At 46.9% G+C, this 144,179-nt stretch overlaps 1 protein-coding gene across 1 annotated transcript; it reads left to right on the forward strand.

Annotated features, from left to right (window-relative positions):
- Positions 1 to 3,769: 3,769 nt before the first annotated feature.
- On the forward strand, positions 3,770 to 5,564 carry LOC119359518 (WAT1-related protein At1g68170-like). The gene is made up of 6 exons (XM_037625677.1): positions 3,770 to 4,002; positions 4,180 to 4,242; positions 4,336 to 4,455; positions 4,558 to 4,975; positions 5,060 to 5,211; positions 5,294 to 5,564. Exons 1-6 carry the CDS (start codon positions 3,803 to 3,805, stop codon positions 5,445 to 5,447), a joined length of 1,107 nt encoding a protein of 368 aa, XP_037481574.1. The 5' UTR covers positions 3,770 to 3,802; the 3' UTR covers positions 5,448 to 5,564.
- Positions 5,565 to 144,179: the final 138,615 nt, after the last annotated feature.

Genomic DNA, 144,179 nt, shown 5'->3' on the forward strand with positions numbered 1-144,179 from the left:
ATTGTGTACAGAGGTGCATCTTGGAATGACAAACAATGTTGGCTAAGGAAGTTTTCATTTTCTTTGGACGAAAAATTAATTTTCCATTTTTTGAATGCCCAAATGAGTTTTTTTGTGAAGGAGCTACCATATATTTGTTGCAAAATTGGACCAAATAATTTCTCTAAAATATTAGGCCATATTTACTTCATAATTGGCAAAATGGTTGGGTGTAAAAAGTTTTTATCCACCTCTTGTGAAAAAGACAAATTTCCGCCGATTTAGTTGGAAGCGGGTCAAATTTGAACTCCAGCTGCCTTGTAATTTGCTCTTTATTATTTCCAAAAATAATTTATAGGTACATAAGTATCTATTTAATCAGAGAAATATCAAAAGTTTTCCAATATTCAACCACTAGCTAGGAATAGTCAAACCCGCCGTTTTAACCGCATTTTGAAACGGGCATAAAAAATTCAAAAAAAATTAAAAAATGAGAAAGCTTTGCATTGTGTCATTATATGTGACCAAGTTGCCATAAAAAATAATAAACTTGTATTACGGTAATTATTTTAAAAAAGTATTCTCAGAAATGAGCTATCATCTCTGAAGATTCATGGCTTTCAAGCCAAACGATCAATCTTATGTCCACATTCATGGAATAGTTTGTTCAAATGATCTCATATTGTGCACAAGGGTGCATCTTAGAATTCCAAACAATGTTGCCTAATGGAGTTTTCATTTTCTTTGCATGGAAAATTTATTTTCCATTTTTCGAGTGCCCAAAATGAGTTTTTTTGTGAAGGACCTACCATATATTTTTTGCAAAATTGGACCAAATCAATTTTCTAAAATACTAGGACATATTTAATGCACAATTGACAAAATGGTTGGGTGTCAAAAGTTTTGATCCACCTCTGGTGAAAAAGACAAATTCCCGCCGATTCATTAGGAAGCGAGTCAAATTTGAACTGCAGCTGCCTTTTTGTTTGGTCTTTATTTTTTCCAAAAATCATTTATAGTTACATAAGTATCTATTTAAGCATAAATACATGGTTTGGTGGCGATACGTCGAGGTTTGGATGGTGGCCCAGGGCCCCAACTCCAAAGCGCGTGAACTCGCATGCCTGGTGCGTGGTCACCGCGTGACCATGGCGTTGACATGTGTTCTGGGAGGCCTAGGCATGTCTAGAGGGTTGGGCACTCCCCGAGTAGGTGCTAGGAAGAAAATTACAACAGAAGAATCTCACGAGGAGACCGACCTATGCTCAAAGATGAATTAGCAGCCAAGTGTTTGATTGGCAGTACGAGAAATGCACATGGCCAATGGGCGTGAGTTTTGGCTGAGGATGATCATCTAGTAAGAAGAATGTCTTCGCAAATTTTCAGATCAAAAGGAGGATCCTAGGTGGTACTTGCTTTGCAAAGTACCACACTGGACAAAAATATGAATGTTGAAGCTGGGCTCAAAATAATGAATGGATTGAGCTAAAGTTTGGTGGAGGATGATTATTTGGGCATTGGAAAGCACCATAGAAAATTGATACCATTTGGACATGCCAAAGTGGTACTTCCTTCACAATGCTCTTCTATGGACAGAAACTTGGGAAAACTAGTGAGAGAAATTGGATGAATGAAATAAGCTCAAATTTGGTGTAGATAAGTTACATAGGTATGGTTATGCCTTGGTAGATTTTCAGATCATTTGGGTAAGCCTAGATAGTACTTACTTCACAAAGCTTCTCTTGAGGTAGAAACTTTGGAAATTTCCTGAGAAAGATTTACTAGGAAAATGGAGCTGAATATTATCATGTAGCAATGATTTGGGTATGGAAGAGTGCCCAAAGAGTTTGAGGGTAATAGAAGGGGTCTAGATAACACTTGCTTTGCAATGTGCCAATCTAGCCATAAAATATAAATTGAACCTGGGCTCACATAGATAATTTGACTGAGCTGCAATTTGGAGGAGGGTGATAATTTGGGCATATGAAGGAACTGTATAAATTTCATGTCATTTGGATATATAAAATAGGTACTTCCTTCACAATGCTTCTAGGTGGACAAAAACTTTGAAAATTTGCCGAGGAAGATTTGTTAGGCAAATGGAGCTGAATTTTGTCATGCAGCAATGATTTGAATAGGAAAGAGTGCCCAAGAATTCCGAGGGCAATCAAGAATATATAAATAGCACTTCCTTCATAAAGTGATGTTATGAACATAATAGGAAAATGAATATTGTTGAATTATTTTTGAACTAGGCAAGGAAGTATTTTTACATATTTGACGAAGATATGACCCAAAGAACTTATGAGATTTTTTTGGGAATTTTTGGAATAACAGAAATATAGGTTGCTTCACAACCTAGGGCAAAAATTGACACATAGGCAAAACTGATGAGGTGGCGCCAAGTCATACCAATCCACCACAATTTACAAGGTTATGACCATCTATATTGGTCATGATCAGCTAAAAATAAGGCAGCGGACTAGTGCTGTCTGCTTTATGACCATTTCGTGTAAGAAAATTACGACCTTTCTAACCAAAATGGTCGCAATGGTTTAGGGTTTGGAGCCCCCCGAACAGCTTTTGACCAATTGGTCTAAAATGGTCATAGATTTATGACCAATTCTTCCAGGGTCACTGACAGAAGGTCATAAGTTGACATATTTCTTGTAGTGGACCAAGAAACTTAAGCATTGTGCCAAGATGCAAGAAGCAACAAGGAAGGACATTGGGAGAGCATTTGGAGTGCTGCAAGCTAGGTTTGCAATTATTCGGGGTCCTGCTTGGTTTTTGAACAAGGCTGTCTCGACAAAGATATGACATAATGCATGATCGTACACAACATGATCATGGTGGTTGAGAGGGATATGCCAAGCCCCATGACCTATGAAAATATTGGCACAATCACCATTCCTCGCAGGCACACAAACCACATTCAAGCATTTTTGAGGCGTACCTAAAGATTGAAGACGAGAGCTCCAATGATCAACTGAAAGAGGATCTCATTGAGTACCATTGACAGCTACTTGAGAGATAGTGTGTTTAAATTTCTTTAAAATTCATTTATTTTTACTTGAACACTTTTCCGGTTGGATTATTTGTTGTGTTGATATTAATGGGTTGTAATAATATTTGTTGAACTGTTGAATTGTTTGATCTAAATTGGACAAGCATAGTAGATAGAAGAAAACAGAAGATTTTTGTATACCACATTATAGTGACTGTTATTGCACGTAGCCATCCTTTAACCGTCAAAACATTATGAAGCACGCTTCATATACGTTATGGAGGTTGCGTATATGGCATAGTTGCTCTTGTATGTTTGTCTTGCCCTCTCTGAATTGCGTATATGGCAGAGTTCCTCGTGTCAAAATTTTGCAGTCACCACTTTGACTTGCGCTGACTTTCGGCCCCCATTGAAGCGAAAGCGATCGTTTCTTTGTGAGCCCTTGAAGCTTATTTTACATTTCTGTGTTCTTGCTTGCTACGAATATCCTTGTCGCCAAAGAAGCCCAGCTTTCCAAGACGACGTTGGCACGCACGCACGCCGTGACGCACCGCCGGTTCGTACAGCATTATGTGCGCTATGATCTGAGGTCAGCCTGTCACCGCTCCTCTGTCCGTGCACGTACGGATTCCATCGGTGTTGTGTTGTTGTTGCAGGTTGCGGGACACCCATCTCACCCGAAAACAAGAAAGTGCGCTTGGCTAACATCGCTAGGAGTAGGAGGACATATATATGCACCTGCTACTACTTGTGTACATTCTCGTGCAGCTGGTCGGACGCATGCTAGTTCGTCCACGTAATTAAGGTGTAAGGAGCATGGGGATCGGTGTCGGAGGCGGCGCGCTGGAGGCCGCGAGGCCGGTGGCGGCCATGGTGGTGGTGGAGTTCATCTTCTCGGCCCTGCAGATCTTCATCAAGCTGGCGCTGGACGACGGCATGGACGTCCGCGTCCTCGTCGCCTACAGGCTCATGTTCGGCGCCGCCTTCCTCTGTCCCCTCGCCTTCCTCATCGAGAGGTGCGTGCCTTAATTCTTGCCTCCTCCGCAGCCGCAAATATACAGCTGCGCATTGCTGCAGCTGCCGGGATGCCTCACAAGATAGCCAGTGACGAGTGGGGCATATACTCTGCCAGAACGTGGTCAACCTTTGTTGAATTTTCTGGCTAACGCGGCTGTCGTGTGATCGATCTCTAGGAAGAAACGGCCACCACTAACCGTCAAGGTTGTCACAGGGTTATTCTTGTGTGGACTTTTCGGGTAACTTCTTCGTCTCCTCTTTGGCGACCATGTTAGCAAATACTGTGGACTTTGTGTTTGTGTTTTGTTCTTTGATCAACCGAAGAAATGCAGAATCACCATCAACCAGAACCTGCTGGTGCTTGCCATCAAGCTCACGAATTCGACCACCATCGTCACGGCTCTCAGTAACCTCACCCCTCAATCTACCTTCATCGTCGCAATCTTGACCAGGTCGGTCGTCACACTAGTCACAGATCTCATTTTCTTTCTGGATGGTGGTCTACTCTGGTCACAGACTCAAAGGCCCCACTTGGAAAATGGAACAACATACAGGATGGAGACTCTGAAGCTCAGAAAGCCCAGCGGCCAAGCGAAGCTGGGGGGCACCCTGGTCGGGCTGGGCGGCGCGATGCTGCTCACGTTCTACAAGGGCCCGGAGATGCTGTTCCTCCGCCGCATGGCGCACACCGGGCTCAGCCATGCCACCGGCGACCGCCAGCTCCGGCCGCAGCCGGCCGCCGGCCCTCGGATCCTCGGCTCCTTCCTCGCCATCACCAGCTGCTTCAGCTACGCGATCTGGCTCACCATCCAGGCCAAGGTCGGCCAGGTCTACCCGTGCCACTACTCGATCGCCGCGCTGGTGTGCCTCTTCGGCGCGGTCCAGTCCACGCTACTCGCGCTCTGCATCCACAGGGACGCGGACCACTGGAGGCTCGGGCTCAACATCAGGCTCTACTCGTCGGCGTACGCGGTAATCGGGCGGCTGATTGATCGGCCATTGCTTCCTCCACGCCCGTGCCACGTTTCTCATGGCTGATTCCTATCGTACGTCCAGGGTATCGTGGCGTCCGGGTCCGCCTTCCCGCTCATGTCGTGGTGCCTGCGGAAGAAAGGGCCCCTCTACGTCGCCATGTTCGGACCTCTCATCATCATCTTCGTCGCGGTCATGAGCTGCATCGTCCTTGACGAGGCCCTGCACATCGGAATGTGATGCCCTGTTTAACTCGCATGCCTTGAGGACATGCATGTGGTGTCTGTTTGAGTTTCTAACGGGTGGTTGTGCGTGCAGCGTGCTTGGTGCCGTGCTGATCGTGGCGGGGCTGTACATGGTGCTGTGGGGCAAGGCCAGAGAGGAAGATGAACAAGAAGCCGATGCGCCGAAACTTGTTGGTCAAGACGACGAGCTGGGCAAGGGGCCCCTTCCACATACTAACATAATCTGAGGAAAATAAGATCATGCGTACACTTTGGCAGTCAAGATTTTCTTTATCAGTTTTGCTAAAGCACATCTAGATGTGCCATAAGTATTGTACATCTAAGTCCTATATCATTGATTTTACGTTAAGATTCGTGTGGATATTTTCTTTTCCTCTTTGTGCTTGATTCACTCACTTATATGTGCAATAACTAGAGCACATCTAGATGTGCCCTAGACACACCCTTTCTTTATTTCAAAATGGAGGCAAAAGTTTTGCCTCGTCCACTAATTGTCCACTAATAAAAAAGCGAGTGGCTCGGTTAATTAATTAAAAGAACAGGTGAAAACATAGTTTTAAATAGCCGGCTATAGCCCCGTTATAGCTTCGCTATAACTGTTTGAGAATGTTGCCGCTAAATGATTTCATGTACACTTTGCCGCTATAGCCCGCCATAGCCCAGCTATAGCTATTTTTAAAGGTTGCCGCTAAATGTCATAGCCCGCTATTTAAAAACCTTCACAAATTTATCTACTCATGTGAACTACTCTCGGACTACGAATTATAGGATCATCCAACAAACACATCCAATATAGAATCATCCATTCCTGCAAAAGAAAAATAGAATCATCCATACACTTGGATCACAACATCACAAATGACACCCCAACGCCCCACTACAACTTTAGAAGAATCTAACGACAAAGAGAACAGCCACATCTCAGCTCACGATTGCAGTCTAGACAAGTGTATCATGGAAGCATCTGTGTTTTCCCATTATCGTCACCCTTCTTGCCATTGCACTTGCTAAATATCTTCTTAGGATTTTAGATTTAGGGTGAGCACCGTCCTTCTTGCATTTGCCCGTGGATGCCTTCTGCTTCAAGAGATATCCATCATTTTTTTTAGATTTAGCATCCAAGTTAGTTAGGTATACGACAAGTCAGATGGTGAACATGTCGCTGAGATTACGCACCGGCACTCCGGCCACAACAACATATCACCCACATGAACATCATCACCCACGTGAACCATCTGCATGATGGACTCGGGCGAGTGTGTGGCAGCAATCAAGAGCAGCGCTCCTCATCAACAACCGCTTGGCTATGTTCTAGAAAAGGTGAAGTGGACGCCCAAGTCATGACTGAGGGCACAAACTAGTCCACCTTTTTGGTGTAGTTTTCATCAACCAAACGGCTCCCAGGAGTAGGTGCCAACATACTGGTCGCTGCAGCTTCATCAACCTTAGATACTACCGACACAATGGCCTCAGACTCCTCCAGTTGCTCACATGATAGATGCTAATCACGTTCCTCACACTAGGTCATCAGTGAGTCAACCTTCATGTGCTCCACTGGCAGAGGCGAAGTAGGGTGCATGCATAGCTCCCGAAGTTAGACATGATCTGTAGCACCGGAGCCACGAGCACAGCGATGAACTCGCCCTCAGAGGTAGACAACACATGGGACAAGCCAGACAACGACATTGAATTATCCCCAACACATGGAGAGAAAACAACCATATAATTTCACCTCCTGTCTTCTGTGGAGCCAACACCAGACACACCAGGAGGATGCAGAGGATGCGACGTCGCAGTAGTCTGCAACATAGTCAACACAAGGGAGAGCCTGCTCAGAGCAACCTCCGACCGCTTCAGAAAGCTTCTACCCGTGCTAGCCAACCTCGCAATAGCTTTGTCTGATATGCTAGAGCGGAGTGCAACACCATATCAGATAGGGTTGCCGAGCCAGTGGTACCAAAGACGATAGATGCCCTAGAACTATGGCGAAGCGCCTCAGAGGGGAGCACAGACATCATCGAACCCTCATATGAAGCTGGAGCTGGACAATGCTCAATGCCAAGACGCGACACAGATGGCACCACAAGACATGCCAACAAGTTGAGTGGACACCATGGACTGCGACACTCGTGCGCACGACTGTTTTCCAAACATCAAGAGCACTGAAGGGGATCTCTGCAGATAGCCGCATGATGCGTAGGAACGAGGCATTTGTAACATATGCCATGAAGCAAAGCGGGGATGGGCCGGGGAGCCATTATCAAGGTTGTTGGTGCTGGACTCCTTGGACCGTTGTTTTTCTATGTTTCACCAAAAGCACTATTTCTATGGTAGTCATCCGTGTTACCTATTGGTGCAGTCTATATTTTCTGACTCAAACCCATGGTAGAGTGATGCTACTCAATGTGTGTCTCAAAATTTCTCCTTTTGTTTATATGTATATTCCTAGGACACCTGAAAGATTCTCCAATTTCTTTCAACTTTTAAAATGCCCGGTGTAGACATACACTTTCCCGCTGCCACCTGCCTTTAAGTCTTGAACATGACAGTCTAATCGGGCATTGGTCCACCTAGTGGGAACACGTTGTAGCGATGGAGAAAAAATGCATGATACTTAGGGTATGCAAATGAGGGTACATAAAGGCCAACCGGCACTAGAGCCACCGAGGGCTGCCTCCAGACCATAGACGCCCCATGTAGACACCCTAGGCCCAGGGGCATCAACACAAGACATCAAAGCAACTGGAGACCCCCTGATGTTGGGCTTTGGCTCTGGGTCTCTTATTCTCACGTGAAACATCCCAAACTATTTCTTTCCCATTTTTTCTTGGATTGTTTATAGAGATTTCCTAAAATTATAAAAACAACAAAAAATAGGAACTAGCACTAGGCACTTGCTTAACACGGTAGTCCAATAAATTTTTATAAAAAAGCATGTCCAAAGTGTATGTGATTGATAGCAATATATCAAGAATCATACGAAAATTATAGATACATTTGAGACGCATCATCCACCAGCATCCACATCCTAGCACACCAACCATAGTAGGAAGAACAAAAGACACTTCCCTCCACTCCTAGCCAGGCATCAACCAACAAGTTGGCATCCACGCCTCCACGACAGGAAGCGTCCATGCCCACATCTCCACCCTATCTCGATGGACCGAGACTCTGATGGGACAGACGAGAAGACCACTCATTCCACATCCCTGGACTACCCCTTGCCACAAGTACAACCATGAGCACATGCAAATCTTGGCACCAGTGAACCCCCCCACCCGATGGCCGCTCGCCACCACCTGCGGCAGCAACCATCAAGATCCAGTTCTAGCGCCTTCCCACTACAATGGATAGATCTGGATGGGGCACCCACCAACACCATCACTCCCACCTTGCCCAACTTGGGCAGAGGGTGGGGACCCCGACAGCGCACATGCACCGAACAGGAGGAGAGGATGCATGAGCGTCCCTCCTGACTACAAAACCACATTCCCAAGCGGTGAACAAATCAAGGGGAGATGGCCAACCCTCCGGCAGCGACTCATGCTGACCCCGCAAGGGATTGGAGCATGGGAATACAAAACATGCCACCGTAGAACAGGAAAGAGTGCATATCAGAATTCAAGACATCGGGATCAAGAATACCCAGTATTTATGTTTGGCCAAGGGCTAGAATATTCAGTTTTCCTCTAGCTACCAATGACCATGAGACACATAAGTTTATATAGGTTTAAGCGCACTATGGCATAATACTCTACTCCTGTTTGTGTTTGCTTGATGTATGTGGGTGATTCAGGGTGTTTACATATGCTCGAGTGGGCTTCGGGAATGCTCGCAAGAGCATTGACAATGTTTAGGGCTCAATATGTGTTGTGGGTTTGTCACGGCAGATGTCCTCGTGAAAGGACTTAGTCGTGGAGCCATCGGTATGGGTTAGCTTAAAGGTGTTAAACCGGACAAGGGACACGGGGGATTTTATACTAGTTCGGCCCCTTCGATGAAGGTAAAAGCCTACGTCTAGTTGTGATTGGTATTGCTAGGGTTTCGATGACCAGGGAGCGAATCCGCTTTGCCTGGCTCTCGAGTTGTTGTCTGTTGTCCTCAAACCGCGTCCGGGTCATCCCTTTATATACATAAGTTGACGCCCGCCGGTTTACAGAGTCCCGAGGCTGGATCATAGATGTGTCCGGCTCGGTCTCTATTCCTCTAACTTACAATACAAGTTACATGACAGAGTCGGTTTACATCTACAGGCTTTAACCCGCCTTTGGGCCTTGGGCCTTCGTAAAGCGCCACCATCTTCACGTCTTCATGGGCTTCTATCTTCATGGAGCTAACCCGACCACTCTGAGCAGGTTTACCTCCAGTAATCATATCCCCAACATTAGGCCCCAGATTGATTTGAACTTGTTCATGTCAATCTTCAATACTTAGAAACATTCTTGCCCTGTCACCTTCATATAGATCTGGTAAACCGCTGTGATGTCATCCTTTAGATCCGTAGTAAACCGCCCTAACGGCATCTATTCGTTGAAGCTGAAGATTCCCTTCATTAATGAATATCCAACCATCGAGGCGACATCTTTATTAACTATCCATTTTTGAGCTCCTCGATTCCCGCGCTTGTCGCTTATCGCTTCACATTATAAATAGGACCGCGGGCCCTTCTCCTTTTCCCCTTCGTCTCCTTCACTTCTTCTTCCTCCTTGTGACATCTCTGCCCCTGAGCGCCGCCGCCGCCGCCATCACCGAGCTTCGCCTCCGTCTCTCCGCCGGCCGCTGCATCAACCTGGTTGCACCAGAGAACCACGACATACCTCCGCTGCTTCAACATCCATTGTAAGTCCCTTCTCTTTCTCCGTTGTAGATCTATCTAGGGTTTCCTCGTTCGTCGAAGTTCATCGAGACTCCGGTGTTGTTCTTCCCTTGTGTCTTCTTAGTCCATGGATAAAAACTTCAAACCTGATGTATTCCACGTAATGGCTTATCTTCTGTTACCAAAACAAACCTTTATGCGCATAAAACACTGATCTGGTCCCTTGTGAACTGCTTCGAGATCAACCTTTTAGGTCTAAATCCTTTTATTTTCCTGTCTTACGGTAGATCCAAAATTTCACTGCAACCTTATGAAATCTGTTTTTACATTACTTAGTCATTCTTGCCTTAGATCTGTATCCTCTTTACCACATAGGCGGTTTACCTTTGTAAAAGCAATCTATCATATACCATTAGCCCTCTGGTGAACCGGACAAGCCTTTTACCTTCGTTGTTATACTCCGGTTTAACAGTATGTGCATTCCTTTGTTCTGATATTGCCTTGTCATTCATTATAGTACCAGCCTCCGGTTTACACAATTTACATACTTGTATGTCTTTGTTCCGTCGCATCTTATGTATCACCATGAATCATTTGTAAACCGGTATTTCCTTTCAGCTTTTCATTTGCAATGGCCAAACAGTTTTATGCTTGCAACTGGGCTCCTTCCCGAGTTATCGAAGAACAACTTAACGGAACGGTCAGGATTGGTACTTTGCCCAAAAAGAATGAGATCCGGTGGTGAGTTCCTGGATCAGAGAATCCTCCTACCCCTAAGTAGGGTGAGGTAGTGGTATTTGTTGACCATATAGACCGTGGTTTCAAACCGCCCGGGTCAAAGTTTTTCCGGGATGTGCTTGCCAGTTTCCAGCTCCACCATCAAGATATTGGACCCAACTCGGTGTCCAATATATGCAACTTCCAAGTCTTCTGTGAAGTGTACTTACAAGAAGAACCAACTGCTGAGCTGTTCCAGGATTTTTTTCATCTGAACAGGCACACGGAATTTGTAGACGGACCCAACACTGAACTTGGTGGCGTTTCCATTCAAAAACGGAAAGAGGTTGAATTCCCTCATGCCAAGCTGCACAGTCACCCCAAAGAGTGGAACCAAACATGGTTCTACTGTAGAGACACTTCCCCTGAAGACGAGAATCCTTTGCCGGGTTACCGTGCCCACCGGCTTTCCAACACTCATCCACTGCCGTAACGTCTAAGTGCCCAGGAACGGGCCTCGTATGCCCCTCAACTCGCCAAGCTTCGAGCCTTTATGGCCAACGATTTATCAGGCGTCGACTTTGTGCGCTGCTGGATATCCTGGAGCATCTTACCATTAAGTCGCCGCTCCGGTTTAATGTGTGAGTACACTGGTGAAGTAGAAGACCCCCAACGTCACATCAACATTCAGTTAACCGATGAAGAAGTCACTGAAGGTGTCAAGAAGATTTTGAATGAATCGGAATCTGTCTGCCGCCAAACCGGCTTGAACCCCTTCTACACAAAAAACAAACCGCCTGATGTAAGTGTTGTCTTTCCGCTTCACACTTGATATCTTGTAGACTGTACAACCTGTGAACATCATTCTGTTTGTTTATAAATAGGGTGACGATCCGTTCTGGAAGAAGAAACCTGCAGAGAAAGCTGCAAAGCCCTTTCGCCCCAAAACAAAAACCGTCAAGAAAACCTCAAAGCGGAAGGCAGCTGAACGCATCAGCATGGAACTGGATGACGACACAGATGAACCAGAAGTTGAGGTAGAACTTGATTCACTTGGTTCCCTATTTATGCATCTCATTAACAATGATGTTTATCAGGAGGGCGCGGAAGGTAGCCAAGCCGACGATGTAGAGGTAATTGTCCTTTCCTCCGGTTCAGACTCTCTGCCAACGCAAAAAATCCGTCAAGCGATCCGGAAAGTAAGCTTTTCACATCCTCTTGCTCACTTGGATCCAACATTTATTTTGAAGAAGCAGCAGCACGAAGCTCGCTGTACAACCCGGCACAACGGCCAAAAGGTCACCTCGACCGGTTTACCTGACACCCCGGTTCGAAAGTGCCGATCTGAGGTCTCACCTCCTTCTGACAATTCTTACCCCAAGGCAGGTTATTTTCGACAACCTCTTAATCCGTCCGATTCAAATTATCAGGTGACACCTCCCTCATCATTTGGCGAGTCAACAGCAACCCAACTCCCTCCTCTCAAAACTGTAGCTGGGTAAGTACTCAAACCCTTTCTTTGAATGTTTTCATACCTTGAATACTATGCTTAATTTCCACCTCTTTTATTTTTGTCTGTAGAGCCAAAGCCAGACCCAGCAAAAAATCTTGGGTGAACAATCCGTCTGAAGACCAGGTGGTTCTTGAGCAGGAGCAAACAGGTGAACTGGACCGAACTGGTGAACCGGAGGGTCCACATCCTAAAGCCACCTTTGATGAGCCACCCCCTCAAGATCAGAATATCGACGAACAACCAGAAGCTGATACTGCTGTGCCTGATACTAAACCGGCAGATCCAATCTGGGCTAGTCCGGTGAGAGCTACTGAAACTCCATCAACCCCGGACAAAGCTGCGGGAGATAAAGAAGGCGAGGTTACCATTACTGGTATTGGTCACACCTCTCCTGGCCATCCTGTAATCTTGGCCCAACATAGCGCAAGGAAGAGCGTGTTGCCATGGAAAAAGGCAAATGGAGCACTGACTTGTCACAACACTCATCTCAGTGCTCAAGAGCTCCACTCCAATTTTCTAAACCGTCTGCACGCAAACCATGATTATGAAGCCGGTTTGGTGAACCTGATGAAAGAGCGCTATGAGGTATTTTCATCACCTTTCCTTTCTTGATTTCAAAGTATTAACATCAGCCCAAGTAGCTGTTGGGGAACGTAGTAATTTCAAACAATTTCCTACGCACACGCAAGATCATGGTGATGCATAGCAACGAGAGGGGAGAGTGTGATCTACGTACCCTTGTAGACCGACAGCGGAAGCATTGTGACAACGCGGTTGATGTAGTCGTACGTCTTCACGATCCGACCGATCCAAGCACCGTTACTCCGGCACCTCCGAGTTCTTGGCACACGTTCAACTCGATGACGATCCCCGGGCTCCGATCCAGCAAAGCGTCGGGGAGGAGTTCCGTCAGCACGACGGCGTGGTGACGATTTTGATGTTCTACCGTCGTAGGGCTTCGCCTAAGCACCGCTACAATATGACCGAGGTGGAATATGGTGGAGGGGGGCACCGCACACGGCTAAGGAACGATCACGGAGATCAACTTGTGTGTCTAGAGGTGCCCCCTGCCCCCGTATATAAAGGAGCAAGGGGGAGGGGGCGGCCGGCCTAGAAGGGGGCGCGCCAAGGGGAGTCCTACTCCCACTGGGAGTAGGACTCCTTCCTTCCTTGTTGGAGTAGGAGAAGGGGAAAGAGGGGGAGAGGAAAAAAGGAAAAGGGGGCTGCGCCCCTTGTCCAATTCGGACCAGAGGGGGGGGCGCAGGCCTCCTTCCTTTTGGCCTCTCTCCTTTATTCCCGTATGGCCCAATAAGGCGCATATACTCCCCGGCGAATTCCCGTAACTCTCCGGTACTCCGAAAAATATCCGAATCACTCGGAACCTTTCCGATGTCCGAATATAGTCGTCCAATATATCGATCTTTACGTCTCGACCATTTAGAGACTCCTCGTCATGTCCCCGACCTCATCCGGGACTCCGAACTCCTTCGGTACATCAAAACTCATAAACTCATAATATAACTGTCATCGAAACCTTAAGCGTGCGGACCCTATGGTTCGAGAACAATGTAGACATGACCAAGACATGTCTCCGGTCAATAACCAATAGCGGAACCTGGATGCTCATATTGGCTCCCACATATTCTACGAAGATCTTTATCGGTCAGACCGCATAACAACATACGTTGTTCCCTTTGTCATCGGTATGTTACTTGCCCGAGATTCGATCGTCGGTATCTCAATACCTAGTTCAATCTCGTTACCGGCAAGTCTCTTTACTCGTTCCGTAATACACCATCTCACAACTAACTCATTAGTTGCAATGCTTGCAAGGCTTTATGTGATGTGCATTACCGAGAGGGCCCAGAGATACCTCTCCGACAATCGGAGTGACAAATCCTAATCTCGAAATACGCCAACCCAACATGTACCTTTGGAGACACCTGTAGAGCACCTTTATAATCACCCAGTTACGTTGTGACGTTTGGTAGCACACAAAGTGTTCCTCCGGCAAACGGGAGTTGCATAATCTCATAGTCATAGGAACATGTATAAGTCATGAAGAAAGCAATAGCAACATACTAAACGATCGGGTGCTAAGCTAATTGAATGGGTCATGTCAATCAGATCATTCACCTAATGATGTGATCTCGTTAATCAAATAACAACTCTTTGTCCATGGTTAGGAAACATAACCATTTTTGATTAACGAGCTAGTCAAGTAGAGGCATACTAGTGACACTCTGTTTGTCTATGTATTCACACATGTATTATGTTTCCGGTTAATACAATTCTAGCATGAATAATAAACATTTATCATGATATAAGGAAATAAATAATAACTTTATTATTGCCTCTAGGACATATTTCCTTCAGTCTCCCACTTGCACTAGAGTCAATAATCTAGTTCACATCACCATGTGATTTAACACTAATAGTTCACATCTTTATGTGATTAGTTCACATCTTCATGTGACCAACACCCAAAGGGTTTACTAGATTCAGTAATCTAGTTCACATCACTATGCGATTAACACCCAAAGAGTACTAATGTGTGATCATGTTTTGCTTGTGAGAGAAGTTTAGTCAATGGGTCTGCCACATTCAGATCCGTATGTATTTTGCAAATTTGTATGTCAACAATGCTCTGCACAGAGCTACTCTAGCTAATTGCTCCCACTTTCAATATGTATCCAGATTGAGACTTAGAGTCATCTGGATTAGTGTCAAAACTTGCATCGACGTAACCCTTTACGACGAACCTTTTTGTCACCTCCATAATCGAGAAACATATCCTTATTCCACCGAGGATAATTTTGACCGCTGTCCAGTGATCTACTCCTAGATCACTATTGTACTACCTTGCCAAAATCAGTGTAGGGTATACAATAGATCTGGTACATAGCATGGCATACTTTATAGAACCTATGGCTGAGGCATAGAGAATGACTTTCATTCTCTTTCTATCTTCTGTCGTGGTCGGGTTTTGAGTCTTACTCAATTTCACACCTTGCAACACAGACAAGAACTCTTTCTTTGACTGTTCTATTTTGAACTACTTCAAAATCTTGTCAAGGTATGTACTCATTGAAAAAAACTTATCAAGCGTCTTGATCTATCTCTATAGATCTTGATGTTCAATATGTCAGCAACTTCACCATGGTCTTTCTTTGGAAAATTCCTTTCAAACACTCCTTTATGCTTTGCAGAATAATTCTACATTATTTCCGATCAACAATATGTCATTCACATATACTTATCAGAAATGTTGTAGTGCTTCCACTCACTTTCTTGTAAATACAGGCTTCATCGCAAGTCTGTATAAAACTATATGCTTTGATCAACTTATCAAAGCGTATATTCCAACTCCGAGATGCTTGCACCAGTCCATAGATGGATCGCTGGAGCTTGCATATTTTGTTAGCACCTTTAGGATTGACAAAACCTTCTGGTTGTATCATATACAACTCTTCTTTAATAAATCTATTAAGGAATGCAGTTTTGTTTATCCATTTGCCAGATTTCATAAAATGCGGCAATTGCTAACATGATTCGGACAGACTTAAGCATAGATACGAGTGAGAAACTCTCATCGTAGTCAACACCTTGAACTTGTCGAAAACCTTTTGTGACAATTCTAGCTTTGTAGATAGTAACACTACTATCAGCGTCCGTCTTCCTCTTGAAGATCCATTTATTCTCAATTGCTTGCCGATCATCGGGCAAGTCAACCAAAGTCCATACTTTGTTCTCATACATGGATCCCATCTCAGATTTCATGGCCTTAAGCCATTTTGTGGAATCTGGGCTCACCATCGCTTCTTCATAGTTCGTAGGTTCGTCATGGTCAAGTAGCATGACGTCCAGAACAGGATTACCGTACCACTCTGGTGCGGATCTCACTCTGGTTTACCTACAAGATTCGGTAGTAACTTGATCTGAAGTTACATGATCATCATCATTAGCTTCCTCACTAATTGGTGTAGTAGTCACAAGAACAGATTTCTGTGATGAACTACTTTCCAATAAGGGAGAAGGTACAATTACCTTATCAAGTTCTACTTTCCTCCCACTCACTTCTTTCAAGAGAACCTCCTTCTCTAGAAAGGATCCATTCTTAGCAACGAATGTCTTGCCTTTGGATCTGTGATAGAAGGTGTACCCAACAGTAACTTTTTGGGTATCCTATGAAGACACACTTTTCTGATTTGGGTTTGAGCTTATCAGGATGAAACTTTTTCACATAAGCATTGCAACCCCAAACTTTAAGAAACGACAACTTTGGTTTCTTGCCAAACCACAGTTCATACGGTGTCGTCTCAACATATTTAGATGGTGCCCTTTTAACGTGAATGCAACTGTCTCTAATGCATAACCCCAAAACGATAGTGGTAGATCGGTAAGAGACATCATAGATTGCACTATATCAAATAAAGTACGGTTATGACGTTCGGACACACCATTATGCTGTGGTATTCCATGTGGCATGAGTTTGTGAAACTATTCCACATTGTTTTAATTGAAGACCAAACTCGTAACTCAAATATTTGTCTCCACGATCAGATCGTAGAAACTTTATTTTCTTGTCACGATGATTTTCCACTTCACTCTGAAATTCTTTGAAATTTTCAAATGTTTCAGACTTATGTTTCATCAAGTAGATATACCCATATCTGCTCAAATCATCTGTGAAGTTCAGAAAATAACGATACTTTCCGTGAGCCTTAACACTCATCGGACCGCATACATCAGTATGTATTATTTCCAATAAGTCAGTTGCTCGCTCCGGAGAACGGAGTCTTAGTCATCTTGCCCATGAGGCATGGTTCGCAAGCATCAAGTGATTCATAATCAAGTGATTCCAAAATCCCATCAGCATGGAGTTTCTTCATGCGATTTACACCAATATGACCTAAACGGCAGTGCTACAAATAAGTTGCACTATCATTATTAACTTTGCATCTTTTGGTTTCAATATTATGATTATGTGTATCACTACGATCGAGATCCAACGAACTATTTTCATTGGGTGTGCAACCATATAAGGTTTTATTCATGTAAACAGAACAACAATTTATTCTCTTACTTAAATGAATAACCATATTACAATAAACATGATCAAATCATATTCATGCTTAACGCAAACACCAAATAACACTTATTCAGGTTCAACACTAATCCCGAAAGTACAGGGAGTGTGCGATGATGATCATATCAATCTTGGAACCACTTCCAACACACATCGTCACTTCACCCTTAACTAGTCTCTGTTTATTCTGCAACTCCCGTTTCGAGTTACTAATCTTAGCAACTGAACTAGTATCAAATACTGAGGGGTTGCTATAAACACTAGTAAAGTACACATCAATAACATGTATATCAAATATACTTATGTTCACTTTGCCATCCTTCTTATCTGCCAATCACTTGGGGTAGTTCCGCTTCCAGTGACCAGTCCCTTTGCAGTAGAAACACTTAGTCTCAGGCTTAGGACCAGACTTGGGCTTCTTCACTTGAGCAGCAACTTGCTTGCTGTTCTTCTTGAAGTTCCCCTTCTTCCCTCTGCCCTTTTCTTGAAACTAGTGGTCTTGTCTACCATCAACACTTGATGTTTTTCTCGATTTCTACCTTCGTCAATTTCCGCATTACGAAGAGCTTGGGAATCGTTTCCGTTATCCCTTGCATATCATAGTTCATCACGAAGTTCTACTAACTTGGTGATGGTGACTAGAGAATTCTGTCAATCACTATCTTATCTGGAAGATTAACTCCCACTTGATTCAAGCGATTGTAGTACTCAGACAATCTGGGCACATGCTCACTAGTTGAGCGATTCTCCTCCATCTTTTAGCTATAGAACTTGTTGGAGACTTCATATCTCTCAACTCGGGTATTTGCTTGAAATATTAACTTCAACTCCTGGAACATCTCATATGCTCCATGACGTTCAAAACATCTGAATTCCCGATTCTAAGCCATTAAGCATGGTGCACTAAACTATCAAGTAGTCATCATATTGAGCTAGCCAAACATTCATAATGTCTGCATCTACTCCTGCAATAGGTCCGTCACCTAGCGGTGCATCAAGGACATAATTCTTCTGTGCAGAAATGAGGATAAACCTCAGATCACGGATCCAATCCGCATCATTGCTACTAACATCTTTCAACACAATTTTCTCTAGGAACATATCAAAATAAACACAGGGAAGCAACAACGCGAGCTATTGATCTACAACATAATTTGCAAAATACTACCAGGACTAAGTTCATGATAAATTTAAGTTCAATTAATCATATTACTTAAGAACTCCCACTTATACAGACATCCCTCTAATCCTCTAAGTGATTACGTGATCCAAATCAACTAAACCATGTCTGATCATCACGTGAGATGGAGTAGTTTCATTGGTGAACATCACTATGTTGATCATATCTACTATATGATTCACGCTCGACCTTTCGGTCTCCGTGTTCCGAGGCCATATCTGTATATGCTTGGCTCGTCAAGTATAACCTGAGTATTCCGCGTGTGCAACTGTTTTGCACCCGTTGTATTTGAACGTAGAGCCTATCACACTCGATCATCACGTGGTGTCTCAGCACGAAGAACTTTCGCAACGGTGCATACTCAGGGAGAACACTTCTTGATAATTAGTGAGCGATCATCTTATAATGCTACCGTCAATCTAAGCAAGATAAGATGCATAAAAGATAAACATCACATGCAATCAATATAAGTGATATGATATGGCCATCATCATCTTGTGCTTGTGATCTCCATCTTCGAAGCACCGTTGTGATCACCATCGTCATCGGCGCGACACCTTGATCTCCATCGTAGCATCGTTGTCGTCTCACCAATCTTATGCTTCCACGACTATCACTACCGCTTAGTGATAAAGTAAAGCATTACAGCGCGATTGCATTGCATACAATAAAGCGACAACCATATGGCTCCTGCCAGTTGCCGATAACTCGGTTACAAAACATGATCATCTCATACAATAAAATTTAGCATCATGTCTTGACCATATCACGTCACAACATGCCCTGCAAAAACAAGTTAGACGTCCTCTACTTTGTTGTTGCAAGTTTTACGTGGCTGCTACGGGCTTAAGCAAGAACCAATCTTACCTACGCATCAAAACCACAACGATAGTTTGTCAAGTTGTTGCTGTTTTAAGCTTCGCAAGGACCGGGCGTAGCCACACTCGGTTCAACTAAAGTTGGACAAACTGTCACCCGCTAGCCACCTTTGTGCAAAGCACGTCGGGAGAACCGGTCTCGCGTAAGCGTACGCGTAATGTCGGTCTGGGCCGTTTCGTCCAACAATACCGCCGAACCAAAGTATGACATGCTGGTAAGCAGTATGACTTATATCGCCCACAACTCACTTGTGTTCTACTCGTGCATATAACATCAACACATAAAACCTAGGCTCGGATGCCATTGTTGGGGAACATAGTAATTTCAAAAAAATTCCTATGCACTCGCAAGATCATGGTGATGCATAGCAACGAGAGGGGAGAGTGTGATCTACGTACCCTTGTAGACCGACAACGGAAGCGTTGTGACAACGCGGTTGATGTAGTCGTACGTCTTCACGATCCGACCGATCCAAGCACCGTTACTCCGGCACCTCCGAGTTCTTGGCACACGTTCAGCTCGATGACGATCCCCGGGCTCCGATCCAGCAAAGCGTCGGGGAGGAGTTCCGTCAGCACGATGGCGTGGTGACGATTTTGATGTTCTACCGTCGGAGGGCTTCGCCTAAGCACCGCTACAATATGACCGAGGTGGAATATGGTGGAGGGGGGCACCGCACACGGCTAAGGAACGATCACAAAGATCAACTTGTGTGTCTAGAGGTGCCCCCCTTCCCCCGTATATAAAGGAGCAAGGGGGAGGGGGCGGCCGGCCTAGAAGGGGGCGCGCCAACGGGAGTCCTACTCCCACTGGGAGTAGGACTCCTTCCTTCCTTGTTGGAGTAGGAGAAGGGGAAAGAGGGGGAGAGGAAAAAGGAAAAGGGGGCTGCGCCCCTTGTCCAATTCGGACCAGAGGGGGGGCGCAGGCCTCCTTCCTTTTGGCCTCTCTCCTTTATTCCCGTATGGCCCAATAAGGCGCATATACTCCCTGGCGAATTCCTGTAACTCTCCGGTACTCCGAAAAATACCCGAATCACTCGGAACCTTTCCAATATATCGATCTTTACGTCTCGACCATTTCGAGACTCCTCGTCATGTCCCCGACCTCATCCGAGACTCCGAACTCTTTCGGTACATCAAAACTCATAAACTCATAATATAACTGTCATCGAAACCTTAAGCGTGCGGACCCTACGGTTCGAGAACAATGTAGACATGACTGAGACATGTCTCCGGTCAATAACCAATAGCGGAACCTGAATGCTCATATTGGCTCCCACATATTCTACGAAGATCTTTATCGGTCAGACCGCATAACAACATACGTTGTTCCCTTTGTCATTGGTATGTTACTTGCCCGAGATTCGATCGTCGGTATCTTAATACCTAGTTCAATCTCATTACTGGAAAGTCTCTTTACTCGTTCCGTAATACATCATCTCACAACTAACTCATTAGTTGCAATGCTTGCAAGGCTTTATGTGATGTGCATTACCGAGAGGGCCCAGAGATACCTCTCCGACAATCGGAGTGACAAATCCTAATCTCGAAATACGCCAACCCAACATGTACCTTTGGAGACACCTGTAGAGCACCTTTCTAATCACCCAGTTACGTTGTGACGTTTGGTAGCACACAAAGTGTTCCTCTGGCAAACGGGAGTTGCATAATCTCATAGTCATAGGAACATGTATAAGTCATGAAGAAAGCAATAGCAACATACTAAACGATCGGGTGCTAAGCTAATGGAATGGGTCATGTCAATCAGATCATTACCTAATGATGTGATCCCGTTAATCAAATAACAACTCTTTGTCCATGGTTAGGAAACATAACCATCTTTGATTAACGAGCTAGTCAAGTAGAGGCATACTAGCGACACTCTGTTTGTCTATGTATTCACACATGTATTATGTTTCCAGTTAATACAATTCTAGCATGAATAATAAACATTTATCATGATATAAGAAAATAAATAATAACTTTATTATTGCCTCTAGGGCATATTTCCTTCAGTAGCCCCCAAGGGCCGGTTTATGATGTTAATCGTAAGCCGGGACTTTGTAATATCGTAATCCTTGCATGCTGACCCTCCTTATGTCAAGTCATCATTTATAAAGAAACCGATACTTTATCATTGTACTCATGTAGTGTTTATCGGTATAGGCCCGAAGGGCCGGTGTAGCTTGGCAAGGTAAACTGGGTCTTGAATCAATGCGTCAGTTTTGAACAGATGTACATTAGCCCCCAAGTGTTAAGGATAATGCTTGCATTGTTCTTGAGACTTTGTGAAAAATATGTTGATGAGAAAGCAAATAGGCATTAGCCCCCAAGTACCAAGTGCATAACTTGTTATACGCTTGGTACTTAGAAAATACATATCTTGTTGTTGATATATCTTTGCCTTTGCAGGCCGAGCTGAGTAAAAGGGATGCTCAAACCGCTGATCTTCAAGAGAATGTAAAGTCTCAACAAGCAGAGGCTTCCAAAGCCAAGGAGGAGCTGACCAATGCCCTGGTAGCTATGGAGAAATTGAAAGAGACCTTCAACAAGGAGTGTGCTGACTGGGAAACAGAAAAGGCCGGTTTGATAAAAAAGGCCGAGGACACAGATGCAGCCCTGCAACCAGTAGTGGAAGAACTGTCTGGCTTAAAACGGCAGATTGACGCCATGACATCCGCTATATTTGGTAAGTGCTCTCTCGTGCAGTTTGTCTAATCATAAGATTTTATCGATTACCGGTTTATTGATGCTGAACCATGACAGGGACCCGCATTGCTCATCTGGGCTCTGACATGCGGATGAAGCTTAAAGCGGCGTACACCTTGATGGAACAGCTATATTCTAGTTCCCAGCGTGCTATCTGCACTGCAGCATACAACAAACCGGCGCCGTCATTGATAAAGGAAACACTTGAGAAGCTGGCCATGCTACCTGCCCGGATCACCAAACTGAAGAGATCAGCCGCAAGATCAGGAGCGCTGACCGCACTAATACGGGCCAAGGCATGGATTCTGGATCTTGAACTGGCAGATATCATCAAAGGATATCCTGGCATGAAAGAGGACGCTTCAGACTTCAATAATGATGATTTGCTAAGGCTGACAAAGGAGATGCGGCCAATAGCAAGCAAACTGGCGGAGGACACAGATTTATCTCACTTCCAACCGGTTTACGATGCTGAAGGAAAGAGACAGCCTGCCGTGATCCATGATGTTGAAGAACGTGTGCCTCCAATCCGTAAGCATACTTACGCTCCTGACATTGACCCCTCCAGCCTTATCCATGAAAAGACCGTGTTTCAAGCTTTAACCGGAATCAATTGGTCAACGGTTGATTTCCAGCGTCTGGGGAGGGATGAAGAGGATGTGACTACACAAGATGACCCTCAATCGTCAAGCCGTCCCGATGAAGCATCTTAGAGCGGCGACCGGTTTACCAGCTACAGTCTGCCACTGCTTGAAAACAATTATTCAATTTGGGCCGTTTTGAAGCTCCTTGTAATAAGATAGCAGAAACACCTTTATCTGCCATGCCATCGAGCATGCTTGTGTTGCTTCGTATTTTGAAAACTTGTTCCACTTTTGGGATCTATTTATGCATAGTCCATTATACTTTGTGTTCCTGCATATAAGAACTTGAAAGCGTCCTAGTGGTTTACCACTGGACAGGTCATGATACACAAAAATATACATAACTTGGATGAATGACCAAGATTATTAACCAGATAAAATAACTAATACCTGTGACATACCTCGTTGGCTGACCAACTGCTTGTATGGTAAAGGTGAAAAACACCAATCCGGAGTGTTGATAACTCCTCTCCCTCTTGCCGGTTCATATAGAAACCACACTGGGCTAGAATAGCCATTGATTTGTTCATATAATGCTGGTGACATCTAGTCAAAACCAGACCGGAGTAGTACGCTACCGGTTTAAAAACTGATCATGTACTGGCAACTAAGCACTGAAAGTCATGCCGGGTTGTAATGAACACCGGTTTATCAGAAAAAATATTTATAAATCTCTTATCATAAAAAACAGCAAAAACAAAAGAAATGTGCAAGGCTTTTCATGGGCTGCCAGGCCCTAAATCGAGGCTTTTCATGGGCTGCCAGGCCCCTGAGTTAAACCATTTTGCAAAGCCTTTTAAGATGGACCTCAATCTTTAACCAATCACCGTTTTAACTTTGACAAGTTCAGGGTCCATGGGATTGACTTGTCAAACGTTCGACGGGTCATACCAGGTTTACCTGGACGGAGTGGCTTACTTAAAGAGGCAGGATAACCCAGGGTTTTAGGTGAATACACCTGGCTTCCAAGCCTGACTTGATAGCCTATTACAAGGGTGCAAGCTCATTGTTATTTGAGAAGCAAGGAGCCCCCAAGTAATATGTGAGCTGTGCTCAGTGGTTACCTATGTTTGAGTTGTGCTTAATGCAACAGACTCTCTTTGGCTCCACATAATTTCCTTTTGGCTTAAAGCCTATCAAGAAGTGTAGCTATGGTGTGAAGACAACCAAGCCCCCTAGTGACATCCCTAGTGATTTTCTTTATACCCGTGTGGCCGTATATGCCGGTTTAACAAAACGCCGCTTTGTTAGTAGAAGCTCTTGTAGGCTCACACATGACATAAAAAGAACAGAGACCCCGCTTTATTCGAGGCTCCGGTTTATTATATAATATATACATTGTCATAAATATGTACATAAGAAGAGCCTGTGGCTCAAGTATAGTAAGGCCGAAGAAGAGCTATATTCCATGGCCGCTTGGTCTCCTTACGTGAGTCTTTGTGCTCTCGAACATCAATGAGGTAGTATGACCCATTGTGCAGATTCTTGCTGACCACAAAAGGTCCTTCCCAAGGTGGGAATAACTTGTGCATATCAGTCTGATCCTGGATGAGCCGGAGCACCAGATCGCCCTCTTGAAAAGTTCTAGTCTTAACCCGGCGGCTGTGATAACGTCGGAGATCTTGTTGATAAATCGCCGAACATGCTGCTGCGAGATCACGCTCCTCATCTAACAGGTCCAGTGAGTCCTGACGTGCCTTCTCATTATCAGCTTCAACATAAGCTGCCACACAAGGCGAGTCATGACGGATGTCACTAGGAAGAACCGCCTCTGCTCCATAAACCATGAAGAAAGGCGTGTAACCCGTAGATCTGTTAGGTGTGGTGTTGATGCTCCATAACACAGAAGGTAACTCCTCCACCCAACAACCCGGTGTCCGCTTTAAAGGAACCATAAGCCGGGGTTTAATACCTCTCAAAATTTCTTGATTTTCCCTCTCAGCTTGACCATTAGACTGGGGGTGAGCCACTGATGCTACATCAAGCCGGATGTGCTCACGTTGGCAAAATTCCTCCATCTCACCGTTTGACAGATTAGTACCATTGTCAGTTATAATACTGTGTGGGAAACCAAAATGGAATATCACCTTTTTGATGAATTGAACCATCGTGGCTGCATCACACTTACTGACGGGCTCTGCTTCCACCCACTTGGTGAACTTGTCAACTGCCACTAACATGTGGGTCTTTTTGTCCTTGGATCTCTTAAAGGGTCCAACCATATTGAGCCCCCAAGTCGCAAACGGCCAAGTTATTGGAATCATCCTCAAGTCCTGAGCCGGAACATGAGCGCGGCGTGCAAATTTTTGACAACCATCGCACCTCTTGACTAAATCCTCAGCATCAGCATGAGCTGTTAACCAATAGAAACCGTGACGAAAAGCTTTAGCCACCAAAGATTTTGAACCGACGTGGTGACCACAATACCCTTCATGGATTTCTCGCAAAATCTCACAACCCTCTTGAGGAGAGACACAACATTGAATTGCCCCTGTGACGCTGTAATGATGTAACTCCCTGTTGATTATGGTCATTGACTTGGAACGCCGGATTATCTGCCGGGCCGAGGTTTCATCCTCCGGTAACTCGCCCCGGTTCATGTAAGCCAGGTACGGGATTGTCCAATCCGGTATAACATGCAAAGCTGCCACCAATTGAGCCTCTAGGTCAGGAATAGCCAACTCCTCCTCTGTTGGTATCTTGACTGACAGATTATGCAATACGTCAAGGAAGACATTTGGTGGGACCAGTTTACGCTGAGAGCCAAGGCGGCTTAAAGCGTCCGCCGCTTCATTCTTTCGCTGGTCTATATGGTCAACTTGATAACCCTTGAAATGACCAACCACTATGTCCACCTCTCGTCGATGTGCAGCCATGAGTGGGTCCTTAGAATCCCAAGTGCCAGATACCTGTTGAGCCACCAGATCCGAGTCACCGAAGCACTTAACCCGGCGTAAGTTCATCTCCTTAGCCATCCGAAGACCGTGGAGTAAGGCCTCGTACTCAGCTGCATTGTTAGTACAAGGGAACATTAAGAGGAGAACATAACAAAACTTGTCACCTCATGGGGAAGTTAATATGACTCCAGCCCCCGAACCCTCCAACTGTCTGGACCCATCAAAGTGAATAGTCCAATATGTGTTATCTGGCTTTTCCTCTAGTGCCTGCAACTCTGTCCAATCATTGATGAAGTCCACGAGTTCTTGAGATTTGATCGTTGTGCGAGGTGTGTATTTGAGCCCGTGAGGTCCAAGCTCAATAGCCCACTTTGCAATCTGGCCAATTGCTTCTCTATTTTGAATGATATCTCCCAGAGGGGCTGAACTGACCATTGTGATAGGATGACCCTGAAAATAATGTTTGACCTTCCGGCTTGCCATAAACACCCCATACACCAGCTTATGCCAATGTGCATATCTCTTCTTTGATTCGATAAGCACCTCACTGATATAATAAACCGGCCGTTGATCCGGATACTCCTTTCCAGCCTCCTTGCGCTCCACCACAATAGACACAAGGATAGGTGGTTCAGCTAACTGCCTCTTCAAATCCTCAAACGCTTTATCAGCCGCATATAGCAGTAAAGGCTCTTTATCGATCGGAGCCGCAAGGACAGGTGGTTCAGCTAACTGCCTCTTCAAATCCTCAAACGCTTTATCAGCCACATCACTCCACACAAAGTCATCCGTTTTATTTAACATCTGATATAAAGGGATAGCCTTCTCCCCTAGACGACTGATAAACCGGCTCAAGGCCGCAATCCGGCCTGCCAAACGCTGAACGTCATTGATACATGCCGGTTTAGCCAAAGAGGTGATAGCTGTGATCTTCTTCGGATTAGCCTCAATGCCCCTGTTAGACACCAGAAAACCCAAGAGCTTGCCTGCCGGAACACCAAAGACACATTTGTCCAGATTAAGCATCATCTTATAAACCCGGAGATTATCAAAGGTTTCTCTTAAGTCAGCTATCAATGTTTCCTCCTTCCTGGACTTTACCACAATATCATCCACATATGCGTGAACATTGCGCCCAATCTGCTTATGAAGACAATTCTGAACACAATGTTGAGAAGTCGCCTAGGCACTCTTGAGCCCAAAGGGCATGGAGACATAGCAGAAGGCTCCAAAGGGAGTTATAAAAGCTGTTTTCTCCTAGTCCTTAACTGCCATTTTGATCTGATGATAACCGGAATAAGCATCCAGAAAACACAAACGGTCGCAACCCGCCGTAGCATCAATAATCTGATCAATATGAGGGAGGGCAAAGGGATCTGCTAGGCAGGCCTTGTTCAAATCTTTGTAGTCCACGCACATATGTCAAGTGCCATTTTTCTTAAGGACCAGCATCGGATTAGCCAACCACTCCGGGTGAAAGACCTCCACGATAAACCCTACGGCCAACAGCCGAGCTACCTCCTCACCGATAGCCTTGCGCCTTTCTTCGTTGAAGCGGAGGAGAAACCGTTTGACCGGTTTAAACTTAGGATCTATGTTAAGTGTGTGCTCAACGAGTTCCCTCGGTACACCTGGCATATCAGAAGGCTTCCACGCAAAGATGTCCCGGTTCTCACGGATGAACTCGATGAGCGCGCTTTCCTATTTTGGATCCAAGTTGGCGCTGATGCTGAACTGCTTGGATGAACCGCCAGGAACAAAATCAACCATCTTAGTGTCCATGGACGATTTAAACTTCAGCGCCGGATCGTGCTCGGTAGTTGGCTTTTTCAAGGAAGTCATGTCTGCCGGATCAACTTTGTCCTTATAAAACTTCAGCTCTTCCATGGCACAAACCAACTCAGCGTAAGCCGCATCGCCTTCCTCACATTCCAAAGCAATCTTCCTGCTCCCATGTACTGTGATGGTCCCCTTATGACCTGGCATCTGAAGATGCAGGTAAACATAACACGGCCGTGCCATGAACTTGGCATAAGCCGGTCGCCCAAACAGGGCGTGATACGGACTCTTGATTTTCACCACCTCAAAAGTCAATGTTTCTGACCTTGAATCACGATCATCTCCAAAGGCCACCTCTAGAGCTATCTTGTCCATTGGATATGCAAACTTACCGGGCACCACACCATGAAAAACGGTGTTCGACGGTTTAAGATTTTTATTTGTCAACCCCATACGGCGGAAGGTATCATAGTAGAGAATATTGATACTGCTTCCCCCATCCATGAGCACCTTGGTGAACTTATACCCCCAACCTGGGGTGCCACCACTAAGGCCAGATGACCTGGATTATCAACCCGGGGTGGGTGATCCTCTCTACTCCATAAAATGGGTTGCTTAGACCAGCGCAGATACTGGGGCACTGCCGGTTCAACAGAGTTCGCATCCCTCTTGTGAAGCTTTTGTTCACGCTTGCACAAGCTAGTGGTGAAAACATGATACTGCCCACTATTCAACTGCTTCGGATTGCTTTGATAACCCGACTTCTACTGCTGTTGATTCCCCTGATGGTTATAACCTCCCTAGTTGCCCTGGTTCCCCTGATTGTTATGGCCGGTTTGATTGCCTTGAAATCCTAAACCGGAGCTACCACCTCCATAACCCAGCACATGAAAACCACCTCCTGAACCGCCAGGCGGGCCATTGTCGTATTGAAACATGTTGGATTTCTTGAACTCTCGCATGATATAACAGTCCTTCCAAAGATGTGACGCTGGCTTCTCCTTTGATCCATGCTTTGGACAATGTTGATTTAACAGGCGCTCCAGATTGGGGCACGAACCTCTGCCCCTCTGGGGTTGTTTGCCCTTACGACGCTGGCCATTATCCTGAGCATTGGTGTTAGCCACAAAGTCCAAACTATTGTCGGCCTTGCACTTACCATTATTCACATGACCTCCCGGGTTATGCTGTTGTCCCTTGGTGTTGCCGTTCTTTTTCCCTTTCCCCGGTTTGTCCTCCTCTGAGTCGGGGTCTTTGGTATTATCTGAATCGGCATATTTAACCAAAGTGGCCATAAGCGTTGACATATCATTGCAGTGACGTTTGAGCCTTCCTAACTTCTGTTTTAGCTGTAGAAACCGGCAATTGCCCTCCAATGTTAACACTGCGGTATCCGCATTGATGCGATCCGACGAATGCAGCATAGCTGAGACCCGCTTCACCCAATGGGTTGTAGATTCCCCATCCTCTTGAACACAAGCGGCCAGGTCCACAATCGACATAGGCTGCTTACAAGTATCCTTAAAATTCTGGATAAACAGGTGCTTTAATTCGGCCCATGATTCGACAGAGTTACCTGGCAAGCTCTTTAACCAAGTACGAGCTGTCCCATCCAACATCATGGTGAAGTATTTAGCACACACTGCTTCATCCACATCTAACATCTCCATTGCCATCTCATAACTTTCAACCCATGCCTCTGGCTGTAGATCGGCGGTGTAATTGGGCACTTTACGAGGTCCTTTGAAATCCTTGGGCAGTCGTACATTACGCAAAGCGGGGGTAAGACATGGCACCCCTAAAGAACTGAAGAGCACACCTGGCTCTACTGAAGCGTATGGCGAACCGGAGTAGGTTGACGAGCTGCATGCAAAGCTGCTAACTCGGCCTCCCGACGTGCACGACCGTGGTCCACCACATCCTGCGCATTAGCACCTCCACCTGCCAGGTTGTGCCCTTGCGGCGAGTTATGGTGATGTGCACTGCTTGATACAGCCGGTTCATCCTCCACGTGCCTGTTGTAGCTCCGGCTTGGACGGGGGGTGGAGTGAATCCTCTCGCGACTATGCGAATAAGCCTGTTGCTGATTCAAAGCTATTTGAAGGAGCTCTCTGGCCCGTCATGTCTCAATCGCAACTGGTGACTCGCCATCAGCTAGGAGCGCTGCTAAGCGTGAAGCGGCGGCCACAATGTTGTCTAACGGGTTGGAGTAATGCCCTGGAGGCGTCGGAACATACTGTGGTACAACATTGTTCTGACGATGCGGGTCCATCATGCGCGGCTCAACGGGCGCTCCTGTTCCCGGCGCCTCCGTCCGGTTCACCACTTGCTGGTTACTGGTCCCTGCTCCTGGCATGTTGAAGAGATTTCTTGGCTCATAACCCGGCAGGAGGTGCGACCAGTGCCTTCTTCTCATGACCTCCTCTGAGGCATTCTGGTCCAGCCTAAGCCGGTAGGCCCGAGCTTCCAACTCGGCCCGTTCCGTAGCCATCCTGGCGTTCTCTGCTGCCAGGTCCACTTTAGCCTGAGTTATCTGATCTTTCACCTTTGCAATCTCCGCATTGTGCTGATCTCGGGCCACTGCGTCCACCTCCGCGGCCATCAATGTTGCCAGAGCGTCAAACAAATCAGACAAAACTTGAGCGAGAGGCGGCGCTGAGCCCCCTGCTCCCGCTGGCGTTGCTGTTGCTGAACTGGAAAGCATTACCGCGGCGGTGGATGAATGATGTGTTGGTTGTGTACCGGCCATGAAGATAGCGACCCGGTTTGGCAGATCGAGGGGGTCCAGAATACTGTTGCCATCGGAACCTCCGCTAATCCGGCCGTCCTGCAACTGACACAGCGATTCAGTCTCTCCGGTTGAAGACTCGTCATCAGAACAGACAACGGTTTCTCCATCAGACGCCGGTCCATCCTCATATTCTGCCCCATGGATGACGCCTATGAAGACATGCCTTGCTGCGGGCTGAACCGGGGAAGGGCTTGCACGCTGAGCCGTCTCGATGATGTCGGTGCAAGTGTCCGGCTCAGGGCCCGGTTCGCCGATCTTGCCGATGAAGACGTGGATGCCACCAAAGGGGACCCGGTACCCATATTCGATTGAACCGGACTCGGGAACCCATCCTGCTTCATCGATGTAGAGCTTGCCGCAACGACTCTTCGTCATCTGGCCCACAACGTATCCCTTGAGTCCATCAAAGCTGCCCTTCAAGAACTCGAAACCATCGTGCGATAGCCCCACGGTGGGCGTCAACTGTCGTGGGTTTGTCACGGCAGATGTCCTCGTGAAAGGACTTAGTCGTGGAGCCATCGCTACGGGTTAGCTTAAAGGAGTTAAACCAGAAAAGGGACACGGGGGATTTTATACTAGTTCGGCCCCTTCGATGAAGGTAAAAGCCTATGTCTAGTTGTGATTGGTATTGCTAGGGTTTCGATGACCAGGGAGCGAATCCGCTTTGTCTGGCTCTCGAGAGTTGTCTGTTGTCCTCAAACCGCGGCCGGGTCGTCCCTTTATATACATAGGTTGATGCCCGCCAGTGTATAGAGTCCCGAGGCCGGATCATAGATGTGTCCAGCTCGGTCTCTATTCCTCTAACTTACAATACAAGTTACATGACAGAGTCGGTTTACATCTACAGGCTTTAACCCGCCTTTGGGCCTTGGGCCTTCGTAAAGCGCCACCATCTTCACGTCTTCATGGGCTTCTATCTTCATGGAGCTAACCCGGCCACTCTAAGCCGGTTTACCTCCAGTAATCATATCCCCAACAATATGTGTTGGGATATGCTCCTCCTCTTGGTTGTGAGGAGATGGCCATTTTAGACCTATTAGGAAGTCCAAAGAGGTGCAGAAGCCCACTACCAATTAGGGTTATGACCTAGGGTCATTCTGGACTTTGCATGTGAGTGGATGGGGATGCTTTACCCTCCATCCAGCAGCCACCACCAAGAGTGACGAAAATCAGTTCATCCTCCAAGGGAGAAGAAAGAAACCTAGAGAGAAAGGGATGATACGTCTCCAATGTGTCTACTTTTCCAAACACTTTTGCCCTTGTTTTGGACTCTAACTTGCATGATTTGAATGGAACTAATCCGGACTGACGCTATTTTCAGCAGAACTGCCATGGTGTTATTTTTGTGCAGAAATAAAAGTTCTCGGAATGACCTGAAAAATCCACGGAGACACGTTTTGGAATTAACGAAAAATGCTGGCGAAAGAATCAGCATCAGGGGCCCCACACCCTGTCCACGAGGGTGCAGGGCGCCCCCCGGGGCGCGCCCCCTGCCTCATGGGCCCCGTGGGACTCCACCGACCTCAACCCCAACTCCATATATTCACTTTCGGGGAGAAAAAAATCAGAGAGAAGGATTCATCACGTTTTATGATACGGAGCCACTGCCAAGCCAAAATCTTCCTCGAGAGGGCTGATCTGGAGTCCGTTCGTGGCTCCTGAGAGGGCAATCCGTCGGCATTGTCATCATCAACCATCCTCCATCACCAATTTCATGATGCTCACCGCTGTGCGTGAGTAATCTTATTGTAGGCTTGATGGACGGTGATGGGTTGGATGAGATTTACCATGTAATCGAGTTAGTTTTGTTAGGGTTTGATCCCTAGTATCCATTATGTTCTAAGATTGATGTTGCTTTGACTTTGCTATGCTTAATGCTTGTCACTAGGGCTCGAGAGCCATGATTTCAGATCTGAACCTATTATGTTTTCATGAATATATGTGAGTTCTTGATCCTATCTTGCAAGTCAATAGTCACCTACTATGTGTTATGATCTGGCAACCCCGAAGTGACAAAAATCGGTACCACTCCCGGTGATGACCGTAGTTTGAGGAGTTCATGTATTCACTAAGTGTTAATGCTTTGGTCTGGTACTCTATTAAAAGGAGGCCTTAATATCCCTTAGTTTCCAATAGGACCCCGCTGCCACGGGAGGGTAGGACAAAAGATGTCATGCAAATTCTTTTCCATAAGCATGTATGACTATAATCAGAATACATGCCTACATCACATTGATGAACTGGAGCTAGTTCTGGGTCACCCTATGTTATAACTGTTGCATGAGGAATCACATCTGACATAATTATCCATCATTGATCCATTGCCTACGAGCTTTTCACATATTGATCTTTGCTTAGTTACTTTTCCGTTACAACTGTTATGATTGCTACAAAAACTACTACTATTACTTTTGCCACCGTTATCGTTACTTCCATACTACTTTGCTACTAAATACTTTGCTGCAGATTTTAAGTCTTTCAGGTGTGGTTGAATTGACAACTCAACTGCTAATGCTTGAGAATATTCTTTGGCTCCCCTTGTGTCGAATCAATAAATTTGAGTTGAATACTCTACCCTCGAAAACTGTTGTGATCCCCTATACTTGTGGGTTATGAAGACTATTTTCTGACGCCGTTGCCGGGGAGCATAGCTCTATTCTTTGAGTCACTTGGGATTTATATCTGTTGATCACTATGAGGAACTTGAAAGATGAAAGAACCAAGATTTTCCCTCAACTACAAGGGGAGGTAAGGAACTGTCATCTAGCTATGCACTTGATTCACCTTCTGTTATGAGTAAATTTGCCACACCTACACATGTTATTGATTCTGATATGTCGCATGTTATTGATGATGCCACTTCTGCTATGCATAATGCTTATGATGAAACTACTTCTATGCTTGATAATACCGTGCCATTAGGTGAATTTCTTGATGAACAACTTGCTAGGGTTAGAGAAAATGAAATTATTGAAGCAGATAATATTGATGAAAGTGATGATGAAGATTCTCCCCCTAGATATGAATTGCCTGATGTGCCAGAGGGTTATGTTATGGATGAAGAAACTGCTAGAGACCTTTTTGCTTGCAAAGATAGATATGATCTTAAGAAACTGTTAGCTAAGCTGAAAGAAAAGTCTTTGAATGCTAGAATGAAATATGACCCTGCTTTTGCTACTTCACCTTCTGTATTTCTGATAAGGCTTATGATTTCTCTGTTGATCCCGAGTTAATTACTTTGGTTAAATATGATCCTTTTTATGGCTACGAATCTGAAACTGTTGTGGCACATCTTACTAAATTGAATGATATGGCCACCCTATTCACTCATGAGGAAAAAGTTCATTACTACTATATCCTTAAGTTATTTCCGTTCTCATTAAAGGGTGATGCTAAAACATGGTTTAATTCTCTTGCTCCTGGTTGTGTGCGTAGTCCCCAGGATATGATTTATTACTTCTCTGCTAAATATTTCCCCGCTCATAAGAAACAAGCTGCCTTAAGGGAAATATATAATTTTGTGCAAATTGAATAAGAGAGTCTCCCACAAGCTTGGGGGAGGCTTCTTCGATTACTTAATGCTTTGCATGATCATCCTCTCAAGAAAAATGAAATACTTGATATCTTTTATAATGGACTAACCGATGCTTCCAGAGACCATCCGGATAGTTGTGCTGGTTGTGTTTTCAGGGAAAGAACTGTTGAGCAAGCTGAATTTCTATTGAATAATATATTGAGTAATGATAATGATTGGACACTTCCTGAACCAACTCCTAAGCCAACTCCGAAGAAAAGGGGTATTCTATTTCTCAGTCCTGAAGATATGCAAGAGGCAAAGAAATCTATGAAAGAAAAGGATATTAAAGCTGAAGATGTTAAGAATTTACCACCTATTAAAGAAATACATGGTCTTAATAACCCTACACAGGTAGTAAAGGTAAATTCTCTCTATAGATTTGATGAAGGTGATATTCCTCGTAATAAGTCTGCAAGCCAATGCTTGGATGAGTTTGATAATTTTATTGTTAAACAAGAAAACTTCAATGCTTATGTTGGTAGACAATTGAAACGTAATGCTTATATGGTTGAACATTTGAGTGATTATATGTCTAGAGTTAAAGGTGACCTTAAACTCATTACTAAACATGCTTCTATGGTTACCACTCAGGTAGAACAAGTGCTTAAAGCACAAGATGATTTGCTTAATGAATTAAATAATAAGAAAAATGATAATGATGTTAGAGTTATCACTAGAGGGGGTAAAATGACTCAGGAACCTTTATATCCTGAGGGCCACCCTAAGAGAGTTGAGCAAGATTCTCAGAGAACTAATGTTGATGCACCTAGTCCTTCTAAGAAGAAGAAAAAGAAAAATGATAGGACTTTGCATGCTTCTAGTGAACCTGTTGTTGACACACCTGAGAATCCCAATGATATTTCTATTTCTGATGATGAAACACAATCTGGTAATGAACATGAACCTAGTGATAATGATGATGTTCATGTTGATGCTCAACCTAGCAATAACAATGATGTAGAGATTGAACCCGCTGTTGATCTTGATAACCCACAATCCAAGAACCAACATTATGATAAGAGAGACTTCGTTGCTAGGAAGCACGGTAAAGAAAGAGAACCATGGGTTCAGAAACCCATGCATTTTCCTCCTAAACCGTCCAAGAAAAAGGATGATGAGGATTTTGAGAGCTTTGTTGAAATGATTAGACCTATCTTTTTGTGTATGTGTTTGACTGATATGCTTAAAATGAATGCTTATGATAAGTATATGAAAGATATTGTTAAAAATAAAATAAAGATACCGGAAGCTGAAATTTTCACCATGCTTGCTAATTATACTTTTAAAGGTGGAATACCAAAGAAACTAGGAGATCCTAGAGTACCAACTATACCATGCTCCATTAAAAGAAACTATGTTAAAATGCTTTATGTGATCTTGGAGCCGGTGTTAGTGTTATGCCTCTCTCTTTATATCGTAGACTTGATTTGAATAAGTTGACACCTACTGAAATATCTTTGCAAATGGTCGATAAATCAATTGCTATACCTGTCGGTATCTGTGAGGATGTGCCTGTAGTGGTTGCAAACGTTACTATTTTAACTTACTTTGTTATTCTTGATATTCCCGAGGATGATAGTATGTCAGTTATCCTTGTTAGACCACTTTTGAATACTGCAGGGGCTGTTATTGATTGTAACAAAGGCAATGTCACTTTTTATGTTAATGGTAATGAGCATACGGTACACTTTCCGAGGAAACAACCTCAAGTCCACAGTATCAATTCTATTGGAAAAATTTCAACAATTACTATTGGAGGTTTTGAATTCCCTCTTCCTACTGTCAAGAAGAAATATGATATTCTTATTGTTGGGGACATGCATATCCCCGTTGAGGTAACCTAGTGTTATTCGAAAATTCTCCGGTTCCATGTTAGTCGGAAAGAGTTTGTTAACAAGACTTGATCAACCTTGTTAGTGGATTCGTTTTGATGAGCACGAGATGGATGAAGTTAGAAAGCACAACTCTGTGTACCCTCCTTTTACTTTATGTTATTTAGATTAAATAAAGCAAAAATAGTATTTTCTGTCTTTTTTCTGAATTATCCTCGCAATAAAAATACCCCAAAAATAAAAGTTCTTCAAATGTCTTCAAAATGAAATAAGATTTTTTGTAGAATATTTAAGAATTTCTAGCACTGAGAACACACCAGGGGGCCCCACCATTTGGCCACGAGGGCACAGGGCGCGCCCACCCCTGGGGTGCGCCTCCTGCCTCGTGCGCCCCACGTGGACCCCCTCCACTTAGTTCAGCACCCACTCACTTCGTCTTCCTCCAAAAAAATCCTCCCATATCTCAAACCCGTGTTCTAGCTCATCTTGCTGCCATTTTTGATCTCTTTGCTCAAAGCTCCATTCACAAAACTATTTTGGGGTATTGTTCTTTGGTATGTGACTCCTCCAATGGTCCAATTAGTTTTTGTTCTAGTGATTTATTTATTGCAAATTTTTGCTACTTAGGTGACCCTGTTCTTGAGCTTACAAGTCAAATTTATATGGTACAAAGTAGTTTTAATGCATGATATAGCCTCTAGCCATCTGTGGGAGTAGTTGCTATCAATCTCGTTGAGTTTGGTCCACTCTTATTTTGAGTCACTAAAATTTTAGAAATTTTCCAAAGAAATAAAAATGCATAGGACAATGTACCAAGGTGGTTCCTCAAGGAAGCAAGAACCAAGGCTCGTGATACGTGAGCCAAATGATGAACCACCGAGGGAAGCTCAAGTGCGGCCTTGTGAATGGCCGTCAGAGGAGTTTATGGTCCAAGCAGGCATCAAGGATGAATTTGACGCGTATGTGCGTAATGCTGATCTTGAGGACTTCGTGTCAGATAAGTGCCTACAGTACCACTACCTAACTAATTCCTTTGTGAGAGGTTTAAATTTACATCCTCGCACAATTCTCACACTATTTTATTTCATCTTTATGATAAATCATATAACATGGACCTAGAAGATTTTAATACTGCTTGTAAACTCCCGCAGTGGGGCAATGTTAGTGAACCTCGCAAATCTGAATATAAAGACTTTCTTGCTAGTATCACTGTGCGGGAATCTAGGGAAATCACACAAGCTACCATAGGGAGCATTAATTTCCCTTCCATACATTATTTTGCTCTCTTTATAGGTAGATGCATTAGCGGTAAAGATGAGGCTTGTCACATGTGCGTTCCAGATCTTAGTGTCCTCAAGAGTGCGGTATTAGGTGATAAACAATATAACTTAGGGGCCATTGTTGGATGAAGGTTGCATCTTAACGGTACAAGTGGAGATTTGTTTGGTGGAATTTATGCAACTCGTGTAGCTAATTATCTTGGTGTACCCATACATGGAGATGATATGGAGTTGCCTCCTGCTTATCTAGATTATAGTGCTATGGTTTGCCATCAGTTTCTTTAGAGGAATGAACAGTTCCTCGAGTACTGACTAATCTTTGACAGACATCGCACTGTCCATGTTGCCCTCCCTGGTCCTACTTTCTTGAACTTTCAGGAAAAAGGAGATATGTTATAACCAGGGAGGAGGCGAACGAGTATGAGAGGAGAATGGAGGCAGCTCGCCTCCAAGCTGCAGCTCTTCAGGTAGTAGCTGATGCATCTCAGTACAACCCCAGCTACGACTTTGAATATCCGCCAGGCCAGCAGTGGCCATAGACCAACTTAGGCCAAAAGCCTAAGCTTGGGGAGTAGGTATTTCTCACCGACATTACATTCATGTTCACACACTCATTCTAGTTGTCGGTGCTCATACTTTTTCATTATACTATCCATGCTAGTTTATTTTCTTTTCTAAGCCTTCTTCTTGTGTGTTTGAAAAACCTTAAGAAAAACAAAAAAATTAGTTGTAGCTTTTAGCTAGTTTACTTTCCATGCCTGTAGTAGTAATTAAAAGAAAACCCAAAAAATTGCTCGTTCTTCTTTTGCTTGTTGGGAACTTTCCCGTGTAAATAGTTTTATTTCTTTTCTTATTCTTTGGGGGTCGAGAGGAGAAGACCATGATGAAAATGTTGAGTGTCTCTCGTATGCACTATTGTTGATTTAACCAAGAGCCCATATTACCTTGTCTTCTCCCTTGTATAAAATGCTTGCAGATTCCAACTTAGTCCAATGCATATGCACTATTATTATTATCCACACCATTCGGTCATGCGAGTGAAAGGCAATAATGACGATATATGATGGACTGAATGAAATGAGAGAAGCTAGTATGAACTCGACCTATCTTGTTTTTGTAAATATGATTAGTTCACCGTTCCTGATTCAGCCTATTATGAATGAAACATGTTTGTAATGACAATTAGAGATTATAGTTGCCCATGCCATGCTTAATTAGCTAGGATAATGGTTCACCTTGCGTGCCAACATGCTATTAAAATGGTTGTGATGTGGTATGATAGGGTGGTTGTAACAGCCTGGTTTTTGGCCCTTTTCTTTTTCTTTTTGATTTATTTAGTTTTTGCTCTGTTTTTCTTTTTGGAGTGGTTCTGTGGCCTTGCCACCTGGGAAATCATCCTCATTCCCCTCCCAAGTGGCTCATCATTCTCAAAACCTTGCCAAGATCATGTCACTCCACTGCTTGACCAAACCCTAATTTCTTTTTCTCAGGAATATTCCTTTTCCTATTAAAGGAATAACCATGTCTGCCCTAGGTTGTGAAGCAACCCATATTTCTGTCCATCCAAAAATTCCCAGATAACTCTCATATTTTCTTTGGGTAATATATTGCTCAAATATGCCCAAACTTTCCTGTCCTAGCCCAAGAATAATTCCCCACTAATTATTCTTCATTTCTGTCCAGAGGGGCACTTTGTGAAGGAAGTGCCAACTATCCTTTCCTGATTGCTCCCAAATATTTTTGGAATTCTCTTATGTCCAATTCATTGCCTCATGCCAAAATTCAACTTCATTTGCCTAGTCAATCTTCCTCAACAATTTTTCAAACTTTCTGTCAGACAGAAGGCATTGTGAAGGAAGTACTAGCTAGACGTTTCCAAATGAGTTGAAATTTTGTACACTCCTTCATGTTATCATATTAGCACACTCCTCCAAATTTCAGCTCCCTCCCTTGATATATGTGAGCACAGCGTCAAATCTTTTATTCTGTCAATATTTTCAGGTTGTGAAGCAATTATATTTTATACTGCTTCATTTTCCCTAAAAATTTACCAGAGCACTCTCCTACCCAAATAAATTCTCTCCACATATTTACGGATCAATTATTAAAGCCAATACTTGTCTAGAATTTTGGCAAGTTCTTGGACAGAGGGGATAGCTGTGAAGGAAGTGCCATTTTGGTGAATCCATTTGGTGCAAACTTTTTACAGCATCTTCTTATGACCAAATCACTAAGCCTTGCCAAATTTCATCTAAAGTGGTTACTCTATGTGAGTGAACCATCATGATCTTGATTCTGGACCAATAATGGTAGTTACAAAGCAACCATATTAATTAATGGTCTATTTCCCCTCAAACTCTCCAGAATCATAGTCCTTCTTAAGCTAATCATATCAAACAAATCCATTTGGCCTAAGCACTTCCCTATTGATCACCAGTGCACGGTCAAATTTACTGCAGTAAACTTCAGGCGGTGATTACCATTTAACCATAGCACCACAAATCAATCCATGGCCTCATCAGTGCTCCAGTTTGGAAGGACTATCAGCTAGACAACGTTTTGGGTGCTGTAGAGCATTGAATGCCCCGGTTCACATGGTGACTACGACGATGGCATCACAGTGCGCGCGCTCTGTGCGCAGTGGCCGCGTCTAGCGCGTCGTTTCTGCTTCGTCTTCTTCCCTCTCATCGTCTTAGCGCTCGTGAGCATGTCCCTTGGCTTCACCTCGTCGTCGCCGTTCCCCTGGACCCCTCTCCCCCTCCGCCCGCTTCCTCACCGACGCAAGCCGCCGCGTGCCCACGGGCGAACAGTGGCGGTTTGGCTCGGAGCTCACCGTATTCTTCCTCCCTGCGCTCCTTTGGCCTCCTCCTCCCCGTGAGAACCTCCCTTGTTCCACCTCCGTCGTCTACCATCGAGCTCGGGTGCGTGCACACACGTCCGCGGCGCCGGCCACGCGTCCGCGGCGACGACAGTGCGGCACACCCCTCCCCTGGCTATATAAGCCCTTCCCGACCTCGTCTCTCCTCACCATTCACCTCACCAACCATCCAGAGCCCCGCCTACCCCACGGCCACCATGGCCGCCGCTCCCTCCGCCCTAAATTCTTCTGAACCAAGCCCTCCCTCTCCTCATAGCCACTACCAGAGCACCACCTAGTCCCCCGCGGTCCTCCCCATATACTTAGATCGTTGCCGGAGCCCTCATCGCCGCGTGCCCCATCTTGGCCAAAGACCACGCCCGCAGGTGCTCCCTGTTGTCGCCCTACAACGCTCCCCGGCGTGTGTACAGCCCCTGGATGGGTGCGGGCCTTTGTCCCGAGGCCATCGGTGTCCTCTCCCTGGTCGGAGATGGCCGGAGCCACCATGCCCGGCGATGGCAGCACCCCTGCCCTGCGTTCTGTCGAGGAGAGGAGGAGCAGCCGCGGGGGAAGAAGAAGGAGGCGTGGGAGGAGAGAGAAGATGCGGTGGGCCCCACGTGTCATCGACCCAACGCCCGGCCCTGCCACTGCCATGGTGGATAAGTGGAAGCGCATCCACGAGGATGCGTTTTCCCGTTCGGAAGGCGTATTCTGGTGCGACTTAAGCCAGGAATGCGCTTTCCTTTCTGGAAAGCGTATTCGGCCAAATATGTTTTCTGTTTTTCCAGCCAAGGCCCTGTTTGTGATGATTTCTTACAGATAGGTCCTTGGCAGAAAAACATTCATATCTTTTTACCCATAGCTCCAAATCAGGTGATTCCAAAGCCCACGTCTTCGTTTCGTCGAGCCCGTTCCGATGGAACCATTTTCACCATGTTTTGACATTCTGAAAATGACCATTTTCCCCTGCCCTTATTCATCCCCCTCCGAGGGAGAATGATTTCCGGCGATTCGTTTCGCGAGGTTCTCGCACTTTCTCCTGGTGCTTTCTTCCACCCCAGGCAAGCCACACCCTCCATTTGCATGATTGCAATGAAGTGACATGGTTTATTTATTTTAACTTGTTTAAAATATTGCTTTAGCTATGTATGATTTGTTCATGGCATTTCTTGGAGTATTGTTTTGATCTTGATGTTGCCATGATATTGCCTGGAGTTCTAGGACTTATGTTTTGATGATTATGTGGATGCCATGTGCCTTTGGATTCTTAGTGGCTATTATGATTATTTCATGATGGTATCTGGTATTATTTTGGAGTATTACTTTGGATATCATGTGCCTTTGGATTATTAGTGGCTGGTGTTATTTTCATTATGATGCTAGATGATATTATGTTTTGGAGTATGATGTTGGAGATGATGCTTGCATGTGGATCTTAGTTGGATAGCTTGTTCTTGACATTTGAGAAGTAGTAGTATCGTTCTTGGATTCATCATGATGGTAGTGTTATGCTATCCTCGGAGTATTTGGGTATGATGTTATGATGCTTGGATTATTTGTTGGATATTGCTATGACTTGGATTATAGGTTGATAGATGGTATCCGAATATCAGTTAGCACGGTTATATTTTTGGGGATAAATTCCGTCGTTAAGTTGGTCAGCTGCCACCGAACCGGGCTTTTCTAGTGCAACCACATTTGCCTTTATGGGAACGCCCTAATGTGATGCTATTGTCATGCCTCTCGCCGGTGCCTCCAACGAGGGAACGTTATGTGCGGGTGCTACCCTGATCAAGTAGGACAGCGTAAGCCTTGTGTGACCGTTGTTGTGATTGGTATACCTTTGTCCCCGTTTGGGACCACTTTTGTTTTGCCATGACGGTGGCCGTTGATGCCTTTGGTAGGCACGGGGCCACCCACGACTGAACCCAAAAGGGGTGTTGGTCGAAGTGGCTGGGAGAGTGTCATGGCAGTAGATCAGTTTTGTCGGAATGTCATTGGTCCACCAGAATGGGAGTGCGAGGCCATGGACTCCGTGGTGTGGTTAAAGTGCGCTACCTCTGCTGAGTGTGTGTGTTTAATCTATCGATAGCCGCGTCCTCGGTCCATGGGCAAAGTTCATACTAGGTCACACCGTTCGATCAACACTCACATGACGGAATGACTTATAGGTGATTTATATGTTGATGTACTTTGAGCAGTAACAGTTTGGCAGGATGTTGATGATGATGTTGGGATGATCTTGAGGATGATCTTTCAGTTTGTGATGTGGTCACGAGGTGATCATGTGGATGTTCCGTTTTGATTCGTGAGTGATCACCGTTTGGTTATGAGGTAACCCGTGGGACCCAGTGTGGTTCCGTTTGTGATCCGTGAATGATCACCGTTTGGTTTTGATCACGAGGTGATCGAGATGGTATATTACTTGGCCGGTTAGCCAAGAGTGATATGGTTATGGAGATTTGAGATGTTAGCTTATCAGTATGATAGTAGTTTCATACCATGCTTAGTAGTTGTTTCATCATAATAGTTGTTAATTTAATTAACCTGTTAAATGGTATGTGATTGTCTTGCCTTGATGTTTATGGTTGTTGTGAGCTTGCAGGTACATTCAATGTACACACCTGGCGTGTCATGCCCGATTGCAGGTGATGCTGTGATTGCTTGATTATTTTTTGAGGTGCCCGTGCGTGCGAGCTAGATCGTGCCTGACGGTGTCCTGAACTAGGGGGTACTCACCACGTCGTCTCTCGATCTGTTAGATTGGGCCGAGGACCCCCATGGCCGTATACTCATGGGCCAGTTCGGACAACTGCCGCATACATGGAAGATTCCACAAGACTTGGTGATCAAGACAAGGACTCCTCCCCACCAACGTATTCGGCTAGGACTCTTGTTATCCTACGCCTCTGGTGCATTATATAAACCGAGGCCAGGCTAGTTGATAGATATATACAAACAATCATACCATAGGGTAGCTTCTAGGGTTTAGCCTCTCTGATCTCGTGGTAGATCTACTCTTGTACTACACATATCATCAATATTAATCAAGCAGGACGTAGGGTTTTACCTCCATCAAGAGGGCCCGAACCTGTGTAAAATATCATGTTCCCTGCCTCCTGTTACCATCCGACCTAGACGCACAGTTTGGGACCCCCTACTCGAGATCTGCCGGTTTTGACACCGACATTGGTGCTTTCATTGAGAGTTCTGCTGTGTGATCGACAAAAGGATCGATGGCTCGTCTGCAGGTCAACTGCGATGCCAGCATCTTTGTCACCGGCTCGACTGGTCACCTTGGCTCGACCGAGGACCGTGCTCCATCTCCGATCGTCATGTTCGGACGAGGGCCTTCATCATCATCAACTCCGATCTCTATTAAGGTCATGGAGGAATCATCCATGGAGCTCGGAGGCTCAACGTCAACATTGCCCTCGGGCGACCGTGCTTTTTTTCTGAACATTAAACTTGTATCCGCTGCCACCACCTCTTAGAGCATCACTTTGACGATATCTTTGGTGGAATTGTGCGGAATTGAGTCTACAACAACCATGCAAAATTTCGTCGAGTTCCGATGGAGGAATCTCCGACAATCCACGATATACTGGAGCCCTGTCAGATCTGGATGGGAATCTGGACAAGTTTAGGGCGTGGTCTCCAGAGCCTAGCTCGGAGGTCCTTTGGAATATCCAACCGTTCATCTACTGCGAAATCCCATATCTACCACCCCTCCAAATTTCAGCTCGATCCAACGGTTCAAACTCCGGGCAACTTCCGATGAGTGGACCAATTGTCGGATCTGTTTTCTGCGCGAATACAGATCCGACCCGAATTCATGAACGTGATATTGGACAACATTTTTTAAGGAATTTTATTCTATGGTGTGCGTTGTTTTTAAACACGTACCCATAAAATTTTAAGCCTCCTTTGAGGTAATCTTCACCATCATGCTGGTGTCAAACCAGTCCGGCTGTATTGCTCCACGGCTGCCGACCTGTGCTACACACGTCGCTGCTTTATTGAGCCGAGCTCAACTTCTTCGGATCATCATCTTGGTAAGCCGAACAAGAGTCTGGCATCGCAAAGGGTAAATCATCACCAACATCGCCGCCCCACAGATTACACGGAGCGGGCATACCGGCATCGCCGCACGGTCACTTCATCAAGCCGGCATCGACCACGTCACGACCTGCATCGGCAGGGCCGCACTATTGCTTCTTCAAGCTGGTGTCCATCACGCCGACCTACTTCGACTCATCGGCTGACACCGAGACTTCGACATCTTGGCTGGACCGGGGGCTTCGTCATCTCTTCATCAACCTACTCCGGAGACTTCGGCGTCACTAGCCGACCAGCTCCATCACGTTAGCTGGACCGAGGGCTTTTGCCTCGGCAAGCCAACCTTTGCCAGTATCGCCATACCGTCACTTTATCGCCCATCAGGCAATGGGTGTGTGGATTGAGTCCCAATTTTGGGAATAACCTTTCTTCGGATTGCTACAACAAATAAACTAGGTGCTATTAATCTTAGTATTTTTTGCTTGTTTGGGTTTATTTTTCCCAAGGAATTATTACTCTGGTTTGTCCATCATCTGTATACTGGTCTATCAAATGATGGCCGCATTAACGACGGTCACGTGGTGGTTCGGTCAGTTTCCATACATAGTCCGGCGAACGCCGCATCCGGAATTCGGACCGACCTGTGAATTCAGGATTTGCCACGCCTTTACTATATCACGCCGACGCCCTGCATCGACATTGACTTCGGCGCCAGGCCATATTTATTTTATTACTCACTTTGCATAAATTATTTATTATGCAACGATTTTTTTAATTATTATTATTACTATTATCTTCGGTTTGCACTATTTTTTGTGCACGGGAAAATGATCCGGGGACTTCGTCGTCACTCTGCCGGTCTGCATTGACCGTGCTATGTCACCACTTTGGCGTGTCGAGCTCTCCGCTTCGCCACCTCGGGACCGGCTTTGGGGATGGAACCTTGTCCCGCATCAAGCTCGGACCGCGTCATCAATGCCGAACACATTAACTAGCTAAGTCACTTTCATGCTCAAAGTTTTAATTTTTAACTTGTGTTCGGTTCGACCAAGCATTATACTTTTTTGGAAAAAAAGTTGCTTGTAAAAAATTTCCTTGTCCAAACTTTGTTTGTGACGCACATATTCAAATACCCCGTTTATTTGGGGGCTTCCTTTACGAAGCTTTTCCTCGTGCATATGATTATACTTGTACGGCTTTGTTCCTTGTTCGTGTATTACGCCACAATATGCACCATATTGACTTAAGCGATTTGCAAGCTGGGTTGCCTGGCTCCTGTGCTTACCCCTACGTTCCCGATTGTTCGGCTAGGGAGTAAAGGGAGCACCTCTGCGATTGTCACGACCGGGTCCTCCGAGCTCTGACCTCAGACTGGGTGAAGCCGAAAGCTAGCACTCTTATTGTTTTCAATCATGGTCGGCACACAACGGAACTCATGAGTACAAAAAATCTATTGCACAAGTCTCATAGCAATAATGAGCACCGAAGAAAGGTATCGGTGGGGGTACTATTTTCTTCGAAGATGCTTCTTACACTTTGTCTGTAATATAGCATAAGTTCCCTGAGCGTGCTTTGTCTGTTACAGCCTTATGGCCCGGTTGCCTGGTTATCGGAAACACTGTCGATATTCTCGACAGGTGGAGTACATAACACTTTTCGGTCCTTGACCGAAGAGGGAGAAGCGGACGGTCGGTTAAGACGCGTTTAAAGTTCGGTTGAATAAAGATATGATATAAGTACTTCGGTGCATACAATCATTATACATAAAATCTTTTACCCAAGTCACTTGGGGGCTCTTCAAATTTATATGAGCTATTTTATAGTAAATGTGTTTTCTTCTTGGTCGTTGCAAAGTCTTTTCCTATCGCTCCTTTTTTCGACACGAGCGTGAGGTCACTAGCCGGGGAGCCTAATTTCTCTCTCAAAGTCGCTAGAGTTTAGTTTGCTAAACTGGCCTAATGAGAAGTACTCCGCCCTCGGGATAGGAGGTTGAAGCCGTAGGCTGACCCGCTTGAAGTCTTGAGATAGGATGTATCATGTTAAAGCACGACAGAAGCACTTCTTTTGCTAAGGCCAATTTTCGGATTGGCACCGAACACTTGATCTTGTTCGGACGTCAAGTTTTTACTGACGTTTTTTGGTTTTCCAAGCTTATGGCACTTTTAAACTATTTGTGTGTTTTCAGCACAAGTCTCGCAGTGCAATGCCGGACACCTTTATAGATTCGACAAAAATATTCTCGGATATTGCTATATATGCATTGGTTTGGAATTGTGTCTTAGGTAAATAGTTGGGTTGCCCGGCTCCCGCGCTTGCCTCCTACGTTCCGCTTTGTTCGGCTAGGTGTGCAAAGGGAGAACCACTGCGATTGTGCTTCCATCTCACATGGTTAAGCACCTCAGTGGAGAAAGCCGAAAACTGACTGTAACAATAAGCATCCGACGACGGTGTTAAATGACTGGCCATTCATGACATTGGCTGAAGTGTTTACGGCTTGACCTCGACTGTCGCCGAACACTACCGGGGGCTAGTAACTGGCCTCCCAAACTAAATCCTCAATATTTGGCTCTTACATTAGAGCTGAGTTTTCATGATCATGCTCAGCATGACAACCCAAAGAAAGGAACCGATAGCGGGACTATTTTCTTTAGAAGACATTTATTATGTTAAACAGTGATATAACATATCTCTCTGCGTACCTTTGTTTATAAAACCGTATGGCCAGATTGCCTTGTTTGTCATAAATCTTTGCCCTCATAAAGGCTTTATAAAGCAGGACAAACACTCCTCCGCTACTGGCCAAGGAGGTGGAAGCTGATGGTCGGTCAACAAAGTTTTGTACAATGCGGATCCGAGCATTAATGATGTAAAGTACTTGGATACATAGAATCATTACACATAATTTGTGATTTACTCTGGATATCGATCCTTAATTCGGCCACCCGTGCCCGCATTAAGGCTTGGGGGCTACTGGGCTTCAGGCTTATCATTTACTAATTTTAAAGGGGTGTATCGATCCCCTGATCTAGTGTTGCCACCCGACCAGTGTCTCGGGGGCTACTGCATTGGCAAGCCAGTGTAGAAAATTTAAGTGCAATATAGTTTTCGAGGAGATTATGATCCTCAGGTTGGTCGGCCGCACCCAACCTGAGTCTCGAGGACTCTGCACACCTCTTTTTGTGTCCCGAAGTATTCTGCCGAGCTAGGACTTGATCCTCAGGCCGATTTTGCAAATCAACCTGAGTCTCAGCGGCTACTGGGATCAGCGGTCTTACGTCATCCTTCAGGTGCATCTCGGGTTTTAGACTGATACACACCTTGAGGGCTACTGGCTATATATCTCGGCAGAGAATATATTGCAATAATAAAAAATATTGACAAAAAATTGGCCCATAGTCGGGGTGGTGCACCACCTCGGAAGCAGTCCGGTATAAAGCTCGGGTGCTAGTGGCTGGCTCCATAGAGGGCATTTCCGGCATTAATCTCGGCTAAACTCCTTCAACTTTTTTGAACCAAGGTGATATGACACCTCGGATATAGTCCAGCGTTGGAGCTGGGACACTGTCCGGCGTTGGAGCTCGGATATAGTCCGGCATTGGAGCTCGGATACAGTCCGATGTTGGTGTTGGGGAACGTAGCTGAATATTAAAATTTTCTACGCATCACCAAGATCAATCTATGGAGTAATCTAGCAACGTGGGAGAGAGGAGTGCATCTACATACCCTTGTAGATCGCATGCGGAAGCGTTCAAGAGAACGGGGTTGATGGAGTCGTACTCGTCGTGATCCAAATCACCGATGACCTAGCGCTGAACGGACGGCACCTCCGCATTCAACACACGTACGGTTGGGAAGACGTCTCCTCCAACTTGATCCAGCAAGGGGGAAGGAGAGGTTGATGAAGATCCAGCAGCACGACCGCGTGGTGGTGGAAGCAACGGTGATCTCGGCAGGGCTTCGCCAAGCTTAGGGAGAGGGAGGAGTGTCACATGAGGGAGAGGGAGGCGCCAGGGGCTAGGGTGCGGCTGCCCTCCCTCCCCCACTATATATAGGACCCTTAGGGGGCGCCGGCTCTAGGAGATTGAATCTCCAAGGGGGGCGGCGGCCAAGGGGGGTGGAGTGCCCCCCAAGCCAAGTGGGGCGCCCCCACCCCTAGGGTTTCCAACCCAAGGCGCAGGGGAGGCCCATGGGGGGTGCACCAGCCCACTAGGGGCTGGTTCCCCTCCCACTTCAGCCCATGGGGCCCTCCGGGATAGGTGGCCCCACCCGGTGGACCCCCGGGACCCTTCCGGTGGTCCCGGTACAATACCGATTACCCCCGAAACCTTCCCGATGGCCGAAACTTGACTTCCTATATATAAATCTTCACCTCCGTACCATTCCGAAACTCCTCGTGACGTCCGGGATCTCATCCGGGACTCCGAACAACTTTCGGGTTACCGTACGCTTATATCTCAACAACCCTAGCGTCACCGAACCTTAAGTGTGTAGACCCTACGGGTTCGGGAGACACGCAGACATGACCGAGACGACTCTCCGGTCAATAACCAACAGCGGGATCTGGATACCCATGTTGGCTCCCACATGCTCCTCAATGATCTCATCGGATGAACCACGATGTTGAGGATTCAATCAATCCCGTATACAATTCCCTTTGTCAATCGGTACGTTACTTGCCCGAGACTCGATCGTCGGTATCCCAATACCTCGTTCAATCTCGTTACCAGCAAGTCACTTTACTCGTATCGTAATGCATGATCCTGTGATCAACCACTTGGTCACATTGAGCTCATTATGATGATGCATTACCGAGTGGGCCCAGAGATACCTCTCCGTCATACGAAGTGACAAATCCCAGTCTCGATTCGTGCCAACCCAATAGACACTTTCGGAGATACCTGTAGTGTACCTTTATAGTCACCCAGTTACGTTGTGACGTTTGGCACACCCAAAGCACTCCTACGGTATCTGGGAGTTGCACAATCTCATGGTCTAAGGAAATGATACTTGACATTTGGAAAAGCTATAGCAAACGAACTACACGATCTTTGAGCTATGCTTAGGATTGGGTCTTGTCCATCACATCATTCTCCTAATGATGTGATCTCGTTATCAATGAAATCCAATGTCCATAGTCAGGAAACCATGACTATCTTTTGATCAATGAGCTAGTCAACTAGAGGCTCACTAGGGACGTGTTGTGGTCTATGTATTCACACATGTATTACGATTTCCGGATAACACAATTATAGCATGAACAATAGACAATTATCATGAACAAAGAAATATAATAATAACCATTTTATTATTGCCTCTAGGGCATATTTCCAACAGTCTCCCACTTGCGCTAGAGTCAATAGTCTAGTTACATTGTGATGAATCGAACACCCATGCAGTTCTGGTGTTGATCATGTTTTGCTCTAGGGAGAGGGTTAGTTAACGGATCTGCCACATTTAGGTCCGTATGTACTTTACAAATATCTATGTCTCCATTTTGAACACTTTCACGAATGGAGTTGAAGCGACGCTTGATATGCCTGGTCTTCCTGTGAAACCTGGGCTCCTTGGCAAGGGAGCTCCAGTGTTGTCACAGAAGAGAGTCATCGGGCCCGACACATTGGGTATGACTCCTAGGTCGGTAATGAACTCCTTCACCCAGATTGCCTCTTGTGCTACCTCCGAGGCTGCCATGTACTCCGCTTCACATGTAGATCCCGCCACAATGCTTTGCTTGCAATTGCACCAACTTACTGCCCCACCATTCAAAATATACACATATCCGGTTTGTGACTTAGAGTCATCCAGATCTGTGTCAAAGCTAGCATCGACGTAACCCTTTATGATGAGCTCTTCGTCACCTGTTACCATCCGGCCTCCTGTTACCATCCGGCCTAGACGCACAGTTCGGGACCCCCTACCCGAGATCCGCCGGTTTTGACACCGACAGTGCCCCAGCCAGAGTCCCTGCGGAGTGGAGTTCACCACCTTCGTCGTTGTTCCGCTGCTAGAAGTATTCCGCTGCTACGAGTTGTTCTTCTGCTAGCATAGAGAAAGTGTAGTATCGCAGGCGTAGTGTCCCCATGCTGATGTGCTTCTTTGTAATATCAGGCCCTTGTATTATTATTCTTGTAATAAGAGCTGATTTGTTCTATGTCAAGCAGTGTCGTATTCTAGAGACTTCTCCTCGATCTCTGGGCTGGAATACGGGGTGCTCCGATTTCTCTGAGTCGGGATGCCACAATGCTTGGTATTAGAGAAGGTCTGGCTATAGGACGCCCTAGTCAGCGCGAGCGTTAGAAACCGGTAGTAATCGATAGTATAGAGTCTGGCTTGCTTATTGCATTTGGTTGTTGCATTTGTTTGTTGCATAGCATGCATGTAGCCTTATTATTTTTCTACTAACGATTTATGTTGTGAGTGTAGCTGGCATCGGTTCGGATCCACTACTGCTCGGCCTTTTCTCTGGTTTTATTTTCTTGCTCGTTCTTTGGTGTTTGGCGTCATTTCTGTCCCAGCAGACTGATGCCAAGTGATCCCAACACTGTTTGCAAAAATGGTGCTCAGGTATCACACTGATATCCTTCTTTCAGCCCTGCCTATCATTTTGGTGATAGACATGCTTCTATCCCGGATCATCTTTTTTTTCTTGTCGTGTTGGCAACCCTTAATGGTCTTAGTAATCAAGAAAGGGCAATGCCAGCAGACTCAGTTTCCCCGCAATCCTTATTTCTTGGACGAGTACGGATATTTTCCGTCCGCTTGATAATAATGTGGCAACAACATTTGTGTCCTTCTACATGGTTACCAAGTACGTCCTTGCCTCCGAGCTAGTCCAGATTGCTACCTGGCTAAGCTAGCACTTGGTGTAGCGCTGTTTACACCAATTCTTCCACACATTTATTCGTCCTTTGTGCACATCATCACAGCATGCTAGATCGTAGAACCGGAGATCCCGTGAGATTTGTGTGCTTAAGTAGGCATGCATATTGTGTGACTAGCAGTAATATGTGACACTGATTATGTGTGAATTGATTGTTGTCATGTGCTTTTGTTTAGTTGAGTTTTCTTTTGCTTCTTTCTTTTGGGCCCCGGTGTTACATTATTTTTCCCCTATAAAGAGTTGCTCATCAACCGACACCGGATCCGAAGTATCAGCAATGAGTTCAAATATTTGGAAACTTAGCTAAACCGAATGGAATTCTCAGCCGACTGCAATGAAATGGGGAATATTTGATTTTGATTCTGATAATCAATTTTTGTATTAGTGTGCACTCCTCACAACAATACTGATAACTCAAGTCTACATCAGTACAAAATCCTCACAACAGTAATGATCAAGTCAGCAGCAAGACAAGTCATGTACAAACTCAACGTTATATTTTCAGTCAAAGGTATGGATCATATACAAAATTTTGGCTCAGCAATGCATGATGCTTGAAATATGTTATCATACAAAATAAAGTCAGAATGTGATATGCTCAAGGAAGACAATCAAACAAATTTTCTCATGCAAATAATCAGTCATAGAATATTATGGGCGTGTGTGTAGATTTCAGTCTGCATATTAGTATGAAGATCTGGATGTAAGAAACTCAGTCTTCTTCCACACGTTATCGGAAGAAATTTATGACGCAAGGCTCCTCAATTTTCCTCAGCATGATATGTGAAAAATTTCCGGCCCAAGATACCCGGTCTTACACAGCAAGATACCTCAGTAAAAGCTTCTGACAGATGGAAAATGAATCCCTCTTGACAAGCAGCTCGAGGAGAAGCTTCTCAAGTACGGAAACCCGGCTTCTCCTGCACAATACTCATGTCAAGCTCCATGTGTAAGCTATCGAGGCTTCTTCTACACGCTACCCAGACAAAAGCTTCGAGAAGAAGCTAACGAGCCTTCCTCGGCAAGCTACACGAATGGCTTTTCTCTGTAGTTCAATGATCAGATTTGCAATAATTTTGTCAAAGGTACAATGCACTCAAAACATATGCCTACCGCAAGGATCGAGTGTTCGGTGGCATATTCTTCTTATATATATTGTGGGCATGCATCCCCAACCATATCAGTCACTCATACGAGGTACGACAAGGATCCAACAGATATACCTAAAGGAAAGTACGGATCCCATAGCCTCATGAATCACGCAAATGAAGATAAACAGAGATACATTTCATATAATACAAGGATTGACAAGATCTGGAGATGACATCACAGAATCAACAGCCTTGACAAAGGTCATCAAGGTCATTATTCCTGCAACTGACAAGGAGATGTCCTAAAACCTTGTCACCTTCTTGTATGATTGGTCTCAGCAATGAGCTCTATACAACTACGAACCCTGGGAATATGTCATATGTGTGCGAACCCAGGTCAGAAAACAGGCACAAGGAATAATGTCAAAAATATTGCACTAATCACGTCCATGGTCATACAAAGAATCAAGGACAGGTATGGTCAACTTATTTCAGTAAGGTATCCTAACAAAGAAAATCATGACCGTTAAAGGGTGAGACTGACAACAAAGGAATGATGATTTTTGCGCGACCATCAGGGTCCGGATACCCAAATCAGTTGGAGGTCATAATTTACATATGGATCCAACTCTCAGCAGCCTACTCTATTTTACAAGGATTTCATATCCCGCTGACCTACTTGGAATGGTTAGTGTGGAAAATTCAATTGAGTATACCGACAAAATGGGTAAATCAAAAGCCGAACAATCATCTCAGACCCGGTATACTCACCGAGGAAATCAAGTACACGGTCAGTCTGTTAGAAAAAGCATTTGTCCGTCAGCCCCCTGGCAGGCCAGTCTCAAGATATAAATACTTGGGGTATGACACAGCTATAACTCCATACACCGTTATATTGCTCCTAACAAAAGGCAGTTAGATCTTTGGTACATATCTCATGCTCGAGCCAAAGAAATAAATCAAAATCAGTACCACCTATGAGCTGTCAGATCCTGTCAGAAAATGGCCATGATTAATTCTCAGCATTTATTGAAACCAGAAGGCCTGCATTTATTTGAAGCAACCCCATGACAGAAGTATTAAGCTTTTCATGACAAAAGGAAATTTATGCTCAGATCCATTGGATATTACCGCAGATATGAAAGAATCAACGTCGGCAAAAGGATTTGGCGTGAGAGCCAAAACTCACGCCAAATCCTTCAGAATTTGAGGAAAGGTGAAGCAAACCACCCCCGAGAAAAGATAATCAAATCATATGAAATTCTTGAGGGAACAATAACTAAACGAAAAAGGATACCCGAGCTGGAAACGGTGTCCTCAAGTCATACTTGTTCCCTGAGCAACTAAATCTCGAGGACGAGATTTATTTAAGGGGGTAAGAGTGGTATCCTCCTTTGAACGATTCGAGTGTCTTGACTTGGCACATGTTCACGCATGTAGTTGCAACAAAATCAACATAGCCTCCATGATATTTATGTTCATGGTGATTTATATCCTACTCATGCTTGCATTCATTGTTGATTAATCTTAATGCATGTTCATGACTGTTGTCGCTCTCTAGTTGGTCACTTCCCAGTCTCTTTCTAGCCTTCACTTGTACTAAGCGGGAATACTGCTTGTGCATCCACTTCCATAAACCCCAAAGTTATTCCATATGAGTCCACCATACCTTCCTATGTGCGGTATTTACCTGTTGTTCCAAGTAAATTTGTATGTGCCAAACTCTGAACCTTCAAATGAAATTCTGTTTTGTATGCTCGAATAGCTCATGTATCAACTAGGGATGTCTATATCTTCCATGCTAGGTGGGTTATTCTCACGATGAGTGGACTCCGCTCATCATTCACGAGAAAATGACCGGTAACCGGGATGCCCAGTCCCATGCTCAAATCAAATCAAAATAATTGCAAACAAAACTCCCCCAGGATTGTTGTTAGTTGGACGGCACCCGTTGTTTCGTACAAGCCATGGATTGATGTTTGTTGGTGGTGGGGGAGTATAAACTTTACCATTCTATTTGGGAACCACCTATAATGTGTGTAGCATGGAAGATATCGAGATCTCTTGGTTGTTATGTTGACAATGAAAGTATGCCACTCAAGATATTATTTATCTTTGTTTCAAAACTCGAGCTCTGGCACCTCTGCAAATCCCTTCTTCCCTCTGTGAAGGGCCTATCTATTTACTTTTATGTTGAGTCATCATCCTCTTATTAAAAAGCACCAGTTAAAGAGCACCGCTGTCATTCGCATGCATTGCTATTAATTTACATTGAGTATGACTGTGACTGGATCTCTTTTACCATGAATTACAATGTCTAGTTAGTCCTTGATCTTTAGGGGTGCTCTGGATTTATGTTTTGCAGTCTCAGAAAGGGCTAGCCAGATACCATCTTGTTATATCATGTTATGATTGTTTTGAGAAAGTGTTGTCATCCGAGATTTATTATTATTGCTCACTAGTTGATTATGCCGTTGATATGAGTAAACATGAGACCTAAATGTTATTGTGAATATGGTTAGTTCATAATCTTTGCTGAAAACTTGAATGCTGGCTTTACATATTTGCAACAACAAGATCAAACAGAGTTTGTAAATTTTTTCTTTATCACTTTCAGTTTGTCAACTTAACTGCTTGAGGACAAGCAAAGGTTTAAGCTTGGGGGAGTTGATACGTCTCCAACGTATCTACTTTTCCAAACACTTTTGCCCTTGTTTTGGACTCTAACTTGCATGATTTGAATGGAACTAACCCGGACTGACGCTGTTTTCAGCAGAATTGCCATGGTGTTATTTTTGTGCAGAAATAAAAGTTCTCAGAATGACCTGAAAATCCATGGAGACACGTTTTGGAATTAATGAAAAATACTGGCAAAAGAATCAGCATCAAGGGGCCCACACCCTCTCCAAGAGGGTGCAAAGCGCGCCCCTAGGGTGCGCCCACCTACCTCGTGGGCCCCCTGGGACTCCACCAACCTCAACTCTATATATTCACTTTCGGGGAGAAAAAATCAGAGAGAAGGATTCATCATGTTTAACGATACGGAGCCGCCGCCAAGCCCTAACTTCCTCAGGAGGGCTGATCTGGAGTCCGTTCGGGGCTCTGGAGAGGGGAATCTGTCGCCATCATCATCATCATCATCCATCCTCCGTCACCAATTTCATGATGCTCACCACCGTGCATGAGTAATCTCATCGTAGGCTTGCTGGATGGTGATGGGTTGGATGAGATTTACCATGTACTCGAGTTAGTTTTGTTAGGGTTTGATCCCTAGTATCCATTATGTTCTAAGATTGATGTTGCTATGACTTTGCTATGCTTAATGCTTGTCACTAGGGCTTGAGTGCCATGATTTCAGATTTGAACCTATTATGTTTTCATGAATATATGTGAGCTCTTGATCCTATCTTGCAAATCAATAGTCACCTACTATGTGTTATGATCCAGCAACCCCGAAGTGACAAAAATCGGGACCACTCCCGGTGATGATCATAGTTTGAGGAGTTCATATATTCACTAAGTGTTAATGCTTTGGTCCGGTACTCTATTAAAAGGAGGCTTAATATCCCTTAGTTTCCAATAGGATCTCGCTGCCACGGGAGGGTAGGACAAAAGATGTCATGCAAGTTTTTTTCCATAAGCACGTATGACTATAATCGGAATACATGCCTACATTAATTGATGAACTGGAGCTAGTTTTGTGTCACCCTATGTTATAACTGTTGCATGAGGAATCACATCTGACATAATTTTCCATCATTGATCCATTGCCTACGAGCTTTCCACATATTGATCTTTGCTTACTTATTTTTCCGTTGCCACTGTTACGAAAACTACTACTGTTACTTTTGCCACCGTTATCATTACTTCCATACGACTTTCATACTAAATACTTTGCTGCAGATATTAAGTATTTCAGGTGTGGTTGAATTGAAAACTCAACTGCTAATACTTGATAATATTCTTTGGCTCCCCTTGTGTCAAATCAATAAATTTGGGCTGAATACTCTACCCTCAAAAACTGTTGTGATCCCCTATACTTGTGGGTTATCAAGGGAAGAAGAGGAGGATTCAAGGAAGAAGCAAAGGGAGCTCCTCCCCAAGGTTGTGATGATCCAGATCCACTATCTTGTCTCCTTCAAGCTCCGGTTCCACCATCTTTGGTGAGATTATTCCAATCCCTAGCTCTTGAGCTCCAAATCTTGTTATGTTTATCCAAGATTCAGAAATCTTGATGTATGAGATCCTCTAGTGCTATCTAGAGAAGAACTTGTTGTATCCCACATTTGATAATAGTGGAAGAGGATTTGGGTGGCTTCGACCCGTGGTTTTCCCCTCAAATTTGGGGGTTTTCCACGTAAAAATCTGGTGTCTTTGTTGATGCTTTCTGCTATCCAGAAAGTTTGTCCTACCACAAGACACCCGCCTGAGGAGCGCCTCATCTACTGAGTAACATTTTACCTCCATATATGCTGCTGCACATGTTTCCTACCGAACTAAGCAACGATCCTTGAGTTAGTACATGATGTGGTGCTTTGTTTCCACTGCAGTTTTCAGTAAACCACAAGTGCATTTGTTTGCTAATTCCCAACAGAGTGGTATCTGAGCCTTGTTTGCTTAGGAGGTTGCTAACCCCAGTTGCTTGGTTGTTTCTGGAAGTGCTGCACACAATGGCAAGCGCTAGTACAAGTGGCATGATAAAACTTGACTCTTCAAATTACTCATTATGGAAACCCATGATGGAAGACATCCTTTATTGCAAGGATTTGTATGAGCCAATTGAGAAAGACAAGATACCCACATGTGTCACAGAAGAAGAATGGAGAGTTTTGCACAAAAAGGCAGTAGGTATGATTTAGATGTACATCAACCACAATATATTCCACCATGTTGCAAATGACACAAATGTGTATGAGATGCGGTAGAAGTTGGAGTCTATGTATGAGAGGAAGACATCAATGAATAAGGACTCGGTGATCAAAAGACTTGCAAAGCTTAAGTACCAAGATGGCACAAGTGTGATTGAGAACTTGAATGTCTTCCAGTGCCATATAAATCAACTTTCAGCCATGAAGATTAACTTTGAGGATGAGGTGCAAGCATATATTGTTGCTGTTGAGTTCCATGCTTGGTAGTTGGAACACACTTGTTGTGTCACTTAGCAATTCAGCTCCGGATGGGAAGCTGACTTTGAAGATGGTGAAGAACAATATGATGAATGAAGAAGCCAGAAAGAAGGAAAAGGGTGATGCCTCTTCTTCTGATGCATATGTAGCTGAAACCTATGGGAAGAATGAGAACCGTGGATGCATAAATACAAGATTTCAACAAGGCAGAAGTAGATCCAGGAGGAGATCAAAGTCAAAATAGAGAAAAGATATTACTTGCTTTCATTGTGGCAATCCACGGCACATAAATAGCAAGTGCAGGAAGTAGAAAAGAGAGCTTGCAGAAGGAAAAGTTGCAAAGGAAACCGAGCAAAAGGCTGAGAGTAGCTCAGCCATGACTGCAACATATGAGGATTATCTAGTCATTGAAGATGAAGAATGCTATAGTGTTGTTCGTGATGATCCCATGAGTCGGGTTGTGGATTCAGGTGCGTCCTTCCACATCACATCACATCACACACGAAGTATTTCACATCTTACAGTAGTGGTGTTACTGGAAAAGTGAGGATGGGAAATAGTGGTTCGTCAACAATTGTTGGAAAGGGCTCTATATGCATTGAAACAAATACATGTTGTAGATTGGTGCTCGATGATGTGAGGCATGTTCCTGACATGAGGCTGAATTTATTGTTAGTGGGCAAGCTTGATGACATCAAACATTCTAATTATTTTGGTGAAGAAAAATGGAAGCTCACCAAATGCTCTTTGATTGTGGCTCGAGGAAGTAGGTAAGGTAATCTCTATGTGACTAAAACCAAGTTGTGCAATGAGGTGTTGAACATTGCTGAGAATGACACTTCGGTTTAATTGTGGCATAAGAGGCTTGGGCATATGAGTGAGAAGGGCATGCATGCTCTTGCTTGCATGGATTACCTCCCTGAGTTGAAAGGTATATCCTTGAAACCATGTGCACACTGTTTTGTTGGTAAATAACATAGGGTTGCATTTCGTACGCTCCCTCCACACTGTGCATAAAATGTTATTGATATTGTGCACACTGATGTTTTATCCATGACTGAGAAATGTCATGGTGGACCATTATACTTTGTGACTTTTATTGATGACCATTCCAGAAAGGTTTTTGTGTATGTGCTAAAACACAAATACCAGACGCTTGAAGCCTTCAGGAAGTTCCATGCCAAAGTTGAGAGAGAAACCGGCTGGAAATTGAAGTCCATGAGACCGGACAATGGTGGTGAATACCGAGGACCTTTTGAAAGGTATTCCAGGAAGTTTGGCATCATGCTTGAGAAGAGTCCACCAAAGACACCTTAGCTCAATGGTCTTGCAGAGAGAATGAACATGACACTCATAGAGAGGGTCACAACTATACTCTCTCATGCTCATTTACCTAATTCATTTTGGGCTGAAGCATTGATGAATGCTATGTATGTGGTTAACCTATCTCCCTTAGTTCCTCTTGCAGGTAATATTCCTCAGAGAGTTTGGTCAATGAAGGAGGTATCATACAAGAACTTGAAGGTCTTTGGTTGTAGGGCATTTGTACATGTTACAAGGGACGAGAGATCCAAGCTTGATAGCATGACAAAGTAGTGCATCTACCTTAGCCAACCAAGTGAAGAGTTCGGCTACGGGTTGTGGAATCCAGCCAATAGAAAGATTGTGAGAAGCTGAGATGTGGCGTTCATTGAAGATGAAACAATAAAAGATATTGGGAAACCACATAAGTCAATAACCAACACAGCTCATGTTGACATGGATCCAATCCGTCCTCCTCTTATGCATGACAATCACGGGGAGATGATGGCACTGAAGATAGTGGAAATGCAACTGATCAAGACAATACAAGTCAAACTGATGAGCACTCATCAAGTGATGATGATGATGATGATGATGATGATGAAGTTGGTAATGATGATGCCAATGAAAATCCACCTGATTCACCACCAGTGCAGCAGCAAAGAATAAGTGAAAGAGGTCACATTCCTTCTTCTAAGCATCCAGCATGTCAATATGTGTTGATGACAGATGCAGGTGAGCCCTGATGCTATGAGGATGCAATGTCTGATGAGAACAAGGAAGAGTGGTCAGAAGCCATGCAGGATGAGATGAATTCCCTGTATGAGAATGACACTTTTGAGTTAGTGAATCTGCCAAAGGGCAAGAAAGCACTCAAGAAAAAGTGGGTGTATAGAGTGAAGACTGAAGAAAACACCTCACATTCAAGGTACAAGGTGTAACGCCCCGAACACACCCGCCGGTGGTCGGTACTCCTAGCAGGATCTAGACTGGCCGCACAGATCAATACTAGTCTTTTCTGCACACTTTGTCCTCACTCGTGCGCACCCGGGAGCAACTTCCCGGTCGGTCACCCATCCTGAAACTACTCCAAGCTGAGCATGCTTAACTTTGGAGTTCTATCCGAATGGGCTCCCGAAAAAGAAGGAATTCCTTATTGATATGAGTAGTCTATCATCCCTAATAAGCCAGGTTATCACATATACCCCCACTCAGAGGAACCGACATCCTCGTCGGGCCACAGGAACATTCCCTCTTGGCACATACGTCTATGCTTCCAGTCCAGCACATGTGCCATCACTGGTGTGCGTCGGTGCAATACAAACGGTTTTTAACCCCTTTTCGTGATGGCATTTGGAACTGTCGCCTAGTGAGTGTGGGCGATAGGGGGTCCTTCTCACATGACCCAGAAACTGTTGGGATATGCCCTCCTGGCACACACGCTCGACAAAATGAGGTCGTGTGCGACCAGCGAGCGCTCAAATACGGAAATACATACAGTAGAGCTAAAAAATACAATTATACATGTGAATTTTTTTACGGTCGCAAGTACATCCCACACAGTCAGTCCCCGCTAAACGTTTCCTTTCATATGTACATCCCACACCGTCGCTCCAAGGAAAACATTTCCGTTCACAGGTAAATCACACAAAATTTTCTCATTAAATCTTTTGCATTATTGAATGTATCACACACGGTCCATAGAAGAAACTGTGTGGCAAAGGTTGTCCATCACACACCATTTTTATGTGGTAAATGTATGCGCAAGGTGGCCTAACGCCAACAGTTTTCAAGAGAAAGTCGTGTGTGATTGTTCATTGATCCAACACAGTTTATTCCTAGAAACTGTGTGTGTTTCCTGAGGTCATCGCCCATGGTATTTTTTCAATAACCGTTTGCAATAGCAAAACCCAATTAGCAGGCTAATTGCCTATTACTAATAATCCATTTATTAATATAATTAACATTCATATTAAGCACATAATATATTTCATTTCCATATTAAGGAAGCGAAATTCATAATTGAAATACATCAGAGTACAACATGATATAGCTTCAGCACTCAGCTACTCCATTACACAACTACACCAGCACCAAGTTTCACATGCATCAGAGACGATATACAGACAGATGCATCTCATCTGGAAAACTGCTGAAGCGGAAGGCGAATATTGAGCCTTCATTCATGTTGAAGGTCTTTGCAACTTTAGGCCAGTTCCTGTGGATGATTGACTGTCCGTCCTTCTTCCTCTTTAGGAACACTTCAATATTGAACCATGGGTGTTGTATGAAAACCTTCCTCGCCTCCTAACCATAGAGGTGGTTTGAGAGGTAATCATCAGTGAACTACTTTGGAAAGGCCTGGAAACAAGGATGTGCATAAATATCTTATCTATATTGGAAATGAGGCAAAGGAATTAAAAAAAGGCAAGGTATAATAGTTAGTACCATCTTGTAGTGAACTGATGTCTTCTTCATTGTCTAGACAAAGATCTTGTTTTTCTGTCGCTAATTTCTTTATCCTAACAATCTTTCTGGGTTTCTTGATTTGATTGTTTTTCATGGACAACTTATTTCCCCATATGCAAAAATGGTCGAACAGTGGGTCAAAACCTCTGACAACAGGACCTACATGTGCAAAACCAAATTGTTAAAAACCAAAATATTAGAATGGTTCCTGCAATTGCACGATAATGTGCTATTAGACAACGGACCATGCATGTGCTAACCTCGATCGTAAACCTCAGTGCTTCCCATTGTTTCCCTGCAACACATATAAGGTAGTTAGCCATCAGGTTAAGTAAGGGTTCACATGCTATCAGTAAAATATGTTGATGAAAAATAAGCACATTGCAGATTCATCAGATTAATTCAAGCCACATGGAAAACCCTCCAAACCAAGCATGATTAAGAACTAGAAAATATAGCACTTGTATATGTTTCTCATGTATTAAGTGCAGCCAAATTCGGTTTATTCCTCACATGCACAATAATACAAAATTCTACCCATGACAATTGGACATCGCATTGCAGAATTGAACCAAGCAGTTAACAAAACACCACAAGAAATGAACCAAACATTAACTGAGCACCACATTGCACAATATAGCATACTCCTAATAGAAGATCAGACAGTTAACCAAACAGTTAACTACATCCAATTGTAGCAGTTGTATTTGCTTCTCATGTATTTACTACAACCAAATTCAATTTATTCCTCGCATGGTATACAATAACAGAATGCAACCACAACTATTGAACATCACATTGCAGAATTGAACCAAACAGTTAACTAAACACCACAACACAAATGAACCAAACGTTAACTGAGCACCACATTGCACAATGTATAACCAAACTAAGCATGCTTGACAACTTGGAAATATAGCAATTGTATTCGTTTCTCATGTATTTTGTAAAGATAAATTTGATTTATTTCTCATATGGAAGACAATACAAAATTGCAGCCTGAAGAATTGAACATCACATTTGCATAATTGAACCAAACAGTTAACTGAAGACGACAACAAATTAACAAAATAGTTAATAAGTGAGCACCACACTGCATGACATATAGAACATATACACTAGAGCAACAAATTGCATGGTAAAATTAGATAGCACAATTCACTAGAATTTGTGAAGGAAAGGCAGGAGCAGCACACGCAACGGGTAAACCGAGCATGCTTAACCGGCATAGCTAGCAAATGGCAAGGTGCTCCTCCAAGATCTGGGGGTTAGCACGAATGGCAGCCATCGCAATCTCATCCGCGCGTGCGGCCGCGATTTGCTTCTCCGCTGCCAAATGCTCCTTGAGATCCTGGCTATACTACGCGCGCCATGGCTTAGAGTGGTGCTTATTTGGTGGAGGGGTCGGTGATTTGGGTGGAAGGTGTCGCGCTCGCCCCGGCGGTCGGGGCATGTGCGATGTGGAAGGAGGAGGAGGATGGGGGTCGGGTGTGGATTACCTGCCTGGATAGACGAGGCCGAGCAGCGTGAAGGAGGGTCGCCGACGAGGAGGCGACGCTGCAATCAAGGAGTGAAGGTTTCAACTTGGAAAGGAAGGCGGAAACAGGGGAAATGTGGCTTTTGGTAAGGGGAAGGGGGCGGGGAGGTAGATATTTCCGCAGAAGCCGAAAATTTGGAATCACTTCAGCAAAAAAACTGGCGCGCAAAGTGTCATCAGACATGGTCCCTTATTCAGAACTGTGTACGATATGTGAACATCACAAACGATTCAGATAGCTTAACCCGTATGTGATGAGTTTGAACATCAAAAATCTTGGTTCGAATTTCCATGGTTACAGTGGTCATCCACGTCATTGCATAATTTGGGTACACAAAGGAGACTACGGCACACCCACACTTCTTAATCGAGCAAGTTTAGCAATTAAACAGAGCTAGCTGACCTAAACATTACTCTAAAAAATTAAAGATCGGCGCTCTTAATTAAACAAAACAAAGAGTACTACTACGGCTGGTGCTCGTCGATCTCCGCCGCCGCCTCCATGTCCAGCTCGCGCCCGGCGGTCTTCTGGGGAAGGGGATCCATGGCATCCATCGCACCATACTCGGCAATCATCTCGACATCCGCATCTGCCAACTCTTTGGAAAAGGCCGCCACAAGCTGGGCTTGGGCGGACGCGATCTGGGATTGGACGGGCTTCGTCATCGCAAGGTATGCGGCGGAGGAACGAACAGCTACTCGAACGCTCTCAGCGACTGCCAGCTCTTCGGCCATGGGTTGCCGACCGTTGTCGGAGAATCTTCGTTTGATTTGTGCTGTGACCGCCAGGAGCTGGGCGTGGGCGGCCTCGACATGGTCGTGGGTGGCCTCCATCAGGGCTAAGGCCGCCGCTGCGGAACGGACAGCTACTATGCCGCTCTCGCCAGTTGCTATCCCCGAGGCAGATGTTGCTGCCGCCACCTGAGAAGCAACAGCGGCCGTTTGGGCTGCCTTTGTCGCCCGGTCGCAGATTGCGGCCGCGCTCATGCACCTTGTTAGATCACGCATGGCGGCTGCGGCCGTGCTCTCGCCGGAGTGGGCCACCGAAGTTTCCCTAACGACGCGGGTCCATGTGCCCATCTTTCACCGGCGACGATTGAACAGTGAAATGATATTTGGGGAGCGAGCTAGTGTGCTTGAGACGCCGGCTGTGGACTGTAGCCGACGCACCTTCTCGCGTAAGCCATAGGTGTACTATACACCAACGGTGCTCCAAGATATTTTGTGCTACATCTCACATGGTTGGTGATAATAAACTGTGTGTGATCTACTTGATTTTTCATCTTGATTTGAATTACATAATGGGGTCACAGCGGCAATGGGCGGTGTTTGAATTGCTAGACCTTTTATCTGGAGTGAACATGCAACTATATGTGTGTCGTAAAAGAATTGGAATTATTTAGGGTTCGTTTGAACATTTTACACATTAAATTGGTTTTCTAGCCATTTCAGGTGCACAATTCAAAATTAAACTAGATGCACATGCTCCGGTGCACCAACATGGGTTGTAAAATCATATATGTGTCCATGAGTTTATGCTTATCTCCCATGCAAGAAATGGAGATGAAATTCGAACACCACGGCACCGTGGCTCTCTGGCAAACGTCGACGTACTTGCTTTTGTAATTCTAGTAAATCCAAAATTCGTCTGAAATTCATGAAACTTGGCATGCTATCATGGAGCAGCATCAACATGCCGTGGTAAAAATTTTGTCCTATTTGAGGCAGGTTTGGGTATAAGCTTCTCATAAACCAGGGCTTATCACAACAAGTGTGATGGTTTCGGTAGGGAACGTTTCACCTTTCCAGACGAAACGATATCCGTTGCCTCTTCTTGATTTCAATTTTTTCCTAGTCTCAACATAGAACAACAGGAGTGTTGTGTCAATTTTTTGGACTTTTTGGGGTTCGCTTGGACATTTTTATATATTAACTGAGTTTTCTATGCGTTCATGTGCATAATTCAAATTTGAACTATAGGCACATGCTCTAATGCATATAAATTAGTTGAAAATTCAAATATGTGTCCTTGGTTGCTTGCTTAGGTCCCATGCAAGAAATGGGAATGAATGTCAAACACCCTGCCATCGTCACTCGAACGCAAACATTGAGATACCTGGTTTTAAATTCTAGTAAATCCAAAACTCGTCTGAAATTCATGAAACTTGGCATGCTATCATGGAGCGGCATCAACATGTTGTGGTAAATTTTTTGTCCCATTTGGGGCAGGTTTGGGTATATGCTTCTCACAAACCAGAGCTTCTCACAACAAGCATGATGGTTTCGGTAGGGAATGTCCCACCTTTGGAGACGGAATGATATTCATTGCCTCTTATTGCTTCCAAAAAAATTCTTGTGTCAACATAGAACAACAAGAGTGTTGTGTCATTTTTTGTGATTTTTTGGGGTTCGTTTGGATATTTTTATGCATTAATTGAGTTTTCAATGCATTTATGTGCATAATTCAAATTTGAACTACATGCACATGCTCCAGTGCATATAAATTGGTTGAAAATCAAATATGTGTCCTTGGGTGCATGCTTAGGTCCCATTCAAACACCAGGGAACTGTTGATTGCCGGCAAAACATTGAGATGCCTGGTTTTTAAATTCTAGTAAATCCAAAACTCGTCTGAAATTCATGAAACTTGGCATACTATCATGGAGTGGCATCAACATGTCGTGGTAAATTTTTTGTCCCATTTGGGGCAGGTTTGGGTATATGCTTCTCACAAACCAGAGCTTCTCACAACAAGCATGATGGTTTCGGTAGGGAACGTCCCACCTTTGGGGATGAAATGATATCCATTGCCTCTTATTGCTTTCTAATTTTTTTCTCATGTCAACATAGAACAAGAGGAGTGTTGTGTCAATTTTTGTGATTTTCCGGGGTTCATTTGGACATTTTATGCATTAACTAAGTTTTCAATGCATTTATGTGCATAATTCAAATTTGAACTACATGCACATGCTCCAGTGCATATAAATTGGTTGAAAAATCAAATATGTGTCCTTGGGTGATGTTGGGGAACGTAGTAATTTCAAAATAAATCCTACGCACACACAAGATCATGGTGATGCATAGCAATGAGAGGGGAGAGTATGTCTACGTACCCTTGTAGACCGAAAGCGGAAGCATTTATCAACGCGGTTGATGTAGTCGTACACCTTCATGGTCCGTCCCGATCAAGTACCGAACGTACGGCACCTCCGCGTTTAGCACACGTTCAGATCGATGATGTCCTTGCCTTCTTGATCCAGCAAGAGGGGCGAAGTAGTAGATGAGTTCCGGCAGCATGACGGCGTGGTGACGGTGTTGGTGAAGAACAATCTTTGCAGGGCTTCGCCTAAGCACTACGAAAACTATGATGGAGGATAAACTAGAGGGGACGGGGTTGGCGGCACATGGCTTTGTGTTTCTTTATCTCTCTTGGGTGCTAGCCCTACCCCTCTATTTATATGTTGAGCCTTGGGGTCGAAACTTGGAGTAAAAGCCTCCACAAAGTAGGTTTCACCCGAAAGGCAAGGGTCCTTCTCGGACTCCAGGGCCAGACGCCAGGGTTCCCGGTGTCTAGACCCAGATGCCAGGGACCCTGGCGTCTGGCCCCGGGACTCCGCAAAACTTCCTTTTGCGCTTTCCAAAAACCTTGTGGGCTTTCCCCTTTGGCCTAAATAAAGTGTTCTCATACCCAAACATTTCAGGAAACATCCGGAACCCCTTCTGGTGAATTCCGGAACCCTTCCGGAGACCAAACACTATTATCCCATATATCAAACTTTATCTCTGGACCATTCCGGAGTTCCTCGTCATGTCTGTGATCTTATCCGGAACTCCAAACAACATTTGGTTACCAACATTCATAACTCATATGGGTTTGAGAACTATGTAGACATGACCGAGACACTTCTCTCAATAACCAATAGAGGAACATGGATGCCCATATTGGCTCCTACGTATTCTACGAAGATCTTTATCGGTCGAACCGCATAACAACATACGTTGTTCCCTTTGTCATCGGTATGTTACTTGCCCGAGATTCGATCGTCGGTATCTCAATACCTAGTTCAATCTCGTTACCGGCAAGTCTCTTTACTCGTTTCGTAATACATCATCCTGCAACCAACTCATTAGCTACAATGCTTGCAAGGCTTATAGTGATGTGCATTACCGAGTGGGCCCAGAGATACCTCTCCGTCAATCGGAGTGACAAATCCTAATCTTGAAATACGCCAACTCAACAAGTACCTTCAGAGACACCTGTTGAGCACCTTTATAATCACCCAGTTAGGTTGTGACATTTGGTAGCACACAAAGTGTTCCTCCGGTAACTGGGAGTTGCGTAATCTCATAGTCATAGGAACATGTATAAGTCATGAAGAAAGCAATAGCAACATACTAAACGATCAAATGCGGAATGGGTCAAGTCAATCACATCATTCTCCTAATGATGTGACACCGTTAATCAAATGACAACTCATGTCTATGGTTAGGAAACATAACCATCTTTGATAAACAAGCTAGTCAAGTAGAGACATACTAGTGACACTCTGTTTGTCTATGTATTCACACATGTATCATGTTTCTGGTTAATACAATTCTAGCATGAATAATAAACATTTATCACGATATAAGGAAATAAATAATAACTTTATTATTGTCTCTAGGGCATATTTCCTTCAGTCTCCCACTTGCACTAGAGTCAATAATCTAGATTACACAGTAATGATTCTAACACCCATAGAGCCTTGGTGCTGATCATGTTTTGCTCGTGGAAGAGGCTTAGTCAACGGGTCTGCAACATTCAGATCCGTATGTATCTTGCAAATCTCGATGTATCCCACCTGGAGTTGATCCCGGATGGAGTTGATGTGTCTCTTGATGTGCTTGGTTCTCTTGTGAAATCTGGATTCCTTTGCCAAGGCAATTGCACCAGTATTGTCACAAAAGATTTTCATTGGACCCGATGCACTAGGTACGACACCTAGATCGGATATGAACTCCTTCATCCAGACTCCTTCATTCGCTGCTTCCGAAGCAGCAATGTACTCCGCTTCACATGTAGATCCCGCCACGATGCTCTGTTTAGAACTGCTCCAACTGACAGCTCCACTGTTCAATATAAACACGTATATGGTTTGCGATTTAGAATCGCCCGGATTAGTGTCAAAGCTTGCATCAACGTAACCATTTACGATGAGCTCTTTTTCACCTCCATAAACGAGAAACATATCCTTAGTCCTTTTCAGGTATTTCAAGATTTTCTTGACCGCTGTCCAGTGATCCACTCCTAGATTACTTTGGTATCTCCCTGCTAAACTAATAGCAAGGCACACATCAGGTCTGGTACACAGCATTGCATACATGATAGAGCCTATGGCTGAAGCATAGGGAACATCTTTCATTTTCTCTCTATCTTTTGCAGTGGTCGGGCATTGAGTCTTACTCAACTTCACACCTTGTAACACAGGCAAGAACCCTTTCTTTGCCTGATCCATTTTGAACTTCTTCAAAACTTTGTCAAGGTATGTGCTTTGTGAAAGTCCAATTAAGCGTCTTGATCTATCTATATAGATCTTGATGCCTAATATGTAAGCAGCTTCACCGAGGTCTTTCATTGAAAAACTCTTATTCAAGTATCCTTTTATGCTATCCAGAAATTATATATAATTTCCAATCAACAATATGTCATCCACATATAATATTAGAAATGCTACAGAGCTCCCACTCACTTTCTTGTAAATACAGGCTTCTCCAAAAGTCTGTATAAAACCATATGCTTTGATCACACTATCAAAATGTTATTCCAACTCCGAGAGGCTTGCACCAGTCCATAAATGGATCGCTGGAGCTTGCACACTTTGTTAGCACCTTTTGGATCATAAAACCTTCAGGTTGCATCATATACAACTCTTCTTCCAGAAATCCATTCAGGAATGCAGTCTTTACATCCATTTGCCAAATTTCATAATCATAAAATGCGGAAAAAGCTAACATGATTCGGACGGACTTAAGCATCGCTACTAGTGAGAAGGTCTCATCATAGTCAACTCCTTGAACTTGTCGAAAACCTTTTGCAACAAGTCAAGCTTTGTAGACAGTAACATTACCATGAGCGCGTGTCTTCTTCTTGAAGATCCATTTATTTCCGATGGCCTGCCGATCATCGGGCAAGTCAACCAAAGTCCACACTTTGTTCTCATACATGGATCCCATCTCAGATTTCATGGCCTCAAGCCATTTTGCGTAATCTGGGCTCATCATTGCTCCCTCATAGTTCATAGGTTCGTCATGGTCAAGTAACATGACCTCCAGAACAGGATTACCGTACCACTCTGGTGCGGATCTTTCTCTGGTTGACCTACGAAGTTTGGTAGTAACTTGATCTGAAGTTTCATGATCATCGTCATTAGCTTCCTCACTAATTGGTGTAGGTGTCACAGGAACTGGTTCTGTGATGAACTACTTTCCAATAAGGGAGCACGTACAGTTACCTCATCAAGTTCTACTTTCCTCCCACTCACTTCTTTCGAGAGAAACTCCTTCTCTAGAAAGGATCCGTTCTTAGCAACGAATGTCTTGCCTTCGGATCTGTGATAGAAGGTGTACCCAATAGTTTCCTTTGGGTATCCTATGAAGACACATTCTCCGATTTGGGTTCGAGCTTATCAGGTTGAAGCTTTTTCACATAAGCATCGCAGCCCCAAACTTTAAGAAATGACAACTTTGGTTTCTTGCCAAACCATAGTTCATAAGATGTTGTCTCAACGGATTTTGATGGTGCCCTATTTAACGTGAATGCAGCCGTCTCTAAAGCATAACCCCAAAACGATAGCGGTAAATCAGTAAGGGACATCATAGATCACACCATATCTAGTAAAGTACGATTACGACGTTTGGACACACCATTACGCTGTGGAGTTCCGGGTGGCGTGAGTTACGAAACTATTCCGCATTGTTTCAAATGTAGACCAAACTCATAACTCAAATATTCTCCTCCACGATCACATCGTAAAAACTTTATTTTCTTGTTACGATGATTTTCCACTTCACTCTGAAATTCTTTGAACTTTTCAAATGTTTCAGACTTATGTTTCATTAAGTAGATATACCTATATCTGCTCAAATCATCTCTGAAGGTGAGAAAATAACGATACCTGCCGCGAGCCTCAATATTCATCGGACCACATACATCAGTATGTATGATTTCCAACAAATCTGTTGCTCGCTCCATAGTTCCGGAGAACGGGGTTTTAGTCATCTTGCCCATAAGTCATGGTTCGCAAGTACCAAGTGATTCATAATCAAGTGATTCCAAAAGTCCATCGGTATGGAGTTTCTTCATGCGCTTTATACCAATATGACCCAAACGGCAATGCCACAAATAAGTTGCACTATCATTATCAACTCTGCATCTTTTGGCTTCAACATTATGAATATGTGTATCACTACTATCGAGATTCAACAAAAATAGACCACTCTTCAAGGGTGCATGACCATAAAATATATTACTCATATAAATAGAACAACCATTATTCTCAGATTTAAATGAATAACCGTCTCGCATCAAACAAGGTCCAGATATAATTTTCATGCTTAATGCTGGCACCAAATAACAATTATTTAGGTCTAAAACTAATCCCGAAGGTAGATGTAGAGGTAGCGTGCCGATGGCGATCACATCGACTTTGGAACCATTTCCCACGCGCATCGTCACCTCGTCCTTAGCCAGTCTTTGCTTAATCTGTAGTCCCTGTTTCGAGTTGCAAATATTAGCAACAGAACCGTATCAAATACCCAGGTGCTGCTGCGAGCTCTGGTAAGGTACACATCAATAACATGTATATCACATATGCCTTTGTTCACCTTTCCATCCTTCTTATCCGCCAAATACTTAGGGCAATTCTACTTCCGGTGACCAGTCTGTTTGCAGTAGAAGCACTCAGTCTCAGGCTTAGGTCTACACTTGGGTTTATTCTCCTGACCAGCAACTTGTTTGTTGTTCTTCTTGAAGTTCCCCTTCTTCTTCCCTTTGCCCTTTTTCTTGAAACTGGTGGTCTTGTTGACCATCAATACTTGATGCTCCTTTTTGATTCTACCTCCGCTGCCATTAGCATTGCGAAGAGATCGGGAATTGTCTTGTTCATCCCTTGCATATTATAGTTCATCATGAAGCTTTTGTAGCTTGGTGGCAGTGATTGAAGAACTCTATCAATGACACTATCAACAGGAAGATTAACTCCCAGTTGAGTCAAGTGATTATGATACCCAGACATTTTGAGTATATGTTCATCGACAGAACTATTCTCCTCCATCTTGCAGCTATAGAACTTATTGGAGACTTCATATCTCTCAATCCGGGCATTTTCTTGAAATATTAACTTCAACTCCTGGAACATCTCATATGTTCCATGACGTTCAGAACGTCGTTGAATTCCCGGTTCTAAGCCTTAAAGCATGGCACACTGAACTATCTAGTGGTCATCAGCTTTACTCTGCCAGGTGTTCTTAACGTCATCAGCAGCATCAGCAGCAGGCCTGGCACCCAGCGGTGCTTCCATGACGTAATTCTTATGTGCAGCAATGAGGATAATCCTCAAGTTACGGACCCAGTCCGTGTAATTGCTACCATCATCTTTCAACTTTGCTTTCTCAAGGAACGCATTAAAATTCAACAGAACAACAGCACGGGCCATCTATCTACAATCAACATAGACAAGCAAAATACTATCAGGTACTAAGTTCATGATAAATTTAAGTTCAATTAATCATATTACTTAAGAACTCCCACTTAGATAGACATCCCTCTGATCATCTAAGTGATCACGTGATCCAAATCAACTAAACCATGTCCGATCATCACGTGAGATGGAGTAGTTTTCAATGGTGAACATAACTATGTTGATCATATCTACTATATGATTCATGCTTGACCTTTCGGTCTCAGTGTTCCGAGGCCATATTTACATATTATAGGCTCATCAAGTTTAACCCGAGTATTACGCGTGTGCAAAACTGGCTTGCACCCGTTGTAGATGAACGTAGAGCTTATCACACCCGATCATCACGTGGTGTCTCGGCATGACGAACTTTGGCAACGATGCATACTCAGGGAGAACACTTTTACCTTGAAATTTAGTGAGAGATCATCTTATAATGCTACCGTGAAACAAAGCAGAGTAAGATGCATAAAGGATAAACATTACATGCAATCAATATAAGTGATATGATATGGCCATCATCATCTTGTGCTTGTGATCTCCATCTCCGAAGCACCGTCACGATCACCATCATCACCGGCGCGACACCTTGATCTCCATCGTAGCATCATTGTCATCTCGCCAACTTATTGCATCTACGACTATCACTACCGCTTAGTGATAAAGTAAAGCAATTACAGGGCGATTGCATTGCATACAATAAAGCGACAACCATATGGCTCCTGCCAGTTGCCGATAACTCGGTTACAAAACATGATCATCTCATACAACAAAATATAGCATCACGTCTTGACCATATCACATCAGAACATGCCCTGCAAAAACAAGTTAGACGTCCCCTACTTTGTTGTTGCAAGTTTTACGTGGTTGCTACGGGCTGAGCAATAACCGTTCTTACCTACGCATCAAAACCACAACGATAGTTCGTCAAGTTAGTGCTGTTTTAACCTTCACAAGGACCGGGCGTAGCCACACTTGGTTCAACTAAAATTGGAGAAACTGACACCCGCCAGCCACCAGTATGCAAAGCACGTCGGTAGAACCAGTCTCACGTACGCGTAATGTCAGCCTGGGCCGCTTCATCCAACAATACCGCCGAACCAAAGTATGACATGCTGGTAAGCAGTATGACTTGTATCACCCACAACTCACTTGTGTTCTACTCGTGCATATAACATCTACGCATAAAATTAGGCTTGGATGCCACTGTTGGGGAACGTAGTAATTTCAAAAAAAATTCTACGCACACGCAAGATCATGGTGATGCATAGCAACGAGAGGGGAGAGTATGTCTACGTACCCTCGTAGACCGAAAGGGGAAGCGTTTATCAACGCGGTTGATGTAGTCGTACACCATCACGATCCGTCCCTATCAAGTACTGAACGTACAGCACCTCCACGTTCAGCACACGTTCAGCTCGATGACGTCCTTGCCTTCTTGATCCAGCAAGAGGGGCGAAGTAGTAGATGAGTTCCGGCAGCACGACGGCGTGGTGACGGTGTTGGTGAAGAACAATCCTCACAGGGCTTCGCCTAAGCACTACGAAAACTATGACGGAGGATAAACTAGAGGGAACAGGGTTACCGGCACACGGCTTGGTGTTTCTTTATCTCTCTTGGGTGCTAGCCCTACCCCTCTATTTATATGTTGAGCCTTGGGGTCGAAACTTGGAGTAAAAGCCTCCACAAAGTCGGTTTCACCCGAAAGGCAAGAGTCCTTCTCGGACTCCAGGGCCAGACGCCAGGGTTACCGGCGTCTGGACCCAGACGCCAGGGACCCTGGCGTCTGGCCCCTGGACTCCGCAAAACTTCCTTTTGCACTTTCCAAAAACCTTGTGGGCTTTCCCCTTTGGCCCAAATAAAGTGTTCTCGTACCCAAACATTTCGAGAAACATCTGGAACCCCTTCCGGTGAATTCCGAAACCCTTCCTGTCACATCCCTAGTTCTAGTATGCACTAGGCTAGCCCTTCTTGTGTGCATCATGTTTAAATTTCTCAGAAACTTGAAATGGGGATGTTGAAACCCTAGCACTAAATGAGTTCAACTAGGTTCAAATAAACAATATTTTCAATGAACCCAGAATGCCCTTTAGAAAAGTTCATAATTTTTGGTAAAGGTGAAAACCTGTGGAAAAAATGATGCACATATTTCTAGGCCACTTCTGGACATTTGAATTAATTCATTATGTATTTGAATTTGGGCATTTAATTGCTATAATTATTTTAAATGCTCAAATAATTCTGAAACTAAATGTGGGTTGTTGGGAATAATTCAAAAGGTCCCCACAATTTATTTCAGGATTTATAGATGTGGTTTAGTATTATACTAAATCAAAATAGAGTTAAAGCAATAGAAACAGAAACTTAAATAGCAAAACAGAGAGAGGCAGTGAACTCACCCGTGCAACCCACCTCGTGGCCCAGCACGGTAGCTGAGGCCCAGCCCAACAGGCAGCCGACACGCCAGTCGTCGTCTTCCTCTCAGCAGTAGGATACCGAGCGTGTGGCCAACGCATGCGCTCCCTCCTCGCGCCACCTCCTGCCCACTTGCCTGCCTTTTGTCGGTGAGGGGATAAGCCCCGGAGCCGTCTAGATCGATCTCTCTCTCTCTCTCCTCGCTCTCTCTCCCCTCTGCAGCCTCAGCTCTAATGTAAGAGCATAATATCGAGGATTTAGTTTGGGAGGCCAGTTAATAGCCCCCGGTAGTGTTCGGCGACAGTCGGGGTCAAGCCATAAACATTTTGGCCAATGTTATGAACGGCCCATCATTTAACATAGTCATCGGATCGCTGACCAGTTTACGCTTATTTGTGAAAGTCAGTTTTCGGCTTTCTCCACTGAGGTGCTTAACCATGTGAGCTGGAAGCACAATCGCAGTGGTTCTCCCTTTGCACGCCTAGCCGAACAAAATGGAACGTAGGAAGCAAGTGCAGGAGCCGGGCAACCCAACTATTGACCGAAGACACAATTCGAAACCGATGCATATATAGCAATATCTAAGAATGTTTTTGCCGAATCCCTAAAGGTGTCCGGCGTTGCACTGCGAGACTAATGCTGGAAAAGCACAAATAGTTTAAAAGTGCCAAAAAGCTTGGAAAACCAAGAAACGTCAGTAAAAACATGACGTCCGAACAATATCAAGTGTTCGGTGCCAATCCGAAAGTTGGTCTTAGAAAAAAGAAGTGCTTCTGTTGTGCTTTAACATGATATATCCTATCTCAAGACTTCGAGCGGGTCAGCCTACGGCTTCAACCTCCTATCCCGAGGGCGGAGTACTTCTCATCAGGCCAGTTTAGCAAACTAAACTCTAGCGGCTTTGAGAGAGAAATTAGGCTCCCCGGCTAGTGACCGCACACTCGTGTCAAAAAAAGGAGTGATAAATAATAATAATAATAATAAAACTTTGCAACGACTAAGAAGAAGAACACTTATTATAAAACGGCTCAAATAAACTTAAGAGCCCCCAAGTGACTTGGGTAGAAGAATGATTGCATGTACCGAAGTACTTATATCATATCTATGTTCAACCGAACTTTAAACACGTCTTAACCGACCGTCAGCTTCTCCCTCTTCGGTCAAGGACCAAAAAGTGTTATGTACTCCATCGGTCGAGAATATCGACGGTGTTTCCAATAACCAGGCAATCAAGCCATAAGGCTGTAACAGACAAAGCACGCTCAGGGAACTTATGCTATATTACCGTGAAGTGTAAGAAGCATCTTTGAAGAAAATAGTACCCCCACCGATACCTTTCTTCGGTGCTCATTGTTATTATGAGACTTGTGCAATAGATTTTTTGTACTCATGAGTTCCGTTGTGTGCCGACCATCATTGAAAACTATAAGAGCGCTAGCTTTCGGCTTCACCCAGTCTGAGGTCCGGCTCGGGCGACCCGATCGTGACAATCGCAGAGGTGCTCCCTTTACTCCCTAGCCAAACAATCGGGAACGTAGGGGTAAACACAGGAGCGAGGCAACCCAGCTTGCAAATCGCTTAAGTCAATATGGTGCATATTGTGGCGTAATACACGAACAAGGAACGAAGCCGTACAAGTATAATCATATGCAAGTGGAAAAGCTTCATGAAGGAAGCCCCCAAATGAAGGTATTTGAATTTATGCGTCACAAACAAAGTTTGGACAAGGAAATTTTTTACAAGCAACTTTTTTCCAAAAAAGTATAATGCTTGGTCGAACCGAACGCAAGTTAGAAATTAAAGCTTTGAGCATGAAAGTGACTTAGCTGGTTAATGTGTTCGGTATTGATGACGCGGTCCGAGCTTGATGCGGGGCAAGGTTCCATCCCCCAAGCTGGTCCCGAGGTGGCGGAGCGGAGAGCTCGACACGCCGAAGTGGTGACATAGCACGGGCAATGTAGACCGGCAGAGTGACGCCGAAGTCCCCGGATCATTTTCCTGTGCACAAAAAATAGTGCAAACCGGAGATAATAGTAATAATGATGATTAAAAAATGTTGCATAATAAATAATTTATGCAAAGTGAGGAATAGAACAAATATGGCCTGGCGCCGAAGTCAATGTCGATGCAGGGCGTCGGCTTGATGTAGTAAAGGCGTGGCAAAGCCTGAATTCACAGGTCGGTCCGAGCTCCGGATGCGGCGTTCGCCGGACTATGTACGGAAACTGATCGAACCACCATGCGACCCTCGTTAATGCGGTCACCATTTGATAGACCTGTGTACATATCATGGACAAACCAGAGTAATAATTCCTTGGGAAAAATGAACCCAAACAAGCAAAAAATACTAGGATTAATAGCACCTGGTTTATTTGTTGTAGCAATCTGAAGGAAGGTGATTCCCCAAATTGAGACTCCCTCCGCACATCCATTGTCTGATGGGCGATAAAACAACGGCATGGCGATGCTGGTAAAGGTTGACTTGCCGAGGCAAAGCCCTCGGCCCGGCTAACGTGACGGAGCTGGTCGGCTAGTGACGCCGAAGTGTCTGGAGTAGGTTGATGAAGAGATGGCGAAGCCCCCAGTCCAGCCAAGATGTCGAAGCCTCGACGTCAGCCGATGAGTCGAAGTAGGTCGGCATGATGGACACCAGCTTGAAGAATCAATAGTGCGGCCCTGTCGATGCATGTCGTGACGTGGTCGATGCCGGCTTGATGAAGCGACCGTGCGGCGATGCCGGTATGCCCGCTCCGTGTAATCCGTGGGGCGGCGATGTTGATGATGATTTATCCTTCGCGATGCCGGACTCTTGTTCGGCTTGCCGAGATGATGATCCGAAGAAGTTGAGTTCGGCTAAAGTGACGACGTGTCTAGTGCAGGTCGGCAGCCGTGGAGTAATATTGCCGGACTGGTTTGACACCAGCATGATGTTGAAGATCATGTTCAAAAGATCTTAAAGTTAGTGGGATGTGTTCGGAACAAAACACAATACCCCATACAAAACTTTCTTCAAAAGGGATGTCCGAAATCCCATTCATAAAAAAGATGAACTCGGGTCGGATTCGTTTTCGCACAGAAAACAGATCCGAAAAGTGATGCACTAATCGGAAGGTTCCCGGAGTTTCGACGGTCGGATCGAGCTGAAATTTTGAGAGGTTGTAGATATAGGAATTCCAGAGCCGATCAACGGTTGGATCTTCCAAATGACGTCCGAGCTAGAAGCTGGACACCACGCCCTAAACTCATCCAAATTCCCATCCAAATTTGAAAGGGCTCCGATATATCGTGGATTGCCAGAGATTCCTCCATCGGAACTTGACGAAATTTTCCAAGGTTGTTATAGACTCAATTCCGCACAATTCCACCAAAGAAATCGTCAAAGCGATACTTGAGGAGGTGGTGGCGGCAGATACGAGTTCGCTGTCCAAAAAAAAACAGCACGGTCGCTTGAGGGCAATGTTGACGTTGAGCCCCTGAGCTCCATAGTTGATTCCTCCGTGATCTTGATAGAGATCGGAGTTGATGTTTGATGAAGGCCCTCGTCCGAACATGGTGATCCGAACACGGGGCGCAATTCTTGGTCGAACCAAGGTGACCAGTCGAACTGGTGAGGGAGACACCGAAGTCACAGTTGATCTGCCGGAGAGCCATCGATCCTTTTGTCGATCACATAGCGGAACTCTCAATGAAAGCACCAATGTCAGTGTCAAAACCGGCGGATCTCGGGTAGGGGGTCCCGAACTGTGCGTCTAAGGTGGATGGTAACAGGAGGCAGGGAACACGATGTTTTACCCAGGTTCGGGCCCTCTTGATGGAGGTAAAACCCTACATCCTGCTTGATTAATATTGATGATATGGGTAGTACAAGAGTAGATCTACCACGAGATCGGAGAGGCTAAATCCTAGAAGCTAGCCTATGGTATGATTGTATGTATATGATCTATCGACTAGCCTGGCCTCGGTTTATATAATGCACCATAGGCCTAGGATAACAAGAGTCCTAGCCGAATACGCCGGTGGGGAGGAGTCCTTGTCTTGATCGCCAAGTCTTGTGGAATATTCCTTGTATGCGGCAGCTGTCCGAACTGGCCCATGAGTATACGGCCCTGGGGGTCCTTGGCCCAATCTAATAGATCAGGAGATGATGTGGTGAGTACCCCCTAGTCCAGGACACCGTCAGTAGCCCCCTGAACCGGTCTTCAAGTTAGGGACGCTCCTCGATTCTTCCGAACTATTCTTCATCTTCGGTCGTCGGTCTTGAAAACTGGTTCAACAAATCTTCTCATCTTCGATCTTGAAGATCGCCGAAATGCATTCAGCGAGTTTACACGTCGGGTATGCGAGGAGCCCCCTTAAGTTTCTGGCCTTTATCTATGCCTTGTTATTTTTAAGCCACACCTCGGGTTTGAAATTGTTCCCGGGCGGCAGCGTCCTCTTGCGTCCGAGCTCCAACGCCGGACTGCATTCGAGGTATCTTTTGCAGCTGAGCACCAACGCCGGACCGCTTCCCAGCTCTAACACCGGAATGTATCCGAGCTCCAACGCTGGACTATGTATCCGAGCTCCAACGCTGGACAGTGTCCCAGCTCCAACACCGGACTATATCCAAGGTGTCATATCACCTTGGTTCAAAAAAGTTGAAGGAGTTTAGCCGAGCTTAATGCCGGAAATGCCCTCTATGGAGCCAGCCACTAGCGCCCGAGCTTTATGCCGGACTGCTTCCGAGGTGGTGCACCACCCCGACCGTGGGCCGATTTTTTGTCAATATTTTTTATTATTGCAATTTATTCTCTGCCGAGATATATGGCCAGTAGCCCTCAAGGTGTGTATCGGTCTAAAACCCGAGATGCACCTGAAGGATGACGTAAGACCGCTGATCCCAGTAGCCGCTGAGACTCGGGTTGATTTGCAAAATCGGCCTGAGGATCAAGTCCTAGCTCGGCAGAATACTTCGGGACACAAAAAGCGGCGTGCTTAGTCCTCGAGACTCAGGTTGGGTGCGGCCGACCAGCCCGAGGATCAAAATCTCCTCGGCAACTGTATTGCACTTAAAATTTTCTACATTGAACAGGCAATGCAGTAGCCCCCGAGACACTGGTCGGGTGGCAACACCAGATCAGGGGATCGATGTGCCCCTTTAATATTTGTAAATAATAAGGCCGAAGCCCAGTAGCCCCCGAGCCTTAATGCGGGCATGGGTGGCCGAATTAAGGATCGATATCCATAGTAAAATCACAAATTATGTGTAATGACTCTATGTATCCAAGTACTTTACGTCATTAATGCTTGGATCCACATTGTACAAAACTTTGTTGACCGACCATCGGCTTCCACCTCCTCGGCTAGTAGTCGAGGAGTGTTTGTCCTACTTTATAAAGCCTTTATGAGGGCAAAGGTTTACGACAAACAAGGCAATCTGGCCATACGGTTTTATGAACAAAGGTACGCAAAGAGATATGTTATATTACTGTTTAACATAAGAAAATGTCTTCCAAAGAAAATAGTCCCGCTATCGGTTCCTTTCTTTGGGTTGTCATGCTAAGCCTGATCATGCAGCCTCGGCTCTAATGTAAGAGCATAATATCAAGGATTTAGTTTGGAAGGCCAGTTAATAGCCCCCGGTAGTGTTCGGTGACAGTCGGGGTCAAGCCGTAAACACATCGGCCAATGTTATGAACGGCCCATCATTTAACATAGTCATCGGATCGCCGACCAGTTTACGCTTATTTGTGAAAGTTAGTTTTCGGCTTTCTCCACTGAGGTGCTTAACCATGTGAGCTGGAAGCACAATCGCAGTGGTTCTCCCTTTGCACGCCTAGCCGAACAAAATGGAACGTAGGAAGCAAGTGCAGGAGCCGGGCAACCCAACTATTGACCGAAGACACAATTCGAAACCGATGCATATATAGCAATATCTGAGAATGTTTTTGCCGAATCCCTAAAGGTGTCCGGCGTTGCACTGCGAGACTAATGCTGGAAAAGCACAAATAGTTTAAAAGTGCCAAATAGCTTGGAAAACCAAGAAACGTTAGTAAAAACATGACGTCCGAACAATATCAAGTGTTCGGTGCCAATCCAAAAGTTGGTCTTAGAAAAAAGAAGTGCTTCTGTCGTGCTTTAACATGATATATCCTATCTCAAGACTTCGAGCGGGTCAGCCTACAGCTTCAACCTCCTATCCCAAGGGCGGAGTACTTCTCATCAGGCCAGTTTAGCAAACTAAACTCTAGCGGCTTTGAGAGAGAAATTAGGCTCCCCGGCTAGTGACCGCACATTCGTGTCAAAAAAGGAGTGATAAATAATAATAATAAAACTTTGCAACGACTAAGAAGAAGAACACTTATTATAAAACGGCTCAAATAAACTTAAGAGCCCCCAAGTGACTTGGGTAGAAGAATGATTGCATGTACCGAAGTACTTATATCATATCTATGTTCAACCGAACTTTAAACACGTCTTAACCGACCATCAGCTTCTCCCTCTTCGGTCAAGGACCAAAAAGTGTTATGTACTCCATCGGTCGAGAATATCGACGGTGTTTCCAATAGCCAGGCAATCAGGCCATAAGGCTGTAACAGACAAAGCGGGCTCAGGGAACTTATGCTATATTACCGTGAAGTGTAAGAAGCATCTTCGAAGAAAATAGTACCCCCACCGATACCTTTCTTCGGTACTCATTGTTATCATGAGACTTGTGCAATAGATTTTTTGTACTCATGAGTTCTGTTGTGTGCCTACCATCAGTGAAAACTATAAGAGCGCTAGCTTTCGGCTTCACCCAGTCCGAGGTCCGGCTCGGGCGACCCGATCATGACAATCGCAGAGGTGCTCCCTTTACTCCCTAGCCAAACAATCGGGAACGTAGGGGTAAACACAGGAGCGAGGCAACCCAGCTTGCAAATCACTTAAGTCAATATGGTGCATATTGTGGCGTAATACACGAACAAGGAACGAAGCCGTACAAGTATAATCATATGCAAGTGGAAAAGCTTCATGAATGAAGCCCCCAAATGAAGGTATTTGAATTTATGCGTCACAAATAAAGTTTGGACAAGGAAATTTTTTACAAGCAACTTTTTTCCAAAAAAGTATAATGCTTGGTCGAACCGAACGCAAGTTAGAAATTAAAGCTTTGAGCATGAAAGCGACTTAGCTGGTTAATGTGTTCGGTATTGATGACGTGGTCCGAGCTTGATGCGGGGCAAGGTTCCATCCCCCAAGCTGGTCCCGAGGTGGCAGAGCAGAGAGCTCGACACGCCGAAGTGGTGACATAGCACGGTCAATGCAGACCGGCGGAGTGACGCCGAAGTCCCTGGATCATTTTCCTGTGCACAAAAAATAGTGCAAACCGGAGATAATAGTAATAATGATGATTAAAAAATGTTGTATAATAAATAATTTATGCAAAGTGAGGAATAGAACAAATATGGCCTGGCGCCGAAGTCAATGTCGATGCAGGGCATCGGTGTGATGTAGTAAAGGCGTGGCAAAGCCTGAATTCACAGGTCGGTCCGAGCTCCGGATGCGGCGTTCGCCGGACTATGTACGGAAACTGATCGAACTACCATGCGACCCTCGTTAATGCGGTCACCATTTGATAGACCTATCTACATATCATGGACAAACCAGAGTAATAATTCCTTGGGAAAAATGAACCCAAACAAGCAAAAAATACTGGGATTAATAGCACCTGGTTATTTGTTGTAGCAATCTGAAGGAAGGTGATTCCCAAAATTGGGACTCCCTCCGCACACCCATTGTCTGATGGGCGATAAAACTGCATGGCAATGCTGGTAAAGGTTGACTCGCCGAGGCAAAGCCCTCGGCCCGGCTAACGTGACGGAGCTGGTCGGCTAGTGACGCCGAAGTGTCCGGAGTAGTTTGATGAAGAGATGGCAAAGCCCCCGGTCCAACCGAGATGTCGAAGCCTCGACGTCAGCCGATGAGTAGAAGTAGGTCGGCGTGATGGACACCAGCTTGAAGAAGCAATAGTGCGGCCCTGTCGATGCAGGTCGTGACGTGGTCGATGCCGGCTTGATGAAGGGACCATGCGGCGATGCCGGTATGCCTGCTCCGTGTAATCCGTGGGGCGGTGATGTTGATGATGATTTATCCTTCGCGATGCCGGACTCTTGTTCGGCTTGCCGAGATGATGATCCGAAGAAGTTGAGCTCGGCTAAAGTGACGACGTGTCTAGCGCAGGTCGGCAGCCGTGGAGTAATATTGCCGGACTGGTTTGACACCAGCATGATATTGAAGATCATGTTCAAAAGATCTTAAAGTTAGTGGGATGTGTTTGGGAACAAAACACAATACCCCATACAAAACTTCCTTCAAAAGGGATGTCCGAAATCCCATTCATAAAAAAGATGAACTTGGGTCGGATTCGTTTTCGCACAGAAAACAGATCCGAAAAGTGATGCACTAATCGGAAGGTTCCCGGAGTTTCGACGGTCGGATCGAGCTGAAATTTTGAGAGGTGGTAGATATAGGAATTCCACAGCCGATCAACGGTTGGATCTTGCAAAGGACGTCCGAGCTAGAAGCTGAACACCATGCCCTAAACTCATCCAAATTCCCATCCAAATTTGATAGGGCTCCGGTATATCGTGGATTGCCAGAGATTCCTCCATCGGAACTCGACAAAATTTTCCAGTGTTGTTATAGACTCAATTCCGCACAATTCCGCCAAAGCAATCGTCAAAGCGATACTTCAGGAGGTGGTGGCGGCAGATACGAGTTCGCTGTCCAAAAAAATAGCACGGTCGCTTGACGGCAATGTTGATGTTGAGCCCCCGAGCTCCATAGATGATTCCTCCGTGATCTTGATAGAGATCGGAGTTGATGTTTGATGAAGGCCCTCGTCCGAACATGGTGATCCGAACACGGGGCGCAATTCTTGGTCGAACCAAGGTGACCAGTCGAACTGGTGAGGGATACGCCGAAGTCGCAGTTGATCTGCCGGCGAGCCATCGATCCTTTTATCGATCACACAGCGGAACTCTAAATGAAAGCACCAATGCCGGTGTCAAAACCGGCAGATCTCAGGTAGGGGGTCCCGAACTGTGCGTCTAAGGTGGATGGTAACAGAGGCAGGGAACACGATGTTTTACCCAGGTTTGGACCCTCTTGATGGAGGTAAAACTCTACGTCCTGCTTGATTAATATTGATGATATGGGTAGTACAAGAGTAGATCTACCACGAGATCGGAGAGCCTAAACCCTAGAAGCTAGCCTATGTTATGATTGTATGTATATGATCTATCGACTAGCCTGGCCTCGGTTTATATAATGCACCAGAGGCCTAGGATAACAAGAGTCCTAGCCGAATACGCCGGTGGGGAGGAGTCCTTGTCTTGATCGCCAAGTCTTGTGGAATATTCCTTGTATGCGGCAGCTGTCCGAACTGGCCCATGAGTATATGGCCCTGGGGGTCCTCGGCCCAATCTAATAGATCAGGAGATGACGTGGTGAGTACCCCCTAGTCCAGGACACCGTCAACGGTCATCGACACCGACCGCCGTACGCGCAGGCACAGCCGTCCCCTCGCCCTCAGGTCGTGTTCCCGAGCTCTGAATCCTCACGCCATTTCTCCAAGACGAAGGAACCAAGCCCGAACGGCCTGCATCATCGTTGCCATCATCTTCTTCAACCTCGGGTCGCCGAGATCGCCGGCGACCTTCCGACATCACCAGCCCCTCCCCGAGCTCGCCGAGGCCCCTTGCAACTGCTATGAGCCCCCGGTCATTTCCCCCTAACCCCGCCTCCGTTTGATTGCCGTAGCCGCCGCCCCCTTGCTAACAGCAGCCGCCGCCACACGGGCTTGTCACCGGCGAAGCCCCGGTGACTATTTGGTCATGGGCGTGCACCTGTTGTGCTTGCCGCGACACGTAGAGCACCCCCAGCGCCTCATCTTGCTTGTTTGTGAGCAGCGGCGCCGAACCAGACCGCACCCGAGCTCCGGTCGCCGCTAACGAACTCGCCGTTGTTGGTTCCGACCACCACAGGCCCGGCCACCACCACCGTTCGACGCGTGCCAGCGAGGGCTCTCCAACGAGCCCAAGCACACCTCGAACCGAGCCCTGTGGGCGATTCCCGAACACCTCCACCGCGTCTGGCCATGGCCAGCGGCCCAATTCCGGCGAAAACACCATTAGGCACTAACCTAATGACCCCCTGGCTCCATGACAGGTGGGGCCAGCCCCTGTTAAGTTTTGTTTTAGGTTAAACCTAATCACTAATTAGCTTTGTTTCAATGACATGTGGGTCCCGCATGTCAGGTTTGACTCTGGTCAAGTCTATTGACTGGCTGATGTCACACTAACATAATGCTGATGCAGTAATCACTTTTCTGGATTTTCAATAAATCTAAACGATTTATTAATTTCAGAAAAATGTCCTAAACTTCTAAAAATCATAGAAAATCGACCGTAGCTTGAAATTAAATAAATTATATATGAAAAATTATCAGAAAAATCCAATCTATCCATCTGTACCATTTTCATGCATGTTAGAACAACTTATGGCTGCTGTTTAGGCCAAATCATATAAAGGGCATTTAAACCCTCACATATGGAGTTTGAATTTGAACCTAGGGTTCAAACCAACTCCATTTAACATGTTGCTAGTTGCATTAGCTCAAAACACAGCATATTGACATGTCATGATCCTGCATCATATTGTGCATTGCATTGATTGTGCTCTTCTTCTGTGTTGCCGATATTTGTCCCCTCTTGATAGACGTGCTTCCGACGATGAGTTCGATGACACCGATGAAGAGTTATAATATCTTCAGAAGTGCTAGGCAAGCAAAACCCCCTTGTTCATTTCGATACAATCCCACTCTCTCGCTCCTGCTCTCTTTTACTGCATTAGGACAACAACGATTCAACTGTTACATGCTGCGGTAGTTGAACCCCTTTCCTCTGCATGACCTGTCATTGCCACAGTAAATAGATGAAACCAACTAGTATGAGTAGGAATTGTTTGAGCCCTGATGTGCCTACTCATTCATGCTTGTTGTCATGCCTGCTACTTCTTAGAGTTGAGTCAGGTCTGATTCATCGGGAATGAATTGGAACGTGGTGAACATGTCCTACCATTGAGAGCTAATTGTGTGAACACGATTTGGTAAAGGTAGCGGTGAGAGGCCATGTAGGAGTACATGGTGGGTTGTCTCATTGCAGCCGATCTCAGGAACTGAGTTCTGTGTTTGTGATCCATGAACAGTTATTACCACACATTGGGTTCCAGTAACTTGGCCCCTCTCGGCTTATTAATCAACTCGATCTTTGTCCAGGAGTTGCAACTAGTTTCTGGTGTTTGTAGGTAGTGTTAGTAGTCTACCAAGTGGCACACGGTACAGGTGGGCTTGGGACAGAGTAGGCACAGTGGCACGGTGTACCAAGTGGCACCCAGATGGTGGGCTTGGGAACCCTGCACACGTCGTTTGGGGCCGTGAGCGACACCCCAGCCGGATCTCCTTGCGGATGGAACCCGAATAGTCGATAAACCTGGACGAGAGACTTGTGTGGTTAATCAGGTCATGGACGACACCCTTGCCCGGCTTCCGTTTGAAGGTTGCCGAGGTACATGATGTGTACATGGCGATAAGTAGCGAGAGCATGTGTGAACAAGTACACCATTGCAAGGTTATCATTATCTATTCCAATAGCCAGATTCCTCGGATATGGAAACTTGGACCCCTTGCATAGTTCATAGACAAGTGAAAGTGGATACTCTAAAATGCGCAAGATAAGTGTGAGTGCTATGGATGGCCTTCTCGCAGGGAGACGGGAGCGGATCCATAGTGGTGTATTGGTATGGTGAATTTGTGGACTCGTGTGCGCCACCTCAAAAGAGTTACTTGCAGTCGTAGTTTAGGCTAGCCACTGAGTCAAAGTTGGCTTGCTGCAGTTAAACTCCACCACCCCCTTTGTTAATACCAATGCATATGTAGTTTGTTCTGATGTAAGTCTTGCTGGGTACATTTGTACTCACGTTTGCTTAATTTATGTTTTTGTAGAGAGACTTCAGTCTCGCTAGTAGTTCCACATGGACTTCGACGTTTAGCTTGATACCTCAGCTACGATCTTGTGCCCTCGGCAGGATCTAGTAGCTAGCCAGGCTTCTTAGCCTTTTCCATTTGTAGATGTCAGTACTTAGACATATTAAGCTTCCGCATGTGCTTTGACTTGTATGCTCTGAATGTTAGGTCATGAGACCCATGTTTGTATTATCTCGCTCCTCGGAGCCTAATGAATAAATACTTGAGTCGTAGAGTTATGTTGTGATGCCATGTTGTATTTACACATATCGAGCATATTGTGTGTATGATTGAAATGCTTGGTATGTGTGGGATCCGACAACCTAGTTGTTCATCCTTGGTAGCCTCTCTTATGGGGAAATGTAGTCTTGTGCTTCCATGAGCCATAGTAGTCCGCTACAGCCCGGTTCACCGGAGACCTGCTAGCCCAGCACTACTGCTCCGGAACACTTGACTGGCCGACATGTGATTCACTTCGTTCCTGTGTCTGTCCCTTCGGGGAAATGTCACGCGGTGACATCCGGAGTCCTGCCTAGCCTGCTACAGCCCGGTTCACCGGAGTCCTGTTAGCCCAGTGCTACAGCCCGGATTCGCAGGCTGGTGACCGACATGCTTGATGTTGATTCATGTATGCCTGTTTCCATAAGTTCGTGCAACTTTGGTTTCACGACTAGTCATGTCGGCCCGGGTTCTCTGTCATATGGATGCTAGCGACACTATCATATACGTGAGCCAAAAGGCGCAAACGGTCCCGGGCAATGGTAAGGCGACACCCGTGGGAATACCGTGTGTGAGGCCGCAAAGTGATATGAGGTGTTACCGGCTAGATCGATGTGACTTGGAATCGGGGTCCTGACAGCTTTTGTATCATAGCTTGACTGCCTGTAGGATTTCCAAGCCAAGCTGGTCGAAGTCGTGTCTAGAAATGCTTTAGTTATATAAGGGAATTGATTGTGGATGGGAACGTAAGGCTCTTTTTACTCCTTTACCTTATGCCCTTCTACTCTGAGTCAACCTCTTCTTTTCTATGGGGGTTAAGAACTAGGCTTCTCTTCCATTTCTCAGGATGACGTGTTACTAAACCGTAGTTGCCTAGGATTGTTGAGTTCAAGCCTTAGTTCAGTTCCTACTACTTCCACATGTTCATAGATGGCATGAGAACCTTGATATTGTGATGTTGAGTGGTTATGCCACCATTTTTGCAGGATGTCTCAAATAATTTTGAGCATTTATAGTTGTTATGATGTCCGAGTCATCCCAGGTTTCTAAACAGTCTGATGCATCTGCAAATCCCTTCCTCCCGTTCCTGATGTCCTTTTGGGCTAGATTAAGCACACTAATCGGTGAGTTGAGGTACTCTATTGCCTCGACATATATGTTGGAGTTGTTATTGTGACACCAGGGTATCTTAGAGTTAGTAATCTAGCCATCTTTGGTGTTCCCAGTGTGATGATTCTGGCCACCATTCTCGAAAGCATCTCGTGATGTTATTTAGTTAGTAGGTATTTTATTTTCGGGTCCTTGGACCCAAGATTCATTCTACTTACCTCATGTTGATAGTGTTTGCTAGTTCCTTTAGGATATTAGTAACCTTGTGATCGTCCTCGAGGTCTGTGGTATATCATTCTTCCAATACCATGAGCCAATATGGCAGAAGTTATTTGAACCAAAAGATCACAACTAGAGTACTCTTGATGAGTTCTCCATCATATGTTGTGATTCTGCCAGTTCTATCTTTCCGCATGGGTTATCCGGAAGAAACCTGTTGAACTTAGTTCGACATACTAATCTATGCATCCACAACTCAAAATGTTATATGTTCCTTGAGTTGACCCTCTTCAGCTGTATTCTGATCCTAGTCTATCAATTGATAGTCAGGAATAGTTGTGCATTCATGTTCATCGATGCCTATTATTCTTGTGGTCTGTCAAGCCATTCTATTCCGGAATGACTAGGAGAAACAAACTCCAGTACCTTGTCCACTTCGAGGATTGGCTCAAAGTAGTTGTATGCCATGGATCAAAATGCCAATCCAGCTTTTGTTGTGTTCTACCTTGGAGTGTTACCATCTTTATGTCAAGAATGTCTTGAGAATTACACCACCTCTTACGAATTCTTCATGGAGTGATACTTCTCACCATCATCATTCATTCCTTGGTCCTCGTGTTGTTGTAACCGGAATGCCGACAAGTGAATTGTGATGTGTGAAATCAATACTCCGAGCAACTCGTTGCTTGGTAGTAAATGGACAATATTCTCATTCTTAGTGTGTTGGTTATTGAACTACCATTCTAAGATTGATCTTGCTACCTAGTCCATATTTCCTGGTGCACTCTTCGATCAATGAGTTAGGATTGTGTCAATCCCTCGCTCCCTTGATCATATCGTCTTGCCCTGAAAAGCAAGATTGATCTTGAGCTTAGTAACATATCGGTGGTTCGTGATTTTCCAAATATCTTCTCGGAAGTATTACTTGGTTATCACCTGGCCGCTATGTTGAGTTCGTGATCAAGTTGATTTTTCTATAAACCACTATTTCTCCAAGAATCTGTGTTGGATACCCTGAAATAGTTGGTTAAGCTAAATGACAACTTGGAGAGTTGGAATATGATATCTTGTCCAACTTAGTTCATCCCAAAGGGATATCCTTGTGTTTTGATAGTTGTTGAAGCAAGATGATATCTTCATCAATTGGTCCTCGTGATCAGTTGCTGGGTCTATCATCTTGTCAAAACTTTGACTTGAATATGGGCTATCGTCAAGTCAAATCAGAACCAACGATGTTTGTAATGTTGTCTTACTCGTGGTTGATCCCTCGAGCATACACCATTACATCTTTTGGTCTGACCAATGCTATCACCGTGTTCACATGATGGTGGAAGTCCAGTGATATGGAAATTCTGATGAGTTGTTGTTGAGCCCATCAGCAGCATTTTGTCTCCCCCATGATTCATGTTGAACATCAACCTAGTATTGGAAACTTTGTAAGCAATGCCTTCGTGTTCCATTCATGAAGCTTATGCTTGGATAGAAGAAGTGACTTCCTCAAATTCATGTGCATTTGGAGCAAGTTGCCGCCATGAGTTCGAGAAAGATTGTTTTGTTTCCTCTGGTACCATCCCAAGTTAGTTATGCATGTGCGAATGTATTCTATGGTTTGGTAGATTAATTACCTCCACTTCATATGTATTTCCTAGCACACCAAGCCACTGATTGATTTGTTCAAGGAGAAGAAGTTCCTTCTTAAGAGCATGCCTTATGCAAGGACTTTGTTATCCTCGATGATGGTTCCCCACCTGAACTCGGTAGTGTTTTTATTATAAGACTACTACGTGGTCATGCTTGTCTGGGACAACATGTTGACATGTGTTAGTAGAACCAGCTCATGTTTTGGAGCTTACTACCATAGTCCATTTCCCGAGAATCTCGCAACGCCATCTCATCGATTTGTGTTGCAAACTTTCTTTCCAGACACATTGTCTGAATTATCCTGTTCACAACTAGATTTGAATCTCAGGAAGATATGATGGTTGGAACTTCTTCCGAGAACTATGATATAGGTTCCAGTGGAGTGGACACACCTAGCTGGAAGCACTGTTGTTGTCGTATCTTGATTAAGCCATTTGGTCACCTCCCATGAGGATTTCGCATGACTTATTCTTGAAGTTGTTCCTTAGGGATCCTTGTGCTCTCAGTTTCTTCGATGATTCTATAACCATTGGAACGTCGGAAACACTCTCGACTGTTGAGTTCTTCCCCAGTTACCAGAATCATTCCCAACATTTGCATTTTGTTCCTAGCTTGCACCTCAGTAGTTGTTGTTCAGGATCATCTTCAAAAGTGGACTTACCATGGGTCCCATCCATCTCCGATGATAAGCAAATCATCCATTACGTTGTCTTCAACAAGGTAGTCCATATCGTCCACCTAGCCCGAGTATGTCAGTCTTTCGAACTCCTTCAAATGACCCATTAAGAATTGCCTCAGGCTGGTATGAATAGTTTCAATGATCTATGGATCAAAAGTAATTCTTTTTGCCACTTAAGGGAATAATTCTACGAGTCACCTCCCCTAAGGTGCCCCATTATGGAATCATGGCAATTATTTCATCGCTATCTTGAGATCATGCACCACCCTCTTCAGCGTGGGATTTTTGCCTACCCAGTAGAACCTTGTCATATACCTTTTCCATCACTCCTAATCTGTGTTTCATGTCTCAGCTCAAGAGATGTTCTAATGTCTCACTCCATGAGTTGATCTTGAGTGCTCGTTCTTCGAGGAAATCGTTTCCTGTAGAGCTTCCTTCTGTCGTCATCGTGTTGGATGAAGATCTCGAAAGCAAAGACGTCAAGGTCAATATGAAGCAATGAATCAACATCCTCGAGAAGGACATCTGGATCGTGAAGATTGTGTTAGCTTGTGTCGCCCTGTCTTCTTACCTCATGACTTGAATCTCGGGACGAGATTCTTGTTTAGTAGGGGTGAGTTGTCACATCCCTAGTTCTAGTATGCACTAGGTAGCCCTTCTTGTGTGCATCATGTTTAAATTTCTCAGAAACTTGAAATGGGGATGTTGAAACCCTAGCACTAAATGAATTCAACTAGGTTCAAATAAATAATATTTTCAATGAACCCAGAATGCCCTTTAGAAAACTTCATGATTTTTGGTAAAGGTGAAAACCTCTGGAAAAAATGATGCACATATTTCTAGGCCATTTCTAGACATTTGAATTAAATCATTATGTATTTGAATTTGGGCATTTAATTGCTATAATTATTTTAAATGCTCAAATAATTCTGAAACTAAATGTGGGTTGTTGGAAATAATTCAAAAGGTTCCCACAATTTATTTCAGGATTTATAGATGTGGTTTAGTATTATACTAAATCAAAACAGAGTTAAAGCAATAGAAACAGAAACTTAAATAGCAAAACAGAGAGAGGAAGTGAACTCACCCGTGCAACCCACCTCGTGGCCCAGCACTGTAGCTGAGGCCCAGCCCAGCAGGCAGCCGACACGCTAGTCGTCATCTTGCTCTCGCCAATAGGATACCGAGCGCGTGGCCGACGCACGCGCTCCCTCCTCGCGCCACCTCCTACCTCCTTGCCTGCCTCGTCAGTGAGGGGATAAGCCCCGGAGCCGTCTGGATCGATCTCTCTCTCTCTCTCCTCGCTCTCTCTCCCCTCCCCTGTCTCTCTCACACGCGTCCATCGAGCGCGGTCGTTGACACCGGCCGTCGTACGCGTAGCCACAGTCGTCCCCTCGCCCTCCGTTCGTGTTCCCGAGCTCTGAATCCTCACGCCATTTCTCCAAGACGAAGGAACCAAGCCTGGACGGCCTGCATCGCCGTTGCCATCGTCTTCTTCAACCTCGGGTCGCCGAGATCGTCGGCGACCTTCCGACATCACCAGCCCCTCCCCGAGCTCGCCGAGGCCCCTTGCAACCGCTGTGATTCCCCGGTCATTTCCCCCTAACCCCGCCTCCGTTTGATTGCCATAGCCACCGCCCCCCTTGCTAACAGCAGCCACCGCCACACGGGCTCGTCGTCGGCGAAGCCCCGGTGACCATTTGGTCACGGGCGTGCACCCGTTGTGCTTTCCACGACCCGTAGAGCACCCCCAGTGCCTCTTCTCGCTCGTTTGTGAGCAGCAGCACCGAACCAGACCGCACCCGAGCTCCGGCCACTGCTAACAAACTCACCGTCGTCGGTTCCGGCCACCACAGGCCCGGCCACCACCACCGTTCGACGTGCGCCAGCGAGGGCTCTCCAACGAGCCCAAGCACACCTCGAACCGAGCCCTCTGGGCGATTCCCGAACACCTCTGCCGCGTCTAGCCATGGCCAGCGGCCCAATTCCGGTGAAAACGCCATTAGGCACTAACCTAATGACCCCCTGGCTCCATGACAGGTGGGGCCAGCCCCTGTTAAGTTTTGTTTTAGGTTAAACCTAATCACTAATTAGCTTTGTTTCAATGACATGTGGGTCCCGCATGTCAGGTTTGACTCTGGTCAAGTCTGTTGACTGGTTGATGTCACACTAATGTAATGCTGATGCAGTAATCACTTTTCTGGATTTTCAATAAATCTAAACGATTTATTAATTTCAGAAAAATGTCCCAAACTTCTAAAAATCATAGAAAATCGACCGTAGCTCGAAATTAAATAAATTATATATGAAAAATTATCAGAAAAATCCAATCTATCCATATGTACCATTTTCATGCATGTTAGAACAACTTATGGCTGCTGTTTAGGCCAAATCATATAAAGGGCATTTAAACCCTCACATATGGAGTTTGAATTTGAACCTAGGGTTCAAACCAACTCCATTTAACTTGTTGCTAGTTGCATTACCTCAAAACACATCATATTGACATGTCACGATCATGCATCATATTGTGCATTGCATTGATTGTGCTCTCCTTCTCTGTTGCCGGTAATTGTCCCCTCTCGATAGACGTGCTTCCGACGATGAGTTCGATGACACCGATGAAGAGTTATAATATCTTCAGAAGTGCCAGGCAAGCAAAACCCCCTTGTTCATTCCGATACAATCCCACTCTCTCTCTCCTGCTCTCTTTTACTGCATTAGGACAACAACGATTCAACTGTTACATGCTGCGGTAGCTGAACCCCTTTCATCTGCTGACCTGTCATTGCCACAGTAAATAGATGAAACCCACTAGTATGAGTAGGAATTGTTTGAGCCCTGACATGCCTACTCATTCATGCTTGTTGTCATGCCTGCTACTTCTTAGAGTTGAGTCAGGTATGATTCATCGGGAATGAATTGGAACGTGGTGAACATGTCCTACCGTTGAGAGCTAAGTGTGTGAACACGATTTGGTAAAGGTAGCGGTGAGAGGCCATGTAGGAGTACATGGTGGGTTGTCTCGTTGCAGCCGATCTCAGGAACTGAGTTCTGTGTTTGTGATCCATGAACAGTTACTACCACACATTGGGTTCCGGTAACTCAGCCCCTCTCGGCTTATTAATCAACTCGATCTTTGTCCAGGAGTTGCAACTAGTTTCTGGTGTTTGTAGGTAGTGTTAGTAGTCTACCAAGTGGCACCCGGTACAGGTGGGCTTCGAACATACTAGGCACAGTGGCATGGTGTACCAAGTGGCACCCGGATGGTGGGCTTGGGAACCCTGCACACGTCGTTTGGGGCCATGAGCGACACCCCGGCCGGATCTCCTTGCGGATGGAACCCGAATAGTCGCTAAACCTGGACGAGAGACTTGTGTGGTTAGTCAGGTCGTGGACGACACCCTTGCCCGGCTTCCGCTTGAAGGTTGCCGAGGTACATGATGTGTACATGGCGATAAGTGGCGAGAGCGTGTGTGAACAAGTACACCCCTGCAGGGTTATCATTATCTATCCGAATAGCCGGATTCCTCGGATATGGAAACTTGGACCCCTTGCATAGTTCATAGACAAGTGAAAGTGGATACTCTAAAATGCGCAAGATAAGTGTGAGTGCTATGGATGGCGTTCTCGTAGGGAGACGGGAGCGGATCCAGAGTGGTGTATTGGTATGGTGAATTTGTGGACTCATTTGCGCCACCTCAAAAGAGTTACTTACAGTCGTAGTTCAGGCTAGCCACTGAGTCAAAGCTGGCTTGCTGCAGTTAAACTCCACAACCCCCTTTGGTAATACCGATGCATATGTAGTTTGTTCTGATGTAAGTCTTGCTGGGTACATTTGTACTCACGTTTGCTTAATTTATGTTTTTGCAGAGAGACTTCAGTATCGCTAGTAGTTCCACGTGGACTTCGATGTTTAGCTTGATACCTCAGCTACGATCTTGTGCCCTCGGCAGGATCTGGTAGATAGCCAGGCTTCTTAGCCTTTTCCATTTGTAGATGTCTGTACTCAGACATATTAAGCTTCCGCATGTGCTTTGACTTGTATGCTCTGAATGTTGGGTCATGAGACCCATGTTTGTATTATCTCGCTCCTCGGAGCCTAATGAATAAATACTTGAGTCGTAGAGTTATGTTGTGATGCCATGATGTATTTACACATATCGAGCATATTGTGTGTATGATTGAAATGCTTGGTATGTGTGGGATCCGACAACCTAGTTGTTCATCCTTGGTAGCCTCTCTTATGGGGAAATGTAGTCTTGTGCTTCCATGAGCCATAGTAGTCCGCTACAACCCGGTTCACCGGAGTCCTACTAGCCCAGCACTACTGCTCCGAAACACTTGACTGGCCGGCATGTGATTCACTTCGTTCCTGTGTCTGTCCCTTCGGGGAAATGTCACGCGGTGACATCCGGAGTCCTGCCTAGCCTGCTACAGCCCGGTTCACCGGAGTCCTGTTAGCCCAGTGCTACAGCCCGGATTCGCACGCTGCTGACCGACATGCTCGATGTTGATTCATGTATGCATGTCCCCGTAAGTTAGTGCCACTTTGGGTTCACGACTAGTCATGTCGGCCCGGGTCCTCTGTCATATGGATGCTAGCGACACTATCATATAGGTGAGCCAAAAGGCGCAAATGGTCCCGGGCCATGGTAAGGCGACACCCGTGGGAATACCGTGCGTGAGGCCGCAAAGTGATATGAGGTGTTACCGGCTAGATCGATGTGACTTGGAATCGGGGTCTTGACACTTTCGGATGAAGGCAATATGCCCTAGAGGCAATAATAAAGTTATTATTTATTTCCTTATTTCATGATAAATGTTTATTATTCATGCTAGAATTGTATTAGCCAGAATCATAATACATGTGTGAATACATGGACAAATAGAGTGGCACTAGTATGCCTCTACTTGACTAGATCATTAATCGAAGATGGTTGAGTTTCCTAGCCATGGACATGAGTTGTCATTTGAATAAAGGCATCACATCATTAGGAGAATGATGTGATTGACTTGACCCATTCCATTAGCTTAGCACTTGATCGTTTAGTATGTTGCTATTGCTTTCTTCATGACTTATACATGTTCCTATGACTATGAGATTATGCAACTCCCGTTTACCAGAGGATAACTTTGTGTGCTACCAAACGTCACAACGTAACTGGGTGATTATAAAGGTGCTCTACAGGTGTCTCCGAAGGTACTTGTTGGGTTGGCGTATTTCGAGATTAGGATTTGTCACTCCGATTGTCAGAGAGGTATCTCTAGGCCCACTCGGTAATGCTCATCACTATAAGCCTTGCAAGCATTGTAACTAATGAGTTACTTACAGGATGATGTGTTACGAAATGAGTAAAGAGACTTGCCAGTAACGAGATTGAACTAGGTATTGAGATACCGACGATCGAATCTCGGGCAAGTAAAAATACTGATCACAAAGGGAACAACGTATGTTGTTATGCGGTTTGACCTATAAAGATCTTCGTAGAATATGTGGGAGCCAATATGAGCATCCAGGTTCCGCTATTGTTTATTGGCCGGAGACGTGTCTCGGTCATGTCTACATAGTTCTCGAACCCGTAGGGTCCGCACGCTTAAAGTTTCGATGACGATTTGTATTATGAGTAATGTGATTTGTTGTACCGAAGGTAGTTCGGAGTCCCGTATGAGATCGGAGACATGACGAGGAGTCTCAAAATGGCCGAGACGTAAAGATCAATATATTGGACGACTATATTCGGACATCGGAAAGGTTCCGAGTGATTCAGGTATTTTTCGGAGTACTAGAGAGTTACAGGAATACGGGGAAATAGTATTGGGCCTTAATGGGCCTTAGTGGGAAGGAGAGGCAGCAACCAGGAGGTGGCGCGCGCCCCTCCCAAGCCCAATCCGAATTGGACAAAGGGTTTGGGGCGCAGCCCCCCTCTCCCTTCCTTCTCCACTCCCCTCCTTTCCCCCCTTCTCCTAGTTAGACTAGGAAAGGAGGAAACCTACTCCTACTAGGAGTAGGAATCCTACTCCCTTGGCGCGCCCCTCCTAGGGCCGGCCTCCTCCTCCCTTGCTCCTTTATATACGGGGAAAGGGGGAACCCCAAGACACACAAGTTGATTTGTTGATCTCTCCCAGCCATGTGTGGTGCCCCCTTCACCATATTCCACCTCGGTCATATCGTAGTGGTGCTTAGGTGAAGCCCTGCTTCGGTAGCAACATCATCACCGTCATCACGCCGTCGTGCTGACAGAACTCTCCCGTGAAACTCTGCTGGATTGGAGTTCGCGGGACGTCATCGAGCTGAACGTGTGCTGAACTCGGAGGTGACGTACGTTCGGTACTTGATCGGTCGAATCGTGAAGACGTATGACTACATCAACCGCGTTGTGCTAACGCTTCCGCTTTCGGTCTACGAGGGTACATGGACAATACTCTCCCCTCTCATTGCTATGCATCACCATGATCCTATGTGTGCATAGGAAATTTTTGAAATTACTACGTTCTCCAACAATGGCATCCGATCCTGGTTTTATGCGTAGATGTTATATGCACGAGTAGAACACAAGTGAGTTGTGGGCGATACAAGTCATACTGCTTACCAGCATGTCATACTTTGGTTCACCGGTATTGTTGGAGGAAGCGGCCTGGACCGACATTATGCGTACGCTTACGCGAGACTGGTTCTACCGACGTGCTTTGCACACAGGTGGCTGGCGGGTGTCAGTTTTTCCAACTTTAGTTGAACCGAGTGTGGCTACGCCCGGTCCTTGAGAAGGTTAAAACATCACTAACTTGACAAACTATCGTTGTGGTTTTGATGCGTAGGTAAGAACGGTTCTTGTTCAGCCCGTAGCAGCCACGTAAAACTTGCAACAACAAAGTAGGGGACGTCTAACTTGTTTTTGCAGGGCATGTTGTGATGTGATATGGTCAAGACGTGATGCTATATTTTGTTGTATGAGATGATCATGTTTTGTAACCGAGTTATCGGCAACTGGCAGGAGCCATATGGTTGTCGCTTTATTGTATGCAATGCAATCGCCCTGTAATTGCTTTACTTTATCACTAAGCGGTAGTGATAGTCGTAGAAGCAATAAGTTGGCGAGATGACAATGATGCTACGATGGAGATCAAGGTGTCGCGCCGGTGATGATGGTGATCGTGACGGTGCTTCGGAGATGGAGATCACAAGCACAAGATGATGATGGCCATATCATATCACTTATATTGATTGCATGTGATGTTTATCTTTTATGCATCTTATTTTGCTTAGTACGATGGTAGCATTATAATATGATCTCTCACTAAATTTCAAGGTATAAGTGTTCTCCCTGAGTATGCACCGTTGGAAAGTTCTTCGTGCTGAGACACCACGTGATGATCGGGTGTGATAGGCTCTACGTTCAAATACAACGGGTGAAAAACAGTTGCACACGCGGAATACTTAGGTTAAACTTGACGAGCCTAGCATATGCAGATATGGCCTCGGAACACTGAGACCGAAAGGTCGAGCGTGAATCATATAGTAGATATGATCAACATAGTGATGTTCACCATTGAAACTACTCCATCTCACGTGATGATCAGACATGGTTTAGTTGATATGGATCACGTGATGATTAGAGGGATGTCTATCTAAGTGGGAGTTCTTAAGTAATAGGATTAATTGAACTTTAATTTATCATGAACTTAGTCCTGGTAGTATTAGCATATCTATGTTGTAGATCAATAGCTCGCATTTAGCTCCTCTGTTTTATTTTTGATATGTTCCTAGAGAAATCTAAGTTGAAAGATGTTAGTAGCAATGTTGCGGATTGGATCCGTGATCTGAGGATTATCCTCATTGCTGCACAGAAGAATTATGTCCTTGATGCACCGCTAGGTGGCAGGCCTATTGCAGGAGGAGATGCAGACGTTATGAACGTTTGGCTAGCTCAATATGATGGGTACTTGATAGTTTAGTGCACCATGCTTAACAGCTTAGAATCGGGACTTCAAAGACATTTTGAACGTCATGGATCATATGAGATGTTCCAGGAGTTGAAGTTAATATTTCAAGCAAATACCCGAGTTGAGAGATATGAAGTCTCCAACAAGTTCTACTCTAAAAGATGGAGGAGAATAGCTCAAGCAGTGAGCATGTGCTCAGATTGTCTAGGTACTACAATCGCTTGAATCAAGTGGGAGTTAATCCTCTAGATAAAATAGTGATTGATAGAATTCTCTAGTCACCATCACCAAGTTAGTAGAACTTCGTGATGAACTATAGTATGCAAGGGATGACGTAAACGATTCCCGAGCTTTTCATGATGATGAAATCGACGAAGGTGGAAATCAAGAAAGAGCATCAAGTGTTGATGATTAACAAGACCACTAGTTTCAAGAAAAGGGCAAAGGGAAAGAAAGGGAACTTCAAGAAGAACGGCAAGCAAGTTGCTGCTCATGAGAAGAAGCCCAAGTCTAGACCTAAGCCTGAGATTAAGTGCTTCTACTTCAAAGGAAATGGTCACTGGAAGTGGAACTGCCCTAGATACTTGGCAGATAAGAAGGATGGCAAAGTAAACTAAGGTATATTGGATATACATGTTATTGATGTGTACTTTACTAGTGTTTATAACAACCCCTCGATATTTAATACTAGTTCAGTTGCTAAGAGTAGTAACTTGAAACGGGAGTTGCAGAATAAAGAGAGACTAGTTGAGTGTGAAGTGATGATGTGTGTTGGAAGTGGTTCCAAGATTGATATGATCATCATCGCACACTCCCTATACTTTCAGGATTAGTGTTGAACCTAAATAAGTTTTATTTGGTGTTTGCGTTGAGCATGAATATGATTTGATCATGTTTATTGCAATACAGTTATTCATTTAAGTTAGACAATAATTGTTGTTCTGTTTACATGAATAAAACCTTCTATGGTCATACACCCAATGAAAATGGTTTGTTGGATCTCAGTCGTAGTGATACACATATTCCTAATATTGAAGCCAAAAGATGCAAAGTTAATAATGATAGTGCAACTTATTTGTGGCACTGCCGTTTACGTCATATTGGTGTAAAGCGCATGAAGAAACTCCATGATGATGGGCTTTTGGAATCACTTGATTATGAATCACTTGATGCTTGCGAACCATGCCTCATGGGCAAGATGACTAAGACTCCGTTCTCCGGAACAATGGAGCGAGCAACTGACTTATTGGAAATAATACGTACTGATGTATGCGGTCCGATGAGTGTTGAGGCTCGCGGCGGGTATCATTATTTTCTGACCTTCACAGATGATTTGAGCAGATATGGGTATATCTACTTGATGAAACATAAGTCTGAAACATTTGAAAAGTTCAAAGAACTTCAGAGTGAAGTGGAAAATCATCGTGACAAGAAAATAAAGTTTCTACAAGCTGGTTGCAGAGACAAATATTTGAGTTACAAGTTTGGTCTTCAATTAAAACAATGTGGAATAGTTTCACAAATTCGTGCCACCTCGAACACCACAACATAATGGTCTGTCCGAACATCGTAACCGTACTTTATTAAGATATGGTGCAATCTATGATGTCTCTAACCGATTTATCACTATCATTTTGGGGTTATGCATTAGAGACAGCTGCATTCACGTTAAATAGGGCACCATCTAAATCTCTTGAGACAACACCTTATGAACTGTGGTTTGGCAAGAAACCCAAGTTGTTGTTTCTTAAAGTTTGGAGTTGCAATGCTTATGTGAAAAGGTTTCAACCTGATAAGCTCGAACCCAAATCGGAGAAATGTGTCTTCATAGGATACCCAAAGGATACTGTTGGGTACACCTTCTAATCACAGATCCGAAGGCAAAATTTTCGTTGCTAAGAATGGATTCTTTCTAGAGAAGGAGTTTCTCTCAAAAGAAGTGAGTGGGAGGAAAGTAGAACTTGATGAGGTAACTGTACCTGCTCCCTTATTGGAAAGTAGTTCATCAGAGAAATCTGTTCCTGTGACTATTACACCAATTAGTGAGGAAGCTAATGATGATGATCATGTAACTTCAGATCAAGTTACTACCGAACCTCGTAGGTAAACCAGAGTGAGATCCGCACCAGTGTGGTATGGTAATCCTGTTCTGGAGGTCATGTTACTTGACCATGACGAACCTACGAACTATGAGGAAGCGATGATGAGCCCAGATTCCGTGAAATGGCTTGAGGCTATGAAATCTGAGATGAGATCCATGTATGAGAACAAAGTGTGGACTTTGGTTGACTTGCCCGATGATCGGCAAGCCATAGAAAATAACTAGATCTTCAAGAGGAAGACAGACGCTGATAGTAGTGTTACTATCTACAAAGCTAGACTTGTCGAAAAAGGTTTTTTGACAAAGTTTAAGGTGTTGACTACAATGAGATTTTCTCACTCGTAGCGATGCTTAAGTCTGTCTGAATCATGTTAGCAAATTGCCATATTTTATGAAATCTGGCAAATGGATGTCAAAACTACATTCCTTAATGGGTTTCTTAAAAAAGAGTTGTATATGATGCAACCAGCAGGTTTTGTTGGTCCTAAAGGTGCTAACAAAATGTGCAAGCTCCAGCGGTCCACCTATGGACTTGTGCAAGCATCTCGGAGTTGGAATATATGCTTTGATAAGTTGATCAGAGCATGTATAGTTTTATACAGACTTGCGGTGAAGCATGTATTTACAAGAAAGTCAGTGGGAGCACTACATCATTTCTGATAAATATATGTGAATGACATATTGTTGATCGGAAATAATGTAGAATTATTCTTCAAAGCATAAAGGAGTGTTTGAAAGGAGTCTTTCAAAGAAAGACCTCGGTGAAGCTTCTTACATATTGAGCATCAAGATCTATAGAAATAGATCAAGACGCTTGATAAGTTTTTTCAATGAATACATACCTTGACAAGATTTTGAAGTAGTTCAAAATGGAACAGGCAAAGAAAGAGTTCTTGCCTGTGTTACAAGGTGTGAAATTGAGTAAGACTAAAAACCCGACCACGGCAGAAGATAGAAAGAGAATGAAAGTCATTCCCTATGCCTCAGCCATAGGTTCTATAAAGTATGCCATGTTGTGTACCAGATCTATTGTATACCCTACGCTGATTTTGGCAAGGAAGTACAATAGTGATCTAGGAGTAGATCACTAGACAGCGGTCAAAATTATCCTTAGTGGAATAAGGATATGTTTCTCGATTATGGAAGTGACAAAAGGTTCGTCGTAAAGAGTTACGTTGATGCAAGCTTTAACACCGATCTGGATGACTCTAAGTCTCGATCTAGATACATATTGAAAGTGGGAGCAATTAGCTAGAGTAGCTCCGTGCAGAGCATTGTTGACATAGAAATTTGCAAAATACATACGGATCTGAATATGGCAGACCCGTTGACTAAACTTCTCTCACAAGCAAAACATGATCAATCCTTAGTAATCTTTGGGTGTTAATCACATAGCGATGTGAACTAGATTATTGACTCTAGTAAACCCTTTGGGTGTTAATCACATGGTGACATGAACTATTGATGTTAAATCGCATGGTGATGTGATCTAGATTATTGACTGTAGTGCAAGTGGGAGACCGAAGGAACTATGCCCTAGAGGCAATAATAAAGTTATCATTTATTTCCTTATTTCATGATAAATGTTTATTATTCATGCTAGAATTGTATTAACCGGAAACATAATACATGTGTGAATACATAGACAAATAGAGTGTCACTAGTATGCCTCTACTTGACTAGCTCGTTAATCGAAGATGGTTGAGTTTCCTAGCCATGGACATGAGTTGTCATTTGATTAACGGGATCACATCATTAGGAGAATGATGTGATTGACTTGACCCATTCCATTAGCTTAGCACTTGATCATTTAGTATGTTGCTATTGCTTTCTTCATGACTTATACATGTTCCTATGACTATGAGATTATGCAACTCCCATTTATCGAAGGAACACTTTGTGTGCTACCAAACGTCACAATGTAACTGGGTGATTATAAAGGTGCTCTACAGGTGTCTCCGAAGGTACTTGTTGGGTTGGCGTATTTTGAGATTAGGATTTGTCACTCCGATTGTCGGAGAGGTATCTCTGGGCCCACTCGGTAATGCACATCACTATAAGCCTTGCAAGCATTGTAACTAATGAGTTAGTTACAGGATTATGTGTTACGGAACGAGTAAAGAGACTTGCCAGTAACGAGATTGAACTAGGTATTGAGATACCGACGATCGAGCCTCGGGCAAGTAACATACCGATGACAAAGAGAACAACGTATGTTGTTATGCGGTTTGACCGATAAAGATCTTCGTAGAATATGTGGGATCCAATATGAGCATCCAGGTTCCGCTATTGGTTATTGGTCGGAGACGTGTCTCAGTCATGTCTACATAGTTCTCGAACCCGTAGGGTCTGCACGCTTAAAGTTTCGGTGATGATTTGTATTATGAGTTATGTGATTTGATGTACCGAAAGTAGTTCGGAGTCCCGGATGAGATCGGGGACATGATGAGGAGTCTCAAAATGGTCGAGACGTAAAGATTGATATATTGGACGACTATATTCGGACATCAGAAAGGTTCCGAGTGATTCAGGTATTTTTCGGAGTACCTGGGAGTTACGGAAATACGGGGAAATAGTATTGGGCCTTAATGGGCCTTAGTGGGAAGGAGAGACAGCAACCAGGAGGTGGCGCGCGCCCCTCCCAAGCCCAGTCCAAATTGGACAAAGGGTTTGGAGCGCGGCCCCCCTCTCCCTTCCTTCTCCACTCCCCTCCTTTCCCCCCTTCTCCTAGTTGGACTAGGAAAGGAGGAAACCTACTCCTAGTAGGAGTAGGAATCCTACTCCCTTGGCGGGCCCCTCCTAGGGCAAGCCTCCTCCTCCCTTGCTCCTTTATATACGAGGGCAGGGGGAACCCCAAGACACACAAGTTGATCTGTTGATCTCTCCCAGCCGTGTGCGGTGCCCCCTCCACCAAATTCCACCTCGGTCATATCGTAGCGGTGCTTAGGTGAAGCCCTGCATCAGTAGCAACATCATCACCGTCATCACACCATCGTGCTGACGGGACTCTCCCGTGAAACTCTGCTGGATCAGAGTTCGCGGGACGTCATCGAGCTGAACGTGTGCTGAACTCGGAGGTGTCGTACGTTCGGTACTTGATCGGTTGGATCGTGAAGACGCACAACTACATCAACCGCGTTGTCCTAACGCTTCCCCTTTCGGTCTACGAGGGTACATGGACAATACTCTCCCCTCTTGTTGCTATGCATCACCATGATCCTGTGTGTGCATAGGAAATTTTTGAAATTACTACGTTCTCCAACATCGGAGACCAAACACTATTATCCCATATATCAAACTTTATCTCTAGGCCATTCTGGAGTTCCTCGTCATGTCCGTGATCTTATCCGGAACTCCGAACAACATTCGGTTACCAACATTCATAACTCATAAATACTATATTGTCAACGAACGTTAAGCGAGCAGACCCCACGGGTTCGAGAACTATGTAGACATGACCGAGACACTTCTCTGGTCAATAACCAATAGCGGAACCTGGATTCCCATATTGGCTCCTACATATTCTACGAAGATCTTTATCGGTCGAAACGCATAACAACATACGTTGTTCCCTTTGTCATTGGTATGTTACTTGCCCGAGATTCGATCATCGGTATCTCAATACCTAGTTCAATCTCGTTACCGGGAAGTCTCTTTACTCGTTCCGTAATACATCATCCTGCAACTAACTCATTAGTTACAATGCTGGCAAGGCTTATAGTGATGTGCATTACCAAGTGGGCCCAGAGATACCTCTCCGACAATCGGAGTGGCAAATCCTAATCTCGAAATGCGCCAACTCAACAAGTACCTTCGGAGACACCTGTAGAGCACCTTTATAATCACCCTGTTAAGTTGTGACGTTTGGTAGCACACAAAGTGTTCCTCCGGTAAACGGGAGTTGCATAATCTCATAGTCATAGGAACATGTATAAGTCATGAAGAAAGCAATAGCAACATACTAAAGCAATAGCAACATACTAGTGACACTCTGTTTGTCTATGTATTCACACATGTATCATGTTTCCAGTTAATAAAATTCTAGCATGAATAATAAACATTTATCATGATATAAGGAAATAAATAATAACTTTATTATTGTCTCTTGGGCATATTTCCTTCAGGTGCATGCTTAGGTCCCATGTAAGAAATGGAAATGAATTTCAAACACCGCGGCATCGTTGATGGCCGGCAAAATGTTGAGATACTTTATTTTTAAATTCTAGTAAATGCAAAACTCGTCTAAAATTCATTAAACTCAGCATTCTATCATGGAGCGGCATCAACATGTCGTGGTAAAATTTTTGTCCCATTTGGGGTAGGTTTGGGTATATGCTTCTCACAACAAGCATGATGGTTTCGGTAGGGACGTCCCACCTTTGGGGACGAAACGATATCCATTGCCTCTTATTGATTCCAAAACTTTTCTCATGTCAACATAGAATAACAGGAGTGTTGTGTCAATTTTTGTGATTTTTTGGGGTTCGTTTGGACATTTTATACATTAACTGAGTTTTCAATGCATTTATGTGCATAATTCAAATTTGAACTACATGCACATGCTCCAGTGCATATAAATTGGTTGAAAATCAAATTTGTGTCCTTGGGTGCATGCTTAGGTCCCATGCAAGAAATGGGAATGAATTTCAAACACTAGGGCAGTTGATTGCTGGCAAAACAGGGAGACGCATGGTTTTTAAATTCTAGTAAATCCAAAACTCGTCTGAAATTCATGAAACTTGGCATGCTATCATGGAACGGCATCAACATGCAGTGGTAAATTTTTTGTCCCATTTGGGGCAGGTTTGGGTATATGCTTCTCACAAACCAGAGCTTCTCACAACAAGCATGATGGTTTCGGTAGGGAACGTCTCACCTTTGGGGACGAAACAATATCCATTGCCTCTTATTGCTTTCAATTTTTTTCTCGTGTCAACATATGACATCAGGAGTGTTGTGTCATTTTTTGTGATTTTTCAGGGTTCGTTTGGACATTTTTCTGCATTAACTGAGTTTTCAATGCATTTATGTGCATAATTCAAATTTGAACTACATGCACATGCTCCAGTGCATATAAATTGGTTGAAAAATCAAATATGTGTCCTTGGGTGCATGCTTAGGTCACATGTAATAAATGGGAATGAATTTCAAACACCATGGCACCGTTGATTGCCGGCAAAACATTGAGATACTTTATTTTTATATTCTAGTAAATCCAAAACTCGTCTGAAATTCATGAAACTTGGCATTATATCATGGAATGGCACCCGACATGCCGTGGTATTTTTCGTGTCCATTTTGAAAGAAGGCGCGCTCGAATAATGAAAGCCAACAAAGGCATTTTGAAAAAATAGCTGCCACTTTACTATCTCAAACATTTGTATAATTCAAACCGTGTGCGTTCTGTTAACCATTTACGTGACGCCATGTGTCTTGGTTTTAATGCCTATAGGAGGTGTCGTACGGACAGTTTCTTGACCTTGACTGAACGGGAGGCATGCAAGCGCAGTCCGGTGCGCAGTCTGACCGAGAGGCGTGCAAGTTGTCCTTGAATGCGTAGACTCTCTAGGAAGCATGCGAGCTATACGATGCGCAGGCTCACTGGGAAGCGAGCCCTTTGACTTCCATGGCCACCCGCCTTCCTCTCCGTGTGCGCGCCCACCTCAGCGGCATGGGATGCTACCATCGAACGCTACCTCTCAGCGCCGCCAGCTTACGTCCTCCCGCGCCCCGCCCGTCGCGACCCCAGGACGACATGATGCAAAGTGAGAGCAGGATTTGTGCATCTCTTCAACGCAAATGGTTTTTTTGGATGATCCATGTGCAACCACTTACAAACAGTTTGGTGCAATTTACATCTGTCATATTGGGTATGTTACCATTTGTCAAACTGGAAAGATTGACATTTGTTGATCTAGTAACATTGCCATTTTGTAGCACTGCAATTTGTCAAAATATGAAGCTAAAAATCACTAGCAGTATCTAATTTTTGCAACTATAATTCAGTAATTAAGCATAGATTTCATTCATAGATTAAGCAGCCATTCTTAATTTATACAAACAGTTCAACTCGACAGCTGAACCGACCAAACTTTTCCCCAATTGTTGCCAACCACCTACTAAAATAGCTAGTTCAACTATATATACTAGCTAATTTTAAGTATGTTGTGCAATTCCACCACATCTATAGTCAGATGAATTGAACAAAATAGCCCCTAAATACCACTACTATTACAACTGCGGGGGGGCTTTGTACTACTTCCGGCTGCCTCTCCTCTGCCGAGCACGCTCAGTAAGAGGTGGAGGAGGAGGAGCCTAGCGACGAGCTGGGCAACCACAATACGGTGCATGCCACTGTTGCAGCTTCGATGACGCTCACCTCGAACGCCCTCTGCCGCCCTAGAGGACCCCTCTCAAAGCAGTGGTTCTCCTCGTAGATCTCCTTATTCCTCGCTGAGGGAGTCCTGGATTAGGGGGTATCCGGATAGCCAGATTATATCCTTTGGCCGGATTGTTGGACTATGAAGATACAAAATTGAAGACTTCGTCCCGTGTCCGTATGGGACTCTCCTTGGCGTGGAAGGCAAGCTTGGCAATACGGATATGTAGATCTCCTTCCTTGTAACCGACTCTGTGTAACCCTAGCCCCCTCCGGTGTCTATATAAACCGGAGGGTTTAGTCCGTAGGACCAAGAACAACAATCATACCATAGGCTAGCTTCTAGGGTTTAGCCTCTTCGATCTTGTGGTAGATAAACTCTTGTAATACTCATATCATCAAGATCAATCAAGCAGGAGTAGGGTTTTACCTCCATTGAGAGGGCCCGAACCTAGGTAAAAACATCGTGTCCCCCGTCTCCTGTTACCATCTGCCTAGACGCACAGTTTGGGACCCCCTACCCGAGATCCGCCGGTTTTGACACCGACATTGGTGCTTTCATTGAGAGTTCCTCTGTGTCGTCATCGTCAGGCTTGATGGCTCCTTCAATCATCGATAGCAATGCAGTCCAGGGTGAGACTTTTCTCCCCGGACAGATCTTCGTATTCGGCGGCTTCGCACTGCGGGCCAACTCGCTTGGCCATCTGGAGCAGATCAAGAGTTACGCTCCTGGCTACCAGGTCAGGTTTGGAAGCTTGAACTACACGGCCGACATCTGCGGAGACTTGATCTTCGACGGATTCGAGCCCCTGCCGAGTGCGCCGCACGGTCACGATGAGCATGATTTAGCTCTACCATCGGACAGTGTTCAAGAGACCGCACCGGCAACCGCTCCTACCCTCAATTTGGAGCCAATTGTGCCATCCATGGATGGGTGGATAGACCTCGCCACGGAGACCGCATTCTCAGCGGCGATCGAGCCGAGTATCGACCTTACCCTTCATGAGAGCTGTGGCGCCAAACTGCCGGATTCTTCCCCGGCCACGGACTCCGAACCGCCTGCGCCCGTGCCTATCGAATCCGACTGGGCGACGATCATGGAGTTCACCTCCGCGGATATCTTTCAGCACTCGCCCTTCGGCGACATACTGAACTCATTAAGGTCTCTCTCCTTGTCAGGAGAGTCCTGGCCGAACTATGTCCGGCGGGATTGGGATGCGGATGACGGAGAAATTCGCCGCCCACCCTCCACCCACTTAGTAGCCACTGTCGACAATTTGACCGACATGCTCAACTTCAACTCTGAAGACATCGACGGTATGGACGACGATGCAGGAGACGAACAAGAACCACTGCCCACAGGGCACTGGACAGCCACCTCATCATATGGTATATATATGGTGGACACACCCAAAGAAGGCAATGGCGACGGGACAGCGGAGGATGACCCCTCCAAGAAGCAACCCAAGCGCCGACGTCAGCGGCGCCGCTCTAAGCCTCGCCAAGGCAAAAGCGGTGATACCGGCACAGGAGATAATAGCACTCCAGACAGTGCCGAAGATGACGACAATCCCCTCCAGCAAGATTTAGAGCAGAAGGATGGAGAAGCCAGCCCTCCCGAGAGAGCTGCAGATGGAGAGGCGGAGGATGATAATTACATGCCTCCCTCCGAAGACGAGGCAAGCCTCGACGATGACGAATTTGTCGTGCCTGAGGATCCCGTCGAGCGAGAGCGCTTCAAGCGTCGGCTTATAGCCACGGCAAATAGCCTTAAGAAAAAGCAACAGCAGCTTCGAGCTGATCAAGATTTGCTAGCTGACAGATGGACTGAAGTCCTTGCGGCCATGGAATATGAACTCGAACGCCCCTCCAAGAGTTACCCAAAGCGCAGGTTGCTACCCCGACTGGAGGAGGAAGCATTAAAACCTACATCTCCAGCGTATGACGCGGCTGATCGGCCACCTCGTGGCCGCGACAGAGAGGCATTTCAGCCAAAAGCTCAGCCCGCACCCCGACGCCACTCAAATAAAAATGTCAAGGCATGGGGAAACACGCTAGACCCGCGAGACGTATTGGAAGACAAAGCAAAACACGCAAGATCGATCTACGGATCACGAGGGTGTGCCACTATGCGAGACGATAACCGTCACGCCGGATACAGTAAAAGTAAATCCGGCCGGGCCGAAGACAGTGAACAAGACTCATTTGAGCTGCGTCGCGATATAGCCCAATACAGAGGCGCCACACACTCCCTATGATTCAGACGAAGTAATGAATCACCAAATCCCAGAGGGTTTCAAACCCATAAATATCGAATCATACGACGGTATAACAGATCCTGCGGTATGGATCGAGGACTTCTCCTGCACATCCACATGGCCCGCGGTGACGATCTACACGCCATCAAATACCTCCCACTCAAACTCAAAGGACCAGCTCGGCATTGGCTCAACAGCCTGCCAGTAGAATCCATTGGCTGTTGGGAAGATCTGGAAGCCACATTCCTCGACAACTTCTAGGGCACTTATGTGCGACCACCAGATGCCGATGACTTGAGCCACATAATTCAGCAGCCAGAGGAATCGGCCAGGCAATTCTGGACACGGTTCTTGACAAAGAAAAATCAAATCGTCGACTGTCCGGATGTAGAGGCCCTAGCAGCTTTTAAGCACAACATCCGCGGCGAGTGGCTCGCCCGGCACCTTGGCTAGGAAAAGCCGAAATCTATGGCAGCCCTCACGACACTCATGACCCACTTTTGCGCGGGAGAGGACAGCTGGCTGGCTCGAAGCAATAACATATCAAAGAACCATGGTACTTCGGATACTAAGGATAGCAATGGCAGGTCACGTCACAACAAACACAAGCGCCGCATCAACAGCGACAATATCGAGGATACGGCAGTCAATGCCGGATTCAGAGGCTCTAAACCCGGTCAGCGGAAAAAGCCATTAAAAAGAAGCACTCCGGGTCCGTCCAGTTTGGACCGTATACTCGATCGCTCGTGTCAAATACACGGCACCCCCCGACATGCCAGCCAACCACACCAACAGGGAATGTTGGGTGTTCAAGTAGGCCGGCAAGTTAAATGCCGAAAACAAAGATAAGGGGTTACATAGCGATGACGAGGAGGAGCCCCGGCCGCCGAACACCAGAGGACAGAAGAGGTCCCCCCCACAAGTGCGGACGGTGAACATGATATACGCAACCCACATCCCCAAGAGGGAACGGAAGCGTGCGCTAAGGGACGTACTTGTGTTGGAGCCAGTCGCCCCAAAGTTCAACCCATGGTCCTCCTGTCCGATCACCTTCGATCGCAGGGACCACCCCACTAGTACCCGTCATGGCGGATTCGCCGCACTGGTCCTAGACCCAATCATTGACGGATTTCACCTCACTTGAGTCCTTATGGACGGCGGCAGCAGCCTGAACCTGCTTTATCAGGACACAGTGCGCAAAATGGGTATAGACCCCTCAAGGATCAAACCCACAAAAACGACCTTCAAAGGCGTCATACCAGGTGTAGAGGCCCATTGCACAGGCTCAGTCACACTGGAAGTGGTCTTCGGATCCCCGGATAACTTCCGAATCAAGGAGTTAATCTTCGATTTAGTCTCGTTCCGCAGTGGCTATCATGCACTGCTCGGGCAAACCGCATTTGCGAGATTCAATGCGGTACCGCATTATGCATACCTCAAGCTCAAGATGCTAGGACCTCGGGGGGTCATCACGGTCAATGGAAACACAGAACGCTCTCTCCGCACGGAGGAGCACACTACGGCCCTCGCAGCAGAAGCACAAAGCAGCATCTTCAGGCAATCCACCAGTTCGGTGATTAAACACCCGGACACCATCAAGCGCGCCTGGAGTAATGTGCAACAAGACCGCCTGGCACGTTTCGAGCTCGCATAGCAATGCGGCCCCCACCCCAGTCCCAGCCAAACGGCGAAATCTGTGCCACGCGTACATAATTACGCATTGCAAATACCATGGGCATAAGTGGGGGCACGACTACGGCACGCCCCAAAACACGGCTCAACCGCACTAGGGGCTTCCCGCTTTGTTATTTTTTCTCTCTTTCAGGACTTTATTCTCTGGAAACCCCGTCCGGCAGTACGATTGCCGGACACACGATACAACAACCAAGGAGGCAGAAAGCTATGTCGCACCATGGAACTCCCAGGTGGTCTCTGATAACGAGTGAAATACCTGCTTTAAATACCATTCCTCAGCTTGCCCTTGGAGGGGACATGTCAAATAGTCCTACTTTTTGCTTATCGCACTACTTGTATCATTTTGCTTTGATGCACCTTTTTGAATAAACAATGCATAGCACTAGACTATTACCGCATTCTCTATTCTTTATATATATATATATATATATATATATATATATATATATATATATATATATATATATATATATATGTTCATTCATGACATTCAGCACCCGTACACTCTGGTACGGCCAATACGCCAGGGGCTTAAGCGTACTCCATAATACGGCGTGAGAAGTCCGAACACTTTCGACAGTGCGGCACCCCGAACTTATATCATTATATGCATCAGCTCTGAATCATGTCTTGGGTCAATAGTTGGGTTTGCCCGGCTCCCATGTTTTGGTACCTTACGTTCCGCTATATCGGCTAAGGTAGCACTGGGAGAACTACTGCGATTGTGCCCCAGTTCATCTGGGCAAGCACCTCAGTAGAGAAAGCTAAAACTGACTGTCATGATAAGGCGAGAGCTGGTCGCTGTTCGAGAGGTCTTGAGTCCCTAAAGACTTATGCCGCTTAGGGCGAGGAGTCAGCTTTGTCCGGCTTATGCGTGTATAGCGCCCCGAATTCGGCCTTCCGAATACTAGGGGCTTCGCCAAAATTTAAAATTGTAGACTTCTATGGATAACTGAGAGTGATAAAGCATTATAGTCTGATTGCCTTGTTCATTGTGCTGAGCACCTCCCTCGAAGGACCCCAACATTGGGAAAAAGAGTGCTCAGATTTATCCCGAACACCCCATCACTCGTGGCATGGGGGCAGAAGCCGACGACTGGCCATCTCTCAGATTTGATAAACAACCACACAAAAGGTAATATTTTAAATTCAAACAAGCGTTGCATAGCGCACATGAACAAGTTTTCATAATACAGGATCACATGAGCAAGTTCATTCGAAAATTACATCCTTCACACACTCGTCCGCCACAAGACGGGCACCCTTCAGGACACCCTCATAATACATTTCAGGGTGGCGATGCTCCTTGCCCTGCGCGGCCCCTCCTTCACCAGCTTCTCGGCGTCCATCTTGGCCCAGTGCACCTTCGCATGGGCAAAAGCCCGGCGTGCACCTTCGATGCAGACGGACTGCTTTATGACTTCCAGTCGTGGGCAGGCATCCACAAGCCGCCTCACCAGGCCGAAGTAGCTATTGGGAAGGGAGTCGCCAGGCCACATCCGGACTATAAGGCCTGAGGGAGTCCTGGATTAGGGGGTCTCCGGACAGCCGGACTATATCCTTTGGCCGGACTGTTGGACTATGAAGATACAAGATTGAAGACTTCATCTCGTGTCCGGATGGGACTCTACTTGGCGTGAAAGGCAAGCTAGGCAATACGGATATGGATATCTCCTCCTTTGTAACCGACCTTGTGTAACCCTAACACTCTCCGGTGTCTATATAAACTGAAGGGTTTTAGTCCGTAGGACAACAATCACAACATACAATCATACCGTAGGCTAGCTTCTAGGGTTTAGCCTCTCTGATCTCGTGGTAGATCTACTCTTGTACTACCCATATCATCAATATCAATCAAGCAGGACGTAGGGTTTTACCTCCATCAAGAGGGCCCAAACCTGGGTAAAACATTGTGTCCCCTGCCTCCTGTTACCATCCGGCCTAGACGCACAGTTCGGGACCCCCTACCGAGATCCGCCGGTTTTGACACCGACATTGGTGCTTTCATTGAGAGTTCCTCTGTGTCGTCGCCGTTAGGCTTGATGGCTCCTACTATCATCGATAGTGATGCGGTCCAGGGTGAGACTTTTCTCCCCGGACAGATCTTCGTATTCGGCGACTTTGCACTGCGGGCTAATTCGCTTGGCCATCTGGAGCAGATTGAAAGCTACGCCCCTGGCCGTCAGGTCAGATTTGGAAGTTTGAACTACACGGCCGACATCCGCGGAGACTTGATCTTCGACGGATTCGAGCCGCAGCTGGACGCGCCGCACTATCACGATGGGTATGACCTAGCTCTGCCGCCGAACAGTACCCCAGAGGCCGTGCCCTCATCAGCTGCGACCCTTAGCTCGGAGTAAACTGCGCCAATCGAGGACGGGTGGTTAGACACCGCCTCAGGGGCTGCAGTCTCAACGACGATCGAGCCGAACACCAGCCTAACCCTCTGCGCAGCCCGTGACTCCAAGGTGTCGGACTCTTTTCCGGACTCCGAACCATCCGCGCCCCTGCCAATCGAATCTGATTGGGCGTCGATCATGGAATTCACCGCCGCGAATATCTTTCAGCACTCGCCCTTTGGCGACATTCTGAATTCACCAAGGTCTCTCTCTTTGTTAGGAGAGCCCTGGCCGGACTATGGCCAACAGGATTGGGATGCGGACAATGAAGAAATTCGACGCCCACCCACCACCCACTTCGTAGCCACTGTCGATGATTTAACCGACACGCTCGACTTTGACTCCGAAGATATCGACGGTATGGACGACGATGTAGGAGACAAACATGAACCAGCGCCTATAGGGCACTGGAAAGCCACCTCGTCATATGACATATACATGGTGGATACACCCAACGAAGGCAATGGCGACGAGATAGCGGAGGATGACCCCTCCAAGAAGCAACCCAAGCGCCGACATCAGCGGCGCCGCTCTAAGTCCCGCCAAAGCAAAAGTGGTGATACCGGCACAGGAGATAATAACACTCCGGATAGTGCCGAAGACAACAACAATCCCCTCCAGCAAGATTTAGAGCAGGAGGATGAAGGAGCCGGCTCTCCTGAGAGAGCGGCAGACGGAGAGGAGGAGGATGACAATTACATGCCCCCTCCAAAGACAAGGCAAGCCTCGGCGACGGTGAATTCGTCGTACCAGAGGATCCCGTTGAACAAGAGCGCTTCAAGCACCGGCTTATGGCCACGGCAAATAGCCTGAAGAAAAAGCAGCAACAGCTTCAAGCTGATCAAGATCTGCTAGCTGACAGATGGACTGAAGTCCTCGCGGTCGAGGAATATAAACTCGAGCGCCCCTCCAAGAATTACCCAAAGTGCAGGTTACTACCCAGACTGGAGGAAGAAGCGTATGATATGGCTGATCGGCCACCTAGTGTCCACGATAGAGAGGCATCCCAACCAAAAGCTCAGCCTCCACCCCGACGCCGTTCAAATAAAAAGGCATGGGGAGATACGCCAGACCTGCGAGACATATTGGAAGACAAAGCAAAGCATGCAAGATCGATCTACGGATCACGACGGTGCACCACTCTGCGAGACGATAAATGTCATGCCGGATACAGTAAAAGCAAATCCGGCCGGGCCGAACACAGCGGGCAAGACCCATTCGAGCTGTGTCGCGATATAGCCCAATACAGAGGCGCCGCACACCTCTTATGCTTCAAAGACGAAGTAATGGAACATCAATTCCCAGAAGGTTTCAAACCTGTAAATATTGAATCATACGACGGCACAATAGATCCCGTAGTATGGATTGAGGATTTCCTCCTCCACATCCACATGGCCCGCGGTGATGACTTACACGCCATCAAATACCTCCCACTAAAGCTCAAAGGACCAGCGCGACATTGCCTTAACAGCTTGCCAGCGGACTCCATTAGCTGTTGGGAAGATCTAGAAGCCGCATACCTCGACAAGTTTCAGGGCACTTATGTGCGACCACCAGACGCCGATGACTTGAGCCACATAATTCAGCAGCCAGAAGAGTTGGCCGGGCAATTCTAGACTCGGTTCCTTACAAAGAAAAATCAAATCATCGACTGTCCGGATGCGGAGGCCTTAGCGGCTTTCAAACACAACATCCGAGATGAGTGGCTAGCCCGGCACCTTGGTCAGGAAAAGTCGAAATCTATGGCAGCTCTCACGACGCTCATGACCCGCTTTTGTGTGGGAGAAGACAGCTGGCTGGCTCACAGCAATAACATATCAAAGAACCATGGTACCTCAGATACCAAGGACGGCAATAGCAGGTCACATCACAACAAACATAAGCGCCACATTAACAGCGAAAATACTGAGGATACAGCAGTCAATGCCAGATTCAAAGGCTCTAAACCCGGTCAGCGAAAAAAGCCATTCAAACAAAGTATGCCGGGTCCGTCCAGCTTGGACCGTATACTCAATCGCTCGTGTCAAATACACGGCACCCCAGACAAGCTAGCCAATCACACCAACAGGGATTGCTGGGTGTTCAAGTAGGCCGGCAAGTTAATTGCCGAAAACCAGGACAAGGGGCCGCATAGCGATGATGAGGAGGTGCCCCGGCAGCCGCACACCGGAGGGCATAAGAGGTTTCCCCTGCAAGTGCGGACGGTGAACATGATATACGCGACCCACATCCCCAAGAGGGAGCGGAAGCGTGCGCTCAGGGACGTATATGCGTTGGAGCCAGTCGCCCCAAAGTTCAACCCTTGGTCCTCCTGTCCGATCACCTTCGATCGCAGGGACCACCCCACTAGTATCCGTCATGGCGGATTTGCTGCACTGGTCCAAGACCCAATCATTGATGGATTCCACCTCACTCGAGTCCTTATGGATGGCGGCAGCAGCCTGAACCTGCTTTATCAGGACACAGTGCGCAAAATGGGTATAGACCCCTCAAGGATCAAACCCACAAAAACGACCTTTAAAGGTGTCATTCCAGGTGTGGAGGCCCATTGCACAGGCTCAATTACACTGGAAGTGGTATTTGGATCCCCGGATATCTTCCGAAGCAAAGAGTTAATCTTCGATATAGTCTCGTTCTGCAGTGGTTATCACGCGCTACTCGGGCGAACCGCATTTGCTAGATTCAATGTGGTACCCCATTATGCATACCTCAAGCTCAAGATGCCAGGACCTCGCGGAATTATTACAGTAAATGGAAACACAGAGCGCTCCCTCCGAACAGAGGAGCACACCACAGCCCTCGCAGCAAAAGCACAAAGCAGCCTCTCAAGGAAATCAACCAGTTCGGCACTTCAAAGCCCGGACACCTTCAAGAGCGCTCGAAGCAATCGGCAAATAGACCACCTGGCGCGATCTGAGCTCGCGTAGCAATACGGCGGCCACCCCAATCCCAGCCCAATGGCGAAACTCGTGTCGCGCATACATAATTACGCATTAACAATACCATGGGCATAGGTGGGGAGGGGGGCACAACTGCGGCACGCCCCAAGACGCGGCTTAAACCGCACTAGGGGCTTCCCGTTTGGTTCTTTTTTCAGGACCTTAATCTCTGGAAACACTGTCTGGCAGCACTATTACTGAACACATGATGCAGCAACCAAGGAGGCAGACAGCTACGTCATACCACGGAATTCCCAGGTTGATTACAGTAACAAGCGAAATATTCGATTTAATATCACTCCTCAGCTTGCCCTTGGAAGGGACATAGTCCTACTCTTTGCTTATCGCACTATCTGTATCACTCTGCTTTAACGCAATTTTCTAATAAACAATGCATGACATTACGACTATTATTGCATTCTTGTTATATATATATGTGTGTGTGTGTGTTCATTAATGACGCCTTGCAACCATACACCTTGGTACAACTAATACACCAGGGGCTTACGTACCTCACAATACGGTGTGACAAGTCCGAACACTTTCACAAGTGCGGCACCCCGAACTTATAGCATTATATGCATCAGCTCCGAATCATGTCTTTGGTCAAATGTTGGGTTTGCCCGGCTCCTATGTTTTGGTACCTTACATTCCGCTCTATCGGCTAAGGTAGCGCTAGGAGAACTACTGCGATTGTGCCCCGGTTCTGCTGGGTTCAGCACCTCAGTAGAGAAAGCTAAAACTGACTGTCATGATAAGGCGAGAGACTGGTCGCTGTTCGGCGAGGTTTTCGAGTCCCTAAAGACTTATGCCGCTTAGAGCGAGGGGTCAGCCCTGTCCGGCTTAAAGGCGTGTATCGCGCCCCAAATTCGGCCTTCCGAATACCAGGGGCTTCGCCGAAATTTAAAATTATAGAATTCTATGGCTAAGTGAGAGTGATAAAGCATGATTAGTCTGGTTGCCTTGTTCGCTATGCTGAGCACCTCCCTCGAAGGACCCAAACATGGGAACAAGAGTGCTCAGGTTTATCCTGAACACCCCAGCACTCGTGGCATGGGGGTAGAAGCTGAGGACTAGCCATATCTCAGATTGGATAAACAGCCAAACAGAAGGTAATATTTTAAGTTCAAACAAGCATTGCATAGCGCATATGACACAAGTTTTCATAAATACAGGATAAAACGAGCAAGTCTCATTCAAATATTACATCTTTTGAACACTCATCCGCGATGAGACGGGCACCCAGCAGAACACCCTCATAGTTCATCTATGGGTGGCGGTGCTCCTTGCCCTCCGGCGGCCCCTCCTTGACCAGCTTCACGGCGTCTAGCTTGACCCACTGCAATTTCACACGGGCAAAAGCCCGGCGTGCACCTTCAATACAGACAGATCGCTTGACGACCTCCAGCCGCGGGCAGGCATCCACAAGCCGCCTCACCAGGCCGAAGAAGCTGTTCGGAAGGGCGTCGCCAGGCCACAACCGGACTATAAAGCTCTTCATGGCCCGATCGGCTGCCTTATGTAGCTCGACCATCTGCTTCTGTTGGTCGCTCATTGGCACCGGGTGTTCGGCCTCAGCATACTGAGACCAGAACAGCTTCTCCGTTGAGCTTCCATCCTCGGCCTGGTAAAATTGTGCGGCATCGGACATGCTGTGGGGCAAATCTGCGAATGCTCCTGGAGAGCTCCGGATTCGGGTAAGTAATCGGTAATTTACTTTTACATGCTTGATTTGCATATAGAAAGCCTTACCCACCACTATCTTCTTCATTGCGTCGATCTCTTGGAGAGCCTTTTGGGCTTCGATCTTGGCACTTTTTGCACTCTCGAGGGCCGGGGCAAGCTCAGACTCCCGCGTCTTTGAGTCAAGCTCCAATGCCTCGTGCTTCGCCACGAGAGTCTGGAGCTCTTGCTGCACCTCGCCAACCCGAGCCTCGTGCTTCTCTCGCTCGGTGCGCTCCTTGGCCGCTTTATCTTCGGCCTTGGTTAGCGCTTGCTTCAGGGTCACCACCTCGGTCGTGGCCCCTGGCAAACATACAATGATCCTGTCATTTTGCAATCGCGTCCTCTTTTATATATACATATCTATAGACAGGGTATTACTTACCCTTGTTCTCCTCGAGCTGCCTCTTGGCACGACCGAGCTCTTTCCTGGACCCCTCGAGGTCCTACTTCAGTATGGCGACCTCCGCAGTCAGTGCGGCGGACGCCAGCAATGAAGCCTGCATATGCATATTGACACAGTTATATTAGACTCTTGCGATACTATTTGATCTTCTGTTCGGCTTTTCTTTGTGAACACCGAACAAAGCATCAGGGGCTACTGTCTATGCGGTAATATTTCTACTACATTTTAAAACACTTACCTCAAAGCCTGTTAGAAGGCTGGCACAGGCTTCAGTCAATCCGCTCTTGGCGGACTGAACCTTCTGGATCACCGCACTCATGATAGTGCGGTGCTCCTCGTCGATGGAAGCGCTGCAAAGTGCTTCCAGCAGATTGTCCGGCGCCTCTGGATGGACAGAGGTCACCGGCATAGGCGTCTTGCCCCTCTTAGAAAGAGGCCGCCTGCCCGAGCCCGGAACCGCTGGAGGGTCTGGCGCGGTGTTCGGCTAAGGGCCGAACTCGGAGCTCTCAGGGGCCCCGTCCCCTCGGCTCCCGGAGTCCAGAAGGTCGCCTTGAGGCGCCTCCAGGACTGTCTCCCCTTGACCCGGTGCCTCTTGAGATAGCACCTCAGCGTCGTCAGCAGGATGAGGGGAGGTGGCTGTTGGGACTGGATCGGTATCCATGTCCGACGAGCCCAGGGAGCCGTCCGATGATACATCAATGCTGGTTCGCGGCGGCCTGCATAATCATGTTCAGCATTAGGGAAAGCAGTGCGACAAAGGAATGCCACGAGTCACTCTGGTATCCGAATACTTACAATCTCCCCAGGGGCTTAGCCCTGGGCAACCACTCGTCTTCGTCTTCGTCGGCGGCGGTGGAGCTGTCCGGAAGGAGAGTCCTTCCCTTCTTGGACCCTTCGGCCCCCCCAGTTAGGGCGGCCTTCCTTTTCTTATCTCCCCTTGCAGGAGGGGGAGCATCTTCTTCTTCCTCGTCTTCGGGGGAGGAGTGCGCCGCAGAGTCATCGGACAGTGAGTCCGACATCGCCTGGCGTCGGGAACTCTTTCGGGTTCCCTTGGCCTTCTTGGTCTTCTCCGGCACCGTATAAGGAGCCGGAGTCAGCATCTTCGCCAGAAGAGCGTCTACTGGGCCTTCGGGTAAAGGAGCTGGACAATCAATCTGTCCGGTCGTCTCCTGCCAGTCCTGTCAAAGGTACGGGAGTTTAGATCCCGCATGGAGTCAACCTATAAAAAATAAGTACCCTGCGAGAGGTAGAGCAGCTTACCGCTTTGGCTTGGCGCTTTGCGCTGAATCCACGATCCTCAGTAATGGGAGGGGGGACCTCGGCGCTTTTGAACAACACCCTCCAGGCATCTTCATGAGTTGTGTCGAAAAGCCTGTTCAGAGTTCGATGCCGCGCCGGGTCGAACTCCCACAAGTTGAACTCCCGTTGTTAGCACGGGAGAATCTGGCGGTGGAGCATGACCTGGACCACGTTGACAAGTTTGAGCTTCTTGTTCACCATGTTTTGAATACATGTTTGGAGTCCGGTCAGCTCTTCTGAACTACAGGCCCTTCTCTTTCCAGGAGGTGAGCCGCGTGGGGATGCCAGATCGGATCTCGGGGGCCGCTGCCCATACAGGGTCGCGCGGCTCGGTGATGTAGAACCATCCCGATTGCCACCCCTTTATGGTTTCCACAAAGGAGCCCTCGAGCCATGTTACGTTGGGCATATTGCCCACCATGGCGCCTCCGCACTCCGCCTGGCGGCCGCCCACCACCTTCGGCTTGACGTTGAAGGTCTTCAACCATAAGCCGAAGTGGGGCTTGATGCGGAGGAAGGCCTCGCACACGACTATAAACGCCGAGATGTTGAGGATGAAGTTTGGGGCCAGATCGTGGAAATCCAGGCCGTAATAGAACATGAGCCCCCGGACGAATGGATGGAGAGGGAATCCCAGTCCACGGAGAAAATGGGTGAGGAATACTACCCTCTCATGGGGCCTGGGGGTGGGGATGAGCTGCCCCTCATCTAGGAGCCGGTGCTCGATGTCGTAGGGCAGGTATCCGGCTCTCCTCAGTTTCTTGATGTCTCCCTCTGTGATGGAGGAGACCATCCACCTGCCTCCCGCTCCAGACATGGTAGGAGAAGGTTGAGGTGGGAAGTGTGGACTTGGGCGCTAGAGCTCGAATGTGCGAAAACGGATGAGCAAAGGAGGAAGAAGGCGTGGATAGGAAGGTGAATCCTTATCCCTTTATATGGGCGGACGAAACTGAGCGTTCCCACTTGCCTGGTAAAACTCGCTTATCCCCCAAGCGCCATAATTGGTGGCGCGGTTGGGTTACCCACGCCCGTATTGATGAGAATCCCATAATAAGGGGACATGATCGCTGCTTTGACAAGATGTGTCGAAAAACTACCTCGCGTTATGTGCGGGGCTGGTTAAAGCGAACAGTTTGAATAATCACCGGGCCATGACATAACATTGTGCTGCCAAAACAAGCCAGCAAATTAGATCTGCGAAAATATTATTCTCTCTACGGTGGAATGTGGAACTTATTTTGCAGGGTTGGACACTATCCTCGTATTCAAATTCTTCTGTGATGTATTCGGAGAAGGAACCCGCCTTGCAATGCCAAAGACAATACTGCGTGCCAGACTCATCGTCATTGAAGCCTGGTTCAGGGGCTACTGAGGGAGTCCTGGATTAGGGGGTCTCCGGACAGCCGCACTGTTGGACTATGAAGATACAAGATTGAAGACTTCGTCTCGTGTCCGGATGGGACTCTACTTGGCGTGAAAGGCAAGCTAGGCAATACGGATATGGATATCTCCTCCTTTGTAACCGACCTTGTGTAACCCTAACCCTCTCCGGTGTCTATATAAACCGAAGGGTTTTAGTCCGTAGGACAACAATCACAACATACAATCATACCGTAGGCTAGCTTCTAGGGTTTAGCCTCTCTGATCTCGTGGTAGATCTACTCTTGTACTACCCATATCATCAATATCAATCAAGCAGGATGTAGGGTTTTACCTCCATCAAGAGGGCCCGAACCTGGGTAAAACATTGTGTCCCCTACCTCCTGTTACCATCCGGCCTAGACGCACAGTTCGGGACCCCCTACCCGAGATCCGCCGGTTTTGACACCGACAAGGCCCCTCATGGCCTGTTCGGCCGCCTTGTGCAGCTCGACCAGTTGCTTCAGCTGGTCGCTCACAGGCATCGGGTGTTCGGTCCCAGTATACTGAGACCAGAACAACTTCTCCGTCGAGCTTCCCTCCTCGGCCTGGTAGTACTTTGCGGCATCCGACACGCTGTGGGGTAAATCTACGAATGCTCCTGCAGAGCTCCGGACTCGGGTAAGTAACAAGTAATTTACTTTCACATGCTTGCTTTGCATAATGAATGCCTTACCCGCTGCTATCTTCGTCATCGCCTCAATTTCCTGGAGGGCCTTTTGGGCTTCAGCCTTGGCATGCTTTGTGCTCTCGAGGGCCGCGGCAAGCTCGGACTCTCGCGTCTTCGAGTCAAGCTCCAAAGTCTCGTGCTTCTTCACGAGAGCCCGGAGCTCTTGCTGCACCTTGCCCACCCGTGCCTCTTGTTTCTCCCGCTCGGTGCGCTCCTTGGCCGCTTTGTTTTCGGCCTCGGACAGCGCTCGCTTCAGGGTCGCCACTTCGGTCGTGGCCCCTGGCACATCCATGATGATCCTATCATTTTGCAACCACATCTTATATATATATAGACAAGGTATTACTTACCTTTGTTCTCCTCGAGCTGCCTCTTGGCAAGGCCGAGTTCTTTCTCGGACCGCTCGAGGTTCTGCTTCAGTGCGGTGACCTTCGCAGTCAGTGCGGCAGAGGTCAGCAGCGAAGCCTGCATATGCATATAGACATACTTGTATTAGACTCCTGCAGATATTATTTGATCCTCTATTTGGCTTTTCTTTGTGAACACCAAACAGAGCATCAGGGGCTATTGTCTATGCGGTAATATTTTCCTATATTTTAAATACTTACCTCAAAGCCTGTTAGAAGGCTGGCACAAGCTTCAGTCAGTCCGCTCTTGGCGGACTGAACCTTCTTGATCACCGCACTCATAATAGTGTGGTGCTCCTCATCGATGGAAGCGCCGCGAAGCACTCCCAGCAGGTTGTCCGGTGCCTCTGGATAAACAGAGGTCACCGGCACGAGCTGGTTGCCCCTCTTGGCAGGGGGCCGCCTGCCAGAGTCCGGAACCACTGGAGGTTCCGGCGCGGTGTTCAGCTGAGGGCCGAACTTGGAGCCCTTGGGAGTCTTGCTCCCTTTGCGCCTGGAGTCCGGAAGATCACCTTGAGGCGCCTCCAGGACTACCTCCCCTCGGTTCGGTGCCCCTTGAGACAATACCTCGACATTGTCCATAGGGCGAGGAGAGGAGGCGGTTGTAAGTGACTCGCTATTCATATCCGACGAGTCCAAGGAACCGTCCGACGAGGATACGTCGATGCGGGCTCGGGGCGGACTGCATGATCATATTCGACGTTAGGAGAAGCAGTGCAATAAAAGTATGCTATGAGTTACTCTGGTATCCGAATACTTACAACTTCGCCAGGGTCTTGGCCCTGAGTAACCACTCATCTTCGCTGTCGGCGGCGATGGTGGAACAGTTCGGAAGGAGAGTCCTTCCCTTCTTGGACCCTCCGGCCTCCCTGTTTGGGCGGCCTTCCTTTTCCTATCTCCCCCGGCTGGAGGGGGAGAACCGTCATCTTCCTCCGCCTTGTTTTCACGAGAGGAGTGCGTCTCGGAGTTATCGGACGATGAGTCCGATACCACCTGGCGCCGGGAACTCTTTCGGGTTCCCGTGGCCTTCTTCTTGATCTTATTCTCCGGCACCTCATAAGGAGCCGGAGTCCGCATCTCCGTCAGGAGAGCGTCTGCAGGGTCTTTGGGTAGAGGGGCCGGACAGTCAATTTGCTCTGATGTCTCCACCCAGTCCTGTCAAAGGCATGGGAGCTCAGGCCCCGCACATGGTTAAACTATGGAAAATAAATACCCTACGAGGTGTACAGAACTTACCGAATTCGCAGGGCGCGTCGCGCTTAGCCCGCGGTCCTCGGTAAGGGGAGGAGGGACCTCGGCGCCCTTGAACAGCACCTTCTAGACATCCTTATGCGTCACGTCGAAGAGCTCGCATAGAGTCTGGTGCTGGGCCGGGTCGAACTCCCATAAGTTGAGAGCCCGTCGTTGACACGGGAGGATCTGGCGGAATAGCATGACCTGGACTATGTTGACAAGCTTGAGTTTCTCGCCTATCATGTTCCGGATACACTACTGGAGTCCGTCCAGCTCCACCGATGAGCCCCAGGACAGGCCCTTCTCCTTCTAGGAAGTGAGCCGCGTGGGGATTCCGGATCGAAACTCGGGGGCCGCCACCCAGTTGGTGTCACGCGGCTCGGTGATGTAGAACCACCCCAATTGCCACCCCTTTATGGTCTCCATGTAGGAGCCCTCGAGCCATGTAACGTTAGGCATTTTTCCCACCATGGCTCCACCGCATTCTGCTTGTTGGCCGCCTACTACCTTCGGTTTGACATTGAAGGTCTTCAGCCACAGGCCGAAGTGGGGCCGGATGCGGAGGAAAGCCTCGCACACGAGATGAACGCCGAGATGTTGAGGATGAAATTCGGAGCTAGATCATGGAAGTCCAGCCCATAATAGAGCATAAGGCCGCGAACGAATGGATGGAGGGGAAACCCCAGTCCGCGGACGAAGTGGGTGAGGAAAACCACCCTTTCGTAAGGTTCCGGGGTAGGGACGATCTGCCCCGCGGCTGGTAACCGGTGCGCAATATCCGTGGCTAAGTATTCGGCCCCGCGCAGCTTTTTGATGTCTCCCTCCGTAACGGAGGAGACCATCCACTTGCCTCCCGCTCCGGACATGTTTGGAGAGGGTTGAGGAGAAGGATGTGGACTTGGGCGCTGGAGCTCGAGTGCGCGAGAATGGATGAGCAAGGAGGAAGAAGGCATGGGTAGAAAAAGGTGAACCCTTATCCCTTTATCAGGGCGGACGAGACTATGCGCACCCACCAGCCTGGTAAAACTCGCTTATCCCCCAAGCGCGGTAATTGATGGCGTGGTTGGGTTACCCATGTCCGTATTGATGGGAATCCCGTAATAAGGGGACACGATCTCTGCTTCGACAAGACGTGCCAAGGAAACCGCCTCGCGAAACATGCTGAGGTTCGTTGTGAAAAATGATTTGAATGGTGACCTGGCTATGGTGTGATTTCACACTGCGGAATGCGTCGGCAGATTAGATTTGTGAAAATATTATTCTCTCTACGGTTGTATGTGGAACTTGTTTTGCAGAGCCGGACACGATCCTCGTGTTCAAAATCTTCTATGAAATATTCGGAGGAGGAACCCGCCTTGCAATGCCGAAGACAATCTGCGTGCCGGACTCATCGTCATTAAAGCCTGGTTCAGGGGCTACTGAGGGAGTCCTGAATTAGGGGGTATCCGGACAGCCAGATTATATCCTTTGGCTGGACTGTTGGACTATGAAGATACAATATTGAAGACTTTGTCCCGTGTCCGGATGGGACTCTCCTTGGCGTGGAAGGCAAGCTTGGCAATACGGATATGTAGATCTCCTTCCTTGTAACCGACTCTGTGTAACCCTAGCCCCCTCCGGTGTCTATATAAACCGGAGGGTTTAGTCCGTAGGACCAAGAACAACAATCATACCATAGGCTACCTTCTAGGGTTTAGCCTCTTCGATCTCGTGGTAGATCAACTCTTGTAATACTCATATCATCAAGATCAATCAACCAGGAGTAGGGTTTTACCTCCATCGAGAGGGCCCGAACCTGGGTAAAAACATCATGTCCCCCGTCTCCTGTTACCATCCGCCTAGACGCACAGTTCGGGACCCCCTACCCGAGATCCACCGGTTTTGACACCGACACTCGCCATTGAGGCGGCGTGTGCCGTGGCCACGGCGGCTTTAAGGCTCTTTGCGTGCTCGACGAGCTGCTCCTCCTCCCGCAGGAACTCCGTGTAGTGCGCAAGGTCTCTGACGCACATGTGGGCATCCACCTTTGCCTCCCGCCGTCGGGCGGCGGTGGTGGAGCGGGCGATGACCACGGCGGTCGACGGTGGGTTGGCGGCCACGGCGACCGACGATGGGGTGGCGGCCACGACCACCACCTCCTGCATTCGGGCCGCGGTGGTGGAGCGGATGATGGCCATGGTGGCCGGCAGTGGGGTGGCGGCCACCTCCCGCCTTCGGGCCGTGGCGGCGGAGCGGGCGATGGCCCTGGCTTTCGATGGTGGTGTGGCGGCAACGGCGGCCGGCAACAGCTACCGACGGGCACCGGCGGCGGAGCGTGTGGTGGGTGTTCCACCCACACCCAACAGGGCCACACACACTACACTACACCGGGGACTGCACCATCACAGTGTAGCCTCCCAGCTAGAGCCGTCCTCTGATGATGGCGGAGTGGCTGAGCGACGATGACGGACCGGTGTCATTGGCGATTGTGGGAGAAGCAGACGAGATAAGCTACAGGGAGGGAGGGGAAAATGCGATGCAGGACTCGCCGTCCATGGGGGGTTTTATAGTAGGCCGATAAGCATTGGGATTTTGGGGGATTTCACCGAGTCGGGCGGGAAGCTTGTCCGGGAACCTGAGAGGTTGCGCGGTAACGAGCTCACCAACGATTCATGGCGCCACCGTTTGGCCAAAAGAACGCCCCCACGCGCTGCGCAAGCTTGCGCTGTAAGCCGTCTGCGGCAGCGGGGTGACAAGACGTGCGAGAGGAGGACGAGGCCACATACACATATGGTTAATAAAAAACGTTTGTGATTTAATTACCTACTATACCCCCATCCTGGTTTATAAGTATGATATAACTAATAAAATACGAATGCATGTCGCCAAAGATTATATAGTTGGATTCGTATTTGAACATAGTTTCCAATTATATAATTTTTATAACATGCATTAACATTTTCTTGGTTAAATTTGAGGGCAAAGTATGGCATAGAATATAAAGGGGACTATAGACTAGACGGAGGTGGTAGCACACGGTTGCTCTCTACGCAGCGACGCAACTGTCGGTCGGCTTGTAGGCGACCATTTCCTGCGTGTTCAACTGCTCTATGCGTGTGGTTGCTTGCGGTTCAGGCAGCCGCGGCGCACTCTACTCGCGTCCCGCCGCGGGCGCTCTGCTCTCGCGTCCCTCCGGGCGCTCTGCTCTCGTCCCTCCATGCGCTGCCAGTGTTTGGGGCCGGCGCACGATCACGCACGTTCGTGTGCATGCAGTTGCGCCGGGCGCAGCCCGACCATGCAGTTACCCACTTCAAAAACTGCCATGCGGAGGCACCGAGAATCCACGCTGCCCGGCCCCCTTTTATTCCTGCGGCCATTTACCTTCATCTCTCGCCTCACATGACACAATAAGCACACCCACGAGGACACATACAGAGAGGACATCCAGCGGTTCCAATGGTGCTCCCAGTGGCCGCCGACGACAACGGCAGGCAGTTCAGCACGCAACACGTCGTGGACACTCAAGTGAGGGGGAGGCTCTCTCCGTGGTGTACACGAACGATCCGGTCTCGGTGGAGAGCTTCATCCAAACTATGGAGCAGTTCCTTGCGGAGGACAAGTACCAAGTGGTCGGCTTCGACCTCGAGTACACCATGGTTCGCGTCGGGCATGATCAGAAGGTTACCATCGCCTAGTTATGCGTGCGACATGACGTCCTTGTGTACCACTACCACCTGGCCACAACGCCTTGCGAGCGTTTCTCTAGATTTATCAACAGCTCTGACTACAGTTTCGCTGCGGTGGACACCACCAACGATCTAAAAGCGCTCAAGGTTTCAGGCTTGAAATGCCCGAACCTTGTCAGCATCCAGCGCCACTACAAGGTCTGGGGCAGCAACAAAAACAAACTAAACTCCCTGGTTGACCTCGCCTCGGCCATCATCGACCCCTACTACATGAAGATGAAGAATGAGAGCAATAGGGACAGGAACGCCTGGCAAAGTGTGTGGCATGAGAGACTGGATAAACAACATGTCAAGTACGCGGCCATGGATGCGTACACATGCTATGAGATGTACAGGCGGATTGTTGACATGAGGAACTGTCTTCTTTCTAACCAAAACGAGGGATTGAGCCACATAGCAATGGCGGGGGCATCACAAGAAGTAGATGACTAGATGATCGTTTCTCCTACTTTAGAATGCATGCAATTTTTTATTGAGGTGTGTGCGAATGATCTGTATAGTCACTTATGTAATTGGATGTTTATTTCAGTTATATATATACATGTTATTCTACTATAGATAGAGCAAATCACATGGCTTATTAGCAGCAACCGTCTGTGTTATTATTGGTCTTCACACACATTTCTGATTACGGACCTGCTTGCCGTGTATCACACACATCTTGTTCAGTTGAACCGTTTTCATTGTGTTGCCTAATCACACACAGTTCATCCTAGCTAGTGAACTGTATGCTATATATCGCACACGCCTTCATCTGGATGCCCGTTTCTTTTGTTCCTCCTCATCCCAAACAGTTAATTGAACTGAACCGTATGCCCTGCATCGCACATGCAACTAAAATCTGAACCGTGTTTGATGCATCCGTCATCGCAACATTTTGCACCTTTTTGATGGGTTTTTTACACCACCCTTTGCGATTATGGCATCACACACAGTTTCGTCGAAGGGTCTCTGATCGTAGTGTCGCGTTTGGACCATCCTGCAGTAGTGCATGTCATGTGCCACGATGGGTCACAAACGTCATGCACAACATGACCGCGCATCTGTCTGCAAACATTCGTGTAACCGCGAGGGTCGGCTCTGATACCAACTTGTAACGCCCCGAACACACCCGCTGGTGGTCGTTCTGAAGGAAATATGCCCTAGAGACAATAATAAAGTTCCTATTTATATTTCTTTATATCATGATAAATATTTGTTATTCATACTAGAATTGTATTAATCGGAAACTTAGTACCTGTGTGAATACATAGACAAACAGAATGTCACTAGTATGACTCTACTTGACTAGCTCGTTAAATCAATGATGGTTATGTTCCCTAACCATAGACATGATTGTCATTTGATTAACAGGATCACATCATTAGAGAATGATGTGATTGACTTGACCCATCTGTTAGCTTCGCACAATGATCGTTTAGTTTGTTGCTATTGCTTTCTCCATAACTTATACATGTTCCTATGACTATGAGATCATGCAACTCCCGAATACCGGAGGAACACTTAGTGTGCTATCAAACATCGCAGCATAACTGGGTGACTATAAAGATGCTCTACAGGTGTGTCCGATGGTGTTTGTTGAGTCGGCATAGATCGAGATTAGGATTTGTCACTCGAAGTATCAGAGAGGTATCTCTGGGCCCTCCCGGTAATGCACATCACTATAAGCTTTACAAGCAATGTGACTAATGAGTTAGTTGTGGAATGATGCATTACGGAACGAGTAAAGAGACTTGCCCGTAACGAGATTGAACTAGGTATTGAGATACCGATGATCGAATCTCGGGCAAGTAATATACCGATGACAAAGGGAACAACGTATATAATTATGTGGTTTGACCGATAAATATCTTCATAGAATATGTGGGAGCCAATATGAATATCCATGTTCCGCTATTGGTTATTGACCGGAGACGTGTCTCGGTCATGTCTACATAGTTCTCGAACCCGTAGGGTCCACACGCTTAACGTACAGTGACGATCGGTATTATGAGCTTATGTGTTTTGATGTACTGAAGGTAGTTCGAAGTCCTAGATATTATCACGGGCATGACGAGGAGTCTCGAAATGGTCGAGACATAAAGATTGATATATTGGACAGCTATATTCGGACACCGGAAGTGTTCCTGGTGATTTCGGAGGAAACCGGAGTGCCGGAGGGTTATCGGAACCCCCGGGGGATCTAATGGGCCAACATGGGCCTTGTGTGAGAGAGAGGAAGGGTCCATAGGGCTCGCCCCCCCCCCCACCCTTGGGAGTCCGAATTGGACTAGGAGGGGGCCGGCGCCCCCTCTTTCCCTCCCTCTCTCCCTCTCCTTCGTTCCCCCTTCCTCCTCCTAGTTGGACAAGGAAAGGGGGAGTCCTACCACTACTAGGAGGACTCCTCCCCTCCTTGGCGCGCCCCAAGGTCCGGCCGGCCTCCCCCCTTGCTCCTTTATATATGGGGGCAGGGAGCACCCTAGGACACACAAGTTGATCATTGATCCCTTAGCCGTGTGTGGTGCCCCCCTCCACCATAATCCACCTCGGTCATATCATCGTAGTGCTTAGGCGAAGCCCTACACTGGCAGCTTCATCATCACCATCATCACACCGCCGTGCTGACAAAGCTCTCCCTCGACACTCAGCTGGATTGAGAGTTCGTGGCATGTCACCGAGCCGAACGTGTGCAGATCGCAGAGATGTCGTACTTTCGGTACTAGGATCGATCGGATCGTGAAGACATACGACTACATCAACCGCGTTATCATAATGCTTCCACTTACGGTCTACGAGGGTACGTGGACAACACTCTTCCCCTCTTATTACTATGCATCACCATGATAGATCTTGCATGTGCGTAGGAATTTTTTTGAAATTACTGTGTTCCCCAACAGTGGCACCCGAGCCAGGTCTATGCGTAGATGTTATATGCACGAGTAGAACACAAAGAAGTTGTGGGCGTGGGTATATACATATTGCTTGCCATCACTAGTTGATTCTTGATTCAGCGGTATTGTTGGATGAAGCGGCCCAGACCGACATTACGTGTACGCTTACGCGAGACTGGTTCTACAAACGTGCTTCGCACATAGGTGGCTGGTGGGTGTCAGTTTCTCCAACTTTAGTTGAATCGGATTCAATGAACAGGGTTCTTTCTGAAGATCAAAAAGCAATCACTATACTGCATTGTGGTTTTTAATGCGTAGGTAAGAAAGGTTCTTGCTCAGCCCATAGCAGCCACGTAAAACTTGCAACAACAAAGTAGAGGACGTCTACCTTGTTTTTGCAGGGCATGTTGTGATGTGATATGGTCAAGACATGATGCTAAATTTTATTGTATGAGATGATCATGTTTTGTAACACAGTTATCGGCAATTGGCAGGAGCCATATGGTTGTCGCTTTATTGTATGAAATGCAATCACCATGTAATTGCTTTACTTTATCACTAAGTGGTAGCGATAGTCGTAGAAGCAATAGTTGGCGAGACGACAATGATGTTTTGATGGAGATCAAGGTGTCAAGCCGGTGACGATGGTAATCATGACGGTGCTTTGGAGATGGAGATCAAAGGCACAAGATGATGATGGCCATATCATATCACTTATATTGATTGCATGTGATGTTTATCCTTTATGCATCTTATTTTGCTTAGTTCGGCGGTAGCATTATAAGATGATCTAAATTTCAAGGTATAAGTGTTCTCCCTAAGTATGCACCGTTGCTACAGTTCGTCGTGCCGAGACACCATGTAATGATCAGGTTTGATAAGCTCTACGTTCATATACAACGGGTGCAAGCCAGTTTTGCACACGCAGAATACTCGGGTTAAACTTGAAGAGCCTAGCATATGCATATATGGCCCCAGAACACTGAGACCGAAAGGTCAAGCGTGAATCATATAGTAGATATGATCAACATAGTGATGTTCACCATTGAAAACAACTCCATCTCACATGATGATCGGACATGGTTTAGTTGATATGGATCACATGATCACTTAGATGATTAGAGAGATGTCTATCTAAGTGGGATTTCTTAAGTAATTTGATTAATTGAACTTTAATTTATCATGAACTTAGTACCTGATAGTATTTTGCATGTCTATGTTGTTGTAGATAGATGGCCCGTGCTGTTGTTCCGTTGAATTTTAATGCGTTCCTAGAGAAAGCTAAGTTGAAAGATTATGGTAGTAACTACACGGACTGGGTCCGTAACTTGAGGATTATCCTCATTGCTGCACATAAGAACTACGTCCTGGAAGCACCGCTAGGTGACAAACCCGCTGCAGGAGCAACGCCAGATGTTGTGAACACCTGGTAGAGCAAAGCTGGTGACTACTCGATAGTTCAGTGTGCCATGCTTTATGGCTTAGAACCGAGACTTCAATGATGTTTTGAACAGCATGGAGCATATGAGATGTTCCAGGAGTTGAGGTTAATATTTCAAGCAAATGCCCGGATTGAGAGATATGAAGTCTCCAATAAGTTTTACAACTGCAAAATGGAGGAGAATAGTTCTGTCAGTGAACATATACTCAGAATGTCTGGGTACCACAACCACTTGACTCAGCTGGGAGTTAATCTTCCTGATGATAGTGTCATTGACAGAGTTCTTCAATCACTGCCACCAAGCTACAAGAGCTTCGTGATGAACTATAATATGCAAGGGATGGATAAGACAATTCCTGAGCTCTTCGCAATGCTAAAGGCCACGGAGGTAGAAATCAAGAAGGAGCATGAAGTGTTGATGGCCAACAAGACCACCAGTTTCAAGAAAAAGGGAAGAAGGGAAGAAGGGGAACTTCAAGAAGAACAGCAAGCCAGTTGCTGCTCAAGTGAAGAAACCCAAGTCTGGACCTAAGCCTGAGACTGAGTGCTTCTACTGCAAAGGGACTGGTCACTGGAAGCAAAACTGCCCCAAGTATTTGGCGGAGAAGAAGGATGGCAAAGTGAAAGGTATATTTGATATACATGTTATTGATGTATACCTTACTAATGCTCGCAGTAGTGCCTGGGTATTTGATACTGGTTTTGTTGCTAATATTTGCAACTCGAAATAGGTGCTACGGATTAAGCGAAGATTGGCTAAGGACGAGGTGACGATGCGCGTGGGAAATGGTTCCAAAGTCGATGTGATCGCCGTCGACACGCTACCTCTACATCTACCTTCGGGGTTAGTTTTAGACCTAAATAATTGTTATTTGGTGCCAGCGTTGAGCATGAACATTATATTTGGATCTTGTTTGATGCGAGATGGTTATTCATTTAAATCAGAGAATAATGGTTGTTCTATTTATATGAGTAATATCTTTTATGGTCATGCACCCTTAATGAGTGGTCTATTTTTACTAAATCTTGATAGTAGTGATACACATGTTCATAGTATTGAAGCCAAAAGATGCAGAGTTAATAATGATAGTGCAACTTATTTGTCGCACTGCCATTTGGGTCATGTTGGTGTAAAGCGCATGAAGAAACTCCATTCTGATGGACTTCTGGAATCACTTGATTATGAATCACTTGGTACTTGCGAACCATGCCTCATGGGCAAGATGACTAAAACTCCGTGTCGAATTTCGGGTTCCGGCAGACCCTTGAGGTTCGAACACTGGGGTGCGCGCGAAGATTTCGCCTTCTACCTACCTGCACCCCTCCGCCTCGCTAAGATCTAAGCTATGGAAAGAACAGCACAAGAGACACAGGGTTTATACTGGTTCGGGCCACCGTTGTGGTGTAATACCCTACTCCAGTGTGTGGTGTGGTGGATTGCCTCTTGGGCTGATGGTGATGAGCAATACAAGAAAGAACAGCCTTGCGAGGGTCTGTTCTTGGCTGGGGCGATGAACTGCTAGGAGGAGTTCAATCACCCTTCTCTCTCTCTCTTCTTGATTCTCTCTCCGATTTTGATCCGATCTCCGATCTCCCTCTACCCTGTGGGTGGCTAGTCCTATTTATAGGCAAAGGCCCTGGGCCTCTTCCCAAATACTGAGTGGGAAGGGCGCCAACAATTGGCCATTTTGAAGGGGAACATCTGGTACACTTATCCTGACTAAAGTTGGTCCTCGCCTGCCAAAGGCTCTGGTGGTGACGCTGGCTTGGGCTCCACAATGACTTCCTCCCTGCCGTTGGACTGGTCTTGGTCTCGTTGCACCGAAACGGGTGCCTTTTCTTGATGATCTTGCTTGCACTTGCTCTCTTTGCACCAAAGAGGAAAGGAGGACACTGCGCGGCTGGCGCCCGCCTGGCGCCTTTGGTCGTCATGGCTTGCGTCACGGGCACCTCGTGAGGTACCCCGCCTTGATCTCTCCGCCTCCTCGCGAGCCAGCCTGATGAGGCCGTGCCTGAGGAAGCTCCGTGTCGTCCGCCCCGCGAGGCTTGGCCCCTCGCGAGGGTCTTGGGTCTGTGTTGATGAAGATGGGCCGCGCTGGGCCCCCTTTTGAGCCACGCCGCGGGCCGCAGGCAGGCAAGTCTGGGGACCCCCGTTCCCAGAACGCCGACAGTAGCCCCCGGGCCCAAGGCGCGTCCGGACTTGGCCGTGCAGGGAGGCGAAAGGGCAAGAGCGAAGCGCCGCGGGCCCTAACAGCCTGCGGCCTTGGGCGCTGCGTGGCGGTTGACTGGACATGGGCGCCTCAGCAACCGCGCAAGTTGATAAGGGAGCGGCATCTGCCTAGGCTTTGCTTTTGCTTTCTCCGGTTGCTGCTCAGATCCCCTTTCTTGCGCCTCTCCTTCCTTCCTCCAAAATTTCTAGATCTACTTCGACCGCGTGACCTAGGAAGCCATGGCGCCTCGTCAGTCCCCGGCCGGAGCTTGGTACTCGTCTGCCCTGGACTCGCCGAACGTGTCTGAGGCGAGCCTCGCCCGGTTGCGTTGGATGGCGGCGGCGCAGGGCATCGACGGGGCGAAGGTGTACAAGGCCGGCTCCGCCACCCCTGAGGGAGAAGGGAGCACCTTCTATACGTTCTTTGTAAGCGCCATTGCTGCTGGTCTGGTGCCTCCCTTCTCGGAGTTCTTCTTCTCTGTCCTCCGCCATTATAAGCTACAGGCTTTGCATCTCCACCCCAACTCCGTCCTTCTCCTGGCAATCTTCGCCTATTACTGTGAGGCTCACGTTGGGGTGCAGCCCTCAATGGCCTTGCTGCGCCACTACTTCTACCTCCGGACCTCTCGCGGTCCTACTTCCGCGTGCACGAGCTTCATCGTGTACGGTGGCGCCATTGCCATTTCGAACCCCGGGAAAAGGATTGAGGGCTTCAGGAGCAAGTGGGTCTTGGCAGATGTTGGGCGCATCCACCCTCGGCTGATCTTGCCCACGGAGCAACCCACGAGCTCCAGCGATTGGGGTCGAGCGGAGCTCGCGGACCCCCGCGCGAAGCTGGTGTTGGAGAAGATGGATGCGGATCTGAGGCCGGCCAACATGGCGGCGACGAAGCTGACCGGCACGTCGCTGCTGAGGGAATTCCTGGAGCACCAGCTGGCTCCGCTTCGGCAGTACTCACTTCTGATGTGGAGGCCCCATCCGAGCCCCGCGGCCTTGGCCGACGAAGATCTGGCTGCGGTCCTCCAATCTCTGGTCGGGGGCGATGTGGCGAGGTTGGAGGGCGCTCCTACGCCCTTGTTCCTCCGCGACGACTGAGAGCAGGTAGTGGAGTCCATGCCCGTCTTCAACGGGGACGGGCCCGTGCCCATGGAAACTCCCGGGGAATCGGTGGATGTGTCCTGCGACGACTCCAGCAAAGGGGAGGAAGGAGGGGAGCGGGAAAAAGGGCCTGACTCCGAGGCGACTGACAGAGAGTCGAGGGCTCCCCTCCCCCGGCGTAGGTCCCGCGCTCTCCGCCTCTGTCCGAGCGATGACGATGAGGATGATGACGAGCAGGGCGGCGGGAGCTTGCCCCCGAACCCGAAGAAGGACAGGACCGGGCTGATCTCCCGCGGGTCTACCCTGGCCCCGAGGCGGACCACAGACGTGCCTTCCGCTCCCGAGCTTCCCAAGGTTGACCCTTCCAGCCGGCTTTCATGCTTCAAATTTGGCCGGAGGCTGCCTGAGCTCACTGGCGACGACTCGTAAGCGCTTGATTCTTGTCTTTATTTCTTGTTCTACTGCTGAGGCTTGACGTCCACATCTTTTGGACAGGCTGGCGCCCGCAGCAAAGAAGCCGAAGGGAGCTCCTAAGGTTCCATCCATGGCAGCGCCTCTGCCCGCAGAGGAAGGTGACCGCGACGCACGGGCTTCTCCTTCCCGGTGGTCCTCGCGAGGCCTGGCTGAGCCGGTTGGGGCGAGCTCAGCCCCCATGGCCCAAGTGACTCCCGAGGTGCTTTTGCCTGCTGCCGCCACTACAGCCGTTGGGGCGCAGCAGGCTCCGCCTCAGGATGTTGTGGTCGCGCTGCCGCCTTCTCCTCCTACTCCACCGACTGTTGTTTCTCCGACTCCTCCTACCGTTCTGGATCGTGCTGCTGCTGAGCTGGACCGGCTGCGGCAGGATCTTCTTGGCGCCGACCCTCGCTTGGTGGCCGGGTGCTTGGAGCTGGCTTCAGGATGGATTCGCTCCGACGCTTCGATTCGGGCGGCGCTGGTCCAGGCCTCGACGGCTTGCAATGAGGAGAGGCAGGCCATCCTTGAGGTGAAGGCTGCTCGTGACGCAGCCCTGGGGGAGGTGGTCGACGTCCGTGGTCGCTACAAGGCGCTGGAGGACGAGCTGCAAGTCCTGTGGGACCAGCTCGCGAAAGAGGCCCGCCTTCGCCAGGAGCAGGAAGAAGGCGTGAAGGCTCGCGAGGCGGCCGTCAAGGAGAGGGAGGTCAAGCTCAGGAGGCGCCGTGACCGCCTAGGCACGCTCGAGCAGGAGTTGGGGGCGAGGAAGGTCGAGCTGGACGACAAGGCTCAGGTTCTTGCCGAGGACCGCGTGGCCTTCACGGAGATGGAGGCGAAGGCTCGCTCCTTGCTGAGGACGCTTTACGACAGCGGCCTGGAGAGCCCGCTGGCTGGCGCTGAGGACGGCTCCGCCAAGCTGCTTCCCTTCCTGGTTCGCGCTTTTGAAGATGTCGCCCTTGGCCTTGGCCCCACGGCCGAGGCCGAGGCACATGTCCTGTCTTCTGCAGCGCTGACGCGGGTCCTCACCCACATCTACCTTCGCGATCCCGGCGTCGACCTCGACAGCCTGCTGGAGCCAGTAAGCGGCGAGCGTGCCGCTGTCGCTGCCGAGGCCGTGAAGGGTCACGCGGAGGCTCTGCTGGGAAAGTTCCGGGCCTTCAGCACCAAGCCGAAGCAAGGCGCTGCCGACCCCGCTGCTCCATGAGGCGAACCCACTCCACGCTGCTCCACCACCGACAAGTGACTCCGTTGTGGCTCCTGTCCTGCCTTTAATTCCTGCACATGTATCATGCCTCGGGGAGGCGTTTAAACTTGTGTTTGGCATTGAGATAACAGTGTGGACTGTAATATTTGCTTTTGAAGTCCTTGAAATTTACGCTTTTCCTTCCTACTTGCTTATGTTCTACGCCGGCAGAGCCCGGCCCCGCGCATACCTCAGCCACCGTTAGCCCTGACCGGAAACCAGGACGGGACCAAGGAGTGAGGGGCTATGTGACAAGTTAGGCTCCTGAGTCGCGATGCTCAGGAGTCCCCCTTGGCGCACGAACAACAAGTAGGGAGGTGTGATGTAGGTGGATCTACCGTTCTACGTCTGCAGAGCCCGGCCGCGCGCATACCTCAACCGCCGTTAGCCTTTCGGAACTAAGGAGTGAGGGGCTACGTGACCAGTTAGGCTCCTGAGTCGCGATGCTCAGGAGTCCCCCTTGACGCTCAAACGGCCTTCGTACCTTGGCTCCGCTCGGGGAGAAACGCGCGATGAACCAGGCCCGGGGGGCCTGGCTAGGTGGCGTGCGTCTGGGCGTGACCCAGGCGCAGCCCCCGTGCCCAGCCCCCTCGCGCGGCACTCCCGAGGGGAGGCATTACAATGAGGCTAGACACTGAGCTCTGGGCTCCCTGAGGTTGATGCGGCCCGGGGGTCGCCCTTAGTTGTTTATCACCAGCGCGGAGCATAGCGCTTCCGTATGTGTACGGGCATAGCCGCTCCTCGGCAGTGTCGTCAGCCAGCGCGGAGCATGGTGCTTCCACTGGTACGTGGGAGGGGGCTCCCCTCTGGGAGGAGCCCTCGGGGCGTGTACAGCCCCGCCCTGACACGTGGCTGGCACGGTAGGGCATGGCGAGGTGTATCTGAGCACCCGTGAGCCAGCGCGGGACTCATGGGGCCCTACCTCTAGGCGGGTTGCGCCTGGCACTGGGCCTTATCTTGTGATGTGTCCCTGCAAATTTGGTTAGATGCCGGCACTCTACGTCCTCGGTTCCCGGCCCTCGAGCTGGTCTCAGCCGTCGCTGGTATGCCAGGTCGCGATGCCGTGGACAAGGCCAGAGGATGAGGGCTGGAGAGCCAGTAAGAGCCCTAAGTCGCGATGCTCAGGTACCCCCCCTTTAACGTGCAAGTGGTCGGCATGGAGAAGAAGAGGTGTCGTGGACAGGCATCAAATAATCAAGCATGCTCGGTCGAACGCATAGCCGGAAATAAACACAAAAGGGGATACATGCCGCCGGGTCTGGCCCGAGCGACTTGGGGGATGATGCAGCCCAAGGGGCGCCCCCAACAAGGTAAGCTAACAACATAAAATAAAAGGGATACATGTCGCAGGGACGGACCCATGCGGCCTGGGAATAATGCAGCCCTGGGGGCGCTCCCAGCTGGAAATGAAACTTAAAAGATGTCACCTCATGATGTTGAGGATGAAGGAGTGTTGGCGTAGCAGACTCGGTGGGCTACGGAAGCCGATCCTCACGCCCCCGGGCCCAGGGGCCTCGGGAGGCTCCGGAGGCGCTGGTGGCTCCTCGCGAACCATCTCCATCTCCGCCAGGGCTGCGGAACGCCTGGCCTCTTGAGCCTCCATGATGCCCCTCATGAGGCGCTGGTACGTGGCAGCCGCGTTCGGCAAGCCGTAAGGCATGCGAACGTAGCTATGGGGTGGACCTTCGCAGCGCCCCACTCGCGAGGGCCAGAGGCGCTCCAGAGAGGCGACTTGATTGAGCCCTCGTATGTCGATGCAGACGCGCAGCCCACCATCCTCGCCTGGATGGGGAGCCACGGCTGGTAGGCGGCGGCCGCCTCTCATGACTCTTGACTCCTGTAGCTCGTGAATGGCCTTGCTGACGAACTCCTGAGGGTCTGGCCCTCCTTGCCTTACTCCTTATTGAGAGAAACGTGCTTCGAAACACGCCTCCATGTGGTGCCCAAGCGCCTCCCTCGTGACCTTAGCCAGGTCGGTGGCCCTCCAGGGGAGAGCCCCCGAGCCCTGCCTGAGGAGGGCGTCGGGCGCGCTTTCCTATGTGATGGAAGGAGGTTCCCCCTGGGCAGGCGCGGGCCCTGAGGGGCCTGCCTCCTGAGGGGCCGAGTCGGACGATGTCTTCTTCCTCTTGGGGGCGGTCTCGGGAAGCCTCCTGCTTCCGCGATCCGGGTCTTCCAGCGATGCGGCCTGAAAGGCTCGTTCCAGGGAACACACCGCGTCCTTCTCTTCACAGGGCACCGTGATGACTCCGCCACTTCCTGGCATCTTGAGGACGTTGTAGCCGTGGTGAGTTACGACCATGAACTTGGCCAGCGCTGGGTACCAAAGGATGGCGTTGTACGGCAGGCGAACGTGAGTGACGTCGAAGTCGATGAGCTCGGTGCGGTAGTTGTCGCGTGCCCCGAAGGTGACAGGGAGGCGGACCTGCCCAATCGGGACCGTGGAGCCGTTGGTGACTCCGGAGAAAGGCTTGGTTGGCTGAAACTGGTTGTAGGGCACTTGGAGATTGTTGAATGTTTCCACGGACAGGACGTTGAGCCCTGCCCCGCCACCGATGAGGGTCCTGGTGACCACCACGTTGCTGATGATTGGGGAACAAAGCATCGGGAGGACTCCGGCTGTGGCCGCACACTTGAGCTGATCTGCTGAGTTGAACGTGATGGCGCACGCCGACCACCTGAGAGGGCGTGTGGCTTCGAGCTTGGAGAGGACTGCATTCACTTCGCGGGTGAACTGCTTGAAGATGCGCTGAGAGGCTGGGGCTTGAGCCCCGCCCAGGATGTAGGCGATCGCGCGCGGCTCCTGGAAGCCCCCAGCCCCCTCGTCCTGATGGCGGTCCTCGTTTCTCCTTGGCTGCGGCGGCAGCAGAGGGAGGCCTGCGTTGCCTGGCGGGCGATCCTCGCGAGGCTGATCCCTCTAGTCTCCCTCGTGAGGCGGGTCTTGCCAGCGATCCTCGCGAGGTCGATCACGCCACCCTTGGCGCGGGCAGCGGTCTTCCCAGCATCCTGCGTTCCTTCCTCCTCCTTGACCGTAGCCCCGGTCACCGCGGTCGGGGCGACGGCTGATCCTTCCTTCTCGCACGGCTCGGAGATCTTGACATTTGTTGGTGTTGTGTGTGTGGAGGTCGTGGTACACACAGTACCGACTGCCCTTGGAAGATTCGGGCTGATCTCTGCCCCGCTTGGTGTCTGGTTCTGCCGCGAGCACGGCAGCCCCCTTGCGCTTCACATCCTTGGTCTTGGGCTTCTTCTCTTCTTGGTCCGCGGCAGGCAGCTCGAGGAGGGAGAGACGCCTTTCTTCATCCCTGGCGCACTTGGTTGCCAAGTTGAACAACTCCAAGGAAGTGCACAGGTCTTCATGCATCACCAGCTCCTCCTTCATCTTGACGTCGCGCACGCCGTCGGAGAAGGCTGAGATGATGGCCTCCTCGGTCACCTTAGGAATCTTGAGGCGTGCGTTGTTGAAGCGCTGGATGTACTTCTGCAGGGTCTCTCCGGGTTGTTGCTTGATGCGGCGCATGTCGCTCACGGCGGGTGGCCGGTCGCGAGTACCTTGGAAGTTGGCGATGAAGCAGGTGCGCATCTTGTCCCAGGAGGACATCGTGCCTGGAGCCAGGTTCAGGAGCCAGGTGCGGGCCCCGTCCTTGAGCGCCATGGAAAACCAGTTCGCCATGACCTTCTCATCTCCGTTGGCAGCTTCGATGCCCAGCTCATAGAGCTGGAGAAACTCCGCAGGGTTGGCCGTGCCATCGTAACGAGGAGGCAGGTTTGGCTTGAACTTGCCGGGCCACGCGATGCTGCGTAGCTCGGTGGTGAAGGCACGGTAGCCTGTTGTGGCCACGGGAGGCCTTGGGTGACGGAGAGCTTGGTCTTGTATGTCCCCATGCGCTGCGGCTGGGAGCAGCGCGGGGTATTGACGTGCGGGAGCAGGAACATGGTCGCGACGTGCTGGAGCAGGGAGCGTCCGGGCAGCTTCTTGCAGGAGAGGGACTTCTTGGCAGCTCTGCTCTTGCCGCGCTGGCACCTGATGGAGCGGGTTCCGCCCAGGGGCCACGCGCCTTGGAGCCATGGTGCCTTCTTGAGGAGGAGGCGGCCGGGGCGCCCCCGGAGCTTCGTCGCCCGCGCGGGGCAGGGTGCGGTGCAGCGGAACGGACGGCGTAGGAGAGCCCCCTGCGGTGCGGACGAGCTCGGCGACGCGGTCGAGCCATTCTTCGTAGACGTCGTCGATGGGACGGTAGCGCAGGAGCTCGTTTGCCGCGATGAGCGCAGCTCGAGCCTCCATGGGTGCGAGGAGCGCGCGGGACGAAGAACCAGCTGGGGTGAGCGAGGGAGTAGCGGTGCGGCCGTCTTGCCGCACGGACGGATGCTGAGACGACGCTTGCTGCTCGTCCCCCGCCGGGCCGGTGGCGGCGTTGACGGCAGGTGACGGGGAACAGCGAGGACGCCCGCCGACAGGAGCCGTCTGGGCGACGCGGGAAGCGAGAGCGGCCCGGCGCTCGGCGCGGGCCCGACGAGCGTCAGACATGGACGTGATGGTCAGAGGAGAACGGGGTGGTGGAAGACGAATTCCGGCGCACCCCTACCTGGCGCGCCAAATGTCGGATTTCGGGTTCCGGCAGACCCTTGAGGTTCGAACACTGGGGTGCGCGCAGAGATTTTGCCTTCTACCTACCTGCACCCCTCCGCCTTGCTAAGATCTAAGCTATGGAAAGAACAGCACAAGAGACACAGGGTTTATACTGGTTCGGGCCACCGTTATGGTGTAATACCCTATTCCAGTGTGTGATGTGGTGGATTGCCTCGTGGGCTGATGGTGATGAGCAATACAAGGAAGAACAGCCTCGCGAGGGTCTGTTCTTGGCTGGGGCGATGAACTTCTGGGAGGAGTTCAATCACCCTTGTCTCTCTCTCTCTCTTCTTGATTCTCTCTCCGATTTCGATCCGATCTCTGATCTCCCTCTACCCTGTGGGTGGCTAGTCCTATTTATAGGCAAAGGCCCTGGGCCTCTTCCCAAATATTGAGCGGGAAGGGCGCCAACAATTGGCCATTTTGAAGGGGAACATCTGGTACACTTATCCTGACTAAAGTTGGTCCTCGCCTGCCAAAGGCTCTGGTGGTGACGCTGGCTTGGGCTCCACAATGACTTCCTCCCTGCCGTTGGACTGGTATTGGTCTCGTTGCACCAAAACGGGTGCCTTTGCTTGATGCTCTCGCATGCACTTGCTCCCTTTACACCAAAGAGGAAAGGAGGACACTGCGCGGCTGGCACCCGCCTAGCGCCTTTGGTCGTCATGGCTTGCGTCACGGGCACCTCGTGAGGTACCCCGCCTTGATCTCTCCGCCTCCTCGCAAGCCAGCCTGATGAGGCCGTGCCTGAGGAAGCTCTGTGTCGTCCGCCCCGCGAGGCTTGGCCCCTCGCGAGGGTCTTGGGTCTATGTTGATGAAGATGGGCCGCGCTGGGCCCCCTTTTGAGCCACGCCGCGGGCCGCAGGCTGGCAAGTCTGGGGACCCCCGTTCCCAGAACGCCGACACTCCGTTCTCCAAAACAATGGAGCGAGCAACAGAGTTATTGGAAATCATACATACTGATGTCTGTGGTCCAATGAACATTGAGGCTCGCGGTGGATATCATTATTTTCTCACCTTCACAGATGATTTGAGCAGATATGGTTATATCTACTTAATGGAACATAAGTCTGAAACATTTGAAAAGTTCAAAGAATTTCAGAGTGAAGTGGAAAATCATCGTAACAAGAAAATAAAGTTTCTACGATCTGATTGTGGAGGAGAATATTTGAGTTACGAGTTTGGTCTTCATTTGAAACAATGTGGAATAGTTTCGCAACTCACGCCACCTGGAACACCACAGCGTAATGGTGTGTCCGAACATCGTAATTGTACTTTACTAGATATGGTGCGATCTATGATGTCTCTTACTGATTTACCGCTATCGTTTTGGGGTTACCCTTTAGAGACAGCTGCATTCACGTTAAATAGGGCACCATCTAAATCCGTTGAGACAACACCTTATGAACTGTGGTTTGGCAAGAAACCCAAGTTGTCATTTCTTAAAGTTTGGGGTTGTGATGCTTATGTGACAAAACTTCAACCTGATAAGCTCGAACCCAAATCGGAGAAATGTGTCTTCATAGGATACCCAAAGGAGACTGTTGGGTACACCTTCTATCACAGATCCGAAGGCAAGATATTCGTTGCTAAGAATGGATCCTTTCTAGAGAAGGAGTTTCTCTCGAAAGAAGTGAGTGGGAGGAAAGTAGAACTTGATGAGGTAATTGTACCTGCTCCCTTATTGGAAAGTAGTTCATCACTGAAAACAGTTCCAATGATTCCTACACCAGTAAGTGAGGAAGCTAATGATGACGATCATGAAACTTCTGATCAAGTTACTACCGAACCTCGTAGGTCAACCAGAGTGAGATCTGCACCAGAGTGGTACAGTAATCCTGTTCTAGAGGTCATGTTACTTGACCATGACAAACCTACGAACTATGAGGAAGCGATGATGAGTCCAGATTCCGCAAAATGGCTAGAGGCCATGAAATCTAAAATGGGATCCATGTATGAGAACAAAGTGTGGACTTTGGTTGACTTGCCCGATGATCGGCGGGCCATAGAGCATAAATGTATCTTCAAGAAGAAGGTTGACGCTGATGGTAATATTACTGTCTACAAAGCTCGACTTGTTGCAAAAGGTTTTTGACAAGTTCAAGGAGTTTACTACGACGAGACCTTCTCACCCGTAGCGATGCTTAAGTCCGTCCAAATCATGTTAGCAATTGACGCATTTTATGATTATGAAATTTGGCAAATGGATGTCAAAACTGCATTCCTTAATGGATATCTTAAAGAAGAGTTGTATATGATGCAACCAGAACGTTTTGTCGATCCAAAAGGTGCTAAAAAGGTGTGCAAGCTCCAGGGATCCGTTTATGGACTGGTGCAAGCCTCTCGGAGTTGGAATATACGCTTTGATAGTGTGATCAAAGCATATGGTGTTATACAGACTTTTGGAGAAGCATGTATTTACAAGAAAGTGAGTGGGAGCTCTGTAGCATTTCTGATATTATATGTAGATGACATATTGTTGATCAGAAATGATACTAAATTTCTGAATAGCATAAAAGGATACTTGAATAAGAATTTTTCAATGAAAGACCTCAGTGAAGCTGCTTATATATTGGGCATCAAGATCTATAGAGATAGATCAAGACGCTTAATTGGACTTTCACAAAGCACATACCTTGATAAAGTATTGAAGAAGTTCAAAATGGATCAGGCAAAGAAAGGGTTCTTGCCTGTGTTACAAGGTGTGAAATTGAGTCAGACTCAATGCCCGACCACTGCAGAAGATAAAGTTCTGTCATTCCCTATGCTTCATCCATAGGTTCTGTCATGTATGCAATGATGTGTACCAGACCTGATGTGTGCCTTGCTATTAGTTTAGCAGGGAGGTACCAAAGTAATCCAGGAGTGGATCATTGGAAAGCGGTCAAGAACATCCTGAAATACCTGAAAAGGACTAAGGATATGTTTCTCGTATATGGAGGTGACAAAGAGCTCATCGTGAACGGTTACGTCGATGCAAGCTTTGACACTGATCCGGATGACTCTAAGTCACAAACCGGATACATGTTTTTATTAAATGGTGGAGCTGTCAGTTGGTGCAGTTCCAAGCAGAGCGTCGTGGCAGGATCTACATGTGAAGCGGAGTACATAGCTGCTTCGGAAGTAGCAAATGAAGGAGTCTGGGTGAAGGAGTTCATATCCAATCTAGGTGTCATACCTAGTGCATCGGGTCCAATGAAAATCTTTTGTGACAATACTGGTGCAATTGCCTTGGCAAAGGAATCCAGATTTCACAAGAGAACCAAGCACATCAAGAGACGCTTCAATTCCATCCATGATCAAGTCAAGGAGGGAGACATGGAGATTTGCAAGATACATATGGATCTAAATGTTGCAGACCCATTGACTAAGCCTCTCTCACGAGCAAAACATGATCAGCACCAAGACTCCATGGGTGTTAGAATCATTACAATGTAATCTAGATTATTGACTCTAGTGCAAGTGGGAGACTGAAGGAAATATGCCCTAGAGGCAATAATAAAGTTGTTATTTATATTTCCTTATATCATGATAAATGTTTATTATTCATGCTAGAATTGTATTAACCGAAAACTTAGTACATGTGTGAATACATAGACAAACAGAATGTCACTAGTATGCCTCTACTTGACTAGCTCGTTGAATCAATGATGGTTATGTTTCCTAACCATAGATATGAGTTGTCATTTGATTAACGGGATCACGTCATTAGAGAATGATGTGATTAACTTGACCCATCAGTTAGCTTATCACGATGATCGTTTAGTTTGTTGTTATTACTTTCTCCATAACTTATACATGTTCCTATGACTATGAGATCATGCAACTCCCAAATACCGAAGGAACACTTAGTGTGCTATCAAACGTCACAACGTAACTGGGTGACTACAAAGATGCTCTATAGGTGTCTCTGATGGTGTTTGTTGAGTTGGCATAGATCAAGATTAGGATTTGTCACTCCAAGTATCAGAGAGGTATCTCTGGGCCCTCTCGGTAATGCACATCACTATAAGCCTTGGAAGCAATGTGACTAATGAGTTAGTTGCAGAATGATGCATTACGGAACGAGTAAAGAGACTTGTCGGTAACGATATTGAACTAGGTATTGAGATACCGACGATTGAATCTCGGGCAAGTAACATACCAATGACAAAGGGAACAACGTATATCGTTATGCGGTTTGATCGATAAAGATCTTCGTAGAATATGTGGGAGCCAATATGAACATCCAAGTTCCGCTATTGGTTATTGACCGGAGACGTGTCTCGGTCATGTCTACATAGTTCTCGAACCCGTAGGGTCCACACGCTTAACGTTCGGTGACGATCGGTATTATGAGTTTATGTGTTTTGATGTACC

Source organism: Triticum dicoccoides, chromosome 2A (assembly GCF_002162155.2).
Source record: "Triticum dicoccoides isolate Atlit2015 ecotype Zavitan chromosome 2A, WEW_v2.0, whole genome shotgun sequence".
In the NCBI taxonomy this organism is placed as follows: Eukaryota; Viridiplantae; Streptophyta; class Magnoliopsida; order Poales; family Poaceae; genus Triticum; species Triticum dicoccoides.

Coding starts and splice junctions, on each gene's coding strand:
- LOC119359518 (XM_037625677.1), top strand. CDS start 3,803: ATGGGGATCGGTGTCGGAGGCGGCGCGCTGGAGGCCGCGAGGCCGGTG. Junction 4,456..4,557: donor ATCGTCGCAATCTTGACCAG/GTCGGTCGTCAC, acceptor AACAACATACAG/GATGGAGACTCTGAAGCTCA. Junction 4,976..5,059: donor TCTACTCGTCGGCGTACGCG/GTAATCGGGCGG, acceptor TCGTACGTCCAG/GGTATCGTGGCGTCCGGGTC.